This window comes from Apus apus, chromosome 4 (assembly GCF_020740795.1).
Source record: "Apus apus isolate bApuApu2 chromosome 4, bApuApu2.pri.cur, whole genome shotgun sequence".
NCBI classification, from domain to species: Eukaryota; Metazoa; Chordata; class Aves; order Apodiformes; family Apodidae; genus Apus; species Apus apus.
This window is the reverse complement of record NC_067285.1, coordinates 4,609,747-4,744,009: the sequence shown is the minus strand read 5'-3', so window position 1 is coordinate 4,744,009 and position 134,263 is coordinate 4,609,747. Positions and strand designations below refer to the sequence as shown.

General features: G+C 47.2%; 1 protein-coding gene across 1 annotated transcript; it reads left to right on the top strand.

Annotated features, from left to right (window-relative positions):
• Nucleotides 1-53,960: 53,960 nt before the first annotated feature.
• LOC127383573 (deleted in malignant brain tumors 1 protein-like) lies at nt 53,961-132,149 on the top strand. The gene is made up of 30 exons (XM_051616714.1): nt 53,961-54,027; nt 55,482-55,535; nt 55,866-55,910; nt 56,181-56,492; nt 57,508-57,519; nt 59,180-59,491; nt 61,940-62,251; nt 65,049-65,360; nt 67,460-67,771; nt 68,035-68,088; nt 69,556-69,600; nt 69,905-69,949; nt 70,220-70,531; nt 71,065-71,085; nt 72,981-73,292; nt 75,969-76,289; nt 78,377-78,691; nt 81,141-81,452; nt 83,902-84,213; nt 97,976-98,001; nt 98,047-98,344; nt 101,938-102,253; nt 103,742-104,136; nt 105,481-105,631; nt 105,940-106,151; nt 106,375-106,547; nt 107,100-107,488; nt 108,240-108,511; nt 129,723-130,043; nt 131,809-132,149. Exons 1-30 carry the CDS (start codon nt 53,961-53,963, stop codon nt 132,147-132,149), a joined length of 6,681 nt encoding a protein of 2,226 aa, XP_051472674.1.
• The last annotated feature ends 2,114 nt before the right edge of the window (nt 132,150-134,263 follow it).

Sequence of the window (134,263 nt, the reverse complement as noted above, 5' to 3'; positions counted from 1 at the left end):
GAATAAATCCAAGGGCTATAGACAAGTTTGGGTTACTGTCATTCCTAAACATGCTGCTCCTTTGGAAACTGCTTCTTAGGAAAACTTTTCAGCCGGGCAGCTGGCAGTTTATCATTTTTAAAGAAAGGACTGTAATTCATGCAATTAGAGCAAGAAATTGTCTAGACCTGGATCTGCAATGGTGCTTTTTCTCCCTCCAGCTGTACTTCAGTTCTGTTTCAGCCAACTTGCCCCAATTTGGGGGAGCTTCTCTTGCCCCAGTTTAAGGAGTTTCTGTCTCCTCAAGCATCAGTGCTGCCCTGGATCACTATAAATTTACACAGTCATGCAGCCTGTTGACACAACATCACTGATCTGCTTGTTTCATCACTGTGGTAAATCAGACATGCCCAAAAATCTGCCAAGACATTATGGTGCCAGGTGCTGAAGGTCTGCAGCACTTTCTGGCATGAAAGATGCAAAGTAGAATAATCTCGTGGAGCTGTTTTGCAGTATCTTTGAACTGCATGTTCATCTTGCTGCTGCTGATTGATGCTGCTGCTTCCTGTGGAGGTGGTGTTACCTTTTGCAGAACATCCGTGCCCTGTGTGGTGCCTGGTGTGGTGACACAGAGCTCTCCACAGAAATGAATTTAAAAATCACCTACCTTCTCTGCTGCTGCCCCTAACCCAACCAGCAGAAATAAATCAAGCTAAAGCCCCAAAGCCAGGAAATTGTGTTTTAAAGCAAAGGTTATTCTTCATCTGCCTTTTAATTTCAAAACAAGTGGTTGCATAATTTACAGAGCCGGTTGATTCTCTCTGTTCCTATTGTTTGTTGTTGTGGTCTCTTAATATGCAAACCCATTAATTTTTTTGCTTGGTTTTCAGCTAGCTGCTCTGGGTTTACCCCTGATCGCACTTCTTCATGCCTGTGCTTTACATGGAAACTGCTGGGAGGCGTAAATGCCACAGGGCAGTGGCTCAGGTTTGTGTGTGTTAGAAGAGAGGCAAATGAGCTTGACTTCTGTAAATGGTTTTCCAGATTTCTAGCTCCATCTAGTGGAATGCAAGATGATCTCTCACTGCAGCCAGTCGTTTTCCATCATAACATTCACTGAAAGTTGCTTTCTGATTTATGATTTTTAAAATTTAGATTTTTTTTTTTTTTTTGCATCCACACATGGATCTGGAAACACGTTTAGGATTTACCTTTCTTTTCAGTTTTGCAGCCACTCAGATGTTTTTTTACACTCAAAATTGCCTCTAAATATTTTTTTTAATGAGATAACTGATGAACAGAGACACAGAAGCAATATTTGTCTTTAAAATTATTATTATTTAGCATGTATTTTTGATGTATTGTTGGGTTACAGATTTGGGATGGTTTTTATTCTTTGTTACTTCAACACAGAGTTCTTTCCAAAGTGCAATTGAATATGTCTTGTATAGAACAGCTTTGGCACAGCTTGTGTAAATATCAGTTTCCTGGAAATTTTAGCAAGTGTTGGACACTAAATCAGGGAAATTGGACATTCTGGCTTGATTTTCAGTATTTTGGAATGTCTGAAATGGAAACTGGAGCTGCTGGGTAGGTGATGCTGAGTAGATGGCTACGTGTGGCCATGCTCAGGGGTAGTTCTGAGAAGCCAGTTCACTCACTCCATGTGGGAAATGTCTTAAGCTGTAAAAGAAATTATCATGAGTAACAATTGCCTGGTTCCTGTGGCTTTTGTGCCAAGCAGTGAGGTCCTGTGGTTTCAATACCAGAGGGCTTATTTTTTTCCCTTCCTTTCCTGCCATCCCTCCCAACTCTTTTGTATTTATGTTAAAGAAGCTGAGGATTTTTTAAAGCTACATCTTTCCAAATTACAGTGAGAGAGACATCTAGAAGGGCACTAGGTTATATAAATGTTCTTCTATCAGAAAAATACTGTAGAGGTAATTACAACTGCAGATGCAAATATCCAGGACAAACAGGGGTGCTCAAGAAGTGAGGAGTCACCAGCCCAGAGATTGGTGGGTGCCACTGAGCATGTCTGTGTGTGAGGGGACGTCACTGCAGGAGTCCTGTTCATCCTTAGGGTGAGAATAAAAAAAAATGTTCATTACGGGTTCTGGGGATCTTTAATTATGGTGAGATTATTCCTGCTTTTTCTAAATTCCCCTGTTATTTCCCACTGTTTCCTCTTCCAGCCAGAAAACAAGGATGTGACTTGGCATCTTTTACTCGGTTCCTCCCCTCCCTTTGCTCTCACTGCCTCCCCATGAGCAGTGCTGGTGCTTGTCAATGAAAGGAAATCAAAATTACACCCAGGGCTGATGTTAAGGCTTTGAAGTTAAATGTCAGCGAGCTGTTGGGAGGCTTTCTTCACCCCAAAGAGGCAGAAAGGTCCCAAAGAGGCATGAAGGGGCCAGACAGAGAAACAACAGCTACAAGTCTGCCTTACCTTGCTGCACCCTCCATGCTGGGGTGCAAAGCTCAGCCTGGCAACCTCCCATCCCCTCCCCAAAATTTAACCAGCATTGGATGCAGATGTCTGGAGGTGAAGGGAGCAGCAGCACCACTCACACTGGGAGTAGAAATGTGGGGCAGAAAGCTTTGCTGGTTTACATTCTCAATGTGTGTACACAGTCCGTCCTACGCTGCGTGTCCAGCTGTGCTGTGCAGCTGTCTGATACTCCAGATGTTTTGTTCCCCTCAACCCCCCAAACTCCAATCTCTTGTGCAAGATGCTGTGAAGTCAGAGCTGGACCCACTGATTCCCAGGGATTAATCCAGTTTAGCCTGCCTCTTTGTTACTCTAAATATGCAATAACTTGATTTTTAAAGTGGTATTTATTGCACAGATTTACTGCTAAGACCAGGGTGTCTTGAATTCAACTAATTGAACAGAGCAAGTGAGGAAGAAAGTTACCAGAGCAGCTCATCAATTCAGTCTTTATTTTCTGGAGAGTTTTCCTCCAATTTTCATGGCTTTGTTTAGTAGTCGTGGTACTGCAGCATCTGCCCTATAAACTCCTTGAGTAAGTGGATAGTAATTAGGAATTGATTAGAGAGAAAATGAGTCAGAGCTGAAGCATGGAGTTAAATTTACTGAATGTGGTAAAGAACTTTAGAAGCTTGGACTTCAAGTACTGCATAACGTGTTGAAGAGCAAAATTAAGGGTTTGTTCTACTCGTTCCTTCTCTGCTCAGTGTTTATGCAGAGGGATTTTCAGGCAGTATGCATTGGGGATGTCTGAGGGAAACAGACTGTGTTACAGCAGCAGAACATGCTGCCTCAGGTTTCTGGGGCTGCTTCAACTTCCTGAACCTGCTAGATAAGTGCTGCTCATGTGAATTTCCATCTTTCCATGGATAGGAATGCAAGGTCATCCAGGAAGGGACCTGTCTGCCTCAGTCTGTGGGATCAGAGCACCCTGCTTGGTGTGTCTGTACCTCTTGATGCCAGACTTGCTGCTCAGACGGGGCTCAAATGATCTGACTCTTCTAAGCAGCAACTTCCTATGAGTGTCTCTGATATACAGACATTTTTTCCAAGCAGATTGAGATCAAAATCATGCCAGTTAAGTATTTTTAACTTTCTGAGTCCAGAAAGGATTTTCTGTTCAGTGATTCATGTACAAGTACATAAAACTGCCTGCCCCGAATAATTAAAGCATTTGGTCCACCTTGCAAATAAGACCAGACCATCTTTCCTTCTCTTCCTCCATTCCCTGCCTTTCATCTCAATTCCCATTCACTGCTGTTTTTTTTAGCTTTGTACTTTTTACTGCTACTAAACCAAACGGGCTTCTCACAGTACTGAATCTGATCCTGCACTTTGCATTTTTATGTGCTCCTTTGCTTCCATCTGAGCCCCATCCGTGCAGAACTTAAGCACCATCATTAACTACTAATTCATGTCACCTTCTTTTGCACTCCAAGGTAGCCTTGCCAGCTCACACCTTTTCCAGCTGATGACTCTCTTGCAGCACTTGCCAGGGAAAGGGAATTCTGTTGAGTTTTGGGGGCAGACAACAACACAGGGTTGCTGGGGCTCTTCTGTTCATGGGCTGCAGGAAAAATAAGTATTTTATAGAAACCTCTGGTCGGGTAAGTCCACGAGGGGGCGAATTGAAGCTAAACCCACCATTCTCTGAGCTTCCTCAAAGTACAGAGCACTGTACAGCACCTGGTGCTGGGTACAGGGGTGCTGACCACTGGTGACCTCTAGCAGGAAGGGGGAAAAGCAGAGGTCCATGGAAACCTGAACTCTTGAGGGTCTGCTGAGAAGGAAGAGGTGCAAGCTGTTCTCATCACAGGGTTTGTTCCAGCTCTCTGAGGGACTGAGCAGCAAGGAAATGGTAGGTTTGTCTGTCTTGGGTAAGTTCCTGTGTCTGACAAGGAAGGAGAGTTGGCAGTCTGGACTGGAAACCTTGAAAACTTCAGGATGCTGGTACTGGTTTGGAATCCTGTACAGCTTTGCTCTTACAGGAAAAAAACCCACAAAACCACCAAAAACCAACAAAGCCCAAACCCTGAGAAAAAAAACTCAAAAAAAAACCCCAAATGAAAATGGAATTAAAAAAATCAAAACCAACCCTGGAAATCAACCAGCAACAGGCAGATATAACAGAAAGGAAGCTCTTGGTGTCATGCTCCAGTGCAAGCCAAACCGGTAATAAAACACACCTGTAATTCACTAGAGAATAAAAGTACATTTCCTCAATATGACTCAGAAAACGTGACCAGGGACAGTATCTTGGATGAAATAAAATGTGCTGCTGAGGCCTGGGGTGAATTGCTGAAGGCAACAGTGACAGCACAGTGACAGTGTTGTTCCTCGAGGGCAGCAAGGTTTATCATCAGCCCTGGCTGGGAAGGGTTTGGCTGGAACTGGAGGCTCAGGTCTTGAAAGGAAACCTTCCTGTTGGAGACGGGAACAGCCCAGCAGCAGCTGACAGAAGGATGCTGCATGTCACCAGCATCCTTAGTGGGAAAGGAATATTTTATTGCTGTGACAGAAAGGGGGCTGCAACTATGCAACTGGTACAGGTCAAACTTCTGTGAGGGGTCATCCTGTGCCAAAGCCAGGACACGCATCTTATTTCTTTCTTACAATCTGTTAATTTGGCTTTTATTTGTCCTCAGCTAAGTGGTTTTTTAGTTTGTTTATACACGTACCTCATGTACCCTCTCTGTGGCACAGTGTCCACTGATCATTAGCACCATCCAAACAGACTTACTTTCTTTATGTTAAGTGATTCATAGTAATAAGAAGATGAATGCATAATACATTTTACAAATATTATTTTTAGTGAATTATTAATCCACTTCCAAGAAGGATACGTTGCACACTTCATTTTGTGTGTGATTTTATGGGAACGGGGAGACCTTTGTGTCTCATGTCTCATTGTTCCTTGTCTTAGCAGTAAAAGGTTATTGAAGAACCTTATGTTTACTTATGTTTAGATCTACATAACTTTCATATTACATTACATACAGAATACTAAGATATACATATATAAAAAAATATATATTTAATATGTATATTAAATATACTACCCATATTCCTGCAAGTAACACATTTTCTGGTGGGATAGTTTTCTTTCTTGGTAGGCTGTCTGCTCTTAGGTACTTCCGTAGGTTCTCTGTGTTAATTGAGCTGGTCTCCTGTACCTCTGACTCACTTTTTCTTCAGCCATTTCCCTCAAAAGGGAGGGAATCACAGAAAATCTCTCACATTAGAAAATGTTTATACACAATGGGCTTTCCCCTGCAGCTCCACCACTCCTTTGGTGGCCAGCAGATAAACTGGAGATGGAACAAGGCAAAGTGCACTTTCTCACCCTTATCACAGAAGGGCTACATTTGCTTCAACAGCAATCCAGTGGTAGAAATTTTATTGCTAAAAGGGAAAGGGTTCTTTATTTTATCTGTCTTGATCTAGGTGTCCTGATATCCAGATGCTACTGTGGGGAAATCTTTACGTAGCTTTCACATAATCATCAAGTAATATAACATTATTGACCACTTCTTTTATGTAATTGTAAATCCTGTTATTTAGAACATGTATTATTATGTTCAAATATGTTAATTGCCTGTGCAATCTGCTTGGGTTAAAATTGCATCCATATGTTAAATGATGTTAACTACTATTAAAACTTGAAACTTCTACTCATTACAGGAGAACAATTCCAGCAACCTACCAAGCATTTGCACGTAACCAAGTGATCAGCCTTTTGAATAAGAATTAAGCCTTTTGGGAGATGTTGGCTTCTGGATAACAGGATGTCTACATTAACATTTTTAAATGGAGATTAATTTTCTTAAGTCTGGGTTTTTTTACCTGTGTTTGTCCCAAGCAACAAGAACTCCAAAGGGTTAATATGGTCTTTCTGAGATGAGCTGCTATCCATGTTGTAGCTTCTATGGAAGTGGACGTTGCTCAGAAGGGCAGTGAGATCCACAGCCTGACGTGGGCTTTGCAGGAGTAGGACAAGCTTCTCTTTACAAAAATGCATCACATGATGACATACTGTGCTTTCCTTTTTATGTTGTTTGAGCCATCCTGTGGGGCATCTTGAATGGGACCTTGGAGAATGTTCCCTGTTGTTGCAGGTGTCATTGAAAAGGAAGTAGATCAGCATGATACTGGGCTGATGTTGGGTGCAACAGGTGGGGTGGCACTCAGGACCTCCTCAGTCCTACCTGAAGGGCCAGGTAGGGCTGGGTGCTGGTAAGAAGCATGGTTTTCTGGGAGGATTTTGCCTGTTTTGCCTGGCACCGCGTTGCTGTCATATGTTGCCTGTTTGGTTTTGTTTCGTTTTTGTAAAGTTGTGTTTGTGATTCCATCAGCTGCCACCATGCAGGGAATGGTTGGGATCTGCTTCAGGGGCTTCATAGAATGCCAGTTTGGAAGGTACCTCAAGATTAATCTGGTCCAACCTTTCTAGGTTTCTACTCTAGTTTATATGAGGTGGCTCAGCACCCTGTCCAGCTGAGACTTCAAACTGTCCAATGTGGGGGAATCAACCACTTCCCTTTGGAGACTATTTCAATGTTGGACTGTCCTCATGGTGAAAAATTTACCTCTTGTGTCCAATCAGAATGTCCCCAAGAAAAGCTTGTTTTCGTTACCCCTTGTCTTTTCCATGTGACTCCTTGTAAAATAAGGAGCCTCCATCTTCTTTGTAGATGCCCTACAAGCAGTAGTTGGACATTGTACTAAGGTGTCCCCAAAGCCTTCTTTTCCCAAGGCTGAACAAACCCAGTTGTCTGAACTTCTGCACTTCCCTTGCAAACCCTCAGCCACAGCAGGGAGATTGTGTGGCCAGGAGAGTCTGCCTCAGCAAAGAAACAGAACAAATTTATTCAAAAGAGGAAATGCAAAAAATTATTTCCAGACACTGTGCAGTGACTCTGAAGAACAAGGAATGCGAAGTGGCCCTGAAACCCAAGGCAAAGTGCCTTAGCCTGATCCCAAACCTCCTGTGGGAGGGCAGAGCAGGGATAAGGAGAGCTGAGACTGTCTCCACCAAAAGCATTGGTGCCAGGCTGGAGCTGTGGCCAGGGGCTGGTGCTTCAGAGCAGGGACCTGTTTTTGGGTGCTGTTGATCGTCCATAGCCTTGGTACATTCTTGGACTTCTCTCAGTGGGAGACTCCCAGGATACAGCCTTAAATGTCTTATTTCTGGCATTTGGTGTTGGAAATCAATTTTATGTCTCCAACTATTGTACTCGGTGGGCTGGAGGACACTTGGCAAACACTTTGTGGTATTTTGGAAAGCACATCACAGTCATGAAGAGGGAGACAACTGCAGAATTCAGCCCTGTAGTTGTGTTGGTCAGTTGTTCCCTTTATGAAGCATGTTTTTCTGGTTTCCTTTTGCTTCTTTTAAACGTCTTTATGGAGCACAAGCTCTCTTCTTTTTAACAGACATACCCTTGGCTTTGACTTTGTATCTCGTGAGGCTGCTTATTTCATCAGAACGGCAGAAGTAGTTGATGCAATTTCAAGTCATATTGAGAAAAGGAGCCATAATTGCTGAGTTTAGAATGAGCAGTGACCAGCCTGGCCCAGCTGAACTCATGAAGCTGTTGCCCTAACTTCAAAACCAGGTGGGATGGATTGTTTAGGAAGTTGGCCAAAGTGTATACATAAAAGCATGGTTAATAATATATAGCATTGTTAATTTCTCCCCCACTGCAAAAACAATGTGGGAACACTGTCAATATTTGTGTAAAATCAGTGTTAAACTTTATTTAATGACAAAACGTGTTGCCATTTTTGAGGGTGAAGGAATTCATGGCAGGTTGTGAACTCTGGCACCAACTTCGGTTTTGAAGGTCTTGGTTGTGAGAAAAACCCATAAATTTTCAAGCTGTGGTAGCTGTCAAAAACTTCTGGTTGTCCTTAAGATTTTGGTAACATTTTTATTTTTCAGTGTAATTTTGTGGTTTAATGGATCATTCTACTAATAGTTTTCCTTTTTGTGGTCAGCAAACAATGATTGTTTCAGACCCATCCTCTTTCCACCAGCCACTGCTCCCCCTCTCCTTTATCAGCTTCTGCTGTTTTGTCAGGTATTGGATCAAGTTTGTTCAACAAGCTCAAAGCAGGATTCAAGGGAAATCTTGGACGGATGGAAGCTGAACTGCCCCTCCCCATTTTTGGTGGCATCAGTTGCCACCAGCTTTGGAGGAACTTAAGTTTGATTTTTGGGAGTCAGACACTTAGTGATTGCCTAAAAGGTCTGGAGTGGTGGGTCAGCTCAGAGCCATGTGCAGATGGGAAAGCAGAAGCCGTTTTCTTTCTGAGCCTGGGTGGTTCCCATCTTAAAATGGCTTTAGAGTTAGTCTGTTCAGCAAGGAAATGTCCAAGGTGAGGAGAGGTCTAATCCATCAATCTCATCCCAGAAAACCAAGTCTAAACTCTTGACTATCAGAGGGCCAGGAGACGTTCCTGTGCTTCTACCTGCATGGGGCCAGACACAGAGAACTGCAGGGCAAGGAGCAGCTGTTTAGCAGGGGTTAAAGACTGCTAAAAGTGTATGAACCTCAGTCCAGGCCCCTGCTCTAGATCTCCTTATTGTCCCTTTTCCAGTAACTGTTGATGTAACCCTCAGATGTTGAGACTTCTTAGTGATAAGGAGAGTCTCTGCAGTTATATTTTTCATTTATTTTCCCTTTGCCATTGAGCCTTTATCTGTCTTCACCAGCTGCAGGTCTGAGTGAGTTGTTTGAAGGAGTGAAGAGTATGTTCAGATAAGGAGAATCTTGTGCTCTGCCACTCTGTGTAGTGTATTGGGATGTTAGTTACCAGAAAGTAAACAGGAATCAAGTGGTTCCTGCTCTGCAAGGTGTTCCCTGGTTGTATGATTTCTGCTCTCTCACACAGGCCTTTGTTAAATAGTTTTTACATTCAAGAGTGTTAATGAGCTTGTGCACCTCACCTGGTGTGAAGAAGTGGTTGGTGTTCATTAGCTGGGATGTGTTGGAGTCAGTTGGAGGCTCAGGAGAGAGAGGGGAGCTGGAAGCAGGTGAGAGGCAACCACCAGGAACACAAAATAGAGACCAGACACAAATTTCATGTTTTTCATCACCATTTACCTATCACCTTTTCCAGGTAATCCCCTCTCTTCCTCACCAGCTCAACATCTCTTCCAGGCAAGGACAAGCACTTCAACAGTAGCAGAGCTGGTGAATAATACATTTTTCACAGAATTGCCAAGGCAGGAAAAGACCTTTGAGATAATCAAGTCAAGCCTATGACCTAACACCACCACATCAGCTAGATTATTTACCCTGGCTTAACCCTAGACCCCTAACCCCAGACCATTTAATCTAGACGCTTACGCCTAGACCCTTAGACCTTGACCCCTAATGCTGGAGTCCTAACCCTGGACAGAATGGTCCCAGAAGATCATCTAGTCCCACCATAACCTAAATCCCCCTACCATAACCTAATCTACCCAATCAGTGCTTAAATCATGATGCTAAGCACTATATCTATATTTCTCTTAAACACTTCCAGGGACGGTGACTCCACCACCTCCCTGGGCAGCCTGTTCCACTGTCTAATCACTCTTTCAGTAAATAAATTTTTCTAATATCCAGTCTAAACCTCCCCTGGCACAAATTTAGGCCGTTTCACTTGCAATGTTACACTGCCTCTAAGGGACAGCATAGTTTTGCTTCCAGGTTCTTCAAGATTTTAAAAACAGACTTGAGTCTATTTCCAACAACTTTATTTGAAACATTTCCTTACAACAGGTACAGAACAGAAATCTTCTACACTTTAGCATTTTGGTCAAGTGAAATTGTGTGCTGAATTTGACCTGAATTTGTAATGAGCCTTTTTCCTCTCCATTTCTCAGAAGTACTCACTTTAGCCAGGGATACGGCTACTGTTCAGGAACATGTTGCAGATCCTGAGTATCATAAGATGAATAGCTTTCCTTATGCAGCTCTTGACTCATGCAGAGCTGTTGTCACCTGCTTACCTGGACCCTCTCACCTGTAACACACCCAGCACAGGTCTTGGCCAAACAATCTCTGCTCTCCTGCATGGTGCCCTCCTATGGGGATCACACTCCTCTGAGTGTGGATCTAAATGTCATTCCTCATGGGGAAGAAGGAGCCAGCAATGGAGCAAAGAGGAAAGGGCTGGGAAAGGAACAGCAAAACAAGAGGAAGAAGGTGCAAGTGAGGACTGAACAGAGACCCCCACATAGCCACTTGGTGTGGAGACTCATCTTGGGGTGAGTGACTGGCACGTGCTTTCTGCTCCTTTCTGTGTCCCATGCTCAGGAAGCACCATCAATGCAGCAACAGAAATTGTGGGATCAGCTGAATTTTAAGGAGTTAGTGGGAACTGATGGATGATAATAGCTTTCTCCCACCCAAAAGGCAAACAGCTCATCACATGGTTGACCTTTAAAGCAAGTGTGTATCCATACTGCAGTTAAGGTTTGCACACACCCTCATCAAGTTCCAGCTCTGGCAAAGGAGCCAAGAGTCAACGAACAATCCCCCCACCCCATCATCCATCCTAGCTGGTGGGAATGAAGGTGGCTTTGTGCAAAAAAACCCCACACAGCTCAATAGCAGAGGACTAATTTGCTACCGGGTCTTCAGATTTTTTTCTGCAGTATGAGGGACCACTCGGTGGCAAGTGCAAGTGAAGCAAATGCAACCCAGTAAGGTGAAGAGAAGAGGTGGTTTCACTTTGTGCCAACTGGTGTCTTCATCTCTGGCCCATTGGTGGGTTCCAGGCAGCTCCACAGCCGCCCTGCCTCAGGGCACAGCTGAGCCATGGTGGTGGCACTTCTGGGGTTTATGGTTGAGAAAGAGCAAAGTACCACACGGAATGAGGGTTCAGGTGGGAAAAACTGTGAGGAACAGCCCTATGAACACCAAGGTTAGAGAAGATGGAGGAGGTACTTTGGGTGTTAGAGCTGAAGTTGCCCTACAGCCTGTGGAGGGCCCAGTGCTGGAGCAAGGGCACAATTCCTGGGAGGAATGGGCCATGGAGAACTCATGTTGGAGCACATTTATCCTGAAGTTCTGCAGCCCACGGGAAGGATCCACTCTGGAGCAGGGGAAAAGAATGAGGGGGACAGAGCAGCAGTGACAGACTGCTTTGGACTGACTGCAATGCCCCATTCCCCTTATCCCCCCTGCATTGCTCAAGGAGGGAGGAGGTACAGGAGTTGGGAATGAAGGAGTGAGGTTGAGCCTGGGAAAACTGGGAGTGGGGGAGTCTTAATTTGTCTGTGCTTCTTACTATCCAAATCTATTTAATTGGCAATAAACTAAATTCTTTTTCTCCAAGTTGAATCTCTTCCCTATGACAATAAGTGATTTCCCTGTCCTTATCTAGACCCATGAGCTTTTTCATCTTATTTTCTCTTCCTGCTTTGTTGAGAAGGAAGAATGAGAGAGGGGCTTGGTGGGCATCTTGCAGCTGGCCAAGGTGAATCCACCTCACTTGTTTTCTTTATATCCAGGGACAGAGGAACAGAGATGCTGGGCTCCAAGTAGTGAATGCCAGTCCTGGAGCAGGGTGGCCATGCAGAGGTGCTTGTCTTTGCAATCTCTTTAGGGCCTGTGTGGACCACCCACCCTGAGCTTGCTTCGGGCTTGGAGTTGTCTCACATATTCTCCTCTTCCATTCAAATATTAAGAGCTTTTGTTGAGCTATCATTTTTAATCTCTTGTTGCTTTGCTTTCATCACTCCGGGTATGCAGCAGCTGCTCCAGCCTGTTTACCAAACCACCTCCCTTGCTTCCTTCAGTCCCTCCAAATGACCACTTCTTCCTTCTGGTTTGCAAAGTCATGATAAGAGAAGACTACCCATGTTTACAGAGTCATGTCTAACAAAGTAATCCCCTTCCCACTGCGGTGTTTGTGCTTCCTTTCACCTTTTCATCTTCTTTTGACTCTTTTCTGCTGTATCAGGCTGAGTTTAGATGCTGGCTCCTCTGTGCCAGGACACGTGCTGCATGGTTCATGAGACACGAGGAACATGTCTCTGAGTTCCTGAGAAATAATACATTTACCAATCAGTAATGAATCCAAACCCATCTAAAAGTAGCAGCAGGAACAGCCAACATGCCATAGTTTTATCTACTAGAAGGTTTTTACACAGTTTGTCTAGAAAAATAAATAAAATGCAGAATTATGCAGTACAAGAATAACTAAGACCTTGAGCTACTGCACTGAGCTTTGAAGGAAACCTTGCTTTGGACTGGGGGTTTAATGATGTTCAGTGTATGACCACTGAATTTGGGCTTGAGTTTGTGACAGAAGTTAAAAGATTACTTTGGTGGCATCAGATTTTGTAGTAGGTGACTTCTGGAGCACAAACCTGGAGTCTTGCTGCGCTGGTGAAGATAAAGCATGTTGAAGGATGAGCAGGGAGAGAACAGGAAAAGATTCATGTTCTCACTTTCTACTGCATGCTTTTGTGACATCTATTAGGACAGAAAGACTGATAAAAGCAGTGTAGGGGAGTTCAAGGCAACTCAAGGTCCTAGTTCCAAACTCTTCTACCTCCAGAAAGTTAACTGGTGTATAACTAATATTTGAGAGATACGTGACAGTAAGTTATGTGTGGTATTTGACTCAGTCCTTCAAACTGTTCCTTCACAACAACTTTAAGGCTGGAGACATGGTGGTTGTCTCTGAGTGATGCCCTCCCAGCAGCTGGTGAGTGTATCTCCCTGAGGGAGTTCGGGCCAGTCAGAAAAGTCCCCATAAGCCCCCAAAATTGTTTCCCACCACACTTTTACACCATATCTGCAGTTACAGAAAGGAGGGCTCTCCTACACAGGCTTAAAAAGCAGCTTTGGCCCAGATACAACTCAAACCTGAGAAAGGGGCATGTTACATTAGTGACAGCAGCAGAACTCCACAGCTGAAAGAGGGATGGGATGGAAAAAGAGCAAGACCACTTTTGATCTCTTCCTTCCCCGAGGAAGATGTCCGGTGCTGTCTCCTTGTAGAACCAGGAAGCTGTAAATGTCAACAAATCAATCATCATGGAAGTTGGGGAAGTGACAGCAATGTTTGGTATTGGCTTACTTGAAGGCAGAGATTGGGCTGCTGACCTACACCCTTTTGTGTCTCTGCCTATAAATTCTGGCGCTCTGCTGCACCTAGGACATCCAAGGAGATGGCTACCACCATGATCTTGTCTTGGATGGTAATGATATGCCTTCAAATTCAGGCAGATGCAGGTAAGGAGGCTCACTGCCAATTAGCTTCATGGCTCCATTGCAGAGCAAGCTGTTGTTAGGATGAAGGGGGATTTAGCAGGATGGTTCAGCTCCTTTGACAAGCAGGAGCAGGTCAAACCTAAAAGCTGAGCGAATGAATCCTCAAACCCATTGACTGAAAAGCTTTTATTGTAACTGCTTAATGAGTTTAAATTGCTGACCTTACCAGTTTCTGTAAAGAGGCTAGTAAAGGAAATTCAAATGAATGTGCTGTAGAAGCAATGATGTAATTTGCTAAGTCTTTGTATTGGGGAAATGAATGTAAAGACTAATAAGTATTTACTGAACGAAATGCGGGTTTATTTTAAAGAGCGGGAGATGCTCTTTGAACCATGTGTTCTGAGTTTGTTTAAGTGTATTTGTTGTGACTAACACATTGGAGTTCAATAACAGGGTGCCCTAGATAAACTAAGTATGATGTCCATCTTCCTATTATTGTTATAATTATTAGAATGTAACACGAATTATGGTATTTTTATATTATTCTAATTTCCTATCGTCTAACTCCTGTTGTGAGTGTAATTTGATTTGGTTGCAGAGGCAGTGATCTGTCCCGCCACTTTTATCCCTACAAATGTTCTGACTTCTCAGGCTGTCTGTGGAGCAGGTTTTTTATCACTGACAGCAGCTGGAGCAAATCCTCTCCCATATAAATCAGAGTCATTTTGGTTGGAAAAGACCTTTAAGATCAACAGGTCCAAACCTTAACACAGCACTGCCAAGGCCACCACTAAACCAGATGTGCAGCCTCCTTTCCTCACCAACTTCGACCTCACTCTGGCCAGCTCCTCGGAAAGTTTTCTGTCATCTTTAATTCTGTTAAGAATTTTGGGGTAGCTTTGTTCTCGGTATGGAGAAAGGGAGAAGGAGATGACAGTTGTTCACAGCCTATTCCAATGCAAGTAGCAGAGCCATTAACTTGAGATCAGATCAGGTGAAACCAGCAGATAACTTGTTCAAAGCAGACAAAGACAAACTCTTCTCACTTCGAGGGCACTTGGCTCTCTCTGGACCAGGTGCAGGTTTTGGTGGTACACAAAGAGATTTGATTATTAATAGATTTTAGGTCTACTACATAGAAAGAAACCTCTTGAATCTGAAGTTTGTCAACCACAACTTGCTAGAGGTTGTAATGGTGTTTGGGGAAGTTTCAAATTATGTTTCCCCTGTTGACCTCACCATATGGTATCATGTAAGTTTTTTTCTTCTTGTTCAGTCCTGTCACACTGCAGTGCTGACTGGACTGTGGGGTTTGGGTCCCAGTGTCCCTTTTAGAGAGGGCTCCGAGGGGGAGGTTCCTCCTAGGCAAAATGCTGTTCACTCACCTGCTGCTCTCTCCCTGCAGGGTCCATCAGAAGCACTTCCAACTTGTCTCCCCAACTGTGGATAACATCAGGTAGGTCTGGAGGGGTGGAGGAATCTGGTTATATCCTGTTTATGTGATTATCTCCTCAGTTATGAATGACAAAATGGATGGCCGAGGTTGGATGGGACCTCTGGAAGTCATCTGCTCCTACCCTCTGGCTAAAGCAGGGTCACCTAGCTTAGGACCATGCCTTTCATTGACGGCTTCAGGTGATGTGATTTCCTGCCCTCTGCCTTTTCCAAAGCTCTGCTCCTCTCCACAGAGCCTGTCTCATGTGGTGGCTTCCTCTGGGCTCCATCCGGCTCATTCCATAGCCCAGGATACCCTTCCTTCTACCCTAACAACGCCCACTGCGTGTGGCGCATCCGGCTGCGGGACCCGAGGCAGAGGGTGCAGCTCCGGTTTTCAGATGTCAAGTGAGTTGGGCGGGAGCCCAGGAATGGCTCGGGAATGGTCTTGTCCCCATGGCGGGGCCTCGGAGCGCTGGGGCCAGGCCGGGAATGGGTTTGGGGCTGGAGACCAGGAATGGGTTTGGGGCTGGAGGCAGGAATGTGTTTGGGGATGGAGGCGGGAATGGGTTTGGGGCTGGAGGCAGGAATGGGTTTGGGGGCTCGAGACCAGGAATGGGTTTGGGGGCTCGAGACCAGGAATGGGTTTGGGGGTTTGAGACCGGGAATGGGTTTGGGGCTGGAGGCTGGCAGGGCCAGCAGTGCTGACAGGCCATGCGCTCCCTCGCAGGCTGGAAGGCAACAGCTGCAATTACGACGCCATCGAGGTGTTCGACGGCAGCTCCACTAACAGCCCGCTCCTGGGCAAAGTCTGCACCAACAACCAGCCCGTCTTCCTGTCATCCAAGCACGAGCTGACCGTCCTGTTCCGCAGCGACGAAAGCATCTCTGACCGGGGCTTCCAGGCCACCTACTCCTCAGTTCTCCCTTACACCACTGGTAAGGTCACAGCTGCCCTTGACTCTCTGCCGGGGCAGAAACACAATCTCTTCCTTGAGGGCCTTCGGATGGCTCCTGACCCCTGTGGCCGTCCTGACACCTCTGGCCCCACTGACAGATGCTTTGGCTGGGGACAATGTTTGGACGAGGCGGCCACCAGCTGCAACCAGACTCTGTGGGCAGGGACAGGGTTTCCTCTGTCCCCGCTAGTGCTGCTGCTGACCCCTGGCTGATTGGTCTGGCCTTCATTGCAGACAGAGGATAGGGACAGGCTGAGGGAGCTGGGGATGCTTAGGCTGGAGGAGACTCAGGAGGCTCCTGCCCTCACTGATAGGAATGACAGAATCACAGGATGGCTGAGGATGGAAGGGAACGTGGAAGGAGGTACTGACCACAGAGAAAACTCTCTGCACTCTGGGCTGGTGGGATGGATGAGGAAGGCTTGGGGGGGATGCAGCTACACAGAGAACCGCCCCCTATCCAGCTGGTGACTGTGGGTTTCATGTTTCAGTGTCCCTTTTGAGGAGGGTTGACTCCCAGTGGGATGTTTCTCTTAAACAATATGCTGCTCACTCACCTGCTGCTCTCTCCCCACAGAAACACCCACCTCCACCTCAGCGCCCACTACGGTGTCATCGACCACAGGTACGTCAGGAAGGGTAGAGGGGTCTGATTATCTCCTGGCTCTACTTATGGATGACAGAATCACTAGATGGCTTAGATTGGAAGGGGTGTCTGGAGGTCTTCTGCTCCTACCCCGTGGCTAAAGCAGGGGAACTGGCTGCTCAAAACCCTGTCCAGATGGCTCATGACTCTCTCCAGAGATGGAGAATCCACCATATCTGTGGGCATCCTGTGCCATTGACTAGTCACAGTAAAATGCATGTCCTGATCCTCAGGCAGAACATATATAGAACATGTAGAGAAGGTTGTGCGTGTGCAAGTGCAGGCAGGGGATTTGCTTGGCCATGGTTGAAGCTGCTGAAAGGAATGTTGCCGCTCAGAATTTTGGGGCATATTCCTCTGAACTTCATACCAAAAGTATAATTCCTCAAGTGATCCCAAAATAGCACTGCAGGTGATTTCACACCCAGTGTAGTTGCTTCTTTGCAGTTGAGCAGTAATTTCACAAGTCATGAGGAAACGTTGGTTTTGACTGCTCCGTAAGTTTTGTTCTTCCACTAATTCCTGCTGCAGCTCTTTGCTCAAATGCACCAGTTGAGGACAGTGCATCTATGGAAGGTTTAATTGTTCACTTAATTCAGCTCAGGTCACTTAGTGAGAGAAGGGTTTTTCATGCTTGCTAGGAGTTGAATAATTGAAAATTTCTTAAGGCCTTAGTGGGCCTTGTTTTCATTCTTTAGGTTAAAATAGATCAATGTGTATTTTTTCTAATTTGGAAGAGAATTCAAGGGCTTGTGTCCATTACACATCTTCCTGGAGTAGCTCGAGCTTGTCCTGAAAATTATCCTATAAACCCGTTACTTGATTTCCATTCTCACCTTTCCTAGGTCTTGATTCCCCTGCTGTTTGATTAGGCTGCACATGATCTAGATATCAAATTCATTGTGACCTGAGGCCTTCATGTTACTGAATTGGATACTTATCACCACTCTTCTTCAGAAACAAAATAATTTTGGTCTTATTTTTCTTTTCTTTGGGTCATTAACAACTGCGATAGAGGTGAACCAGGCTCAGCTGGATTTTTTAAGGGACAGCTGCCCTCCAGAGGCCCAACCTAAAGAATTGTGCAGCTCTGTGACAAATATTTATACCCTGCTAGGGCAGACACTAAAGATCAGCATCATGGAAGCTGTTCAGTGTGCTTAGAATCCCCCAGTCTACACGGATTGGTCTGGCCTTCATTGCAGACAGAGCATAGGGACAGGCTGAGGGAGCTGGGGATGCTTAGGCTGGAGGAGACTCAGGGGGCTCCTGCCCTCACTGATAGGAATGACAGAATCACAGGATGGCTGCGGATGGAAGGGAACGTGGAAGGAGGTACTGACCACAGAGAAAACTCTCTGCACTCTGGGCTGGTGGGATGGATGAGGAAGGCTTGGGGGGGATGCAGCTACACAGAGAACCGCCACCTATCCAGCTGGTGACTGTGGGTTTCATGTTTCAGTGTCCCTTTTGGAGAGGGTTGACTCCCAGTGGGATGTTTCTCTTAAACAATATGCTGCTCACTCACCTGCTGCTCTCTCCCCACAGAAACACCCACCTCCACCTCAGCGCCCACTACGGTGTCATCGACCACAGGTACGTCAGGAAGGGTAGAGGCATCTGATTATATCCTGTTTATGTGGTTATCTCCTCAGTTATGAATGACAGAATGGATGGCTTAGACTGGAAGGGGTGTCTGGAGGTCTTCTGCTCCTACCCCCTGGCTAAAGCAGGGTCACCTAGCCTAGGACCGTGCCTTTCTTTGACAGCTTCAGGTGATGTGATTTCCTGCCCTCTGCCTTTTCCAAAGCTCTGCTCCTCTCCACAGAGCCTGTCTCATGTGGTGGCTTCCTCTGGGCTCCATCCGGCTCATTCCATAGCCCAGGATACCCTTCCTTCTACCCCAACAATGCCCACTGCGTGTGGCGCATCCGGCTGTGGGACCCGAGGCAGAGGGTGCAGCTCTGGTTCTCAGACGTCAAGTGAGTTGGGCGGGAGCCCGGGAATGGCTCAGGAATGGTCTTGTCCCCATGGTGGGGCCTCGGAGTGCCGGGGCCAGGCCGGGAATGGGTTTGGGGCTGGAGACCAGGAATGGGTTTGGGGCTGGAGGAGGGAATGGGTTTGGGGGTTTGAGACCGGGAATGGGTTTGGGGCTGGAGGCGGGAATGGGTTTGGGGGCTGGAGGCAGGAATGGGTTTGGGGGCTGGAGATTGGGAATGGGTTTGGGGCTGGAGGCAGGAATGGGTTTGGGGGCTCGAGACCGAGAATGGGTTTGAAGCTGGAGGCAGGAATGGGTTTGGGGGCTTGAGACTGGGAATGGGTTTGAAGCTGGAGGTTGGGAATGGGTTTGGGGCTAGAGGCTGGCAGGGCCAGCAGTGCTGACAGGCCATGCGCTCCCTCGCAGGCTGGAAGGCAACAGCTGCAATTACGACGCCATCGAGGTGTTCGACGGCATCTCCACTAACAGCCCGCTCCTGGGCAAAGTCTGCACCAACAACCAGCGCGTCTTCCTGTCATCCACGCACGAGCTGACCATCCTGTTCCGCAGCGACGAAAGCATCTCCGACCGGGGCTTCCAGGCCACCTACTCCTCAGTTCTCCCTTACACCACTGGTAAGGTCACAGCTGCCCTTGAATCTCTGCCAGGGCCGAAACACAATCTCTTACTTGAGGGCCTTCGGATGGCTCCTGACCCCTGTGGCCGTCCTGACACCTCTGGCCCCACTGACAGATGCTTTGGCTGGGGACAATGTTTGGACGAGGCGGCCACCAGCTGCAACCAGACTCTGTGGGCAGGGACAGGGTTTCCTCTGTCCCCGCTAGTGCTGCTGCTGACCCCTGGCTGATTGGTCTGGCCTTGACTGCAGACAGAGCATAGGGACAGGCTGAGGGAGCTGGGGATGCTTAGGCTGGAGGAGACTCAGGGGGCTCCTGCCCTCACTGATAGGAATGACAGAATCACAGGATGGCTGCGGATGGAAGGGAACGTGGAAGGAGGTACTGACCACAGAGAAAACTATCTGCACTCTGGGCTGGTGGGATGGATGAGGAAGGCTTGGGGGGGATGCAGCTACACAGAGAACCGCCCCCTATCCAGCTGGTGACTGTGGGTTTCATGTTTCAGTGTCCCTTGTGGAGAGGGTTGGCTCCCAGTGGGAAGTTTCTCTTAAACAATATGCTGCTCACTCACCTGCTGCTCTCTCCCCACAGAAACACCCACCTCCACCTCAGCGCCCACTACGGTGTCATCGACCACAGGTACGTCAGGAAGGGTAGAGGGGTCTGATTATCTCCTGGCTCTACTTATGGATGACAGAATCACTAGATGGCTTAGATTGGAAGGGGTGTCTGGAGGTCTTCTGCTCCTACCCCCTGGCTAAAGCAGGGGAACTGGCTGCTCAAAACCCTGTCCGGATGGCTCATGACTCTCTCCAGAGATGAAAAATCCACCGTGTCTGTGCGCATCCTGTGCCATTGACTAGTCACAGTAAAATGTGTGTCCTGATCCTCAGGCAGAACATATATAGAACATGTAGAGAAGTTTGTGTGTGTGCAAGTGCAGGCAGGGGATTTGCTTGGCCATGGTTGAAGCTGCTGAAAGGAATGTTGCCGCTCAGAATTTTGGGGCATATTCCTCTGAACTTCATACCAAAAATATAATTCTTCAAGTGATCCCAAAATAGCACTGCAGGTGATTTCACACCCAGTGTAGTTGCTTCTTTGCAGTTGAGCAGTAATTTCACAAGTCATGAGGAAACGTTGGTTTTGACTGCTCCGTAAGTTTTGTTCTTCCACTAATTGCTGCTGCAGCTCTTTGCTCAAATGCACCAGTTGAGGACAGTGCATCTATGGAAGGTTTAATTGTTCGCTTAATTCAGCTCAGGTCACTTAGTGAGAGAAGGGTTTTTCATGCTTGCTAGGAGTTGAATAATTGAAAATTTCTTAAGGCCTTAGTGGGCCTTGTTTTCATTCTTTAGGTTAAAATATATTAAGGTGTATTTTTTCTAATCTGGAAGAGAATTCAAGAGCTTATGTCCATTACACATCTATCCTGGAGTAGCTCGAGCTTGTCCTGAAAATTATCCTAGAAACCCGTTACTTGATTTCCCTTCTCACCTTCCTAGGTCTTGATTCCCCTGCTGTTTGATTAGGCTTGTCATGATCTAAATATCAAATTCATTGTGACCTGAGGCCTTCATGTTTCTGAATTGGGTACTTGTCAGCATTCTTCTTCAGAAACAAAATAATTTTGGTCTTATTTTTCTTTTCTTTGGGTCATTAACAACTGCGATAGAGGTGAACCAGGCTCAGCTGGATTTTTCAAGGGACAGTTGCCCTCCAGAGGCCCAACCTAAAGAATTGTGCAGCTCTGTGACAAATATTCATACCCTGCTTGGGCAGACACTGAAGATCAGCATCATGGAAGCTGTTCAGTGTGCTTAGAATCCCCCAGTCTGCATGGATTGGTCTGGCCTTCATTGCAGACAGAGCATAGGGACAGGCTGAGGGAGCTGGGGATGCTTAGGCTGGAGGAGACTCAGGGGGCTCCTGCCCTCACTGATAGGAATGACAGAATCACAGGATGGCTGCGGATGGAAGGGAACGTGGAAGGAGGTACTGACCACAGAGAAAACTATCTGCACTCTGGGCTGGTGGGATGGATGAAGAAGGCTTGGGGGGGATGCAGCTACACAGAGAACCGCCCCCTATCCAGCTGGTGACTGTGGGTTTCATGTTTCAGTGTCCCTTGTGGAGAGGGTTGGCTCCCAGTGGGAAGTTTCTCTTAAACAATATGCTGCTCACTCACCTGCTGCTCTCTCCCCACAGAAACACCTACCTCCACCTCAGCGCCCACTACGGTGTCATCGACCACAGGTACGTCAGGAAGGGTAGAGGGGTCTGATTATCTCCTGGCTCTACTTATGGATGACAGAATCACTAGATGGCTTAGATTGGAAGGGGTGTCTGGAGGTCTTCTGCTCCTACCCCCTGGCTAAAGCAGGGGAACTGGCTGCTCAAAACCCTGTCCGGATGGCTCATGACTCTCTCCAGAGATGAAAAATCCACCGTGTCTGTGCGCATCCTGTGCCATTGACTAGTCACAGTAAAATGTGTGTCCTGATCCTCAGGCAGAACATATATAGAACATGTAGAGAAGTTTGTGTGTGTGCAAGTGCAGGCAGGGGATTTGCTTGGCCATGGTTGAAGCTGCTGAAAGGAATGTTGCCGCTCAGAATTTTGGGGCATATTCCTCTGAACTTCATACCAAAAGTATAATTCCTCAAGTGATCCCAAAATAGCACTGCAGGTGATTTCACACCCAGTGTAGTTGCTTCTTTGCAGTTGAGCAGTAATTTCACAAGTCATGAGGAAACGTTGGTTTTGACCGCTCCGTAAGTTTTGTTCTTCCACTAATTGCTGCTGCAGCTCTTTGCTCAAATGCACCAGTTGAGGACAGTGCATCTATGGAAGGTTTCATTGTTCACTTAATTCAGCTCAGGTCACTTAGTGAGAGAAGGGTTTTTCATGCTTGCTAGGAGTTGAATAATTGAAAATTTCTTAAGGCCTTAGTGGGCCTTGTTTTCATTCTTTAGGTTAAAATATATTAAGGTGTATTTTTTCTAATCTGGAAGAGAATTCAAGAGCTTATGTCCATTACACATCTTCCTGGAGTAGCTCGAGCTTGTCCTGAAAATTATCCTAGAAACCCATTACTTGATTTCCCTTCTCAACTTTCCTAGGTCTTGATTCCCCTGCTGTTTGATTAGGCTTTTCATGATCTAAATATCAAATTCATTGTGACCTGAGGCCTTCATGTTTCTGAATTGGGTACTTGTCAGCACTCTTCTTCAGAAACAAAATAATTTTGGTCTTATTTTTCTTTTCTTTGGGTCATTAACAACTGCGATAGAGGTGAACCAGGCTCAGCTGGATTTTTCAAGGGACAGTTGCCCTCCAGAGGCCCAACCTAAAGAATTGTGCAGCTCTGTGACAAATATTCATACCCTGCTTGGGCAGACACTGAAGATCAGCATCATGGAAGCTGTTCAGTGTGCTTAGAATCCCCCAGTCTGCACGAATTGGTCTGGCCTTCATTGCAGACAGAGCATAGGGACAGGCTGAGGGAGCTGGGGATGCTTAGGCTGGAGGAGACTCAGGAGGCTCCTGCCCTCACTGATAGGAATGACAGAATCACAGGATGGCTGCGGATGGAAGGGAACGTGGAAGGAGGTACTGACCACAGAGAAAACTCTCTGCACTCTAGGCTGGTGAGATGGATGAGGAAGGCTTGGGGGGGATGCAGCTACACAGAGAACCGCCCCCTATCCAGCTGGTGACTGTGGGTTTCATGTTTCAGTGTCCCTTGTGGAGAGGGTTGGCTCCCAGTGGGAAGTTTCTCTTAAACAATATGCTGCTCACTCACCTGCTGCTCTCTCCCCACAGAAACACCCACCTCCACCTCAGCGCCCACTACGGTGTCATCGACCACAGGTACGTCAGGAAGGGTAGAGGGGTCTGATTATCTCCTGGCACTGCTTATGGATGACAGAATCACTAGATGGCTTAGATTGGGAGGGGTGTCTGGAGGTCTTCTGCTCCTACCCCCTGGCTAAAGCAGGGGAACTGGCTGCTCAAAACCCTGTCCGGATGGCTCATGACTCTCTCCAGAGATGGAGAATCCACCATGTCTGTGGGCATCCTGTGCCATTGACTAGTCACAGTAAAATGTGTGTCCTGATCCTCAGGCAGAACATATATAGAACATGTAGAGAAGGTTGTGCGTGTGCAAGTGCAGGCAGGGGATTTGCTTGGCCATGGTTGAAGCTGCTGAAAGGAATGTTGCCGCTCAGAATTTTGGGGCATATTCCTCTGAACTTCATACCAAAAGTATAATTCTTCAAGTGATCCCAAAATAGCACTGCAGGTGATTTCACACCCAGTGTAGTTGCTTCTTTGCAGTTGAGCAGTAATTTCACAAGTCATGAGGAAACGTTGGTTTTGACCGCTCCGTAAGTTTTGTTCTTCCACTAATTGCTGCTGCAGCTCTTTGCTCAAATGCACCAGTTGAGGACAGTGCATCTATGGAAGGTTTAATTGTTCACTTAATTCAGCTCAGGTCACTTAGTGAGAGAAGGGTTTTTCATGCTTGCTAGGAGTTGAATAATTGAAAATTTCTTAAGGCCTTAGTGGGCCTTGTTTTCATTCTTTAGGTTAAAATATATTAAGGTGTATTTTTTCTAATCTGGAAGAGAATTCAAGAGCTTATGTCCATTACACATCTTCCTGGAGTAGCTCGAGCTTGTCCTGAAAATTATCCTAGAAACCCATTACTTGATTTCCATTCTCACCTTTCCTAGGTCTTGATTCCCCTGCTGTTTGATTAGGCTGACATGATCTAAACATCAAATTCATTGTGACCTGAGGCCTTCATGTTTCTGAATTGGATACTTGTCAGCACTCTTCTTCAGAAACAAAATAATTTTGGTCTTATTTTTCTTTTCTTTGAGTCATTAACAACTGCGATAGAGGTGAACCAGGCTCAGCTGGATTTTTCGAGGGACAGTTGCCCTCCAGAGGCCCAACCTAAAGAATTGTGCAGCTCTGTGACAAATATTCATACCCTGCTTGGGCAGACACTGAAGATCAGCATCATGGAAGCTGTTCAGTGTGCTTAGAATCCCCCAGTCTGCATGGATTGGTCTGGCCTTCATTGCAGACAGAGCATAGGGACAGGCTGAGGGAGCTGGGGATGCTTAGGCTGGAGGAGACTCAGGGGGCTCCTGCCCTCACTGATAGGAATGACAGAATCACAGGATGGCTGCGGATGGAAGGGAACGTGGAAGGAGGTACTGACCACAGAGAAAACTCTCTGCACTCTGGGCTGGTGGGATGGATGAGGAAGGCTTGGGGGGGATGCAGCTACACAGAGAACCGCCCCCTATCCAGCTGGTGACTGTGGGTTTCATGTTTCAGTGTCCCTTTTGGAGAGGGTTGGCTCCCAGTAGGATGTTTCTCTTAAACAATATGCTGCTCACTCACCTGCTGCTCTCTCCCCACAGAAACACCTACCTCCAGCCCAGCACCCACTACGGTGTCATCGACCACAGGTACGTCAGGAAGGGTAGAGGGGTCTGATTATCTCCTGGCACTGCTTATGGATGACAGAATCACTAGATGGCTTAGATTGGGAGGGGTGTCTGGAGGTCTTCTGCTCCTACCCCCTGGCTAAAGCAGGGGAACTGGCTGCTCAAAACCCTGTCTGGATGGCTCATGACTCTCTCCAGAGATGAAAAATCCACCATGTTTGTGGGCATCCTGTGCCATTGACTAGTCACAGTAAAATGCCTGTCCTGATCCTCAGGCAGAACATATATAGAACATGTAGAGAAGGTTGTGCGTGTGCAAGTGCAGGCAGGGGATTTGCTTGGCCATGGTTGAAGCTGCTGAAAGGAATGTTGCCGCTCAGAATTTTGGGGCATATTCCTCTGAACTTCATACCAAAAGTATAATTCCTCAAGTGATCCCAAAATAGCACTGCAGGTGATTTCACACCCAGTGTAGTTGCTTCTTTGCAGTTGAGCAGTAATTTCACAAGTCATGAGGAAACGTTGGTTTTGACTGCTCCGTAAGTTTTGTTCTTCCACTAATTGCTGCTGCAGCTCTTTGCTCAAATGCACCAGTTGAGGACAGTGCATCTATGGAAGGTTTAATTGTTCACTTAATTCAGCTCAGGTCACTTAGTGAGAGAAGGGTTTTTCATGCTTGCTAGGAGTTGAATAATTGAAAATTTCTTAAGGCCTTAGTGGGCCTTGTTTTCATTCTTTAGGTTAAAATAGATCAATGTGTATTTTTTCTAATCTGGAAGAGAATTCAAGAGCTTATGTCCATTACACATCTTCCTGGAGTAGCTCGAGCTTGTCCTGAAAATTATCCTAGAAACCCATTACTTGATTTCCCTTCTCACCTTTCCTAGGTCTTGATTCCCCTGCTGTTTGATTAGGCTGCACATGATCTAAATATCAAATTCATTGTGACCTGAGGCCTTCATGTTTCTGAATTGGATACTTGTCAGCACTCTTCTTCAGAAACAAAATAATTTTGGTCTTATTTTTCTTTTCTTTGGGTCATTAACAACTGCGATAGAGGTGAACCAGGCTCAGCTGGATTTTTCAAGGGACAGTTGCCCTCCAGAGGCCCAACCTAAAGAATTGTGCAGCTCTGTGACAAATATTCATACCCTGCTTGGGCAGACACTGAAGATCAGCATCATGGAAGCTGTTCAGTGTGCTTAGAATCCCCCAGTCTGCATGGATTGGTCTGGCCTTCATTGCAGACAGAGCATAGGGACAGGCTGAGGGAGCTGGGGATGCTTAGGCTGGAGGAGACTCAGGAGGCTCCTGCCCTCACTGATAGGAATGACAGAATCACAGGATGGCTGCGGATGGAAGGGAACGTGGAAGGAGGTACTGACCACAGAGAAAACTCTCTGCACTCTGGGCTGGTGAGATGGATGAGGAAGGCTTGGGGGGGATGCAGCTACACAGAGAACCGCCCCCTATCCAGCTGGTGACTGTGGGTTTCATGTTTCAGTGTCCCTTGTGGAGAGGGTTGGCTCCCAGTGGGAAGTTTCTCTTAAACAATATGCTGCTCACTCACCTGCTGCTCTCTCCCCACAGAAACACCCACCTCCACCTCAGCGCCCACTATGGTGTCATCGACCACAGGTACGTCAGGAAGGGTAGAGGGGTCTGATTATCTCCTGGCACTGCTTATGGATGACAGAATCACTAGATGGCTTAGATTGGGAGGGGTGTCTGGAGGTCTTCTGCTCCTACCCCGTGGCTAAAGCAGGGGAACTGGCTGCTCAAAACCCTGTCCGGATGGCTCATGACTCTCTCCAGAGATGGAGAATCCACCATGTCTGTGGGCATCCTGTGCCATTGACTAGTCACAGTAAAATGTGTGTCCTGATCCTCAGGCAGAACATATATAGAACATGTAGAGAAGGTTGTGCGTATGCAAGTGCAGGCAGGGGATTTGCTTGGCCATGGTTGAAGCTGCTGAAAGGAATGTTGCCGCTCAGAATTTTGGGGCATATTCCTCTGAACTTCATACCAAAAGTATAATTCCTCAAGTGATCCCAAAATAGCACTGCAGGTGATTTCACACCCAGTGTAGTTGCTTCTTTGCAGTTGAGCAGTAATTTCACAAGTCATGAGGAAACGTTGGTTTTGACTGCTCCGTAAGTTTTGTTCTTCCACTAATTGCTGCTGCAGCTCTTTGCTCAAATGCACCAGTTGAGGACAGTGCATCTATGGAAGGTTTAATTGTTCACTTAATTCAGCTCAGGTCACTTAGTGAGAGAAGGGTTTTTCATGCTTGCTAGGAGTTGAATAATTGAAAATTTCTTAAGGCCTTAGTGGGCCTTGTTTTCATTCTTTAGGTTAAAATATATTAAGGTGTATTTTTTCTAATCTGGAAGAGAATTCAAGAGCTTATGTCCATTACACATCTTCCTGGAGTAGCTCGAGCTTGTCCTGAAAATTATCCTAGAAACCCATTACTTGATTTCCATTCTCACCTTTCCTAGGTCTTGATTCCCCTGCTGTTTGATTAGGCTGACATGATCTAAACATCAAATTCATTGTGACCTGAGGCCTTCATGTTTCTGAATTGGATACTTGTCAGCACTCTTCTTCAGAAACAAAATAATTTTGGTCTTATTTTTCTTTTCTTTGGGTCATTAGCAACTGCGATAGAGGTGAACCAGGCTCAGCTGGATTTTTCAAGGGACCAATTGCCCTCCAGAGGCCCAACCTAAAGAATTGTGCAGCTCTGTGACAAATATTCATACCCTGCTTGGGCAGACACTGAAGATCAGCATCATGGAAGCTGTTCAGTGTGCTTAGAATCCCCCAGTCTGCATGGATTGGTCTGGCCTTCACTGCAGACAGAGCATAGGGACAGGCTGAGGGAGTTGGGGATGTTTAGGCTGGAGGAGACTCAGGGGGCTCCTGCCCTCACTGATAGGAATGACAGAATCACAGGATGGCTGAGGATGGAAGGGAACGTGGAAGGAGGTACTGACCACAGAGAAAACTCTCTGCACTCTGGGCTGGTGGGATGGATGAGGAAGGCTTGGGGGGGATGCAGCTACACAGAGAACTGCCCCCTATCCAGCTGGTGACTGTGGGTTTCATGTTTCAGTGTCCCTTGTGGAGAGGGTTGGCTCCCAGTGGGAAGTTTCTCTTAAACAATATGCTGCTCACTCACCTGCTGCTCTCTCCCCACAGAAACACCCACCTCCACCTCAGCGCCCACTACGGTGTCATCGACCACAGGTACGTCAGGAAGGGTAGAGGGGTCTGATTATCTCCTGGCACTGCTTATGGATGACAGAATCACTAGATGGCTTAGATTGGGAGGGGTGTCTGGAGGTCTTCTGCTCCTACCCCGTGGCTAAAGCAGGGGAACTGGCTGCTCAAAACCCTGTCCGGATGGCTCATGACTCTCTCCAGAGATGGAGAATCCACCATGTCTGTGGGCATCCTGTGCCATTGACTAGTCACAGTAAAATGTGTGTCCTGATCCTCAGGCAGAACATATATAGAACATGTAGAGAAGGTTGTGCGTATGCAAGTGCAGGCAGGGGATTTGCTTGGCCATGGTTGAAGCTGCTGAAAGGAATGTTGCCGCTCAGAATTTTGGGGCATATTCCTCTGAACTTCATACCAAAAGTATAATTCCTCAAGTGATCCCAAAATAGCACTGCAGGTGATTTCACACCCAGTGTAGTTGCTTCTTTGCAGTTGAGCAGTAATTTCACAAGTCATGAGGAAACGTTGGTTTTGACCGCTCCGTAAGTTTTGTTCTTCCACTAATTGCTGCTGCAGCTCTTTGCTCAAATGCACCAGTTGAGGACAGTGCATCTATGGAAGGTTTCATTGTTCACTTAATTCAGCTCAGGTCACTTAGTGAGAGAAGGGTTTTTCATGCTTGCTAGGAGTTGAATAATTGAAAATTTCTTAAGGCCTTAGTGGGCCTTGTTTTCATTCTTTAGGTTAAAATATATTAAGGTGTATTTTTTCTAATCTGGAAGAGAATTCAAGAGCTTATGTCCATTACACATCTTCCTGGAGTAGCTCGAGCTTGTCCTGAAAATTATCCTAGAAACCCATTACTTGATTTCCATTCTCACCTTTCCTAGGTCTTGATTCCCCTGCTGTTTGATTAGGCTGACATGATCTAAACATCAAATTCATTGTGACCTGAGGCCTTCATGTTTCTGAATTGGGTACTTGTCAGCACTCTTCTTCAGAAACAAAATAATTTTGGTCTTATTTTTCTTTTCTTTGGGTCATTAACAACTGCGATAGAGGTGAACCAGGCTCAGCTGGATTTTTCAAGGGACAGTTGCCCTCCAGAGGCCCAACCTAAAGAATTGTGCAGCTCTGTGACAAATATTCATACCCTGCTTGGGCAGACACTGAAGATCAGCATCATGGAAGCTGTTCAGTGTGCTTAGAATCCCCCAGTCTGCATGGATTGGTCTGGCCTTCACTGCAGACAGAGCATAGGGACAGGCTGAGGGAGCTGGGGATGCTTAGGCTGGAGGAGACTCAGGGGGCTTCTGTCCTCACTGTTAGGCATGACAGAATCACAGGATGGCTGCGGATGGAAGGGAACGTGGAAGGAGGTACTGACCACAGAGAAAACTCTCTGCACTCTGGGCTGGTGGGATGGATGAGGAAGGCTTGGGGGGGATGCAGCTACACAGAGAACCGCCCCCTATCCAGCTGGTGACTGTGGGTTTCATGTTTCAGTGTCCCTTTTGAAGAGGCTTGACTCCCAGTGGGAAGTTTCTCTTAAACAATATGCTGCTCACTCACCTGCTGCTCTCTCCCCACAGAAACACCCACCTCCACCTCAGCACCCACTACTGTGTCATCGACCACAGGTACGTCAGGAAGGGTAGAGGGGTCTGATTATCTCCTGGCACTGCTTATGGATGACAGAATCACTAGATGGCTTAGACTGGAAGGGGTGTCTGGAGGTCTTCTGCTCCTACCCCGTGGCTAAAGCAGGGGAACTGGCTGCTCAAAACCCTGTCCGGATGGCTCATGACTCTCTCCAGAGATGGAGAATCCACCATGTCTGTGGGCATCCTGTGCCATTGACTAGTCACAGTAAAATGCGTGTCCTGATTCTCAGGCAGAACATATATAGAACATGTAGAGGAGATTGTGCGTGTGCAAGTGCAGGCAGGGGATTTGCTTGGCCATGGTTGAAGCTGCTGAAAGGAATGTTGCCGCTCAGAATTTTGGGGCATATTCCTCTGAACTTCATACCAAAAGTATAATTCCTCAAGTGATCCCAAAATAGCACTGCAGGTGATTTCACACCCAGTGTAGTTGCTTCTTTGCAGTTGAGCAGTAATTTCACAAGTCATGAGGAAACGTTGGTTTTGACCGCTCCGTAAGTTTTGTTCTTCCACTAATTGCTGCTGCAGCTCTTTGCTCAAATGCACCAGTTGAGGACAGTGCATCTATGGAAGGTTTAATTGTTCACTTAATTCAGCTCAGGTCACTTAGTGAGAGAAGGGTTTTTCATGCTTGCTAGGAGTTGAATAATTGAAAATTTCTTAAGGCCTTAGTGGGCCTTGTTTTCATTCTTTAGGTTAAAATATATTAAGGTGTATTTTTTCTAATCTGGAAGAGAATTCAAGAGCTTATGTCCATTACACATCTTCCTGGAGTAGCTCGAGCTTGTCCTGAAAATTATCCTAGAAACCCATTACTTGATTTCCATTCTCACCTTTCCTAGGTCTTGATTCCCCTGCTGTTTGATTAGGCTGACATGATCTAAACATCAAATTCATTGTGACCTGAGGCCTTCATGTTTCTGAATTGGGTACTTGTCAGCACTCTTCTTCAGAAACAAAATAATTTTGGTCTTATTTTTCTTTTCTTTGGGTCATTAACAACTGCGATAGAGGTGAACCAGGCTCAGCTGGATTTTTCAAGGGACAGTTGCCCTCCAGAGGCCCAACCTAAAGAATTGTGCAGCTCTGTGACAAATATTCATACCCTGCTTGGGCAGACACTGAAGATCAGCATCATGGAAGCTGTTCAGTGTGCTTAGAATCCCCCAGTCTGCATGGATTGGTCTGGCCTTCATTGCAGACAGAGCATAGGGACAGGCTGAGGGAGCTGGGGATGCTTAGGCTGGAGGAGACTCAGGAGGCTCCTGCCCTCACTGATAGGAATGACAGAATCACAGGATGGCTGCGGATGGAAGGGAACGTGGAAGGAGGTACTGACCACAGAGAAAACTCTCTGCACTCTGGGCTGGTGAGATGGATGAGGAAGGCTTGGGGGGGATGCAGCTACACAGAGAACCGCCCCCTATCCAGCTGGTGACTGTGGGTTTCATGTTTCAGAGTCCCTTGTGGAGAGGGTTGGCTCCCAGTGGGAAGTTTCTCTTAAACAATATGCTGCTCACTCACCTGCTGCTCTCTCCCCACAGAAACACCCACCTCCACCTCAGCGCCCACTACGGTGTCATCGACCACAGGTACGTCAGGAAGGGTAGAGGGGTCTGATTATCTCCTGGCACTGCTTATGGATGACAGAATCACTAGATGGCTTAGATTGGGAGGGGTGTCTGGAGGTCTTCTGCTCCTACCCCGTGGCTAAAGCAGGGGAACTGGCTGCTCAAAACCCTGTCCGGATGGCTCATGACTCTCTCCAGAGATGGAGAATCCACCATGTCTGTGGGCATCCTGTGCCATTGACTAGTCACAGTAAAATGTGTGTCCTGATCCTCAGGCAGAACATATATAGAACATGTAGAGGAGATTGTGCGTGTGCAAGTGCAGGCAGGGGATTTGCTTGGCCATGGTTGAAGCTGCTGAAAGGAATGTTGCCGCTCAGAATTTTGGGGCATATTCCTCTGAACTTCATACCAAAAGTATAATTCCTCAAGTGATCCCAAAATAGCACTGCAGGTGATTTCACACCCAGTGTAGTTGCTTCTTTGCAGTTGAGCAGTAATTTCACAAGTCATGAGGAAACGTTGGTTTTGACCGCTCCGTAAGTTTTGTTCTTCCACTAATTGCTGCTGCAGCTCTTTGCTCAAATGCACCAGTTGAGGACAGTGCATCTATGGAAGGTTTCATTGTTCACTTAATTCAGCTCAGGTCACTTAGTGAGAGAAGGGTTTTTCATGCTTGCTAGGAGTTGAATAATTGAAAATTTCTTAAGGCCTTAGTGGGCCTTGTTTCCATTCTTTAGTTTAAAATATATTAGGTGTATTTTTTCTAATCTGGAAGAGAATTCAAGAGCTTATGTCCATTACACATCTATCCTGGAGTAGCTCGAGCTTGTCCTGAAAATTATTCTAGAAACCCATTACTTGATTTCCATTCTCACCTTTCCTAGGTCTTGATTCCCCTGCTGTTTGATTAGGCTGACATGATCTAAACATCAAATTCATTGTGACCTGAGGCCTTCATGTTTCTGAATTGGGTACTTGTCAGCATTCTTCTTCAGAAACAAAATAATTTTGGTTTTATTTTTCTTTTCTTTGGGTCATTAACAACTGCGATAGAGGTGAACCAGGCTCAGCTGGATTTTTCAAGGGACAGTTGCCCTCCAGAGGCCCAACCTAAAGAATTGTGCAGCTCTGTGACAAATATTCATACCCTGCTTGGGCAGACACTGAAGATCAGCATCATGGAAGCTGTTCAGTGTGCTTAGAATCCCCCAGTCTGCATGGATTGGTCTGGCCTTCATTGCAGACAGAGGATAGGGACAGGCTGAGGGAGCTGGGGATGCTTAGGCTGGAGGAGACTCAGGGGGCTCCTGCCCTCACTGATAGGAATGACAGAATCACAGGATGGCTGCGGATGGAAGGGAACGTGGAAGGAGGTACTGACCACAGTGAAAACTCTCTGCACTCTAGGCTGGTGGGATGGATGAGGAAGGCTTGGGGGGGATGCAGCTACACAGAGAACCGCCACCTATCCAGCTGGTGACTGTGGGTTTCATGTTTCAGTGTCCCTTTTGGAGAGGGTTGACTCCCAGTGGGATGTTTCTCTTAAACAATATGCTGCTCACTCACCTGCTGCTCTCTCCCCACAGAAACACCCACCTCTACCTCAGCGCCCACTACGGTGTCATCGACCACAGGTACGTCAGGAAGGGTAGAGGCATCTGATTATATCCTGTTTATGTGATTATCTCCTCAGTTATGAATGACAGAATGGATGGCTTAGACTGGAAGGGGTGTCTGGAGGTCTTCTGCTCCTACCCCCTGGCTAAAGCAGGGTCACCTAGCCTAGGACCGTGCCTTTCTTTGACAGCTTCAGGTGATGTGATTTCCTGCCCTCTGCCTTTTCCAAAGCTCTGCTCCTCTCCACAGATCCTGTCTCATGTGGTGGCTTCCTCCGGGCTTCATCCGGCTCATTCCATAGCCCAGGATACCCTTCCTTCTACCCCAACAACGCCCACTGCGTGTGGCGCATCCGGCTGCGGGACCCGAGGCAGAGGGTGCAGCTCCGGTTCTCAGACGTCAAGTGAGTTGGGCGGGAGCCCGGGAATGGCTCAGGAATAGTCTTGTCCCCATGGTGGGGCCTCGGAACGCTGGGGCCAGGCATGGAATGGGTTTGGGGCTGGAGACCAGGAATGGGTTTGGGGCTGGAGGAGGGAATGGGTTTGGGGCTGGAGGAAGGAATGGGTTTGGGGACTGGAGGTGGGAATGGGTTTGGGGCTGGAGGCAGGAATGGGTTTGGGGGCTGGAGATTGCGACTGGGTTTGGGGCGGGAGGCAGGAATGGGTTTGGGGGCTCGAGACCGAGAATGGGTTTGAAGCTGGAGGCAGGAATGGGTTTGGGGGCTTGAGACTGGGAATGGGTTTGAAGCTGGAGGTTGGGAATGGGTTTGGGGCTAGAGGCTGGCACGGCCAGCAGTGCTGACAGGCCATGCGCTCCCTCGCAGGCTGGAAGGCAACAGCTGCAATTACGACGCCATCGAGGTGTTCGACGGCATCTCCACTAACAGCCCGCTCCTGGGCAAAGTCTGCACCAACAACCAGCGCGTCTTCCTGTCATCCACGCACGAGCTGACCGTCCTGTTCCGCAGCGACGAAAGCATCTCCGACCGGGGCTTCCAGGCCACCTACTCCTCAGTTCTCCCTTACACCACTGGTAAGGTCACAGCTGCCCTTGACTCTCTGCCGGGGCAGAAACACAATCTCTTCCTTGAGGGCCTTCGGATGGCTCCTGACCCCTGTGGCCGTCCTGACACCTCTGGCCCCACTGACAGATGCTTTGGCTGGGGAGAATGTTTAGATGAGGCGGCCACCAGCTGCAACCAGACTCTGTGGGCAGGGACAGGGTTTCCTCTGTCTCCGCTAGTGCTGCTGCTGACCCCTGGCTGATTGGTCTGGCCTTCATTGCAGACAGAGCATAGGGACAGGCTGAGGGAGCTGGGGATGCTTAGGCTGGAGGAGACTCAGGGGGCTCCTGCCCTCACTGATAGGAATGACAGAATCACAGGATGGCTGAGGATGGAAGGGAACGTGGAAGGAGGTACTGACCACAGAGAAAACTCTCTGCACTCTGGGCTGGTGGGATGGATGAGGAAGGCTTGGGGGAGATGCAGCTACACAGAGAACCACCCCCTATCCAGCTGGTGACTGTGGGTTTCATGTTTCAGTGTCCCTTGTGGAGAGGGTTGGCTCCCAGTGGGATGTTTCTCTTAAACAATATGCTGCTCACTCACCTGCTGCTCTCTCCCCACAGAAACACCCACCTCCACCTCAGCGCCCACTACGGTGTCATCGACCACAGGTACGTCAGGAAGGGTAGAGGGGTCTGATTATCTCCTGGCTCTACTTATGGATGACAGAATCACTAGATGGCTTAGACTGGAAGGGGTGTCTGGAGGTCTTCTGCTCCTACCCCGTGGCTAAAGCAGGGGAACTGGCTGCTCAAAACCCTGTCCGGATGGCTCATGACTCTCTCCAGAGATGGAGAATCCACCATGTCTGTGGGCATCCTGTGCCATTGACTAGTCACAGTAAAATGTGTGTCCTGATCCTCAGGCAGAACATATATAGAACATGTAGAGAAGGTTGTGCGTATGCAAGTGCAGGCAGGGGATTTGCTTGGCCATGGTTGAAGCTGCTGAAAGGAATGTTGCCGCTCAGAATTTTGGGGCATATTCCTCTGAACTTCATACCAAAAGTATAATTCCTCAAGTGATCCCAAAATAGCACTGCAGGTGATTTCACACCCAGTGTAGTTGCTTCTTTGCAGTTGAGCAGTAATTTCACAAGTCATGAGGAAACGTTGGTTTTGACCGCTCCGTAAGTTTTGTTCTTCCACTAATTGCTGCTGCAGCTCTTTGCTCAAATGCACCAGTTGAGGACAGTGCATCTATGGAAGGTTTCATTGTTCACTTAATTCAGCTCAGGTCACTTAGTGAGAGAAGGGTTTTTCATGCTTGCTAGGAGTTGAATAATTGAAAATTTCTTAAGGCCTTAGTGGGCCTTGTTTTCATTCTTTAGGTTAAAATATATTAAGGTGTATTTTTTCTAATCTGGAAGAGAATTCAAGAGCTTATGTCCATTACACATCTTCCTGGAGTAGCTTGAACTTGTCCTGAAAATTATCCTAGAAACCCATTACTTGATTTCCATTCTCACCTTTCCTAGGTCTTGATTCCCCTGCTGTTTGATTAGGCTGACATGATCTAAACATCAAATTCATTGTGACCTGAGGCCTTCATGTTTCTGAATTGGGTACTTGTCAGCACTCTTCTTCAGAAACAAAATAATTTTGGTCTTATTTTTCTTTTCTTTGGGTCATTAACAACTGCGATAGAGGTGAACCAGGCTCAGCTGGATTTTTCAAGGGACAGTTGCCCTCCAGAGGCCCAACCTAAAGAATTGTGCAGCTCTGTGACAAATATTCATACCCTGCTTGGGCAGACACTGAAGATCAGCATCATGGAAGCTGTTCAGTGTGCTTAGAATCCCCCAGTCTGCATGGATTGGTCTGGCCTTCATTGCAGACAGAGCATAGGGACAGGCTGAGGGAGCTGGGGATGCTTAGGCTGGAGGAGACTCAGGAGGCTCCTGCCCTCACTGATAGGAATGACAGAATCACAGGATGGCTGCGGATGGAAGGGAACGTGGAAGGAGGTACTGACCACAGAGAAAACTCTCTGCACTCTGGGCTGGTGAGATGGATGAGGAAGGCTTGGGGGGGATGCAGCTACACAGAGAACCGCCCCCTATCCAGCTGGTGACTGTGGGTTTCATGTTTCAGAGTCCCTTGTGGAGAGGGTTGGCTCCCAGTGGGAAGTTTCTCTTAAACAATATGCTGCTCACTCACCTGCTGCTCTCTCCCCACAGAAACACCCACCTCCACCTCAGCGCCCACTACGGTGTCATCGACCACAGGTACGTCAGGAAGGGTAGAGGGGTCTGATTATCTCCTGGCACTGCTTATGGATGACAGAATCACTAGATGGCTTAGATTGGGAGGGGTGTCTGGAGGTCTTCTGCTCCTACCCCGTGGCTAAAGCAGGGGAACTGGCTGCTCAAAACCCTGTCCGGATGGCTCATGACTCTCTCCAGAGATGGAGAATCCACCATGTCTGTGGGCATCCTGTGCCATTGACTAGTCACAGTAAAATGTGTGTCCTGATCCTCAGGCAGAACATATATAGAACATGTAGAGAAGGTTGTGCGTGTGCAAGTGCAGGCAGGGGATTTGCTTGGCCATGGTTGGAGCTGCTGAAAGGAATGTTGCCGCTCAGAATTTTGGGGCATATTCCTCTGAACTTCATACCAAAAGTATAATTCCTCAAGTGATCCCAAAATAGCACTGCAGGTGATTTCACACCCAGTGTAGTTGCTTCTTTGCAGTTGAGCAGTAATTTCACAAGTCATGAGGAAACGTTGGTTTTGACTGCTCCGTAAGTTTTGTTCTTCCACTAATTGCTGCTGCAGCTCTTTGCTCAAATGCACCAGTTGAGGACAGTGCATCTATGGAAGGTTTAATTGTTCACTTAATTCAGCTCAGGTCACTTAGTGAGAGAAGGGTTTTTCATGCTTGCTAGGAGTTGAATAATTGAAAATTTCTTAAGGCCTTAGTGGGCCTTGTTTTCATTCTTTAGGTTAAAATAGATCAATGTGTATTTTTTCTAATCTGGAAGAGAATTCAAGAGCTTATGTCCATTACACATCTTCCTGGAGTAGCTCGAGCTTGTCCTGAAAATTATTCTAGAAACCCATTACTTGATTTCCCTTCTCAACTTTCCTAGGTCTTGATTCCCCTGCTGTTTGATTAGGCTGACATGATCTAAACATCAAATTCATTGTGACCTGAGGCCTTCATGTTTCTGAATTGGGTACTTGTCAGCACTCTTCTTCAGAAACAAAATAATTTTGGTCTTATTTTTCTTTTCTTTGGGTCATTAACAACTGCGATAGAGGTGAACCAGGCTCAGCTGGATTTTTCAAGGGACAGTTGCCCTCCAGAGGCCCAACCTAAAGAATTGTGCAGCTCTGTGACAAATATTCATACCCTGCTTGGGCAGACACTGAAGATCAGCATCATGGAAGCTGTTCAGTGTGCTTAGAATCCCCCAGTCTGCATGGATTGGTCTGGCCTTCATTGCAGACAGAGCATAGGGACAGGCTGAGGGAGCTGGGGATGCTTAGGCTGGAGGAGACTCAGGAGGCTCCTGCCCTCACTGATAGGAATGACAGAATCACAGGATGGCTGCGGATGGAAGGGAACGTGGAAGGAGGTACTGACCACAGAGAAAACTCTCTGCACTCTAGGCTGGTGAGATGGATGAGGAAGGCTTGGGGGGGATGCAGCTACACAGAGAACCGCCCCCTATCCAGCTGGTGACTGTGGGTTTCATGTTTCAGTGTCCCTTGTGGAGAGGGTTGATTCCCAGTGGGATGTTTCTCTTAAACAATATGCTGCTCACTCACCTGCTGCTCTCTCCCCACAGAAACACCCACCTCCACCTCAGCGCCCACTACGGTGTCATCGACCACAGGTACGTCAGGAAGGGTAGAGGGGTCTGATTATCTCCTGGCACTGCTTATGGATGACAGAATCACTAGATGGCTTAGACTGGAAGGGGTGTCTGGAGGTCTTCTGCTCCTACCCCGTGGCTAAAGCAGGGGAACTGGCTGCTCAAAACCCTGTCCGGATGGCTCATGACTCTCTCCAGAGATGGAGAATCCACCATGTCTGTGGGCATCCTGTGCCATTGACTAGTCACAGTAAAATGTGTGTCCTGATCCTCAGGCAGAACATATATAGAACATGTAGAGAAGGTTGTGCGTGTGCAAGTGCAGGCAGGGGATTTGCTTGGCCATGGTTGAAGCTGCTGAAAGGAATGTTGCCGCTCAGAATTTTGGGGCATATTCCTCTGAACTTCATACCAAAAGTATAATTCCTCAAGTGATCCCAAAATAGCACTGCAGGTGATTTCACACCCAGTGTAGTTGCTTCTTTGCAGTTGAGCAGTAATTTCACAAGTCATGAGGAAACGTTGGTTTTGACCGCTCCGTAAGTTTTGTTCTTCCACTAATTGCTGCTGCAGCTCTTTGCTCAAATGCACCAGTTGAGGACAGTGCATCTATGGAAGGTTTCATTGTTCACTTAATTCAGCTCAGGTCACTTAGTGAGAGAAGGGTTTTTCATGCTTGCTAGGAGTTGAATAATTGAAAATTTCTTAAGGCCTTAGTGGGCCTTGTTTTCATTCTTTAGGTTAAAATATATTAAGGTGTATTTTTTCTAATCTGGAAGAGAATTCAAGAGCTTGTGTCCATTACACATCTATCCTGGAGTAGCTCGAGCTTGTCTTGAAAATTATCCTAGAAACCCGTTACTTGATTTCCATTCTCACCTTTCCTAGGTCTTGATTCCCCTGCTGTTTGATTAGGCTGACATGATCTAAACATCAAATTCATTGTGACCTGAGGCCTTCATGTTTCTGAATTGGATACTTGTCAGCACTCTTCTTCAGAAACAAAATAATTTTGGTCTTATTTTTCTTTTCTTTGAGTCATTAACAACTGCGATAGAGGTGAACCAGGCTCAGCTGGATTTTTCAAGGGACAGTTGCCCTCCAGAGGCCCAACCTAAAGAATTGTGCAGCTCTGTGACAAATATTCATACCCTGCTTGGGCAGACACTGAAGATCAGCATCATGGAAGCTGTTCAGTGTGCTTAGAATCCCCCAGTCTGCACGGATTGGTCTGGCCTTCATTGCAGACAGAGCATAGGGACAGGCTGAGGGAGCTGGGGATGCTTAGGCTGGAGGAGACTCAGGGGGCTCCTGCCCTCACTGATAGGCATGACAGAATCACAGGATGGCTGCGGATGGAAGGGAACGTGGAAGGAGGTACTGACCACAGAGAAAACTCTCTGCACTCTGGGCTGGTGGGATGGATGAGGAAGGCTTGGTGGGGATGCAGCTACACAGAGAACCGCCCCCTATCCAGCTGGTGACTGTGGGTTTCATGTTTCAGTGTCCCTTTTGGAGAGGGTTGGCTCCCAGTGGGAAGTTTCTCTTAAACAATATGCTGCTCACTCACCTGCTGCTCTCTCCCCACAGAAACACCCACCTCCACCTCAGCGCCCACTACGGTGTCATCGACCACAGGTACGTCAGGAAGGGTAGAGGGGTCTGATTATCTCCTGGCACTGCTTATGGATGACAGAATCACTAGATGGCTTAGATTGGGAGGGGTGTCTGGAGGTCTTCTGCTCCTACCCCGTGGCTAAAGCAGGGGAACTGGCTGCTCAAAACCCTGTCCGGATGGCTCATGACTCTCTCCAGAGATGGAGAATCCACCATGTCTGTGGGCATCCTGTGCCATTGACTAGTCACAGTAAAATGTGTGTCCTGATCCTCAGGCAGAACATATGTAGAACATGTAGAGAAGGTTGTGCATGTGCAAGTGCAGGCAGGGGACTTGCTTGGACATGGTTGAAGCTGCTGAAAGGAATGTTGCCGCTCAGAATTTTGGGGCATATTCCTCTGAACTTCATACCAAAAGTATAATTCCTCAAGTGATCCCAAAATAGCACTGCAGGTGATTTCACACCCAGTGTAGTTGCTTCTTTGCAGTTGAGCAGTAATTTCACAAGTCATGAGGAAACGTTGGTTTTGACCGCTCCGTAAGTTTTGTTCTTCCACTAATTGCTGCTGCAGCTCTTTGCTCAAATGCACCAGTTGAGGACAGTGCATCTATGGAAGGTTTAATTGTTCACTTAATTCAGCTCAGGTCACTTAGTGAGAGAAGGGTTTTTCATGCTTGCTAGGAGTTGAATAATTGAAAATTTCTTAAGGCCTTAGTGGGCCTTGTTTTCATTCTTTAGGTTAAAATATATTAAGGTGTATTTTTTCTAATCTGGAAGAGAATTCAAGAGCTTATGTCCATTACACATCTTCCTGGAGTAGCTCGAGCTTGTCCTGAAAATTATCCTAGAAACCCATTACTTGATTTCCATTCTCACCTTTCCTAGGTCTTGATTCCCCTGCTGTTTGATTAGGCTGACATGATCTAAACATCAAATTCATTGTGACCTGAGGCCTTCATGTTTCTGAATTGGGTACTTGTCAGCACTCTTCTTCAGAAACAAAATAATTTTGGTCTTATTTTTCTTTTCTTTGGGTCATTAACAACTGCGATAGAGGTGAACCAGGCTCAGCTGGATTTTTCAAGGGACAGTTGCCCTCCAGAGGCCCAACCTAAAGAATTGTGCAGCTCTGTGACAAATATTCATACCCTGCTTGGGCAGACACTGAAGATCAGCATCATGGAAGCTGTTCAGTGTGCTTAGAATCCCCCAGTCTGCACGGATTGGTCTGGCCTTCATTGCAGACAGAGCATAGGGACAGGCTGAGGGAGCTGGGGATGCTTAGGCTGGAGGAGACTCAGGGGGCTCCTGCCCTCACTGATAGGAATGACAGAATCACAGGATGGCTGCGGATGGAAGGGAACGTGGAAGGAGGTACTGACCACAGAGAAAACTCTCTGCACTCTGGGCTGGTGAGATGGATGAGGAAGGCTTGGGGGGGATGCAGCTACACAGAGAACCGCCCCCTATCCAGCTGGTGACTGTGGGTTTCATGTTTCAGTGTCCCTTGTGGAGAGGGTTGGCTCCCAGTGGGAAGTTTCTCTTAAACAATATGCTGCTCACTCACCTGCTGCTCTCTCCCCACAGAAACACCCACCTCCACCTCAGCGCCCACTACGGTGTCATCGACCACAGGTACGTCAGGAAGGGTAGAGGGGTCTGATTATCTCCTGGCACTGCTTATGGATGACAGAATCACTAGATGGCTTAGATTGGGAGGGGTGTCTGGAGGTCTTCTGCTCCTACCCCGTGGCTAAAGCAGGGGAACTGGCTGCTCAAAACCCTGTCCGGATGGCTCATGACTCTCTCCAGAGATGGAGAATCCACCATGTCTGTGGGCATCCTGTGCCATTGACTAGTCACAGTAAAATGTGTGTCCTGATCCTCAGGCAGAACATATGTAGAACATGTAGAGAAGGTTGTGCATGTGCAAGTGCAGGCAGGGGACTTGCTTGGACATGGTTGAAGCTGCTGAAAGCAATGTTGCCGCTCAGAATTTTGGGGCATATTCCTCTGAACTTCATACCAAAAGTATAATTCCTCAAATGATCCCAAAATCAGCTGGATTTTTCAAGGGACAGCTGCCCTCCAGAGGCCCAACCTAAAGAATTGTGCAGCTCTATGACAAATATTCATACCCTGCTTGGGCACATACTGAAGATCAGCATCATGAAAGCTGTTCAGTGTGCTTAGAATCTCCCAGTCTGCATTGACGTGATACATGAACCTAATAGAAAGACCACTGAAGCTGGTAGAAATCATTGTTTCTTAATTCTAGACTTACTAATTCTACCTAGTCATACTCCAAAAGCAACCTTAAGTGGTGAATATGCATAATTTTCTCCTCATATTTTTCTTTGCAGAACGTTATTCTTGTGGAGGCTTGCTTTCTTCTCCATCTGGGAGCTTACAGAGCCCACGTTACCCCAGAAATTACCCAAACAATGCCAACTGTGTTTGGGAAATAGAAGTAAAGCACGGCTTTCATGTCACACTCATATTCAGTGATGTTGAGTAAGTAAAAAAGTATTACTTGGGAGGAAGATCATAGAGTAGAATAATGATAGAATGGTTTGAGTTGGAAGGGACTTTAAAGATCATCTAGTCTGCTTTGGGTTCAAAGGAACCTCAAAGATCATCCAGATCCAACCCCCCTGCATGGGCAAGGACACCTCTCACCTGACCAGGTTGCTCCGAGCCCCATCCAACCTGCCCTTCAACACTGACAGGGATGGGGCAGCCACAGCTTCCCTGGGCAACCTGGGCCAGTGTCTCACCACCCTCATAGTGGAGAATTCCACTGAATCACAGAATTAATGAATGATGTATGGGATTGACACCTCGGATTTACTAAGCTGATAGCTGATTAATTTCAAGGATGTTTTTCAAAGCTCTTAGTACTTCTGAGATGAAAAATATATTCATCTTTGTTTATTTAGTCAATAACAGGGCTGGCATCTAATAAGACAGAAATTGAAGGCTATAATTTCTGTTCCAAAAATTTACTAGTCTGTAAAATGTAATATTTTGTTATGAGCAGGTAATCAGGTTTGTTGTTTTTTTAAAAAAAGGAAAAAGAAATAATAACAATAACAATAACAATAATAATAAATTAATCTTTTAACTTAATATCTATGTTTGCTCCCCAGGCTGGAACCTGACAGTTGCCTGTCTGACTATGTGGAAGTCTATGATGGGCCACTCCACACATCTCCTCTCCTTGGGAGGTTTTGCTCTGGTTCCGATCGCACTTTCACGTCCTCCTCAAACCTGCTGACTGTCTTGTTTCACAGCAACTCTCAAAATACCTACAGAGGGTTTCGGGCTGAGTATCATTCCACTCCAGGAGATCAGAGCACCAGTAAGTTCATGTTTAAAGCAGAAACCTGCTTCTCAATTATTTTTCATTTCTCTGGTTCTTAGTCCTCTTGTACTGCCTCAATGAACAGCCCATTTCATGGTATTTTAAATTAGATCTGTAGCATTTCACGGTGTTGAAGGTCTACAGTTTGGGTTCTGAACTCCCTCTGCAGTCCTTATGCAAAAGATGTTGATTACCTCTCTCAGTCTCTTTGATGAGCTTGTAACACCTTTTCTTTGCCCTCCACCAGCACTGCAGTGCTTGCCAGACTTCATGCGTGCAGTTGTGAGCGTGAGTTTCCTTCAGTCAGAAGGTTATTCTCCTTGGAATGTCAGCTTGATCAACGCCCACTGCAAACCCAACATCACCTCAGAGTTTGTAGTGTTTGACATTCCCTACACAGGCTGCGGCACAGTGAGAGAGGTATGGCTCCCAGTGCTCCAGCAAAATGTGCAAATCCTGTGAGTGTGAACAGATCCAAGCTGAATCATTCATTTTTGGACAGCACAAATTGAAAATTATGCTGGGATCTTCAGGGAGTGGAAGTATCCTGGTCCTTCTGGGCTGCTTCTCCGGAGGGATAAGTTTAATAACATCCATATTGCCTGTGTCTGCTTCCAGAGCATTCACTTATAGTCTATTACAGAATCATTCCTGGTTGGAAAGGACCTTGAAGATTATCAAGCCCAACCATAACCTAAACCCACCAACCCTAACCTAATCTACCCGTTCAGTGCTTAAATCATGTCCCTAAGCACCACATCTATTTTTCTTTTAAAAGAAAGTCACTATCCCCACTTCCAGGGATGGTGACTCCACCACCTCCCTGGGCAGCCTGGGAGTGTCCAGTGTCCAACCACTCTTCTGGTAAAGAAATTCTAATATCTAGTCTAAACCTCCCCTGGCACAACTTCAGGCCATTGATCTCCTAATGAATAAAGTGTGAAAAGAAGCAAATACTTGTCATTGTCAAGGTCCCAAGCTGACTGAGGTGGTTAAAAAGATCTCACAGGTTTTACTAAACATGACCAATTGTGGTTTAAGCCAAATTTTGGCTTAAATACTGTACAGGACCCAAACTTTCAGGAATGTAATGTTCAAAACATTGTATAGGGTGTATTTAATTTGGTTACATCTGCATTTAGTGTAAGTAGTTTTCTAGACCCACGTCATGGGCACTGAATTTAATGTAGACTACAGGCTCTTATCTTGAGAACAGAATTCCTCAGTTCAGACTGCTCCACAGCAGGCTTTCTGGGAAATAATGCACACTGCTGTTAGGATACAGCAAGGTTTAGGATACATACTGCATACCTGACTGTATTAATTAATTTCACATTTTATTTTCTATACCAAACAGGGAAACAACAATACAATAACCTATTCCAACGTCATTAAAGTATCCTCTCGTGGCTCTGTAATCACAAGAAATAGAAATCTTCTCTTGCACATCCACTGCAAAATGCTTCAGAACACATGGGCACAAGCTATGTATGTGGTGGATAAAAATGTTGAAGCCGATGAAACTCAGTATGAGAGATATGATGTAAACCTTAGATTTTATCACTCTGCACACTTCTTATGGCCAGTGAACTCCTCACCATACCATGTTGATATCAACCAGGATTTGTTCCTTGAAGCTTACCTGCACAGCTCTGATCCAAACCTGGTGTTGTTCCTGGACACATGTGTGGCATCTCCCACTCCTCACAATTTTTCAACAGTGACCTATGATATAATCAGGAATGGGTAAGATCTTATGCATCACAATTAGAGAGAACTGCTTTTGGACTGCTGTATCTCTTAGGTTTTTCAGGTTGTTTTGTTTTGGTTTAAATAGAACAGTGTGAATGTAACAGACATTAATGTTGGCTTCTAACTAGTGAATGAACACTGGCATTTGGGGTTTGCTGGAGAAAGGGGGTGGATTGACCCTAAATACGACACACTCAGAGCTTAAAATGGCAAATAGACTAAATGGCTATGACTAATTCACTGTAGATGGTTATTATTGAAGGGGTAACAGTGACATATCTCAGGTAAGAGTAATTCATAGAAAAAAACAAACACTAGGGATCTAGACACACAGCAGGCTGAGGGGAAAGTAACATGGCTCAATACTGCCAAAGAACGGCATCTTCTTTTTGCTCCTTTGCTTTTCATCATGTTTTAAAAAATCACTTTTAATGTTACACGTTACATTGCATGTCAATGATTGCAGTGTGAGCTCAGGAGAGTTTTTTTGTTTCTTTTCAGGTGTGCTCAAGATCCCACCTACAGTACCTATGATTCCCCCTACAAACACATCGTCCGGTTTAAATTCAACGCCTTCCGGTTTGTTCGGAAGAGTTCCTCAGTTTACCTGAAGTGTGAATTCGTGGTGTGCAGGGCCTATGACTATCCTTCCAGATGCTACCAAGGCTGTATTACTACATCCAGGAGCAAGTCAAGCTCTGGCCAACAAAGTGTGACTGCTGTTGCTGGCCCAATTCAGCTTCAGGAACAGGCATGATTTTGACTAAAAGTGTCTCCTCTGACAGATAGCATCCCTAAATGCCAATTTAATGCTGGAAGATTATATGCTTTGGTGTAAGGGTGGTGAAACACTGGAACAGGCTGCCCAGAGATGTTATGGGGGCTCCAACCCTGGAGGTGTTCAAGGGGTTGAATGGGGCTCTGAGCAGCCTGTTCTAGTGGAAGGTGCCCCTGCCCATGCAGGGGAGTTGGAACTCGATCTTTAAGGTCCCTTCCAACTCCAAAAATTCTGTGATTCTGTGATTACTAAGCAGCTCTACAATAAATATTAGCAATATTCTCACTGGCTCCTGCCTATGTCCCTTCATATCAGTTGTCTTTATCTGCATGTAAGAAAAATGCTGCTTCTGGAGGGGGGGGGGGTCTGATGAGACAAGGCACAGGCAGCTCTGTGGGAACTCACCTGGACCCAAACTGCCTGCCACGTCAGAAAAGCCCCTCTGAAATGGCTTAACAGAATAATTCATGATCTCTAACCTTTGTTTGTTTTCAACCTACTATTTCTCAAACCTGTTGTTTGTTTTCTTAATAGTAAAACTGTAACATTTAAGTTGCAGTTTTAAGTTCTATTAAAAAACTCTGCTAATATAAACCTGAGCCTGGAGGTATCAGAGGGAAAGAAATTGATTAACCTTTAAATCTGGTCTAGAATACCCTTTTCCTTTTCCTTTTTCCCTTTCCCTTTCCCTTTTCCTTTTTTTTATTTTTATATATATATATTTTTTGAAGATAACAAGATGAGGGATCAAATGTAACCAGGTCATCTTGTCTTTTCCAGAGCTAAACATTCTTGTCATCCAGGAGAGCCTGGATGACAGGTCTTTCTCCCATAATATTTCTCATGCACCATTTGTTATTGCTGTTGGGCTCCTGGCAGTTGCTTCTTTTCACTCTTGCTGAGTTTTTTTATGAAACATAATGTGAAGAAACTAATCCCATACCAGATCATGTAAGCCTTGGTTAAGACCTGCAGCTGATCACATTGTTTGAGTAACTTCCTTGCATTGAGTAATTTCAGTGACATTCTAGATTAAAATCTAAAGGCTTTCTGTGGCAATGGGTCCCCTCTGCATGAGGTGGGCTTCACATGTCAACTCAGCATTGAAGGAAGCCACAAGACCCAATAATAACCCTCAAGTTAGTTGCCACCTGCAATATTAGGCTCTCAAATCTTAGCACAAAACCTCAATCATCAGCTTACTCTTCTCATGATGAGTATCCTGACTCTGCTAGTGAAAAATACAGCCTGGCTTGTAGAGAACCCAGATGACCAGTTCTTGCTCCACACCAAACCTGAGCTTGTTTCTCAACTTTTCAATTGTAAATGAAGATGAAGATTCCTACCTTTCTGCAGGGCAGTTGTGAGTGCATCACAAAACTGTGCTGTGTGGTAGCCAGTAAGGGAGCCCATCTGTGTATGTCTGAAAGGAACCTCAATAAGCCTCAGTGTGATGCAAAGTGTGTGATGTTACTTCTTCTTCAGGCAAGGTTAGCACTGTTGGAACTGCCTTGTGATGGTTTCTGTTTCTATTGCAGTCAGTGTAGCAGGCAATATATTTGTAACTTGAAAGCAAGTATGACCCTTGTTTTCTCCTACACTGTCTTTTAAGCCCTGTTTTCTATCTGGGAATCAACCTTTTGCTTTGTGAATGCCAGCAACTGAAGAGAAAATAGAAACAGGGTTTCATTAACAGTTTGAGTTAGAAATTCCCCATTACACAAATCCATTTCTATATCTCTTGAAAATTAGCAATTTTCTGAAATGGAGATAAAATTTTGCATGGAATGATGAAGTGCTTCCAACAGAGAAGGTTTTATGTAACAAAAAATACCTAGACAGCCACGCACGACTGAAAGAGAAAACTTAGTCTTCTGATGGTGAACATATCCTCACACATAATATCTGAGTAGTTTGTGACTGGTTCTTTAGGGAGATCCTTCTTGTTGAGAAAGTGAGCTTTTTGAGCAATTTTCAATTCTGGCTGATTTCTAATATAAATTTTCTAATTACAAAATCAGGAAGGCAGTGTTTCTAGTGTGATGTTTGTCTTGATTCCTGAAACTGGTTCTGCCTTTGAAATCAAAGTTTTGCTGTCTTGAAGAACATCATCTGTAGTACAGAATTTTTCTAAGCAATATGTTGTTCATATATGGGGTTCTCCTGGAAGAAAGCAGGAACAGCACATACCTGGGTTCTGAAAAAAATTCAGGAAGGTCTTATTTGTGGTCCAGATCTGCTGTGGTATCAGCCCCGCATAACAACTTTTGTCTGTGACCTACTGCCTAAGCAGTGGGAGGACACCTCATTAGAGCTGCAGACCAGCTTTGCTTTGATGTCTCTGTAAAGTAATTTTTTTTTTTTGTCTTTGGCACTGGATTGTGTGTGCTCAAGGTTGGCCCTGGACTGTGGCCAAAGCACATGGAAATGGACTTCAATGGCTGCTGTCAAGTCTCAGTCAACAGACCTTTGGTACTTTCATTGCCACATTTAAAACCTGGGATACTGGACAAAGCAAGACCAACATTCTGAGGTGTAACTGAAACTGTGAATGGGCAAACTGAGCTACTGTAACAACCTCTTGTTTTGAAACAAGTTCAAAACTTCCCATGAGAAAACACTTACTTCAGACTTCAATGCCTTTTGACTTATCACATTACCACAGAGATAATGTAATTATATAGAGCTGAAGATAATTTTTCTGTGGAAGGTTTCTGAAGAAGAGGGCTAAAAGATAACCCAGGTTGAGGACTAAATTAGAATAAAGTTTAATGATTTATAAGTACTAAATATGTAAGAGCAAAATTCGTAGAGAAGTTAAAGGCTGTAATAAATTTCTGTGATCATGAAAATACAACCTACATAAATACAGGAAACCCCCAAGGATCTCCATCATTTCCCCCTTTATTAAATACTGGTGAATGAATGGAGAGGCTACAAGCATCTCTGCAGTGATATTTACACTCATAAATTTGCACTAGTGTCTAATTTGCACTTGGTTATGTACGGTGAGTCTCGTCCACCTACATATCAAATCTCAATTTTTGGATCAAATAGTGTAGTCATTGAAGTGCTGTTAGTAAATACAAATTATGGGTGTTAATAACTAACGTCTACTCTTACTTTTTTCTATTTCTAATAATTCCTCAAGTGCTCTGCTAATTCTCATTTTAAAATGCTCATGTTAGTATTAATTTCTCTTTCAAGGCTTTTTGTCAGTTCAATAAAAGCCTGTGTTATTACTACTCCTAGCTCAGGTTCTTGGGCCAAAACTACACCAGTCTTCCTACACTACAGGGTGGCAGCTACAAAAGGGCACAAAGAAATAAGTCAAGGGCTTTTGTCTTTTTCTTTTTTAAGGGATGACTCATGCATCCCTCTAACAAGACAGAGTAGATTCATTGTATTATTGTATTCACGTGAAGCTGGGAACGCCAGAGACAAAGGCAGCTGCAGCACAGTGAAACCCTCAGGGAAAAAATATGTTATACAGGGGTTAAGCTGTATTAAATTCTTACAACACATAACTTATAAACACAAAGCAGATTGTTTAAAGATTATTTTAATAATTTATAGAGATCTGGACTCTTCTTGGTCCATGTTTCATAGAATGGTTGAATTTGTTGAGCTTAAAATCAGTCTAATAAAACTGAATGTGAAAGCCTTAATAAGATATATCACCTCGATTCAAGGGGTCACCACCACCTTCTCCCTTTTTTCCTTTCTGTTTTGTTTGGGGTTTTTTTTGTTGATTATTTGGTTGGTTGCGGGGGGGCTGGCTTTTTTGGGGTTTGGTTTTGTTGTTTTATTTTTTTTTAGAGAAATAGACCAGTACAAATTTCTTCTTATCTAACAAAGGTGTGTTTGCAAAGTCTGAACTAACACTTTGCTGTTCTTTAGGCACTGGCAAGCACAGGCTGGAGACCTCATCTCTTGCTCTGACCTCTGACTTTGCTGTGTTCTCTCTTCATGCTAAAGAACAAAATTTCCTGCTTGGCCTTGGTGTGGTCATGTCCCAGGTGTGCCAGGCTTTGTAGGAAGGTACAGCACAGCCTGGTTTGGCCCCTGGGAGGTTTCCAGGAGGGGAGGTTGAAGTATGTTGCCCTCTACATGTACCCTTTTGTGAAATTTGGAAACTTGAGGGCATCAGCTGAATAGTAAGCATTTCAGCAAATATCTGCAGAACGGATTTTGATACATGTACTGGAAGGTTGACCCTGCAGAGATGAAGGTAAGCATTTAACCACCTTGATGATTTTCAGAGATGTGGGGAAACTGTTCATAGCAGAAAAGTTATGCAGTTATTTCAACATTTGCAGTGTTTTGTTGCTAATTCTAATATTTAGTTTTGATGACTTATCTTGACTGCCAGTTAAGTGTCAATACTTTGTGCAACATGTGATACATCAATATATGTGTAACATTTGTTTCATCTAGTGTAGCAAAATTCCCTAAATATGTTTTCCTGTCTGTAATTGTTGCATAATGCCTAGTAATGGGGGATAAGGAGAGGAATAGGTCAGGTGTATTTATGTTTATTACCCATCCATTTAGTAACACTGCTCCTGTTGCCTCAAGTTATCATGTGTGGGCATGCCCCAGATGGTAAGAAGCACACTGTCAGAAATTATCTGCCCAGTTAAGTGAGGAGGGAAAGAGAAAGGAAAAAGGACATAGCACATACTGCACTTTGCCTTCTGCCTTGCTACATTTATGGTTCAGAAAAATTAACACAGACAGCTCAGAAGACTAAGCTATGTTGCCCTGCGGATTAGGCTGCAGATACAAAGCAAACGTTTATGTTTCTGGAGGAGGACTTTGCTCTTTATCCGTTTGGTACAGCTGTGAAGTGCGTAAAAGATAAGGAACAGTGTAACTAGGTGGTTGCTGAGAAGCAATGACCATGGAACGATGAGATTACCGACTTCTGTGTCTTATATTGAAATAACCTTCCACACAGAAAGAAATGCATATTACTTCCTGCTATATTTTCCTCGGGTTTGTAAATGAATAAAAATATCCTTCCTGCTGGCCTTTCTTCAGGTTTGAAGGCCAGGTCAGGGATAGAAGAGGAACAGATGGCAACACTGAAGAGAGCTGGAAGTCTTGGAGCCAAGTTGTATTTTCAGTAGCCAGTTGCCTCAGGTTTGCCCAAATCTGGTGTATTCTATTTTATCTCAGCAAAGCTTAGAAAAGAAACTGGCATGACTTGAAGGCTAAAAATCACTGAACTAAAAATGCTTCAAAGAGCTATGGATGGTTTTAATAGATGAGTATGAAAAGAGGTTGGAAGGCAAAGGCCAGGCTTGAGGACCAGATACAAAGCAATGGGATGCAACTGTAGGGTAGTGTAGAATAGGACCAGATATGGCTCAAGAGTTTTCGCCAAAGTTGTTCTCATTCTATTTTTTCCCCCCAAAAATCCTTCAAATGTAGGTTGCTCTGGCTGTTTAGGACCTTCATGTGTTATGTGAGCAAAATCCACAGGTATCATGTAATGAGAGAAGTGCAAGTCTGATAATTAACTTGCTGATTTCCTAGACTTACAGCTGAATTTTTCTCCTGTTGTAAGGACAAAGCAAAGCAGGCTAAGAGTAGAAGTCTGAGAAACATGGGATGCTCTCCTGGTGGGGTATTACCCACCTGTCTACAAGAAGAAATTAATGGGAATGTATCTAAGATCTTAAGTCCTGCAGAGCATTCCAGAGCAGATATAAATAATTAAGGTGAAGACTGATGTGTTCAAATTCCCTCCTGCAAGAAACACATGGCAGAAGACCACTCCATGGATATAGAACCCAGAGTGTTAGAGTAAGTAAAAGCTTTTAAATTTTTCTTTCTCAAACAGAAAGAAAATTATTGATCAAGGGAGATGGCAGAGCGTTCTGCAGCCTTAAGCAGTTCCAAATACCATGAAAAATTACACATGTGTTTGAAAAATTCAATCTTCAGTAGTTTGGACCTGCATTTTTAATTGAAATTGCATAGAAAAGCTAACTTTTTTTTCTCTAACCCAAGTGTAATGTTATAATTTAGTGAACACTTGTTCCAGCAAACTGTGAACAGAAGATATAATTAGTTAACTGTGGGTGATATTCTTGGACAAACTTATTTAGGTTTCATGTGCATGCAATCCCATATATTCTGTCTCAGTGATATGTGGTCAAGAGCCAAGGCAATATTTTATGTTTCTCTCTGAGGACAGTCAAACATTGGAATAGTCTCCCAAGAGAAGTGGTAACTTCCCCCACACTGGGCAGTTTTAAGTCTCAGCTTGACAGGGTGCTGAGCCACCTCATATAAAATATAGTAGTACCTGGAAAGGTTGGAGCAGATGATCCCTGAGGTCCCTGTTGTTATCAGGAGTGTGGCCTCATATATTACGTTATTAATCAGTTTTTATGGTACTTTGGCTTTGCAGCAAACTTTCTAGTTCTCTGATATCAGTATGTACAATAGAAAGGAGAGGTAATCTAAGGCATATTTTGTACAGAGGACACGGGCACTTTAACTGCTGCAAATTGAAGGTGCCTGTTACCAAACCTGAAGATATACAAGTTTTACTGGAAATGTCGGAAATGAACCAGAAAGCTGGAGTTAGTGAAGAACTCTGACAACCAAGTTTGTGCTAAAGAACTATGTCAGCAGATTTAATTGTTGTGGATAAATTTAACCACAGCAATTTTAATCCTCTTCTGTTCTTGGATCTCCTTGATGTCATCCATAAATTTTCTATTCAGTGTCACAGACCAGCTAAAGCTGGATGATGTGGAGATCCTCTAATCTATCCCCTTACTCAAAGCAGGGTCAGAGAAAGCAGCTTGCTCAAAATTGTGTCCAATTGAGTTTGCATGTCTTAAAGAATAAAGGAATCTATAACTTCTCTGGGCAACCTATTCCCCTGCTTGACCACCCTCACAGTGAAATTCCTTTTTCTTATGCCTAAGTGGAATTTACTTGATTTCATGCCTGTACCTTCTCATCCTGCCACCATGCACCACTGAGAAGACTCTGGTTCTGTCTTTACTCCATCCTGTCAGGTATTTGTACACTTTGATGAGAACCCCCAAGCCTTCTCTTCTCTGGTCGTGTCTCTCATGTACTGGGAAGCCCTGAACTGGACACCAGTTCTGCGTAGAGAGGGAGGACCACCCCCAGTGGCCTGCTGGCAGCAGCCCTCTGAACATAGCACCAGGATGCCACTGGCCATCTTTGCTGCAGCGGCACAGTGCTGGCTCACAGTCAGTTTGTTCACCAGGACCTCCAGGTCCTTTTCTGCAAAATAGCTTTCCAGATGCTTAGGCTCCTTGGTCTGTACAAAGGTCTTATTTTTCCAGAATTTAGAGGCAGGATTATGACCCCTCAGCCCCTTCCCAATGACAGTGTGTGATCACTCCACTGAGCTCATGGTATTGTTTTTGCTTTTGCCAGGAAGTTAGGAACAGCAGGGCTGTGAATAGCAATGTTCATTCTTACATTTCTTTATTAAAATATAAATACAATCAGTTGTATTTGCCATTGTCCTCCAGTCTGTTTGTTCTTCTCAGCTACTGCTTTGACAGCTTCTGATTCTGCTTCTGGAGTCTGGCCTTTTGTCTTTCCTTCCTCTGGTCTCTCACTGTGAACCTTCTCAGAAAGAGGACACTTTATTCTCAAGTGTGTTTATTCTCAAAATATTCTTTTCTGCAGGAGGCAAGTTGGAATTTACCAGCAGAAATAATGAGTTATATCAACTATTGTGGTTTGGTTGCTGCTTGTGTCACAGCCAAAGTGAACAGTCTGGGTAAAGTGCAACAAATAAAATATGAGACCAAGAATTGGCCTGTTTCTAGCTGGCCTCATCCGTAGAAACAGAAGTGCAATAAAGTGACTCCAACAAACAAATTAGCAGGACAGGATTGTGGGCTTTTGTGTCCTAAGCCATCTATTACTCCATTAAGTTTTCACATAGACCAACTGAGGGAACTGTTTTGGTTTTACTTCAACCCATATTTCTTTCCCCTTTTATAAGCTTTTTAACTCAAGGGCTTGAAGGAAGCCTTGTTGGGAGATTCAGTTAAGGAACACAGCAGTAGATGGAGGGAAGATGGTGTTAAACCAGAGCAAGCTCAACAGAGGCCCCCAGATGAATTCAGCTTAGGGTATGTTACAAATAGCTGGCTTTAATTTACTTTTTTATATCTGACTTGTTTGGGTACAAGCAGCAGGCAAACAAGCCTGTATTTCAGGTGGAAACCATGAGAAACATGAACATTTGTGAGACTGGGACTGTCTGCTGAAGGATTTATCTGAGACCCTGCTATGAATTTGCTGCCTCAGCTTGCAGTGAGATACAATCTGCTTACTTCAATCATTAGCTACAAGCAATAAATAAATAAAATTGGGGTGGTGGGGGCAAAGAAACACCTAGATTCACTAGCCTGGTTCCAAAGGTAGTGCTGGGTCTGCACACACAGTTTATGATAATGGCAGTAGCCCAAATTATCCAGGAAATGGAAACTTACAATTCATACTATTCATTTGACAAAGATCAGGTAGCCATAAAAATATGGTATAATAAATCAGATGTAACGTGGGCCAGGCTGACCTTGGGATCCTCACCCTTCAACAGGTGCAGACTATAAATTGTTATGCTCTGCCTTATTGGCACCTCTTGGCAAGATGGGTGCCACCAAGATCTTGCTGGGGTTATTCTTCTTAAATGCAGCACTCCTGGATGCCACCTCAGGTAAAACACTTAAAAGCTTTAAAGAATTTTTTTTTTTTTTTTTTTGCAGAAAAGGTAGGGAAATGGGGATGCTTACTCCTCTGCACTGGTTCCATAAATGTAACCTGCATGCTAGTATGATCAACTTTGTGCAGAGATTAGAAGTAAGATAGGCTGAAATTAGATATCATCGTGTTGTCTTATTAAAAATATGAGCCAGTCAATATCATGATTAACTGTTGTTCATGTCAAAGTAAATTTAGTACAATGAAATAAGCATTGTTCCAACTATTTCGCAGTAGTGTCTTATAGAATCAAGTAAATAAAAAATAATATACTACCATGAAAATACTACTAAAAGGCTTTTTTTCTATAAATCTGTGGTTTTCAACATGGAATTAAGAAGAAATAGAGTTTACTTGGCTGCAACGTATATTGGCCTTAAAAGACTTCAAATTCAACTTTGCAGATGCATAAGAAACCACCCAGTACTTGTTTAACTTCATATAATTTAATGAAAACAGGCTAGTACGGTACAGTTGATATCATTCCCGTCCGCAAAGTAATTTTGCTCACAGATGTGCCTCTGAGACTTTAATGCACAAGGAATAAAAACCTGGAGACTGTAACAATCAAGTCTGCACATTTAAACGTGCAAATCACGACAGTGTTGGAATTCCCAGTAGCCAACATTTAGCAAGGCTGAGGACTTCCTGAATATGATCAATATTTTAGAAGTATGACTTCTGGGATTTACTGATCCCAAGAAAACACCTCTTGAGTATATCATGCCTAACAGCCTCTTTCTTTGCCTTGGCATGGTGACTTCCTTGATCTAATTCAGGCAAAACCACTTCTAAAAGTAAAGCTAAAGAAAAAAAAGAGACTCCCAAGATCTCCATCACACACATGACAGGGTGGCAACAACCTCCCTAGCTCAAATTAGGCATGTGTTGGAAATGCACCCAAACCTTGTGGTTTTGATGGCTCCCACCACGGAAGACCGCTCTGCTGATATCCCCAAGCTCTCCATCACACACATGGCAGGGTGGCACCACCCTGCCCAGTCTGGAGAGAAAACCTGGCTATATTCCTTCATCTACAAGGTCCTCACTTGCTCCTTTCTCTTCCCCGCAACAGCTGCTCAAACCACGACCTATCGTACTACTCCACCATGGACAACTACATCTACAGGTGTGTCTGCTGCTTTCATCTTTCCAGTGTGTTCCTCTGAGGTTTCCGGGCTTGGGTGCTCAGGGGCCCTTGTTGGCCACAACGAGGCATGTATGGGAGATGCACCCAAACCTTGTGGTTTTGATTGCTCCCACCATGGAACAGCACTCTGCTGACATCCCCAAGCTCTCCATCACACACATGACAGGGTGGCACCACCCTGCCCAGTCTGGAGAGAAAACCTGGCTATTTTCCTTCATGTACAAGGCCCTCACTTACTCCTTTCTCTTTCTCCCCAACAGGTGCTCACACTACAACCTATCGTCCCAATCCACAGTGGACAACTAGTACTCCAGGTGTGTCTGCTCCTTTCATCTTGCCATTGTGTTTCTCTGAGGTTTCTGGGGTTGTGTGCTCAGGTGCCATTGCTTCTCCTTCCCAAATCCCTGGAGGCTTTCAGCAAGGAGCCCTTGTTGGCCACAATGAGGCATGTGTTGGAGATATACCCAAACCTTGTGGTTTTGATGGCTCCCATCATGGAAGACCACTCTGCTGACATCCCCAAGCTCTCCATCACACACATGACAGGGTGGCAACAACCTCCCCGGCTCAAGGAGAAAACCTGGTTGCACTCCTTCATCCATGAGCAAGTCCTCACTTGCTCCTTTCTCGTGTTCTTCCAACAGAGACCACAACCACAAACGGATATGAAACCTCAACCAGTCCAGCAGGTAAGCGTCCGACCAACGGTTCCTCCAGGTGGGTCTGAGTTTGTCATTGCTTCTCTGGCTGCTCCATGTTGGGGGTGCCGGTGGTGGCTCACTGGTGGGCTTTGTGCTTCTCCATGGGAGAGCAGAGCCAGGGAAAGACACAGCCTGATGAGCAGCTGGTGACAGCTCGGGTAGCCTGAAACTCCTCGAGCCTTGCCAATGGCCAGGCAAGAGAAGGTGCCTGCGTGGCAGAGGGTTTTCCCACGGTCTCCCTGTCTTCTCCTCTCCAAGGTGCCTCCCTGGCCCTGGTGAACGGCAGGAACCGGTGCGAGGGGCGTGTAGAGATTTACTCCTCCGGGGGCTGGGGCACCGTCTGTGATGACAGCTGGGACCTGAACGATGCCCAGGTGGTGTGCAGGCAGCTGGACTGTGGCTTTGCTGTTTCTGCACCGTCCAACGCCTACTTTGGACAAGGCAGTGGCAAGATCTACCTGGACGATGTGCACTGCACTGGGAGCGAGTCCTCCCTCTTTCAGTGCCGGCACAATGGCTGGGGCGTCCACAACTGTGGCCACGGAGAAGATGCTGGTGTTGTGTGCTCAGGTACCTCTGCTTTTCCTTCCTCAGTCCTGGGACACTTTGGAGAAGGGGCCCTAGCTGGCCACACTGGTGTGTGCCTTGGGGACGTGTCCCGAGCTTGTGGTTTTCCTTGCTCCCAAAAGGGAAGACCACCCTGCTGAGACCCCCAGGCTCTCCATTACCCAAGTGTCAGGGTGGCACCAACCTCCTCAGTACAGGGAGAAAAGCTGGCCCTGCTCCTTTCTCTGCAAAGTCTTCACTTGCTCCTTTCTCTTCCTCCCCAACAGCTGCTCAGTCCTCAACCTCTCGTCCTCCTCCACCGTGGATAACTAGTACTCCAGGTATGTCTGCTCCTTTCATCTTTCCTGTGTGTTCCTCTGGGGTGTGTCAGTGACTACTTTATAGGTTGCAGTTGTGTCATTTGCCTGTTGCAGTACTTGGGGGAAGAAGTCCAGGCTGGCACTGACTGTTGAGATCCTACCCTCTGCCCCTCTGCTGGTCTGAGCCTGCTGCTGGGGGTGCATTGCAGACTGTGAGGATTTTGTGGCCATGCTGAAGATTCTGGGCTTGTGTGCTCAGGTGTTGTTGCTTCTCCTTCCCAAGTTCCAGGAGGCTTTCAGCAGGGGGCCCTTGTTGGCCACAATCAGGCATGTGTTGTGAGCCAAGATTGGGGGGCTACTGGCTGTCAGGTGCTTGCACAACTTCCTCCCCCCCAATCTAGAGGGTTTCTTGAGTAAGACCGAGGGTCACACGTGGCGCTGCCTCTCACAGAGCAACGGCCACTGCGGGACCGTATCTTAGAGTAGTAGTTAGAAGGCATTCCCACCACGCTCACAAATTGCTTCCAAGACCAATGTTTACTACGCAAATTAATCGGTTTATTAAGGGTTAACACAAACCAATGGGTGAGGTTTAGGGAAACTGCAAATGTAAATGGCTACCAGGGATTTTATATATATATATATATATATATATATATATGTATATATATGTATATATAGACACACACAGACATAGTAAGAGAGTGTCCTTTAGGGAGGTAATGCAAAAGGTCCTGTGCTTTTAAGGCATTCTCTTTGGGAGAGGGTTAAAGAGCAAAGGGAGGAGGGAGAAAGCCCGATGTCAGTCGTACTTAAGAGGTCGCACTGTGTGCGACTATGAAGAGAGGAGGGTGTGGGTGTGGGTGTGTATGTGTGTGTGTGGTGATGTCACCCTCCGACTTGTCCCCAACGGCTCCGTTTCCAGCGGCAGCGTTGGTCGGTGGCCCCTTCTCGCCAGGCAGGACGGCAGGTCCGTGGTGTCGGAGGGGCAGCCCCTCGGCAGCGGGTGCAGCGGCCCTTGGTTTCCCCTCAACCGGCAGCAACACGGGGAGGGGGATCCGGCCCCGACCCCAGGGCTCAGCACTGAGGCTCAGGCTGGACCCGGGGCAGGCAGGCAGGTAGGGTCCCAGCACCAGTGTCTGCAGCAGGGGGGTGTCCCACACAGAAAGCATCCCAACGGGCCTCAGGGAGGAGGGAAAGGCCCACCTGCTGCACTCGCTGCCTTTGATCACCCCTGACCCACCTGTCCAGGCAGTGTCACTGTCCAAAGCCAATTAGCATCCCTGAGCCCCAAATTACGGTGGTGACTACCAGGTGCAAAGTATGACTTGTCACTCATCCTTTCTGTCCCGTCCTACACCTGTTGTTTTGGTCTCAGTTGTCCTTGAGAAGCAAGTCCGTTTTACTCCGTTAGCTGGGAATAATCAGGAGAGGCCTTCGCTGGCTTAAAAGATATTCTGGTTAGACTTATGTGGGGAACAAAAGAAGTTTCCCACAGCATGTAAGGGAGATGCGCCCAAACCTTGTGGTTTTGATGGCTCCCACCACGGAACACGACTCTGCTGACATCCCCAAGCTCTCCATCACACACATGACAGGGTGGCACCACCCTGCCCAGTCTGGAGAGAAAACCTGGCTATTTTCCTTCATGTACAAGGCCCTCACTTACTCCTTTCTCTTTCTCCCCAACAGGTGCTCACACTACAACCTATCGTCCCAATCCACAGTGGACAACTAGTACTCCAGGTGTGTCTGCTCCTTTCATCTTGCCATTGTGTTTCTCTGAGGTTTCTGGGGTTGTGTGCTCAGGTGCCATTGCTTCTCCTTCCCAAATCCCTGGAGGCTTTCAGCAAGGAGCCCTTGTTGGCCACAATGAGGCATGTGTTGGAGATACACCCAAACCTTGTGGTTTTGATGGCTCCCACCACAAAAGACCACTCTGCTGACATCCCCAAGCTCTCCATCACACACATGACAGGGTGGCAACAACCTCCCCAGCTCGAGGAGAAAACCTGGTTGCACTCCTTCATCCATGAGCAAGTCCTCACTTGCTCCTTTCTCGTCTTCCTCCAACAGAGACCACAACCACAAACGGATATGAAACCTCAACCAGTCCAGCAGGTAAGCGTCCGACCAATGGTCCCTCCAGGTGGGTCTGAGTTTGTCATTGCTTCTCTGGCTGCTCCATGTTGGGGGTGCCGGTGGTGGCTCATTGGAGGGTTTTGTGCTTCTCCATGGGAGAGCAGAGCCAGGGAAAGACACAGTCTGATGAGCAGCTGGTGACAGCTCGGGTAGCCTGAAACTCCTCGAGCCTTGCCAATGGCCAGGCAAGAGAAGGTGCCTGCGTGGCAGAGGGTTTTCCCACGGTCTCCCTGTCTTCTCCTCTCCAAGGTGCCTCCCTGGCCCTGGTGAACGGCAGGAACCGGTGCGAGGGGCGTGTAGAGATTTACTCCTCCGGGGGCTGGGGCACCGTCTGTGATGACAGCTGGGACCTGAACGATGCCCAGGTGGTGTGCAGGCAGCTGGACTGTGGCTTTGCTGTTTCTGCACCGTCCAACGCCTACTTTGGACAAGGCACTGGCAAGATCTACCTGGACGATGTGCACTGCACTGGGAGCGAGTCCTCCCTCTTTCAGTGCCGGCACAATGGCTGGGGCGTCCACAACTGTGGCCACAGAGAAGATGCTGGTGTTGTGTGCTCAGGTACCTCTGCTTTTCCTTCCTCAATCCTGGGACACTTTGGAGAAGGGGCCCTAGCTGGCCACACTGGTGTGTGCCTTGGGGACGTGTCCCGAGCTTGTGGTTTTCCTTGCTCCCAAAATGGAAGACCACCCTGCTGAGACCCCCAGGCTCTCCATTGCCCACGTGACAGGGTGGCACCAGCCTCCTTAGTATGGGGAGAAACGCTGGCCCTGCTCCTTCCTCTGCAAAGTCTTCACTTGCTCCTTTCTCTTCCTCCCCAACAGCGGCTCCGTCCTCAACCTCTCGTCCTCCTCCACCGTGGATAACTAGTACTCCAGGTATGTCTGCTCCTTTCATCTTTCCTGTGTGTTCCTCTGGGGTGTGTCAGTGACTACTTTATAGGTTGCAGTTGTGTCATTTGCCCATTGCAGTACTTGGGGGAAGAAGTCCAGGTTGGCATTGACTGTTGAGATCCTACCCTCTGCCCCTCTGCTGGTCTGAGCCTGCTGCTGGGGTGCATTGCAGACTGTGAGGATTTTGTGGCCATGCTGAAGATTCTGGGCTTGTGTGCTCAGGTGTCGTTGCTTCTTCTTCCCAAATTCCAGGAGGCTTTCAGCAAGCCTTTTTTCTAAGCCTCCCTCCATCATATTTGAGAGGTCATGGCAGTCTGGTGAGGTTCCTGCTGATTGCAAAAAAGGGATCAGAGCCCCTGTATTTAAAAAGGGGGAAAAGGAAGAACCCGTGAGACTACAGGCCTGTCAGTCTCACCTCTGTGCCTCGCAAGGTCATGGAGCAGATCCTCCTGGAAAGTCTGCTAAGGCACATGGAAATGAAAGAGGGGATTGGTGACAGCCAACATGGCTTCACTAAGGGCAAGTCATGCCTGACCAATCTGGTGGCCTTCTACAACAAGGCATCAGAGATGGTGGATGGTGGCAGAGCAACTGAGGGTATCTACTTGGATTTGTGCAAGGCGTTTCACCCTGTCCCACATGACACCCTGGTCTCCAAACTGGCAAGGCATGGATTTGACAGATGGACCACTCGGTGGATAAGAGATTGGCTGGATGGCCACACCCAGAGAGTTGTGGTGAATGGCTCCATGTCCAAGTGGAGGCAGGTGACGAGCGGTGTCCCTCAGGGGTCAGTACTGGGACCAGTGCTGTTTAACATCTTTGTTGGAGACATGGACAGTGAGATTGAGTGTGTCCTCAGCAAGTTTGCTGATGATACCAAGCTGTGTGGTGTGGTTGACACCCAAGAGGGAAGGGACACCATCCAGAGGGGCCTTGACAGGCTGGAGAGCTGGGCCAGTGCCAACCTCACAAAGTTCAACAAGTCCAAGTGTAAGGTCCTGCACCTGGGTCGGCACAACCCCAGGCACAAATCCAGGGTGGGGGAAGAATGGCTGGAGAGCAGTCCTGAGGAGAAGGACTTGGGGCTGGGAGTTGATGAGAAGCTTGACAGAAGCTGCCAGTGTGCTCTGGAGCCCGGAGAGCAACTGCATCCTGGGCTGCATCAAAAGCGGTGTGGCCAGCAGGGCCAGGGAGGAGATTCTGCCCCTCTACTCTGCTTTCAGCAAGGGGCCCCTGTTGGCCACAATTAGGCGTGTGTTGGAGATGCACCCAAACCTTGTGGTTTTGATGGCTCCCACCACGGAACACCACTCTGCTGACATCCCCAAGCTCTCCATCACACACATGACAGGGTGGCAACAACCTCCCCAGCTCGAGGAGAAAACCTGGTTGCACTCCTTCATCCATGAGCAAGTCCTCAATTGCTCCTTTCTCGTCTTCCTCCAACAGAGACCACAACCACAAACGGATATGAAACCTCAACCAGTCCAGCAGGTAAGCATCCAACCAACGGTTCCTCCAGGTGGGTCTGAGTTTGTCATTGCTTCTCTGGCTGCTCTACTCTGCTTTCAGCAAGGGGTCCTTGTTGGCCACAATTAGGCGTGTGTGGGAGATGCACCCAAACCTTGTGGTTTTGATGGCTCCCACCACGGAACACCACTCTGCTGACATCCCCAAGCTCTCCATCACACACATGACAGGGTGGCAACAACCTCCCCAGCTCGAGGAGAAAACCTGGTTGCACTCCTTCATCCATGAGCAAGTCCTCACTTGCTCCTTTCTCGTCTTCCTCCAACAGAGACCACAACCACAAACGGATATGAAACCTCAACCAGTCCAGCAGGTAAGCGTCCGACCAATGGTCCCTCCAGGTGGGTCTGAGTTTGTCATTGCTTCTCTGGCTGCTCCATGTTGGGGGTGCCGGTGGTGGCTCATTGGAGGGTTTTGTGCTTCTCCATGGGAGAGCAGAGCCAGGGAAAGACACAGCCTGATGAGCAGCTGGTGACAGCTCGGGTAGCCTGAAACTCCTTGAGCCTTGCCAATGGCCAGGCAAGAGAAGGTGCCTGCGTGGCAGAGGGTTTTCCCACGGTCTCCCTGTCTTCTCCTCTCCAAGGTGCCTCCCTGGCCCTGGTGAACGGCAGGAACCGGTGCGAGGGGCGTGTAGAGATTTACTCCTCCGGGGGCTGGGGCACCGTCTGTGATGACAGCTGGGACCTGAACGATGCCCAGGTGGTGTGCAGGCAGCTGGACTGTGGCTTTGCTGTTTCTGCACCGTCCAACGCCTACTTTGGACAAGGCAGTGGCAAGATCTACCTGGACGATGTGCACTGCACTGGGAGCGAGTCCTCCCTCTTTCAGTGCCGGCACAATGGCTGGGGCGTCCACAACTGTGGCCACGGAGAAGATGCTGGTGTTGTGTGCTCAGGTACCTCTGCTTTTCCTTCCTCAGTCCTGGGACACTTTGGAGAAGGGGCCCTAGCTGGCCACACTGGTGTGTGCCTTGGGGACGTGTCCCGAGCTTGTGGTTTTCCTTGCTCCCAAAAGGGAAGACCACCCTGCTGAGACCCCCAGGCTCTCCATTGCCCACGTGACAGGGTGGCACCAGCCTCCTTAGTATGGGGAGAAACGCTGGCCCTGCTCCTTCCTCTGCAAAGTCTTCACTTGCTCCTTTCTCTTCCTCCCCAACAGCGGCTCAGTCCTCAACCTCTCGTCCTCCTCCACCGTGGATAACTAGTACTCCAGGTATGTCTGCTCCTTTCATCTTTCCTGTGTGTTCCTCTGGGGTGTGTCAGTGACTACTTTATAGGTTGCAGTTGTGTCATTTGCCCATTGCAGTACTTGGGGGAAGAAGTCCAGGTTGGCATTGACTGTTGAGATCCTACCCTCTGCCCCTCTGCTGGTCTGAGCCTGCTGCTGGGGTGCATTGCAGACTGTGAGGATTTTGTGGCCATGCTGAAGATTCTGGGCTTGTGTGCTCAGGTGTCATTGCTTCTTCTTCCCAAATTCCAGGAGGCTTTCAGCAAGCCTTTTTTCTAAGCCTCCCTCCATCATATTTGAGAGGTCATGGCAGTCTGGTGAGGTTCCTGCTGATTGCAAAAAAGGGACCAGAGCCCTTGTATTTAAAAAGGGGGAAAAGGAAGAACCCGTGAGACTACAGGCCTGTCAGTCTCACCTCTGTGCCTCGCAAGGTCATGGAGCAGATCCTCCTGGAAAGTCTGCTAAGGCACATGGAAATGAAAGAGGGGATTGGTGACAGCCAACATGGCTTCACTAAGGGCAAGTCATGCCTGACCAATCTGGTGGCCTTCTACAACAAGGCATCAGAGATGGTGGATGGTGGCAGAGCAACTGAGGGTATCTACTTGGATTTGTGCAAGGCGTTTCACCCTGTCCCACATGACACCCTGGTCTCCAAACTGGCAAGGCATGGATTTGACAGATGGACCACTCGGTGGATAAGAGATTGGCTGGATGGCCACACCCAGAGAGTTGTGGTGAATGGCTCCATGTCCAAGTGGAGGCAGGTGACGAGCGGTGTCCCTCAGGGGTCAGTACTGGGACCAGTGCTGTTTAACATCTTTGTTGGAGACATGGACAGTGAGATTGAGTGTGTCCTCAGCAAGTTTGCTGATGATACCAAGCTGTGTGGTGTGGTTGACACCCAAGAGGGAAGGGACGCCATCCAGAGGGGCCTTGACAGGCTGGAGAGCTGGGCCAGTGCCAACCTCACAAAGTTCAACAAGTCCAAGTGTAAGGTCCTGCACCTGGGTCGGCACAACCCCAGGCACAAATCCAGGGTGGGGGAAGAATGGCTGGAGAGCAGTCCTGAGGAGAAGGACTTGGGGCTGGGAGTTGATGAGAAGCTTGGCAGAAGCTGCCAGTGTGCTCTGGAGCCCGGAGAGCAACTGCATCCTGGGCTGCATCAAAAGCGGTGTGGCCAGCAGGGCCAGGGAGGAGATTCTGCCCCTCTACTCTGCTTTCAGCAAGGGGCCCCTGTTGGCCACAATTAGGCGTGTGTTGGAGATGCACCCAAACCTTGTGGTTTTGATGGCTCCCACCACGGAACACCACTCTGCTGACATCCCCAAGCTCTCCATCACACACATGACAGGGTGGCAACAACCTCCCCAGCTCGAGGAGAAAACCTGGTTGCACTCCTTCATCCATGAGCAAGTCCTCACTTGCTCCTTTCTCGTCTTCCTCCAACAGAGACCACAACCACAAACGGATATGAAACCTCAACCAGTCCAGCAGGTAAGCATCCAACCAACGGTTCCTCCAGGTGGGTCTGAGTTTGTCATTGCTTCTCTGGCTGCTCTACTCTGCTTTCAGCAAGGGGTCCTTGTTGGCCACAATTAGGAGTGTGTGGGAGATGCACCCAAACCTTGTGGTTTTGATGGTTCCCACCACGGAACACCACTCTGCTGACATCCCCAAGCTCTCCATCACACACATGACAGGGTGGCAACAACCTCCCCAGCTCGAGGAGAAAACCTGGTTGCACTCCTTCATCCATGAGCAAGTCCTCACTTGCTCCTTTCTCTTCTTCCTCCAACAGAGACCACAACCACAAACGGATATGAAACCTCAACCAGTCCAGCAGGTAAGCATCCAACCAACGGTTCCTCCAGGTGGGTCTGAGTTTGTCATTGCTTCTCTGGCTGCTCTACTCTGCTTTCAGCAAGGGGTCCTTGTTGGCCACAATTAGGCGTGTGTGGGAGATGCACCCAAACCTTGTGGTTTTGATGGTTCCCACCACGGAACACCACTCTGCTGACATCCCCAAGCTCTCCATCACACACATGACAGGGTGGCAACAACCTCCCCAGCTCGAGGAGAAAACCTGGTTGCACTCCTTCATCCATGAGCAAGTCCTCACTTGCTCCTTTCTCGTCTTCCTCCAACAGAGACCACAACCACAAACGGATATGAAACCTCAACCAGTCCAGCAGGTAAGCGTCCGACCAATGGTCCCTCCAGGTGGGTCTGAGTTTGTCATTGCTTCTCTGGCTGCTCCATGTTGGGGGTGCCGGTGGTGGCTCATTGGAGGGTTTTGTGCTTCTCCATGGGAGAGCAGAGCCAGGGAAAGACACAGTCTGATGAGCAGCTGGTGACAGCTCGGGTAGCCTGAAACTCCTCGAGCCTTGCCAATGGCCAGGCAAGAGAAGGTGCCTGCGTGGCAGAGGGTTTTCCCACGGTCTCCCTGTCTTCTCCTCTCCAAGGTGCCTCCCTGGCCCTGGTGAACGGCAGGAACCGGTGCGAGGGGCGTGTAGAGATTTACTCCTCCGGGGGCTGGGGCACCGTCTGTGATGACAGCTGGGACCTGAACGATGCCCAGGTGGTGTGCAGGCAGCTGGACTGTGGCTTTGCTGTTTCTGCACCATCCAATGCCTACTTTGGACAAGGCACTGGCAAGATCTACCTGGACGATGTGCACTGCACTGGGAGCGAGTCCTCCCTCTTTCAGTGCCGGCACAATGGCTGGGGCGTCCACAACTGTGGCCACGGAGAAGATGCTGGTGTTGTGTGCTCAGGTACCTCTGCTTTTCCTTCCTCAATCCTGGGACACTTTGGAGAAGGGGCCCTAGCTGGCCACACTGGTGTGTGCCTTGGGGACGTGTCCCGAGCTTGTGGTTTTCCTTGCTCCCAAAAGGGAAGACCACCCTGCTGAGACCCCCAGGCTCTCCATTGCACACGTGACAGGGTGGCACCAGCCTCCTTAGTATGGGGAGAAACGCTGGCCCTGCTCCTTCCTCTGCAAGGTCTTCACTTGCTCCTTTCTCTTCCTCCCCAACAGCGGCTCAGTCCTCAACCTCTCGTCCTCCTCCACTGTGGACAACTAGTACTCCAGGTATGTCTGCTCCTTTCATCTTTCCTGTGTGTTCCTCTGGGGTGTGTCAGTGACTACTTTATAGGTTGCAGTTGTGTCATTTGCCCATTGCAGTACTTGGGGGAAGAAGTCCAGGTTGGCACTGACTGTTGAGATCCTACCCTCTGCCCCTCTGCTGGTCAGAGCCTGCTGCTGGGGTGCATTGCAGACTGTGAGGATTTTGTGGCCATGCTGAAGATTCTGGGCTTGTGTGCTCAGGTGTCATTGCTTCTTCTTCCCAAATTCCAGGAGGCTTTCAGCAAGCCTTTTTTCTAAGCCTCCCTCCATCCTATTTGAGAGGTCATGGCAGTCTGGTGAGGTTCCTGCTGATTGCAAAAAAGGGACCAGAGCCCCTGTATTTAAAAAGGGGGAAAAGGAAGAACCCGTGAGACTACAGGCCTGTCAGTCTCACCTCTGTGCCTCGCAAGGTCATGGAGCAGATCCTCCTGGAAAGTCTGCTAAGGCACATGGAAATGAAAGAGGGGATTGGTGACAGCCAACATGGCTTCACTAAGGGCAAGTCATGCCTGACCAATCTGGTGGCCTTCTACAACAAGGCATCAGAGATGGTGGATGGTGGCAGAGCAACTGAGGGTATCTACTTGGATTTGTGCAAGGCGTTTCACCCTGTCCCACATGACACCCTGGTCTCCAAACTGGCAAGGCATGGATTTGACAGATGGACCACTCGGTGGATAAGAGATTGGCTGGATGGCCACACCCAGAGAGTTGTGGTGAATGGCTCCATGTCCAAGTGGAGGCAGGTGACGAGCGGTGTCCCTCAGGGGTCAGTACTGGGACCAGTGCTGTTTAACATCTTTGTTGGAGACATGGACAGTGAGATTGAGTGTGTCCTCAGCAAGTTTGCTGATGATACCAAGCTGTGTGGTGTGGTTGACACCCAAGAGGGAAGGGACGCCATCCAGAGGGGCCTTGACAGGCTGGAGAGCTGGGCCAGTGCCAACCTCACAAAGTTCAACAAGTCCAAGTGTAAGGTCCTGCACCTGGGTCGGCACAACCCCAGGCACAAATCCAGGGTGGGGGAAGAATGGCTGGAGAGCAGTCCTGAGGAGAAGGACTTGGGGCTGGGAGTTGATGAGAAGCTTGGCAGAAGCTGCCAGTGTGCTCTGGAGCCCGGAGAGCAACTGCATCCTGGGCTGCATCAAAAGCGGTGTGGCCAGCACGGCCAGGGAGGAGATTCTGCCCCTCTACTCTGCTTTCAGCAAGGGGCCCCTGTTGGCCACAATTAGGCGTGTGTTGGAGATGCACCCAAACCTTGTGGTTTTGATGGCTCCCACCACGGAACACCACTCTGCTGACATCCCCAAGCTCTCCATCACACACATGACAGGGTGGCAACAACCTCCCCAGCTCGAGGAGAAAACCTGGTTGCACTCCTTCATCCATGAGCAAGTCCTCACTTGCTCCTTTCTCATCTTCCTCCAACAGAGACCACAACCACAAACGGATATGAAACCTCAACCAGTCCAGCAGGTAAGCGTCCGACCAACGGTTCCTCCAGGTGGGTCTGAGTTTGTCATTGCTTCTCTGGCTGCTCCTTTTTGGGGATGCCGATGGTGGCTCACTGGTGGGCTTTGTGCTTCTCCATGGGAGAGCAGAGCCAGGGAAAGACACAGCCTGATGAGCAGCTGGTGACAGCTCGGGTAGCCTGAAACTCCTCGAGCCTTGCCAATGGCCAGGCAAGAGAAGGTGCCTGCGTGGCAGAGGGTTTTCCCACGGTCTCCCTGTCTTCTCCTCTCCAAGGTGCCTCCCTGGCCCTGGTGAACGGCAGGAACCGGTGCGAGGGGCGTGTAGAGATTTACTCCTCCGGGGGCTGGGGCACCGTCTGTGATGACAGCTGGGACCTGAACGATGCCCAGGTGGTGTGCAGGCAGCTGGACTGTGGCTTTGCTGTTTCTGCACCATCCAATGCCTACTTTGGACAAGGCACTGGCAAGATCTACCTGGACGATGTGCACTGCACTGGGAGCGAGTCCTCCCTCTTTCAGTGCCGGCACAATGGCTGGGGCGTCCACAACTGTGGCCACGGAGAAGATGCTGGTGTTGTGTGCTCAGGTACCTCTGCTTTTCCTTCCTCAATCCTGGGACACTTTGGAGAAGGGGCCCTAGCTGGCCACACTGGTGTGTGCCTTGGGGACGTGTCCCGAGCTTGTGGTTTTCCTTGCTCCCAAAAGGGAAGACCACCCTGCTGAGACCCCCAGGCTCTCCATTACCCAAGTGTCAGGGTGGCACCAACCTCCTCAGTACAGGGAAAAAAGCTGGCCCTGCTCCTTTCTCTGCAAGGTCTTCACTTGCTCCTTTCTCTTCCTCCCCAACAGCTGCTCAGTCCTCAACCTCTCGTCCTCCTCCACTGTGGACAACTAGTACTCCAGGTATGTCTGCTCCTTTCATCTTTCCTGTGTGTTCCTCTGGGGTGTTTCAGTGACTACTTTATAGGTTGCAGTTGTGTCATTTGCCCATTGCAGTACTTGGGGGAAGAAGTCCAGGTTGGCACTGACTGTTGAGATCCTACCCTCTGCCCCTCTGCTGGTCAGAGCCTGCTGCTGGGGTGCATTGCAGACTGTGAGGATTTTGTGGCCATGCTGAAGATTCTGGGATTGTGTGCTCAGGTGTCATTGCTTCTTCTTCCCAAATTCCAGGAGGCTTTCAGCAAGCCTTTTTTCTAAGCCTCCCTCCATCATATTTGAGAGGTCATGGCAGTCTGGTGAGGTTCCTGCTGATTGCAAAAAAGGGACCAGAGCCCCTGTATTTAAAAAGGGGGAAAAGGAAGAACCCGTGAGACTACAGGCCTGTCAGTCTCACCTCTGTGCCTCGCAAGGTCATGGAGCAGATCCTCCTGGAAAGTCTGCTAAGGCACATGGAAATGAAAGAGGGGATTGGTGACAGCCAACATGGCTTCACTAAGGGCAAGTCATGCCTGACCAATCTGGTGGCCTTCTACAACAAGGCATCAGAGATGGTGGATGGTGGCAGAGCAACTGAGGGTATCTACTTGGATTTGTGCAAGGCGTTTCACCCTGTCCCACATGACACCCTGGTCTCCAAACTGGCAAGGCATGGATTTGACAGATGGACCACTCGGTGGATAAGAGATTGGCTGGATGGCCACACCCAGAGAGTTGTGGTGAATGGCTCCATGTCCAAGTGGAGGCAGGTGATGAGCGGTGTCCCTCAGGGGTCAGTACTGGGACCAGTGCTGTTTAACATCTTTGTTGGAGACATGGGCAGTGAGATTGAGTGTGTCCTCAGCAAGTTTGCTGATGATACCAAGCTGTGTGGTGTGGTTGACACCCAAGAGGGAAGGGACGCCATCCAGAGGGGCCTTGACAGGCTGGAGAGCTGGGCCAGTGCCAACCTCACAAAGTTCAACAAGTCCAAGTGTAAGGTCCTGCACCTGGGTCGGCACAACCCCAGGCACAAATCCAGGGTGGGGGAAGAATGGCTGGAGAGCAGTCCTGAGGAGAAGGACTTGGGGCTGGGAGTTGATGAGAAGCTTGACAGAAGCTGCCAGTGTGCTCTGGAGCCCGGAGAGCAACTGCATCCTGGGCTGCATCAAAAGCGGTGTGGCCAGCACGGCCAGGGAGGAGATTCTGCCCCTCTACTCTGCTTTCAGCAAGGGGCCCCTGTTGGCCACAATTAGGCGTGTGTTGGAGATGCACCCAAACCTTGTGGTTTTGATGGCTCCCACCACGGAACACCACTCTGCTGACATCCCCAAGCTCTCCATCACACACATGACAGGGTGGCAACAACCTCCCCAGCTCGAGGAGAAAACCTGGTTGCACTCCTTCATCCATGAGCAAGTCCTCACTTGCTCCTTTCTCGTCTTCCTCCAACAGAGACCACAACCACAAACGGATATGAAACCTCAACCAGTCCAGCAGGTAAGCATCCAACCAACGGTTCCTCCAGGTGGGTCTGAGTTTGTCATTGCTTCTCTGGCTGCTCTACTCTGCTTTCAGCAAGGGGTCCTTGTTGGCCACAATTAGGCGTGTGTTGGAGATGCACCCAAACCTTGTGGTTTTGATGGTTCCCACCACGGAACACCACTCTGCTGACATCCCCAAGCTCTCCATCACACACATGACAGGGTGGCAACAACCTCCCCAGCTCGAGGAGAAAACCTGGTTGCACTCCTTCATCCATGAGCAAGTCCTCACTTGCTCCTTTCTCGTCTTCCTCCAACAGAGACCACAACCACAAACGGATATGAAACCTCAACCAGTCCAGCAGGTAAGCGTCCGACCAATGGTCCCTCCAGGTGGGTCTGAGTTTGTCATTGCTTCTCTGGCTGCTCCTTTTTGGGGGTGCCGGTGGTGGCTCACTGGTGGGCTTTGTGCTTCTCCATGGGAGAGCAGAGCCAGGGAAAGACACATCCTGATGAGCAGCTGGTGACAGCTCGGGTAGCCTGAAACTCCTCGAGCCTTGCCAATGGCCAGGCAAGAGAAGGTGCCTGCGTGGCAGAGGGTTTTCCCACGGTCTCCCTGTCTTCTCCTCTCCAAGGTGCCTCCCTGGCCCTGGTGAACGGCAGGAACCGGTGCGAGGGGCGTGTAGAGATTTACTCCTCCGGGGGCTGGGGCACCGTCTGTGATGACAGCTGGGACCTGAACGATGCCCAGGTGGTGTGCAGGCAGCTGGACTGTGGCTTTGCTGTTTCTGCACCGTCCAACGCCTACTTTGGACAAGGCAGTGGCAAGATCTACCTGGACGATGTGCACTGCACTGGGAGCGAGTCCTCCCTCTTTCAGTGCCGGCACAATGGCTGGGGCGTCCACAACTGTGGCCACAGAGAAGATGCTGGTGTTGTGTGCTCAGGTACCTCTGCTTTTCCTTCCTCAATCCTGGGACACTTTGGAGAAGGGGCCCTAGCTGGCCACACTGGTGTGTGCCTTGGGGACGTGTCCCGAGCTTGTGGTTTTCCTTGCTCCCAAAATGGAAGACCACCCTGCTGAGACCCCCAGGCTCTCCATTGCCCACGTGACAGGGTGGCACCAGCCTCCTTAGTATGGGGAGAAACGCTGGCCCTGCTCCTTCCTCTGCAAAGTCTTCACTTGCTCCTTTCTCTTCCTCCCCAACAGCGGCTCCGTCCTCAACCTCTCGTCCTCCTCCACCGTGGATAACTAGTACTCCAGGTATGTCTGCTCCTTTCATCTTTCCTGTGTGTTCCTCTGGGGTGTGTCAGTGACTACTTTATAGGTTGCAGTTGTGTCATTTGCCCATTGCAGTACTTGGGGGAAGAAGTCCAGGTTGGCATTGACTGTTGAGATCCTACCCTCTGCCCCTCTGCTGGTCTGAGCCTGCTGCTGGGGTGCATTGCAGACTGTGAGGATTTTGTGGCCATGCTGAAGATTCTGGGCTTGTGTGCTCAGGTGTCGTTGCTTCTTCTTCCCAAATTCCAGGAGGCTTTCAGCAAGCCTTTTTTCTAAGCCTCCCTCCATCATATTTGAGAGGTCATGGCAGTCTGGTGAGGTTCCTGCTGATTGCAAAAAAGGGACCAGAGCCCCTGTATTTAAAAAGGGGGAAAAGGAAGAACCCGTGAGACTACAGGCCTGTCAGTCTCACCTCTGTGCCTCGCAAGGTCATGGAGCAGATCCTCCTGGAAAGTCTGCTAAGGCACATGGAAATGAAAGAGGGGATTGGTGACAGCCAACATGGCTTCACTAAGGGCAAGTCATGCCTGACCAATCTGGTGGCCTTCTACAACAAGGCATCAGAGATGGTGGATGGTGGCAGAGCAACTGAGGGTATCTACTTGGATTTGTGCAAGGCGTTTCACCCTGTCCCACATGACACCCTGGTCTCCAAACTGGCAAGGCATGGATTTGACAGATGGACCACTCGGTGGATAAGAGATTGGCTGGATGGCCACACCCAGAGAGTTGTGGTGAATGGCTCCATGTCCAAGTGGAGGCAGGTGACGAGCGGTGTCCCTCAGGGGTCAGTACTGGGACCAGTGCTGTTTAACATCTTTGTTGGAGACATGGACAGTGAGATTGAGTGTGTCCTCAGCAAGTTTGCTGATGATACCAAGCTGTGTGGTGTGGTTGACACCCAAGAGGGAAGGGACGCCATCCAGAGGGGCCTTGACAGGCTGGAGAGCTGGGCCAGTGCCAACCTCACAAAGTTCAACAAGTCCAAGTGTAAGGTCCTGCACCTGGGTCGGCACAACCCCAGGCACAAATCCAGGGTGGGGGAAGAATGGCTGGAGAGCAGTCCTGAGGAGAAGGACTTGGGGCTGGGAGTTGATGAGAAGCTTGACAGAAGCTGCCAGTGTGCTCTGGAGCCCGGAAAGCAACTGCATCCTGGGCTGCATCAAAAGCGGTGTGGCCAGCACGGCCAGGGAGGAGATTCTGCCCCTCTACTCTGCTTTTTAGCAAGGGGCCCCTGTTGGACACAATTAGGCGTGTGTTGGAGATGCACCCAAACCTTGTGGTTTTGATGGCTCCCACCACGGAACACCACTCTGCTGACATCCCCAAGCTCTCCATCACACACATGACAGGGTGGCAACAACCTCCCCAGCTCGAGGAGAAAACCTGGTTGCACTCCTTCATCCATGAGCAAGTCCTCACTTGCTCCTTTCTCGTCTTCCTCCAACAGAGACCACAACCACAAACGGATATGAAACCTCAACCAGTCCAGCAGGTAAGCATCCAACCAACGGTTCCTCCAGGTGGGTCTGAGTTTGTCATTGCTTCTCTGGCTGCTCTACTCTGTTTTCAGCAAGGGGTCCTTGTTGGCCACAATTAGGCGTGTGTGGGAGATGCACCCAAACCTTGTGGTTTTGATGGCTCCCACCACGGAACACCACTCTGCTGACATCCCCAAGCTCTCCATCACACACATGACAGGGTGGCAACAACCTCCCCAGCTCGAGGAGAAAACCTGGTTGCACTCCTTCATCCATGAGCAAGTCCTCACTTGCTCCTTTCTCGTCTTCCTCCAACAGAGACCACAACCACAAACGGATATGAAACCTCAACCAGTCCAGCAGGTAAGCGTCCGACCAATGGTCCCTCCAGGTGGGTCTGAGTTTGTCATTGCTTCTCTGGCTGCTCCATGTTGGGGGTGCCGGTGGTGGCTCATTGGAGGGTTTTGTGCTTCTCCATGGGAGAGCAGAGCCAGGGAAAGACACAGTCTGATGAGCAGCTGGTGACAGCTCGGGTAGCCTGAAACTCCTCGAGCCTTGCCAATGGCCAGGCAAGAGAAGGTGCCTGCGTGGCAGAGGGTTTTCCCACGGTCTCCCTGTCTTCTCCTCTCCAAGGTGCCTCCCTGGCCCTGGTGAACGGCAGGAACCGGTGCGAGGGGCGTGTAGAGATTTACTCCTCCGGGGGCTGGGGCACCGTCTGTGATGACAGCTGGGACCTGAACGATGCCCAGGTGGTGTGCAGGCAGCTGGACTGTGGCTTTGCTGTTTCTGCACCGTCCAACGCCTACTTTGGACAAGGCAGTGGCAAGATCTACCTGGACGATGTGCACTGCACTGGGAGCGAGTCCTCCCTCTTTCAGTGCCGGCACAATGGCTGGGGCGTCCACAACTGTGGCCACGGAGAAGATGCTGGTGTTGTGTGCTCAGGTACCTCTGCTTTTCCTTCCTCAGTCCTGGGACACTTTGGAGAAGGGGCCCTAGCTGGCCACACTGGTGTGTGCCTTGGGGACGTGTCCCGAGCTTGTGGTTTTCCTTGCTCCCAAAAGGGAAGACCACCCTGCTGAGACCCCCAGGCTCTCCATTACCCAAGTGTCAGGGTGGCACCAACCTCCTCAGTACAGGGAGAAAAGCTGGCCCTGCTCCTTTCTCTGCAAAGTCTTCACTTGCTCCTTTCTCTTCCTCCCCAACAGCTGCTCAGTCCTCAACCTCTCGTCCTCCTCCACCGTGGATAACTAGTACTCCAGGTATGTCTGCTCCTTTCATCTTTCCTGTGTGTTCCTCTGGGGTGTGTCAGTGACTACTTTATAGGTTGCAGTTGTGTCATTTGCCTGTTGCAGTACTTGGGGGAAGAAGTCCAGGCTGGCACTGACTGTTGAGATCCTACCCTCTGCCCCTCTGCTGGTCTGAGCCTGCTGCTGGGGGTGCATTGCAGACTGTGAGGATTTTGTGGCCATGCTGAAGATTCTGGGCTTGTGTGCTCAGGTGTTGTTGCTTCTCCTTCCCAAGTTCCAGGAGGCTTTCAGCAGGGGGCCCTTGTTGGCCTCAATCAGGCATGTGTTGTGAGCCAAGATTGGGGGGCTACTGGCTGTCAGGTGCTTGCACAACTTCCTCCCCCCCAATCTAGAGGGTTTCTTGAGTAAGACCGAGGGTCACACGTGGCGCTGCCTCTCACAGAGCAACGGCCACTGCGGGACCGTATCTTAGAGTAGTAGTTAGAAGGCATTCCCACCACGCTCACAAATTGCTTCCAAGACCAATGTTTACTACGCAAATTAATCGGTTTATTAAGGGTTAACACAAACCAATGGTGAGGTTTAGGGAAACTGCAAATGTAAATGGCTACCAGGGATTTTATATATATATATATATATATGTATATATATGTATATATAGACACACACAGACATAGTAAGAGAGTGTCCTTTAGGGAGGTAATGCAAAAGGTCCTGTGCTTTTAAGGCATTCTCTTTGGGAGAGGGTTAAAGAGCAAAGGGAGGAGGGAGAAAGCCCGATGTCAGTCGTACTTAAGAGGTCGCACTGTGTGCGACTATGAAGAGAGGAGGGTGTGGGTGTGGGTGTGTATGTGTGTGTGTGGTGATGTCACCCTCCGACTTGTCCCCAACGGCTCCGTTTCCAGCGGCAGCGTTGGTCGGTGGCCCCTTCTCGCCAGGCAGGACGGCAGGTCCGTGGTGTCGGAGGGGCAGCCCCTCGGCAGCGGGTGCAGCGGCCCTTGGTTTCCCCTCAACCGGCAGCAACACGGGGAGGGGGATCCGGCCCCGACCCCAGGGCTCAGCACTGAGGCTCAGGCTGGACCCGGGGCAGGCAGGCAGGTAGGGTCCCAGCACCAGTGTCTGCAGCAGGGGGGTGTCCCACACAGAAAGCATCCCAACGGGCCTCAGGGAGGAGGGAAAGGCCCACCTGCTGCACTCGCTGCCTTTGATCACCCCTGACCCACCTGTCCAGGCAGTGTCACTGTCCAAAGCCAATTAGCATCCCTGAGCCCCAAATTACGGTGGTGACTACCAGGTGCAAAGTATGACTTGTCACTCATCCTTTCTGTCCCGTCCTACACCTGTTGTTTTGGTCTCAGTTGTCCTTGAGAAGCAAGTCCGTTTTACTCCGTTAGCTGGGAATAATCAGGAGAGGCCTTCGCTGGCTTAAAAGATATTCTGGTTAGACTTATGTGGGGAACAAAAGAAGTTTCCCACAGCATGTAAGGGAGATGCGCCCAAACCTTGTGGTTTTGATGGCTCCCACCACGGAACACGACTCTGCTGACATCCCCAAGCTCTCCATCACACACATGACAGGGTGGCACCACCCTGCCCAGTCTGGAGAGAAAACCTGGCTATTTTCCTTCATGTACAAGGCCCTCACTTACTCCTTTCTCTTTCTCCCCAACAGGTGCTCACACTACAACCTATCGTCCCAATCCACAGTGGACAACTAGTACTCCAGGTGTGTCTGCTCCTTTCATCTTGCCATTGTGTTTCTCTGAGGTTTCTGGGGTTGTGTGCTCAGGTGCCATTGCTTCTCCTTCCCAAATCCCTGGAGGCTTTCAGCAAGGAGCCCTTGTTGGCCACAATGAGGCATGTGTTGGAGATACACCCAAACCTTGTGGTTTTGATGGCTCCCACCACAAAAGACCACTCTGCTGACATCCCCAAGCTCTCCATCACACACATGACAGGGTGGCAACAACCTCCCCAGCTCGAGGAGAAAACCTGGTTGCACTCCTTCATCCATGAGCAAGTCCTCACTTGCTCCTTTCTCGTCTTCCTCCAACAGAGACCACAACCACAAACGGATATGAAACCTCAACCAGTCCAGCAGGTAAGCGTCCGACCAATGGTCCCTCCAGGTGGGTCTGAGTTTGTCATTGCTTCTCTGGCTGCTCCATGTTGGGGGTGCCGGTGGTGGCTCATTGGAGGGTTTTGTGCTTCTCCATGGGAGAGCAGAGCCAGGGAAAGACACAGTCTGATGAGCAGCTGGTGACAGCTCGGGTAGCCTGAAACTCCTCGAGCCTTGCCAATGGCCAGGCAAGAGAAGGTGCCTGCGTGGCAGAGGGTTTTCCCACGGTCTCCCTGTCTTCTCCTCTCCAAGGTGCCTCCCTGGCCCTGGTGAACGGCAGGAACCGGTGCGAGGGGCGTGTAGAGATTTACTCCTCCGGGGGCTGGGGCACCGTCTGTGATGACAGCTGGGACCTGAACGATGCCCAGGTGGTGTGCAGGCAGCTGGACTGTGGCTTTGCTGTTTCTGCACCGTCCAACGCCTACTTTGGACAAGGCAGTGGCAAGATCTACCTGGACGATGTGCACTGCACTGGGAGCGAGTCCTCCCTCTTTCAGTGCCGGCACAATGGCTGGGGCGTCCACAACTGTGGCCACGGAGAAGATGCTGGTGTTGTGTGCTCAGGTACCTCTGCTTTTCCTTCCTCAATCCTGGGACACTTTGGAGAAGGGGCCCTAGCTGGCCACACTGGTGTGTGCCTTGGGGACGTGTCCCGAGCTTGTGGTTTTCCTTGCTCCCAAAATGGAAGACCACCCTGCTGAGACCCCCAGGCTCTCCATTGCCCACGTGACAGGGTGGCACCAGCCTCCTTAGTATGGGGAGAAACGCTGGCCCTGCTCCTTCCTCTGCAAGGTCTTCACTTGCTCCTTTCTCTTCCTCCCCAACAGCGGCTCAGTCCTCAACCTCTCGTCCTCCTCCACTGTGGACAACTAGTACTCCAGGTATGTCTGCTCCTTTCATCTTTCCTGTGTGTTCCTCTGGGGTGTTTCAGTGACTACTTTATAGGTTGCAGTTGTGTCATTTGCCCATTGCAGTACTTGGGGGAAGAAGTCCAGGTTGGCACTGACTGTTGAGATCCTACCCTCTGCCCCTCTGCTGGTCTGATCCTGCTGCTGGGGGTGCATTGCAGACTGTGAGGATTTTGTGGCCATGCTGAAGATTCTGGGATTGTGTGCTCAGGTGTCATTGCTTCTTCTTCCCAAATTCCAGGAGGCTTTCAGCAAGCCTTTTTTCTAAGCCTCCCTCCATCATATTTGAGAGGTCATGGCAGTCTGGTGAGGTTCCTGCTGATTGCAAAAAAGGGACCAGAGCCCCTGTATTTAAAAAGGGGGAAAAGGAAGAACCCGTGAGACTACAGGCCTGTCAGTCTCACCTCTGTGCCTCGCAAGGTCATGGAGCAGATCCTCCTGGAAAGTCTGCTAAGGCACATGGAAATGAAAGAGGGGATTGGTGACAGCCAACATGGCTTCACTAAGGGCAAGTCATGCCTGACCAATCTGGTGGCCTTCTACAACAAGGCATCAGAGATGGTGGATGGTGGCAGAGCAACTGAGGGTATCTACTTGGATTTGTGCAAGGCGTTTCACCCTGTCCCACATGACACCCTGGTCTCCAAACTGGCAAGGCATGGATTTGACAGATGGACCACTCGGTGGATAAGAGATTGGCTGGATGGCCACACCCAGAGAGTTGTGGTGAATGGCTCCATGTCCAAGTGGAGGCAGGTGACGAGCGGTGTCCCTCAGGGGTCAGTACTGGGACCAGTGCTGTTTAACATCTTTGTTGGAGACATGGACAGTGAGATTGAGTGTGTCCTCAGCAAGTTTGCTGATGATACCAAGCTGTGTGGTGTGGTTGACACCCAAGAGGGAAGGGACGCCATCCAGAGGGGCCTTGACAGGCTGGAGAGCGGGGCCAGTGCCAACCTCACAAAGTTCAACAAGTCCAAGTGTAAGGTCCTGCACCTGGGTCAGCACAACCCCAGGCACAAATCCAGGGTGGGGGAAGAATGGCTGGAGAGCAGTCCTGAGGAGAAGGACTTGGGGCTGGGAGTTGATGAGAAGCTTGACAGAAGCTGCCAGTGTGCTCTGGAGCCCGGAGAGCAACTGCATCCTGGGCTGCATCAAAAGCGGTGTGGCCAGCACGGCCAGGGAGGAGATTCTGCCCCTCTAATCTGCTTTCAGCAAGGGGCCCCTGTTGGCCACAATTAGGCGTGTGTGGGAGATGCACCCAAACCTTGTGGTTTTGATGGCTCCCACCACGGAACACCACTCTGCTGACATCCCCAAGCTCTCCATCACACACATGACAGGGTGGCAACAACCTCCCCAGCTCGAGGAGAAAACCTGGTTGCACTCCTTCATCCATGAGCAAGTCCTCACTTGCTCCTTTCTCGTCTTCCTCCAACAGAGACCACAACCACAAACGGATATGAAACCTCAACCAGTCCAGCAGTAAGCATCCAACCAACGGTTCCTCCAGGTGGGTCTGAGTTTGTCATTGCTTCTCTGGCTGCTCCATGTTGGGGGTGCCGGTGGTGGCTCATTGGAGGGTTTTGTGCTTCTCCATGGGAGAGCAGAGCCAGGGAAAGACACAATCTGATGAGCAGCTGGTGACAGCTCGGGTAGCCTGAAACTCCTCGAGCCTTGCCAATGGCCAGGCAAGAGAAGGTGCCTGCGTGGCAGAGGGTTTTCCCACGGTCTCCCTGTCTTCTCCTCACCAAGGTGCCTCCCTGGCCCTGGTGAACGGCAGGAACCGGTGCGAGGGGCGTGTAGAGATTTACTCCTCCGGGGGCTGGGGCACCATCTGTGATGACAGCTGGGACCTGAACGATGCCCAGGTGGTGTGCAGGCAGCTGGACTGTGGCTTTGCTGTTTCTGCACCGTCCAACGCCTACTTTGGACAAGGCAGTGGCAAGATCTACCTGGACGATGTGCACTGCACTGGGAGCGAGTCCTCCCTCTTTCAGTGCCGGCACAATGGCTGGGGCGTCCACAACTGTGGCCACAGAGAAGATGCTGGTGTTGTGTGCTCAGGTACCTCTGCTTTTCCTTCCTCAATCCTGGGACACTTTGGAGAAGGGGCCCTAGCTGGCCACACTGGTGTGTGCCTTGGGGACGTGTCCCGAGCTTGTGGTTTTCCTTGCTCCCAAAATGGAAGACCACCCTGCTGAGACCCCCAGGCTCTCCATTGCCCACGTGACAGGGTGGCACCAGCCTCCTTAGTATGGGGAGAAACGCTGGCCCTGCTCCTTCCTCTGCAAGGTCTTCACTTGCTCCTTTCTCTTCCTCCCCAACAGCTGCTCCGTCCTCAACCTCTCGTCCTCCTCCACCGTGGATAACTAGTACTCCAGGTATGTCTGCTCCTTTCATCTTTCCTGTGTGTTCCTCTGGGGTGTGTCAGTGACTACTTTATAGGTTGCAGTTGTGTCATTTGCCCATTGCAGTACTTGGGGGAAGAAGTCCAGGTTGGCATTGACTGTTGAGATCCTACCCTCTGCCCCTCTGCTGGTCTGAGCCTGCTGCTGGGGTGCATTGCAGACTGTGAGGATTTTGTGGCCATGCTGAAGATTCTGGGCTTGTGTGCTCAGGTGTCGTTGCTTCTTCTTCCCAAATTCCAGGAGGCTTTCAGCAAGCCTTTTTTCTAAGCCTCTCTCCATCCTATTTGAGAGGTCATGGCAGTCTGGTGAGGTTCCTGCTGATTGCAAAAAAGGGACCAGAGCCCCTGTATTTAAAAAGGGGGAAAAGGAAGAACCCGTGAGGCTACAGGCCTGTCAGTCTCACCTCTGTGCCTGGCAAGGTCGTGGAGCAGATCCTCCTGGAAAGTCTGCTAAGGCACATGGAAATGAAAGAGGGGATTGGTGACAGCCAACATGGCTTCACTAAGGGCAAGTCATGCCTGACCAATCTGGTGGCCTTCTACAACAAGGCATCAGAGATGGTGGATGGTGGCAGAGCAACTGAGGGTATCTACTTGGATTTGTGCAAGGCGTTTCACCCTGTCCCACATGACACCCTGGTCTCCAAACTGGCAAGGCATGGATTTGACAGATGGACCACTCGGTGGATAAGAGATTGGCTGGATGGCCACACCCAGAGAGTTGTGGTGAATGGCTCCATGTCCAAGTGGAGGCAGGTGATGAGCGGTGTCCCTCAGGGGTCAGTACTGGGACCAGTGCTGTTTAACATCTTTGTTGGAGACATGGGCAGTGAGATTGAGTGTGTCCTCAGCAAGTTTGCTGATGATACCAAGCTGTGTGGTGTGGTTGACACCCAAGAGGGAAGGGACACCATCCAGAGGGGCCTTGACAGGCTGGAGAGCTGGGCCAGTGCCAACCTCACAAAGTTCAACAAGTCCAAGTGTAAGGTCCTGCACCTGGGTCGGCACAACCCCAGGCACAAATCCAGGGTGGGGGAAGAATGGCTGGAGAGCAGTCCTGAGGAGAAGGACTTGGGGCTGGGAGTTGATGAGAAGCTTGACAGAAGCTGCCAGTGTGCTCTGGAGCCCGGAAAGCAACTGCATCCTGGGCTGCATCAAAAGCGGTGTGGCCAGCACGGCCAGGGAGGAGATTCTGCCCCTCTACTCTGCTTTTTAGCAAGGGGCCCCTGTTGGCCACAATTAGGCGTGTGTTGGAGATGCACCCAAACCTTGTGGTTTTGATGGCTCCCACCACGGAACACCACTCTGCTGACATCCCCAAGCTCTCCATCACACACATGACAGGGTGGCAACAACCTCCCCAGCTCGAGGAGAAAACCTGGTTGCACTCCTTCATCCATGAGCAAGTCCTCACTTGCTCCTTTCTCGTCTTCCTCCAACAGAGACCACAACCACAAACGGATATGAAACCTCAACCAGTCCAGCAGGTAAGCGTCCAACCAACGGTTCCTCCAGGTGGGTCTGAGTTTGTCATTGCTTCTCTGGCTGCTCTACTCTGCTTTCAGCAAGGGGTCCTTGTTGGCCACAATTAGGCGTGTGTGGGAGATGCACCCAAACCTTGTGGTTTTGATGGCTCCCATCATGGAAGACCACTCTGCTGACATCCCCAAGCTCTCCATCACACACATGACAGGGTGGCAACAACCTCCCCGGCTCAAGGAGAAAACCTGGTTGCACTCCTTCATCCATGAGCAAGTCCTCACTTGCTCCTTTCTCGTGTTCTTCCAACAGAGACCACAACCACAAACGGATATGAAACCTCAACCAGTCCAGCAGGTAAGCGTCTGACCTACCGTTCCTCCAGGTGGGTCTGAGTTTGTCATTGCTTCTCTGGCTGCTCCATGTTGGGGGTGCCGGTGGTGGCTCACTGGTGGGCTTTGTGCTTCTCCATGGGAGAGCAGAGCCAGGGAAAGACACAGCCTGATGAGCAGCTGGTGACAGCTCGGGTAGCCTGGAACTCCTTGAGCCTTGCCAATGGCCAGGCAAGAGAAGGTGCCTGCGTGGCAGAGGGTTTTCCCACGGTCTCCCTGTCTTCTCCTCTCCAAGGTGCCTCCCTGGCCCTGGTGAACGGCAGGAACCGGTGCGAGGGGCGTGTAGAGATTTACTCCTCCGGGGGCTGGGGCACCGTCTGTGATGACAGCTGGGACCTGAACGATGCCCAGGTGGTGTGCAGGCAGCTGGACTGTGGCTTTGCTGTTTCTGCACCATCCAACGCCTACTTTGGACAAGGCACTGGCAAGATCTACCTGGACGATGTGCACTGCACTGGGAGCGAGTCCTCCCTCTTTCAGTGCCGGCACAATGGCTGGGGCGTCCACAACTGTGGCCACGGAGAAGATGCTGGTGTTGTGTGCTCAGGTACCTCTGCTTTTCCTTCCTCAGTCCTGGGACACTTTGGAGAAGGGGCCCTAGCTGGCCACACTGGTGTGTGCCTTGGGGACGTGTCCCGAGCTTGTGGTTTTCCTTGCTCCCAAAATGGAAGACCACCCTGCTGAGACCCCCAGGCTCTCCATTGCCCACATGACAGGGTGGCACCAGCCTCCTTAGTATGGGGAGAAACGCTGGCCCTGCTCCTTCCTCTGCAAAGTCTTCACTTGCTCCTTTCTCTTCCTCCCCAACAGCGGCTCCGTCCTCAACCTCTCGTCCTCCTCCACCGTGGATAACTAGTACTCCAGGTATGTCTGCTCCTTTCATCTTTCCTGTGTGTTCCTCTGGGGTGTGTCAGTGACTACTTTATAGGTTGCAGTTGTGTCATTTGCCCATTGCAGTACTTGGGGGAAGAAGTCCAGGTTGGCATTGACTGTTGAGATCCTACCCTCTGCCCCTCTGCTGGTCTGAGCCTGCTGCTGGGGTGCATTGCAGACTGTGAGGATTTTGTGGCCATGCTGAAGATTCTGGGCTTGTGTGCTCAGGTGTCGTTGCTTCTTCTTCCCAAATTCCAGGAGGCTTTCAGCAAGCCTTTTTTCTAAGCCTCCCTCCATCATATTTGAGAGGTCATGGCAGTCTGGTGAGGTTCCTGCTGATTGCAAAAAAGGGACCAGAGCCCCTGTATTTAAAAAGGGGGAAAAGGAAGAACCCGTGAGACTACAGGCCTGTCAGTCTCAGCTCTGTGCCTGGCAAGGTCGTGGAGCAGATCCTCCTGGAAAGTCTGCTAAGGCACATGGAAATGAAAGAGGGGATTGGTGACAGCCAACATGGCTTCACTAAGGGCAAGTCATGCCTGACCAATCTGGTGGCCTTCTACAACAAGGCATCAGAGATGGTGGATGGTGGCAGAGCAACTGAGGGTATCTACTTGGATTTGTGCAAGGCGTTTCACCCTGTCCCACATGACACCCTGGTCTCCAAACTGGCAAGGCATGGATTTGACAGATGGACCACTCGGTGGATAAGAGATTGGCTGGATGGCCACACCCAGAGAGTTGTGGTGAATGGCTCCATGTCCAAGTGGAGGCAGGTGATGAGCGGTGTCCCTCAGGGGTCAGTACTGGGACCAGTGCTGTTTAACATCTTTGTTGGAGACATGGGCAGTGAGATTGAGTGTGTCCTCAGCAAGTTTGCTGATGATACCAAGCTGTGTGGTGTGGTTGACACCCAAGAGGGAAGGGACACCATCCAGAGGGGCCTTGACAGGCTGGAGAGCTGGGCCAGTGCCAACCTCACAAAGTTCAACAAGTCCAAGTGTAAGGTCCTGCACCTGGGTCGGCACAACCCCAGGCACAAATCCAGGGTGGGGGAAGAATGGCTGGAGAGCAGTCCTGAGGAGAAGGACTTGGGGCTGGGAGTTGATGAGAAGCTTGACAGAAGCTGCCAGTGTGCTCTGGAGCCCGGAGAGCAACTGCATCCTGGGCTGCATCAAAAGCGGTGTGGCCAGCACGGCCAGGGAGGAGATTCTGCCCCTCTACTCTGCTTTTTAGCAAGGGGCCCCTGTTGGCCACAATTAGGCGTGTGTTGGAGATGCACCCAAACCTTGTGGTTTTGATGGCTCCCACCACGGAACACCACTCTGCTGACATCCCCAAGCTCTCCATCACACACATGACAGGGTGGCAACAACCTCCCCAGCTCGAGGAGAAAACCTGGTTGCACTCCTTCATCCATGAGCAAGTCCTCACTTGCTCCTTTCTCGTCTTCCTCCAACAGAGACCACAACCACAAACGGATATGAAACCTCAACCAGTCCAGCAGGTAAGCATCCAACCAACGGTTCCTCCAGGTGGGTCTGAGTTTGTCATTGCTTCTCTGGCTGCTCTACTCTGCTTTCAGCAAGGGGTCCTTGTTGGCCACAATTAGGCGTGTGTGGGAGATGCACCCAAACCTTGTGGTTTTGATGGTTCCCACCACGGAACACCACTCTGCTGACATCCCCAAGCTCTCCATCACACACATGACAGGGTGGCAACAACCTCCCCAGCTCGAGGAGAAAACCTGGTTGCACTCCTTCATCCATGAGCAAGTCCTCACTTGCTCCTTTCTCGTCTTCCTCCAACAGAGACCACAACCACAAACGGATATGAAACCTCAACCAGTCCAGCAGGTAAGCGTCCGACCAATGGTCCCTCCAGGTGGGTCTGAGTTTGTCATTGCTTCTCTGGCTGCTCCATGTTGGGGGTGCTGGTGGTGGCTCATTGGAGGGTTTTGTGCTTCTCCATGGGAGAGCAAAGCCAGGGAAAGACACAGTCTGATGAGCAGCTGGTGACAGCTCGGGTAGCCTGAAACTCCTCGAGCCTTGCCAATGGCCAGGCAAGAGAAGGTGCCTGCGTGGCAGAGGGTTTTCCCACGGTCTCCCTGTCTTCTCCTCTCCAAGGTGCCTCCCTGGCCCTGGTGAACGGCAGGAACCGGTGCGAGGGGCGTGTAGAGATTTACTCCTCCGGGGGCTGGGGCACCGTCTGTGATGACAGCTGGGACCTGAACGATGCCCAGGTGGTGTGCAGGCAGCTGGACTGTGGCTTTGCTGTTTCTGCACCATCCAACGCCTACTTTGGACAAGGCACTGGCAAGATCTACCTGGACGATGTGCACTGCACTGGGAGCGAGTCCTCCCTCTTTCAGTGCCGGCACAATGGCTGGGGCGTCCACAACTGTGGCCACAGAGAAGATGCTGGTGTTGTGTGCTCAGGTACCTCTGCTTTTCCTTCCTCAATCCTGGGACACTTTGGAGAAGGGGCCCTAGCTGGCCACACTGGTGTGAGCCTTGGGGACGTGTCCCGAGCTTGTGGTTTTCCTTGCTCCCAAAATGGAAGACCACCCTGCTGAGACCCCCAGGCTCTCCATTGCCCACGTGACAGGGTGGCACCAGCCTCCTTAGTATGGGGAGAAACGCTGGCCCTGCTCCTTCCTCTGCAAGGTCTTCACTTGCTCCTTTCTCTTCCTCCCCAACAGCGGCTCAGTCCTCAACCTCTCGTCCTCCTCCACTGTGGACAACTAGTACTCCAGGTATGTCTGCTCCTTTCATCTTTCCTGTGTGTTCCTCTGGGGTGTTTCAGTGACTACTTTATAGGTTGCAGTTGTGTCATTTGCCCATTGCAGTACTTGGGGGAAGAAGTCCAGGTTGGCACTGACTGTTGAGATCCTACCCTCTGCCCCTCTGCTGGTCTGATCCTGCTGCTGGGGGTGCATTGCAGACTGTGAGGATTTTCTTTTTTTTCTGGATTTCGTGTTATCTGGGCCGTCCCTTCTTGCTTTTTCTCTTACATGTTTGCTCCTGAAACCTGCCTGGTGCAAAATAGAATGAGAGTGCTAGAGTTCTCTGAAGAGACCATCACATTCACAGCCTCACTGAGAAAAGCTTAACCAGTTGGTTCCTTGGAAGATTAAAACACGTGTTTCTAGGTGTTGGATATATGAAATGTTGTTTTTATCACAAATAAATCACAGAATAACCTCTCTACCTTTTTTTTTTTTTTTTTTTTTTTTTTTACAGCTGCAGGATATATTTGTGGTGGCTTGCTCTTGAATTCCTCTGGGACACTTCAGAGTCCTTATTACCCTTTGAATTATCCAGATAATGCAGATTGTTTGTGGGAAATACAAGTGATGAATAATTTCCGCATTATGCTCACATTTGCAAGTGTTCAGTAAGTAAATCAGTTCCTGCTTGGGCTTTAAATCGTTTCCAAATCTCAACTGCAGCCACAGTTCCCAAGCACATTTCCCATGCTTAGAAGTGAATTGTAAATATTACATAAGAATTTTGGGAGCTCAGTATCTTAGTTTGTTTTTTTTTCAGCACTTAAACCCAAAGTTTACCAAATGCATTTTATTATTTCTTCCTCAGGCTGCAAGGTGGATGCCAGAATGATTATATTGAGATCTTTGATGGGCCACCCAATACTTCTCCTCTTCTTGGAAGAATTTGTTCTGGTTCTCATCTCACATATACATCATCCTCAAACTTCATGACTGTCAGATTTCACAGTGACTCCAGAAACTCCAGTCAAGGGTTTTATGCTGAGTATCAGTCCTTTCCAGCAGATCAGACAATCAGTAAGTTTCCTCTATGTTTGTAACCTTTTCTTTTCTCAGAAAATGTATACTTCAAATTTATTTGTTAAATAAGTCTTTGTTAATTACTAAATAGGTTATTTAGTAATAAATATTTGTTGAAGAAACTGCACACAGATGACAGTCCCACTTGGATTTCATTACTGGATATTGACCCATCACTTACAGACAATAATTTCTCTTTTTATTTTTAAAAATATATATGTAAATAAAAATCAGGCATAAAATCCACTGCCTTTAGATATTTTCTGTGATGGCCAGTCTAAATTAATTTTTCTTATCACGTCATTATTCATATATATATTTTCTATCTTGATGGGTAGGTTTTCGTAGAATCATTTAAGTGTTGTTTAGGAAGGACCTTTGGAGGCTTTCTAGTCCAACTATTCAAAGCAGAGTTAGTGCCAACACCAGGTCAGGTCGATTATGAATTTGTCTAGTTTAATCTCTAGAAACCTTCAAAGGATTAAATCTTCAAAGCCACTTCTCTGGGTGACCTGTTCAGGACTGTCCTGTAGTCGCAGTGGGAAAGTTTATCTGATGAGCACTCACAATCTCCTCAGGCACAAACAATGGTCATGAGATCTGTCTCTCTTGTCTTTGCAGCTGCCTTTCAAGAGCCTGTGCAGTACCAGTAGGTCCTATTCATCAGATATCTCTCTCTACCAAAGACCAAACCCTCCTGAGGGTCATTGCTTTTCATGTCTCTGAATCATGGTTTTCATGACTCAGAGAACCATCCTGGGGGTGGTTTCAAGATCCCCTCCCACCCAAGTAGTGTTTCTGCAAGTCAGTGTGCACATTTAGCTCTACAGCTTCCACAAGAGTTTTTGGATTCTTATTCAGGAAAAGTCCCATTTCTTAGTATTTTTGAGTGAGTGGTGATACATGCTCAAGGTCTCAGCAAAAACCTATTCTAAGCTACATGTTTTTGAGAGGAGAGCCACTGAGGGTCAGCTGAAGTTTGTTAGAGACTATTGTTTATTCATATCTAAGTCTGAGCTGCAAAAATAAGTGGTTTGGATTAAATAAATGCTAGTGGCTATTGCATTTGTTCAAGTTGTAATGTGAAAACGTTATTAAGTACCTGAAATCACTAATAATTCATATTTTCTTCCCTAGCCCTTGTGTGTTTGCCAACCCACATGCAAGCAGTCGTAGACAGACAATATCTCCAGTTACAGGGCTACTCGGTGTGGAACATCAGCTTGTCTGACCCTTATTGTGAGCCAACAATCACATCAACTGAGGTTATATTCACCGTTCCATACAATGGCTGTGGTACACGTAGACAGGTTGGTGTCAACACATTTTGGAGAGTTTTCCAAGTCTGGGCATGGAAACTGAATAGAGATTTGGAAAATTGTTAGGAATCATATGTTGTAGCTCACAGGTATTTAAAACACAGAAAAGAAACACGGTTCTGAAAGCTAAAGTTTGTTAAAGTTTGTTAAACATTTCTACTTACTCTCCCAGGTTTTAGGTAATCCCTTTACCTATTTCAGGGTAATGTTCTTGAGGACCAAGTGTATGAGAGAGTTAAGTGAACTATCTCATCCAGGATGCCTGGGACTTTGGAGTATGGCATGTTCATTCTGACTAATACTAGGACCTGGCATATACAGAAGTTTACAGTGCAGGTTGTGAACATGGCTACATGTGATAATTTTGTACTCATGTGTTAAACAGGGCAGCAATGCAACAATCACCTACTCCAATGTGATAAAAGTGCCTGGTTCCGGTGACACCACCAAGAGACAAAAGGATCTTCACTGGTACATCAACTGCAAAATGCTCCAGAACACCTGGGTGCAAGCAATGTATATTGCTGATGACACCATTAATGTCAGTGAAACCCAGTATGGCAGATACAAAGTGAACTTGACATTCTACCATTCCTCATCTTTCCTGGTGCCAGTGCTTGACTTTCCATACTACGTTGACCTGAATCAGAATTTGTTCCTTGAAGCTTCTCTTCACAGCTCTGACCCCAACCTGGTGGTGTTTGTGGACACATGTGTGGCATCACCTGATCCTCACAATTTTGCAACACAGACCTATGACCTGATCAGAAGTGGGTAAGAAATTTCTGAAGAATTATTTAAAAACTATCTCTGTGCATGGTCTGAAAGAGCTTCACCTATGGAAGAGGTGATTTCAGGGCAACTGCAACTCTCATGTTGGTTGCAACTCTCAGTACAGACATACTTAAAAGAAAATTTTTTTTGGGAAAGCCTGAATAAAATATATTACCAAGAAATGCCATTCAGAAGTTGCAGTCAAGCACTGAGATTTCATTCAGGGAAGTAGTGTAGAAAGTGGGGTCTGAATTTGTCTCTGAAATAGATGCATGTAGGCATGTAAACAGCTCTACGTTTCTGCACATCAGATTTAGAATTTTACAAATTGTTTTGTGTAGCATCATAACTAAAATTTAAAGCAGTCTGTGCAAAATGAAGGGAAACCCCTTAGCCTTTTCTTGCTATTCTAAAAACCTAAATCAATTTGCTTAATTTGATACAAAACGTGCCTTCTGATTTGCAATGGAAAAGTTGTGGACTCTCGTAAGGAATTCAAAACCGAGAGCGATCTGGAAGCATGAGTGTGTCCCACTTTGCTCAGGGAATGAAAGGCTCATGCTAATTTATTTCCTTTCTGTGCTTGGTGGGATTTTAATTTCTTTGCCTCCTGGTGCTGAGCTGGAAGTCAGGCTTGTGTCAGGCTCTGAACTGACCTCTTGCAAACAGGCAATCCCGTTGGCAAGTGCTGAACAGGTCCTCACCTGTGCCTTAGACACAGAAACCAGAAGAACCTCTAGTTATGTTTCAGCTAGTCATATTTACACAAATTTTAGAAAGCTATAAAATGTCTGTGTTCTTTATATTTTTCTGTTGGAAATCACTGCCCCCATTACTTATCTCTGATTTTCACTCCCTGCCACAAACACTCTTTTTAAAAAATCCTTTTGACATCTCTTATACCCTTACCTCCTGCTTTTATATTTAAGCTCAAAGCACATTGCACACAGATAGTGTAATCATGTTTCTGTTCCCGATAGCTAATCTGTTCATTTTTTATATCTTTCCAGGTGTGTTAAGGATCCTACCTATTCTTCTCACTATTCCCCACACAGAACTGCTGCCCGGTTCTCATTTAATGCATTTTCATTCGTCACTCAATACCCGTCAGTTTACCTGCAGTGTGAGCTGGTGGTGTGCAGGTACAAAGACTACTCTTCCCGCTGCTACCAAGGCTGTGTTAGCAGGTTCAAGAGGAAAGCAGGTTCTTCTGAAGCAAAAATGAATGTTGTTATTGGACCTGTTCAGCTCCGGGAAGCTGACTCTGAGAACAGGAAGGCTGGTAAGTTTAATTAACTTAAATATGATAAGACTCTGTGTATTACTGTATGCTTGCATGTCAGTTGAGACATGAAATCCAGCTCTGAAATATTCCCTTGCTGCTTTATTCATAACTCTGTTATAATTCTTACAGGGATTTTTAAAATTAATTTCTACATTATTTTATAATGTTTACAAGCTATTTCCTTTCTATTATACTTTAGATCCATTATTTGCTCTGCACATGTCAAATGGCAATTGATTCAGTTCTATGAGAAGAGGGAAAAGATGTAACTCATCTCTCTGCACGATTTATATTAATTTTTCAAAGCTCTTTCTGCTTGATTGGCAGATCTCTTATTATTGTAAACCAATCTGTAGGCCCTCTTGGAAATGTTGTTTCCCAGTGCCCTGTAGCTGCTGTTTCCACTATCACAAACCAACATCTTATGATCTGAATCACTGCAAATTCTTAGTTGCTCTTTAGTTTCTTGCCATAACCTTTACTTGTTTGGCATGGCCACAGGATCATTTATGAAGCAATGTGCAATGAAGCAATCTGGTTTCTGATCAGATCCAAATTGCAAGGTTGTAATTCAAGTTTTCTTTGCCTAATCACCCTTGAGATTAACTAGCTCAGGAAAACCAACGTAAGCCTCTCTCTTTCTCTTTTGTGCACAGAGCTGGCCTCTGACACCCAGGTGAAAGGGGAGCCTCAGGGCTTAGTGCCTGCCTCCAGCTCCCACCTTGCTCTGGCTGTGACTGCAGTGGTGCTGGCAGCTGCTCTTCTCACTGTGGCAGGATTTGTTTTGAAGCGTAAATTGCAGAAACCTGTCCCCTACCTGATAATGTGAGAGGCTACCCAAGACTTGCAGGTGGAAGGATTTTGTTCACCAGCCATCTTGCTTCATGATTTGGTTTCACAATCTATGTAGAGAGTAACTCTTACTTGACTGCTCTACCACCCAGATCTTGTTTGAAGAATGTCCTGTGTGGAGATTACACCTGGTGTTACTGTGAACTCAACTTATGAAGGAGCCTGACTTTAAAATCCTCAAGTCCAAATAACACTTAGGTTAAGGAAAGGTTGATTCTTACATCCCAACATCCAAAGAGTTACCATCTTCAGAGCTGGATGTTTCAGAGCATCCCAGATGAGCTCCTGGTTGAATGTCTGTCTGAGAAAATTGATTTAAGTGACTTGAGAAAGAAGAATTGACTTATTTTGCCATTGCTGGTATGCAGATAAAACACCTGCATAGCACCAGGAGATACTCTGGAAAGTAGTCCAAGAAAATTATTTCTTTGCAGCAAAAATATCTCAGTAATGAACCATAAGTGAAGATGCACAGGGACTGCACGTAAGGAATTGCTCCTGTACAGCATTCTTTATTTTGGGGGGTATGATTCTTCACAACAATACTTTTCTTTGAGAAAATGTACTTCGTGTAGAAGATCTTGTTTGGAGAACAAATATAATTAAATCTGTTATATAAATGTGTAATTTAAAACAAACAAACCAAACCAAAAAAAACCCAAAAAAACCAGAAAATATTTTTGAGCAATCCTTCTTTTCCCTTACTTGCAAGCATTCCACCTCTGTGCCTGAACTCCAAGCTAACACGTGATTACCAGGTTGGAGAACATGAGTTCTGAAAGTAACTTTGCCAAGTAAGTGCATTGTGCTCTTGTTCTTATGTGTTTCCAAACCTGCAGCGGGGGTAGGAAGGGGGAATGCACTTAGGTTGCCACAAGGAAGTGTGACCTAACCCCTAACTCCACATGAAAACAAAACAAAAACAATAATAAAGGAAGAACCTGTTTGGAAGAAGCCACTTACTACAGGTGGAAAGGTCACTGGTATTAGATTGAGAAATGCTCCTCTTCAGACTTTCTTGTTTTCTAGCCAACTATGAAAGAGGAAAGTTCTCTGGGAAGGGTGTGATGTCCTACCTGTGAGGGGAGCCAGAGACAAAGTGGTGACGTGTGGGAAAGGTGAGCTGTACTCAGGGTGACATCCTGACCTGATGGGGAGGATGTGGACAGCTCTGACAGGAGCTGTTGTTACAGCCTCTACCATTTCTTCCTTCAAGCTTCCTTTTCCTGGTGACCCCAGGATGGTCTCTCATCACCTCTCCATGCTGTGAAGAAGGGACAGTAGAAGCAGGCACTGGCATTGCCCACAGAGAGTGGAAGCGAATTTTGTTGTCCACACAGGAGGAACAAGCACTGAGGAGAGTCTTCCCCTCTTTTCTGCCCACAACCACCTTTCATGGGCAGCACAATTCAGGAGGCTGACATGTCTTACATTTAGTGTTGTTGTGTGGACCAGAGATGGTCCAGGCTTAGAGAAATCCATTGACTTGCTCAGAACAGAAAAGACCTTTCTGGACCTGGGCTTTTTGACCTCTCCAGAAGAGGATCTTCCTTTCCCTTTGCTCTTCCCAGACCTACTGTTCTACCAGTAAACCCAGTGGATTTGACTCTTCTGATCCACTTGCATCCTCACCATTCTACAAATGCAAATCCATCTGCAATGACATCCTTCCCATGACACCTGCAACAGAGCCCAAGAGGCCATCAAGAAACCCAGTAAATTAGATTAAGCTGCCTCATGGCATCTTAATGCAATTCTGACTATTGTTTCTTTGACCAGAAGTCTGTGGATACCCCCATTCCAGTGTAGATACCTTCTTATAGTCATGGATGACTAATCCTCTTTGTCCTTTCAGTGGTTTTCATTTGGACCTCACAAAAGCCAGTATATCTGCAGAAGTCTCCTAATAATAATCAGGAGAAGAGAAAGTGTTTTAAAAGCTCGGTGGAGCTTCTCTCACTCCTAAGAATCACTTCAAGCTGCCACAAGAAGTCCTAGAGAGCAAAAATGTATATAATCGGAAGGATGAAAACATATGTTGCATAACACTTACCTATTTCTACTCTGCAGAGATCATCTAATGATCTCTAGAAATACCTAGATCTTTGAAGTTTGTAGTAAAACTTTAATTAGTGAACAACAAAATAAAAAATTAATGAATCAGTGCTGTTCATTTATCTGGAAAATTTTGACATATTGGGGTTTTTTACTTGAACCACCTGGGAATCACTTTTGTGTTCCCCTACCTCTCCACCCTTTTCAGTTCATAGAAGCATAGAATCATAGAACTATTCAGGTTGGAAAGGCCCCTTGGGATCACTGAGTCCAACCATCATCCCTACTCGACAAAGTTCTCCCCTAAACCATCTCCACTAACACCACATCCAAACGACCCTTAAACACATCCACGGATGGTGACTCAACCACCTCCCTGGGCAGCCTATTCCAGTGTCTAACCACTCTCTCTGTGAAAATGTTTTTCCTGGTGTCCAGTCTAAACCTGCCCTGGTGCAGCTTGAAGCCATTCCCTCTTGTTCTGTCGCTAATGACCTGCGAGACCAGCACCAACCTCTCTACAATGTCCTTTCAGGTAGTTGTAGAGACTGATGAGGTCTCCCCTCAGCCTCCTCTTCCTCAAACTGAACATTCCCAGCTCCTCCAAGCATTCTTCATAAGATTTATTCTCTAGGCCCTTCACCAGGTTCGTTGCCCTCCTCTGTCCTTGCTCCAGCACCTCGATGTCTCTCTTGAATTGAGGTGCCCAAAACTGGACACAACACTCCAGGTGTGGCCTCAGCAGTGCTGAGGACAGGGGGACAATCACCTCTCTACTTCTGCTGGTCACACTATTTCTAACACAAGCCAGGATGTCGTTGGCTTTCTTGGCCACCTGGGCACACTGCTAACTCATATTCAGCCCCTTGTCAATCAGAACCCCCAGGTCCTTTTCTGCCAGACACTTTCCAGCCACACTTCCCCAAGCCTGGAGCATTGCCTGGGGTTGCTGTGGCCCAAGTGCAGGACCCTTGTTTAAGCCCAGACCATTAACATTAGCCCAACAATCTAATCTACCCAAGTCTCTCTGCAGAGCCTCCCTATCCTCATGCAGATCAACACTCCTGCCCAGCTTAGTGTCGTCTGCAAACTTCCTGATGATACACTCAATGTCCTTACCGAGATCATCAATAAAGATGTTAAACAGAAATGGTCCCAACACTGAGCCCTGAGGAACACCACTTGTGACTGGCCCCAGCTGGATTTGACTCCATTGACCACCACCCTTTGGGCCCGACTGTCCAACCAGTGCTTGATCCAACAGATCATATGCTCATCCAGGCCATGAGCAGCAAGCTTTTTTATGAGAGTTCTATGGGGAACTATGCTTTTTGGAGGTCCAGATAGACAATATCCACAGCCTTTCCCTCATCCAATAGTCGAGTCATCAGGTTATAAAAGGAGATCAGGTTCATCAGGCAGCACCTGCCTTTCATAAACCCATGCTGACTGGGCCTGATCCCCCATTTATCTTCTATATGTCTTCTAATAACACTCAAGATTATCTGCTCCATGACCTTCCCTGGTACTGAGGTCAGACTGATGGGTCTATAGTTTCCTGGATCCTCCTTTCTGCCTTTCTTATAGATGGGTGTTACATTTGCTACCTTCCAGTCCATTGGGACCTCCCCATTTAGCCAGGACTTCAAGTAAATAATTGCAAGTTATTAGAAGAGTTTGGAGAAGAAGTGCTGTCTATCACTTACTCTTGCTTCATTGATTGCAGTGTGTGATTGGTCAGTCAAACATATGGGACTTTTCTGCTTCTTGCCAAGATGTCAAAACCTGAAGAAAATGAATAATGAATACCAGGTGTTGTGAACATTTCCTCATTCATGTGCGAATACGGTTGTTTGTATAAAGAAGAAACATATTTACCCTTCTCAATGTTCACTTTCAAGGCTTCCATCATCATCCTTCAGCCTCTTGTGTTTTGAACTTCCTTCTTCCATTCCAGTAATGCTGGCCTTCATGGGAAGACCTTCTAAGTCATTTTTCCCATTGGGCTGCTGGACTTTCTTAATCCTTGATGAGTGCCCTCAGGGACAATATATTTGTAGATGGCAACAACTGTGTCATGATTTTTAACGCCCATTAATGCCATCCAAGCCATGATGACTGTAGAGGTGGAAATTAGGTGAAGAACAATATTCTGGCTCTCAGGATGGTCATCAGCCTTTTCTCACTAAATGGTTAAAAACCAGAAACATAAGAAAGTGACCACCCTAGCAAGAAAGTGGTGAATGGGAATTAAGCATTATTTCATGTTGTGGAACACCTTTGGAGTCTTTCTTCAAAGAATAACACAGCTGTAATTGTCACTAGGCAAAAATTAAACAAGGAGTCTATTAAATATTCTTAACAGAAGTCTGAACCTTTTCTTATTTTCCCATCTGATGGTTCAAAGGGTCAAAGAAACTTTTAGAATAAAGTTGCAACCTATGTATTTTACTTAACTATGCATAAAATCCACTGATTTTTCTGCACAGGTTTCACAAAAAGGTATCAGCTGGCCCTGATTCTCTTGACACAGCCTCTCAGTGAACAGTTTTGATTTCAGCTTAAAAATGTCAGAAAGAGAATGGGTTCATATTGGGGCTGGAGGTGAGACTTCAACTGCAAGGTTTTTCAGGTATCTCACAGTGATTGGCTTGTGAGACTTAGCTCAGAACCACTCATTTATCTGGTGCAAATGACACGTTGAGGCAGTTATTCCTTAGACTCTATGGAATTATCTCCTCTCCACTTAGGGCTGTGCGTCTCAAGCAAGATATCTAGCCACCAATATTTCATACTTCTCTCACTTCAGCTCCTGTTGCTGTCATTCCAACTCTTTCCACAGGTCCTGGACCAGTAGCTCAGCACAGGACCATTAATTGCTTCCTATCCTTCCTCACATCTCCACCACATTGCCTCTCCAGTGGCTTCTATATCCACCAAGAGGCAGCAGCCACCCCTTACCTTAGCCTTCTTGTTGTTGGCCCTGATGTCTGTTGGCTCTGATGCTGATGACAGAGGGATAGATGGCATGGTGGAGCTAACAATTTTGATAGGAACCAACTGTCTCAGATCTCAGTTATCTTCATGATGCATTCAGCAACAGCCACAGTCCTGGTGAGTTATTTTCAGACACCCTCCTGAGCACACTTGACCAGAGCCACTAGGTCTTATTTTATTTCAGTATGACAAAGCTGTAAGAACTTCGTGGTTCCTCAGGGAGACTCACCTTACTAGTTGGAACCAAGGTATGAACCTCTTTTATCAATTTACTAGAGGAAACCCATTTAGGTTTCAATATTCCACTAGCTTTCCCAGGCCTGCCAAAGAACAGCCCCATGGAAGAAAAACACTGAGATTCACCAGCCAGAACTAAAAGGTACCTTTGGATAAGAGCTCACTTTCTTTGTACAATGAGGTGACTGTGAAACCTGTAGTAGCATGAATATTTCCTTCCATGCAGTGGAAAGTGTTATGCGAGATATTATAAAAAATGTTACTCTTGAGATATTATCCTTCTGCAAAACCCAGGAAGCTACAAAATCTTGAGTAATAAATCAAACATACTTCATTTCCGATCATAGGATTGTGGTTGTTTACTTTTTCTCCTGTAGAAAGAGAAAGGCATAGGGCCACTCCCCTTCAGACGCAGAGACTATATATTCTGATGGTCCTTTCTACCAGCAGCCCTGGATGAGATGGGTACCACGATGATTTTGACATGGCTACTCTTGTTAGGCCCAGCAGTTCTGGAGGCCAGCTCAGGTAAAGCATTTAGATGAGTTCTAGAGTGCACAAAAAAAAGATTATTTGGTTCCTCAAATGGAAATCACATTCGTGTTGGTATTGGTTTGGGCAAAAGATTAAAGGGGAAATTGGATGAAAGAGATAGCACAGTTTTATTCTACTAAAATTATGGATTCATCATATTTAACAATAAGAATGAGTTAAACCATTTAGGGGAGTCCAATTTGCTGCCACATGGTAGCATTGTCTTAGTGCCTCATGCTATTTTGATACTTGTGTGTTTGAGCACATTATGAATGAGTCATTTCTGCAGTTCCAGAAATTTGACCTAAGAATTATGGAAGAATTGATTGATTTATTTTTAAATGTATATTTATTCCAGAGTATATGCACACATACCTATATGTTTAATATTGTTTGTATTATTTGATTATTCCTGATCTAATGTGCAATTTAATGAAATTCAAGAAGCTAGTTCTCATTAGCTAGTATTGTGGACAAAATGAGAGACAAAAGTTATGAAAGACACAAAATGCTTATAGTTTGGCTTTTTTTTGTCAGTCTTTTTCTTTACATGATTAGTTTCTGTCTCCTAAGTGACTTAGGTGACTTCAGGCTAAATAGTTCTAAGTATATCCTTAAATAACTGCAGATTATTTTTCTAACTAGTTATTTAAGCATCGTTATGCTAATTAATGTTGCCATCATCCAGTTTTCTTCATCTGTCCTCTGCTTGCCTGGGAATAAGCCATTGTACTCTTGCTGCTCCAGTTCTCTCTGCTCTTGGCTTCATTCCTCAGCCCCTGCTCCTGTCCCCTGGGTCAGAAGAAGTGCTGTTTTTGTGCAATCACTTGCTTTTCTCTCTTTAACACCTTTACATTGTGAGGCAGGATGCAACGTATCTAGTTACACACCCAGCTGATGGTTATGCACTCGCAGTGATGACAGGCTCTGAATGAAAACAAAGAAAACTGGTTTAGATCAGCTTTAATTTCCTAATCCAAACTCTTGACCTTTTTTTGCCAGGTTTGTTTTTTCACTTCTCAAAAGTTTTTTGAGTGTCATTCAAATGTCCAAGTAGGTATTTGAAGAAAGAGATCAGATAGAAGTCTGGGGACACTTTTGTAACTTCTCCCTTTGAACTGCCAGTTAAATGCGTCCAAGTAGGGACATATTTATTTTGGACAGTCTTGGCTGTTCTTTTAGTCCAACAACAAAGAATTGGATGCAGTGAAGAAATCCTAGAGCTCTTAACTTCTCAGATTTGCTTTGCTTTGCATGACTGACTTGGTGTTTAATAACAAGCTAAATATGCTTTTGGCAGAAATGCAAATTATAACAAGTCCAGAGTGCACGTTTAGATTTCCAAAGTATAAATACTGCAGATCTTAAGTTCCAGCATTTACTTGCTTACTTACACTTTGTTGTAAAGTTTTTAATAAACTTCTTCACTAAAAATGGATCTCCAAAATCAGGATTTCCATATTATTCACTGCAGAATGTCTAAACAAGCTAACTCAACAGGAAAGCAGATGCACTTTACCCAAATTAATACAGTAATTAGATGTATACATGGTAGGTTATTAAGCAATTATTTATTTCAAACTCTAATAATATTTTACTGGCACATAAGTGTTACAGTAATAGAAATAAAGTAACTGAATTCCTATAGAATTTTTTATAATCCTGTTGAGCCCATTGTCCATTCTGTTGAACATTTAGTGGAATTCTTCCACTAAAATTATTCTTATAAACTATGGGATTTGGTTGTGATGTGTGGAGTCCATGTTCTTAGAATTCTCCTAAAAATTTTAGAGGAAGAAGAGAAATTCTAGTTAAATTGCATAAAGCAGGGAGAAAAATGAAGGATGGCTACTGCTTTCTCTAAAATTCTGTAGTTTTTCTGAAGGATTCATTTGGCCTAATTCTGATAACATTTTAAGCACAGTGGTGCACTGCTTTTTGTCCTTCATGAATTGTAATTTATCTGCTTGTTCATTTTTATATAAGCCCCATAAGCAAGAATTTAGGAAAAAGCCATGGTCTTGGCTGTCCAAGCTGCTTCTCACTGTGTCCCTGAAGTCCCAGACACCTGCTTGAGCCACAGCTCCACTTTCTGCCTGAAAATTAATTTTCTCTCCTTTGCTTTCCTATTCTGCTTTTCTCATAATTAAGACTTCCCTTTCTTGCTGAAATAGTTTCTGCTCATGCTGCTGTCTAAATTTTCTGTAGAAATCTTGTATCAAATATATGCAGCCAACTTTGAGATTCTGGAAGAGAGGTAGAAAAAAGGTGTAATATTGGATTAGGCAATCACCTACAGGAACGATGGGGCAAGAGGACAGGATAAACAACTCCTTAAGGTCACTCCCAGCTTCTTTGTCTGACTGTGTTTGTGCTCAACTCCCTCTGTCCCAAAGCGATCCGTCTCCAGCTGGTGAATGGAAACAACCCATGTGAAGGTCGTGTGGAGATCTATTACCGAGGACGGATGGGGACAGTCTGTGATGATTACTGGGACATTGATGATGCCAAGGTTGTGTGCAGGCAGCTGGGATGTGGCCAGGCCATTGCAGCTCTAAGAAGTGCTTACTTCGGGGCAGGCTCAGGTGACATCTTGCTGGACAACGTGATGTGCAGCGGAACTGAGGTCTCCTTGTTTCACTGCAATCACACTGGGTGGAGGATCCACAACTGTGGCCACCATGAAGACGCTGGTGTTGTCTGTTCAGGTGCTGTCACATTTTTCTTTTCTAAATACTTTTGGTATAAATTGTACTCAACATGCATGCATCAGCATAGGGGTATGCAGATCTCCTCCTCCTGAGGCAACATATCATCCGTTCTAGACATATGGTGGAAAGTTGTATCAGATATGTCTAGTCTTTCCTACTGCTTCACTACGAGGAATTTTTTTTCTCTGTGAAAGAGCACACTCTCTCTGAAAATGTGTATTCTCAAGAAGCAGAGTCTGATCTTCCTGCAGCCCTGATTATTTCTCTCCACTCACCCTGCAGAGCCAACATGGACTCATGTTTTTCTCACTAGGGTAGAGAGTGCTTGCTCACTCCATGCAAAGCAATTAAACGACCCAAGGATCAGATATGCATCACAATATGCAGAACTTTAATTCCATCCAGCTGCCCAGCAGTAACAAGAAGAACAAGGAAACAAGTCAAAATTAGAGGCAAAGCTATGTCTGACAGGCAATGTCCATCAGGGAGGAATGGGGTTCGGTGAAAATAATCTCAAACCTTAATGCATTCATGAGGGGCAATAATAATTTCACAGTCACAACCCAAAGTGCCATATCTGACAACTCACTTTGTGTTGTTTCTGTATTTTTCAAGTTTTCATTCAAGTTTAGGTCCATTCATATTCTTTTCCTTTACAAATATCCAACCATTTTGAGTACTCTGTCACCTTGACGTTTTCTGATTTTACTTTCTTCCTATTTTTTTAAGAAACACTAGCTCGTTTGTATTTTATTTTCTCCCATATTAAGAGCAGATGCTTATTAACAGAGACATGGCTGATTAAAACAACCATGTTTAGTTGTTTTATATGTATTTCAATTTTCCACATTTCCTTACAGGAAAGGTCAGTGGATGCTAGAAAAAAACATGAGAAAATCAGTGTTTTGCACTTAGAAGAAAACAACAAAACTTGCACCAACACCTCTGTTACCACATCTGTACTATGTTCTGTCTCTTTTTAAATGCCATTTATTTCTTGCTTGCATTTGTAGCTCCAGTGCCTACAACAGACAGGCCGTATACAACAAAGTATGACCTCTCTACAGAAGACAACTACTACATCACCAATGAGCTGGACACTACAATACCATTATCACCTACGACGGAGATGATCTCCCCAACAGAGGAGATCACAACAGCATTCACGAGACCCATAACAGAGAAGATGTCCCCAGAGGACACAACCACAGCAGCAGCATCAGCCTCCCTGGTGACGGTGATCTCCCCAACAGAGGACACCAGCATGGCACCATCAACCTCCACGGCAGAGATGATCTACCCAGCAGAGACAAGCGCTCCAACATCAGTGCCTACCACAACAAAAGGCAGCACACCAGGTAACCCTGTCCACCGTTACTCACTTATCTCCTCAGTGCCCCTCATCTCCCTTCCTAGACCTGATTGCACTGGGGGGAGTCTCCCATCCCTGGGACACTTCAGTTAGGCCATCTTGGCACCCGAGTCCACAGTGGGGATGCAAGAAGAGCGTGGAGAAGAGCTGTTAAAGAGGGCAGGTGAGGCTTGGGTAGAGGACATCTGTAGCTATTACTGGTGAAGGAAACTGTCTGGTTAGGGATTTCATCTCACTGTTACTGGGAATATTACAACAAGGGATCATTCTGCTTTCACCCCTCCAGTTTTGGAACAGGTAGGAACATTGTTATTTCCTGACCATGCTCCAGGATTTCAAATGTGACAGGAAAAAAAAGAGCTGCTGCATCAAATGTTTTATAATGCAACATAGACCTCCATGGGCATGTGGTTCCTGCCCAGGGAGCAGATGGTTATATGAAGCAAAGAAGTCATGATGATCATTGCAATTGACTGAAAGACCTCCACATGATATGAAGTGCTGTGGGACAGGCTCCCTGAAGATGTGCTAATTCCGGGTGCGTGACATGTGCTGACTGTGTTCAGAGCCTTCTTTGTTGACATCAAATTCTTACTTGTGTCCACAGGTTCAGTGCATCCCGTAGACTGGTTTGAATTTACAGGTAATTCGCTCCCACCAGACCCATCTTTGGCCTTTCAGCAACCATGAGGGCACCCTGCTGTAGGGGACCACCTGGGGACTGCAGGGTGCTGGGCTAGAGAGACTCTTACCCTTCTCTCCCTCAGATCCCTTTAGGCAGGTTTCAGTGCCCTCTCTTGGGAACAGCCATGATTAGGTAGAGCCAGGGCAGAACAGTGAGGGTGGTGGGATCATGGCTTGGGGATGATGGGGCAGGACTGGGGAACACATCAGGCTGGTGCTTGTAGGAGGAATGGCAGGACAAAGCCCAGTGGACTCTTTCCCCATTACTGCTCCAGTGTTGCATTTACATGTCCAAGACTATGCCCATTATTATTTCCATTGACTTTGCCAATTCCAAGGCCATGGCTATCCATTCCCACAAACCTGCTGCTGTTGCTGCCCTATAACTCACACTCTCTTCCTCCTTGCAGAAGCATATCCTGCTGGATGGACAGAAGGAGAAGGTAATTTGTCCCCAACTGATCCCACAAGCCTGCTACATTCACTGCCTTTTCATTCACTCTCTCTTCTTCCCTGCAGCTGCAGATCTGACCCCTCCTGCTGAGTGGCCGTACTCACAAGGTAATTCCTGTCCTTCCAGCTTCTTCCCAGCCTTGCAGCCAGCCCCAGCCCAGCAGAAGAAGACTAGGGATGTGCTGCCCCTACTTACCATGCCACAAGGCTGCTGCTCCCCTCTACTTATGTTGGGAGATTTTGGGGTGCTGCCAGGGACGAGCTGAGCCACCGCACAAGGGCAGCTACAGTGCTGATGGGTCCAAGCTCAGCTCTGCAGCCAGTCAGCAGACCCTGCAATAAGTGGAGGGAACAATCCCTTCCCTCCAACCCGTACAGCTGCCTGGACAGACCAGGACACCGATTGCTGTCCTGATGCCAGGCAGGACAGAGCCCCACACTCTCTGTACCCACTGCTGCTCCAGAATTGGTTTCCTATGGCCATTACCATCTTCATTGTCACTGCCACTCTCATATCCATTGCCAGTGTCATATCCATTGCCATGTCCATTATCAGGCCCATTGCCACAACCCTGATCCCTTTTCTTCCCTTTCACTCCCTCTCTGTTCTTCCTTGCAGCTCTGGATACAACCTCTCCTGCTGAATGGCTGTACACAGAAGGTAAATGCTGCCCTCCCAGCTTATTCCCAGCCTTGCAGTGAGCTCCTGCCTGGCACAAGGGGACAGGAGGGGGAAGGTAGTGACCCGAGCCCTGGGGCAGGGCTGCTGCTCCCCTCTGCCTCTGGCACCTGCAGAGTGCAGGGGTGGTCCCCATCAGGGAACAGCCACAGTCCTTCTGTGCAGGGGTTTTATCTGCAGATCCTGACCAGCCCTGAGCTGCTCCCAGGACCCCCGGCAGCTCCCTGGTCAGGGTGAAGCTGCCTGCTCTGAGGCTCTTTGCTGTGTCACTGCCCTCCCTGGTCCCTCCGAGTCTGCACCATCCTCGGTCACTGGGGCCAGACCCCCAGAGCAGCCGGGAGCTGGGGCAGGGATGGGGTCCTCCTGGTGGGAGCCTGACCCGGAGCCGTGTCCCTGTCGCAGGCGCCCGCCTGCGGCTCTGGGGCGGCAGGAACGGCTGCGAGGGCCGCGTGGAGCTGTACGACGGCCGGAGCTGGGGGACGGTGTGCGACGACCAGTGGGAGCTGCAGGATGCCCAGGTGGTGTGCCGGCAGCTGGGCTGCGGCCGGGCCCTGGCCGCCCCGGGCAACGCGCGCTTCGGCCTCGGCTCCGGCCGCATCTTCCTGGACGACGTGCAGTGCCGCGGGGACGAGCCCTCCCTCCAGATGTGCCGGCACCGGGGCTGGGGCGTGCACAACTGTGCCCATCTGGAGGACGCTGGTGTCATCTGTGCAGGTGGGTGGCCAGCAGAGACCTCTGGCTCTCCTGCAGATCCCACCCAGCAGGTTTCTGTGCCCTCCCTCAGAAACAACCATGACCACCTCCCTCAAGAGAGCAGAGGCAGGTTGGTGGGTCTGGGGGCTTTTGGTGCCTGGGGCTGGAAGCACGAGTCACCCAACAGCCCCCGTTTTGCACAGAGGGCCCAGCAGGATTTCCATGCTTGCAGGCGTAGGTGTTCTGTGTGGTGCCAAAGAGCAGGAAGGAGGGATTGTGGGGTGGGGTGGCTGGTGCCGTGCTGGGGACACGTCAGGCTGGTGTCTGGAGGGGGAATGGCAGGAAAAAGCCCCGTGAACTCTTTCCCCATCAGTGCTCCAGCCTCGCAATTCCATGCCCATGTCTACTGCCATGTGCACTGACGTGGCCATGGCCATGTCTGTGTCTGTGATGTCTATGACCACACATTGCCACAAGCTTGCTGCATTCACTGCCCTTTCATTCACTCTCTCTTCTTCCCTGCAGCTGCAGATCTGACCCCATCTGCTGAGTGGCCGTACTCACAAGGTAATTCCTGTCCTTCCAGCTTCTTCCCAGCCTTGCAGCCAGCCCCAGTCCAGCAGAAGAAGACTTGGGATGTGCTGCCCCTACTTACCATGCCACAAAGCTGCTGCTCCCCTCTACCTATGTTGGGAGATTTTGGGGTGCTGCCAGGGAGGAGCTGAGCCACCGCACAAGGGCAGCTACAGTGCTGATGGGTCCAAGCTCAGCTCTGCAGCCAGTCAGCAGACCCTGCAATAAGTGGAGGGAACAATCCCTTCCCTCCAACCCATACAGCTGCCTGGACAGACCAGGACACAGGTTGCTGTCCTAATGCCAGGCAGGACAGAGCCCCACACTCTCTGTACCCACTGCTGCTCCAGAATTGGTTTCCTATGACCATTACCATCTTCATTGTCACTGCCACTCTCATATCCATTGCCAGTGTCATATCCATTGCCATGTCCATTATCAGGCCCACTGCCACAACTCTGATCCCTTTTCTTCCCTTTCACTCCCTCTCTGTTCTTCCTTGCAGCTCTGGATACAACCTCTCCTGCTGAATGGCTGTACACAGAAGGTAATTGCTGCCCTCCCAGCTTATTCCCAGCCTTGCAGTGAGCTCCTGCCTGGCACAAGGGGACAGGAGGGGGAAGGTAGTGACCCGAGCCCTGGGGCAGGGCTGCTGCTCCCCTCTGCCTCTGGCACCTGCAGAGTGCAGGGGTGGTCCCCATCAGGGAACAGCCACAGTCCAGCTGTGCAGGGGTTTTATCTGCAGATCCTGAGCAGCTCCCAGGACCCCCGGCAGCTCCCTGGTCAGGGTGAAGCCGCCTGCTCTGAGGCTCTTTGCTGTGTCACTGCCCTCCCTGGTCCCTCCAAGTCTGCACCACCCCCGGTCACTGGGGCCAGACCCCCAGAGCAGCCGGGAGCTGGGGCAGGGATGGGGTCCTCCTGGTGGGAGCCTGACCCGGAGCCGTGTCCCTGTCGCAGGCGCCCGCCTGCGGCTCTGGGGCGGCAGGAACGGCTGCGAGGGCCGCGTGGAGCTGTACGACGGCCGGAGCTGGGGGACGGTGTGCGACGACCAGTGGGAGCTGCAGGATGCCCAGGTGGTGTGCCGGCAGCTGGGCTGCGGCCGGGCCCTGGCCGCCCCGGGCAACGCGCGCTTCGGCCTCGGCTCCGGCCGCATCTTCCTGGACGACGTGCAGTGCCGCGGGGACGAGCCCTCCCTCCAGATGTGCCGGCACCAGGGCTGGGGCGTGCACAACTGTGCCCATCTGGAGGACGCTGGTGTCATCTGTGCAGGTGGGTGGCCAGCAGAGACCTCTGGCTCTCCCGTGGGGCTCTTGGCTCTCTCTGCCCAGCCCCCATGTCTCCATCCCTTCCTCTCCACCAGCACCATTGTTGTACCCTATGATCTAAGGTGGGGGCTTGTCCATGCCCCAGCACCTTTCTCATGAACGCTTCTCACTTCTGACTCATCTTCTTCTGCACCCACAGCTGCTCTGACCACCCCAACACCTCCACCAGGTACTGCTCTTTTGTGGTTCTTTCCATGGTTTTATTCGTGGTATGTCTTCCTGTTGGTTGTTTTTTGGGTTTTCATTTTGTTTTGTTTTGTTTTATTTTATTTTTGTTTCAAAGGCAGTATCACTCTAAATGTGCATGATAATTCTTAGACAGGCTATGATGTCCCTTTCCATTTCTGTGGTGCTTGTTTTGCAGTTATTTTGGTTGGCTGTTGGAAAAAAAAAATTTCCTTTCTGTGCTCTTCAGCTGGGTCAAGCCTTAGAAAGTGTTGTCTAAATCTCTTTTAACCAGATGCATCAGTATTGGCAGTGTCATGTTAAGTGTTGTAATGTGTAATTTTTGGCTCTTCTGAAAATGGTACAAAAGTGAAGGTGTCCGAGAGCCTGTCCAGTCTGGTCCGAGGAAGGGGCAGTGTGTGAGTACAGCTGATGCTTCCATGTTTGGAATGGCCCAAGAATCCCAACATCCTGAGGCAGGGAGGAGTGTGCTGCACTGGGGCTGTCCCTATGCAAGAATGCAAAATGGGGGTCATTGCTTTTGCCTGTCACATCTTGTAGGAATTAAGTTCAGAGCTTGTGCTCACCTGCCTATAAGAAAACTTGTAGGAGTTTCTGTGTGTTTAATGTAATAATTTTATGTCAGTCATGCTGGCAGGAACATGAAAGCTTTTTGCAGCTATAGTTACAGGAGAAATGAGATATATTTAAGACTTGGCCCAGCAGCCTGGAGTGTTTATTTCAGTCTGAGATCATAAAATCACAGAGTTTCCCAGAAAACTTGCAACTCATTTATCCTCCAAAATCCTTAGGGGAATAAAGAGAAGCAGCAGAGTAACTGAGGGGATGCAGTCTGTTCAGGAAAGTACTTCCATTTTTACTGTCATGATACCTCCCAGAATCAGTCTTCAACAGCAGAAAGTAGAGAGCAGAGCAAAAAGCATCCAGGTGTTACCAGCCCAGCCTGAAGAGGGTGATGTGATACCATGGATGTGACAGGATCCCAAGTGCAACATGAAATTAAACCTAAAGCAAAACCAAATATTTGCTTTTATTTGAGTCATGCAGAGTACCACTTGCAGTCAGAAGGAGACCTGCTTTCCAGCAGCAGTGGATGAGACATGTACAGCTCAAGTGCAATGTTGTAGATGTTACTGTTAAGTAAATTCTCTTCCATTTCTTTCTGCAGCACCTTATGTTTGTGGTGGATCAATCTCAAATTCCTCTGGGATGCTGCAGAGTCCCTTCTACCCTGGAAGTTATCCAAATGACGCTGACTGTGTGTGGGAAATACAAGTAGAGAGCAATTTCCGTGTTATGCTCACGTTTAGAGACATTGTGTAAGTCAAACATTGATTCCTGGGCAAATAACAAAGTCAAAACTTACTGGAGAAGCTTAAAAACTTTTTTGAAACAGGCAACTCCCCCAGTTTTAAGCATATTTTCAATAACATCCAGCAGGAAAACTAGAACAAAACCTAGATTAGTGTAGAATTTTCTGTTCACCACAGTATATTTGCTACAGCTACACACAAAACCAACAAAATCTCTGCCATGGAAGCTTTAAATGCTGAAATATTTTTGTCACGTGTTAGGCAACTAAATCAGAGTTTCTGAGTTTTACAGGATGTTGATGTTTCTTCACCAGGATGCAAAGTGACAGATGCCAGCATGACTACATTGAAGTCTATGATGGGCCTCCACACTCTTCCCCACTTATTGGGAGGCTTTGTTCTGGTTCCTTCCCCACATACACATCCTCTTCAAACATGATGACCGTTCGCTTCCACAGTGACTCTAGATACACCTTCAGAGGGTTTCAGGCTCACTACTCCTCCATCCCAGCAGATCAAAACACTAGTAAGTTTCTGGCTGGTGTTTCTCAAGGTACAAGCTCGTTTACTGCTGTTGTTTGTAAAAGAAATACTAGTGTATATTTTAAGATGTTAGAGAAATGGAATTATGCGTGTGAAATAACATGGGTAGGGTGTGTGAACTGTACATTTTCTAAATGAAGAAAAAACAACCCTCAGTCACTAATAAGTTCCTGAAGTGGCTGATATGCTGTGTCTTCTTCCACCAGCCCTTCTGTGCTTGCCAGACTACATGCACGCAGTGGTCAGCAGGGACTATCTCCAGTCTCAAGGCTACTCGGCGCAGATGGTGACGCTGAGCGACAGTCGCTGCCAACCAACGGTCACGTCAAGCGAGGTTATATTCAACATTCCCTACAATGGCTGTGGGACCATACGAGAGGTATGTTCATCACTCTGGGCACTGAATTGCAGGATCTGCCTTGGAAAGAGTCGTGGAAGGGCCGTTGTGGTCCACAGTGCTAAGAAGGGAACCAACAAGACCTGGAGGTTTGTAGGATTTCGTGCCTTCAGGAATCCCCAGGCTTAATAAAAAGGGGCTGCTAGGGAGGAAAGCATGGGAGAAGGGTACATGGACTTTCCCTTATTTAAAGTAAACATAGTGTTTTAAGAAGGTTTGGGGTGGATGACTATGGTTATCCCAACTATGACACATTGGTGTCAATAACCAACACAACCGGTGTTTTGTACAGATGTTCAATGAGTTGGCTCTGCCTTGGATTTAACAGAGAGCTTTTCTCACCTGATTTCTGTTTAACTAGGTACTTAACAAGTTTATTTACAATGTGTAGGCAGAAAAGACAAACATCAAGCTTCTTGTTTTAAAGAGCTCAGGATTAACCTACATTTTTAAATTGCACATTACTCCATCAAAGCTTAGAACACAGAAAGTGACAAAAATGCAATTCCTCATTTTAAATTACATGTTGAACAGGAGAACGATGATACAATCAACTACTCCAACATGATCAAAATCACATCTTCTGGGCACATAATCAAGAGGAAAAAAGACATTCACTTACATATCAGTTGCAAGATGCTGCAGAACACATGGATGCAGCTCATGTATGTTGCTGAGGATACCATAGATGTGAATGAAAATCAGTTTGGAAGATATGACATGAATATCACTTTTTATGACTCCTCATCATTCTCGCGGCAAGTGCACGACTCTCCATACTACATTGACTTGAACCAAAATTTGTACCTTCAAGCTGGTCTTCAAAGCTCTGACCCAAACCTGGTCGTGTTTGTGGACACATGTGTGGCATCACCTGATCCTCAAGATTTTAACACTCTGGCCTATGATATAATCAAGAATGGGTAAGAGGGTTTTTTTAAGTCGTTACAAGCAAAACTGTAATACCTTTTCTGCATTTATTTAAAAGAGCAGAGCCAACCTGGATTGGTTTAGATCTCTTTATCAACAACACTGTTAAAAAGGGGTTTTGATTTTTAAAATTTTTACAGTATGAGCCTGGAAATAAAAAAAGACATTTAGACTTTACTGTTATTTTGTTTCACTTACTTCATCCTTGTCCTGTATGCAAAATTTGAAGTAGTGGGAATGCGGCAGATGAGATAGTGAAAGCTGGCAGCAGGAATCTGTTGTCCTAAGTGTTAAATGTTTTCGTAAAACCAAATGCATTTTTCATGCCTAGTATAGCACAGATATTTTAAGTGCCATGAAGGTTCGGGATAGCTGTGGTCATCCCAGTGATGGCACTTTGGTGTCAATGACCAACATAATTCGTGTTTTGTACAGATGTTCAATGAGTTGAGGTCTGTTCTCCCTTTTTCACCACCTATAGTCTCCTTCTCTTGGAAAAAAGAAAAAAAAGAAAGAAAAAAAAAAAAGGTTGCCAATAATCTCTAGCTGCTTTACAGGACTTTAATGAGCCTATATTTAAAAAGTTAATACCATTAAAAGTTAATGCCATTGAAGCTGCGTTTTTATCCCATAGTGTTCTCAGTACCTCGCAGTGATACAGTTCTGTTTTCATCTATTGCATTTTTGCAGAAAAGTGCATGTTTGTATCCATGAAGTCTAATTCTCTCTTCCCTCTCTTCCCAGATGTGTTCGAGACCCTTCCTACACCACTTACTCCTCCCCCAGCAGCCACTTTGCTCGGTTCAAGTTCAACGCCTTTGAGTTCATGCGCCACCACCCACTGGTCTACCTGCGTTGCGAGCTGGCAGTGTGCAGGCTCCAGGACTTCTCCTCCCGATGCTACAGGGGCTGTCTCACCAGGTCCAAGAGAGATACAAGTTCTGCTGAGGAAAAAGTGAAGGTGGTAGTTGGACCACTTCAGCTTCGAGAAGGGGGTGCTCAGAGTAGCACTGCTGGTAACGTCAAATAAATGTCTCTCATCTTCCCTCTAGGATCACTTAGGTCTTTATCTTCAATGCATCCTAGCCCACTAAAATGCTTCAGGATCCCTTTGTAATCCCAACACTCCCTAAATGATTAAGAAATAATTTCCACATTCATGTCACCAGTTGTTTGGTACAACCACTGTACCATTTTTCTCCTCATTGTTTCCCTTCTCACATCCTTCTAAGAATATTTATCTCGTGTTTCACCATTTTATGAGCTGGAGAAAAAATATGAGCGGGACACCAATAAGTATTTCAATGTTTATTAAGTAGGAAGGAGATTTAATAGGGGGAAAAGTAGTAGGTCATCTCTGGAAAGGAAATGTAAAGATTGATTTTATCATCTTGTCTTTCAAATTAATGCCTCTGTGATTAAAATACAAACAAATGTTTCACTGTGCTGAAAAGTGTGGTCTGTTGGACCGAAAATCCTCAAGGTATGGACTGCTTCTGAAATACTACATTGGGAATTTCTAAATATTTTGATGTGGGCTAATTCTTTTTCTTGCTGCACCTGCCAATTTGCAGAAAACACTTGCCTCTAGGCAAGTAGACTATCACAGAATCATGATTGCTGGCTCTTGATCCAGAAATGCCTTTTCTTTTGGTTCCCATGGTTTTCTCCTGCATGCCACTCAAAGGCAAAATGGCCCACATTGTTCAAGGTACTTCTAAGGACCTGTCCTTCTGCATTTCCCCCACCCCATGTTACCTCCAAAGCAGATGCTGATCGAGTCCTTGAGCACCCTCTCCCACCCAAGCAAGCCTCGCATCCGCTGCTGTTTCCACAGCATCTCAGGAAGGGTGACAGGATCTTCTCTTAGACACCAGTGAGGAATAAAGGTCCTCTGCAGCCAGGCTATTTCTCTGTTACCGGAGAGGAAGCTTCCCCTCCAGTATTTGACTTTCTGCCCTTCACTTGTGCTTTGAAACACTCCTGCATATTGCTGTGAAGAGGTGTGGGGTACCTCTGTGTTGAGTGAGGGTTGGGCACACCCCTGTGTGTATGGCTACAACATGGCACTTTAACAGAATTAAACAGTAAAAGGTGGGTAAAAAAATAAAATATAATCTGGCAGCAAAGTCGAAACACATGTCCAGACTTTACAGGGAAAGACTCCTTGGTCCCTCATTGTTCGCAGGCATATTTGTAAAGCTGAAAAGCAACAGAGAACAGAAATCTTAATGCCCTGAGAACCCTAGAAAAAAAAATCCCCAGCTATTTCAGTGCAGCTATGGTTGCTCTTTTCTCTCCTGCCATTTCTGTTACCTTCTCACAACACCCAGCTCCTACTCCCAAGATCCCTGGGATAGACCTGGGCTCCCTCTCACTCCACATTGTGGCACTTGCTCCCAAAAACACCACATCCTGTTTCCCACACAGTCACTAGGTCCCTGCTACTGCCTCAATCCTCCCTGCCAGCCACTCCCATGCCACCTCCACCTTGAACACAGACACTGCTGCTCCCCCAGAGCATCAAAAGCACATCAGCTGGAGCTTCCCTCTGCACCCACAGCACCAACACATCAGCTGGAGCTTCCCTCTGCATCCTCAGCACTGCCACCCCAGCCCAACATCTTCCCAACAGAAGTTTCCCTAACTTGTCTAGGCAATCTCTTCTCATGCTTAATGAGTCTCACTACTGAAATTACCATCACCATTGAAAAGGATTTTCATGTCTACCCTCAATTTTCACTGTTGCCATTCAAGTTCATTAGCTCTTGCCCTGTCCCTCCTGGCCATAAAGAGTCATTTTCTCACCTTTCTCTTTAGGTGCATTTTACTTATTTGAAGATTCATGGTTTTTCCATTATTTTTTCACTTCTCTAGCTTAAATAAATCCAAATTCAAAAGCTACTGAGCTGTTAAAAAGGTTTTGTTTGCAATATTTAGGGCTGAACCATGCAATCTGGTATAAAGGCTTGTCAAATCAATTGGAAGCATCACCAGTGACACACATCCTAAACCTGGCAAACCTGTAAGTCTCATCCAGGAGATCAAATCTCAGTCAGAAGACTTTTCAAAAGGCAGAGCTTTGTTCAATTTTTAATTCTTTTGATTGCTGATCATGATGAAATAATTTAATTCCTTTTCTTCTTTTTTCCCCCTGTGGTTCTGTGCTTTGTGGTTGTGAGGAGTTTCCTTCTCAGGACTTACCCAGCCTTTCAGAGTGTGTTGTTCACGTTCATAAATCAGGCTGAAATATGCTGGAAATGCAAACAGCCAAGTCCCATATAAACATTTATCATTCGTGCATGAAAACATGAAAAGCAAGATCTGGGATTTTTGCCTTTCATGTCTGAGTCAAAACTAAAGCCAAAATGTAAATTAAATTGTTTATTTGGCCTTTTGTTTTGCTCTCTTGCTTATTTGTTTTGTGGGGGATCAGTGTTGCTCCAACCACAGAGTGCAGCCAGGTGCCTGCAAACACAAGGGTGTCAAGCACCAGGAGTGTGTTGAGGCCACTGCCTTCACTCTTTAAATGAGCTTTCTGGAGGCTGCAGTTGGGCTTCTTGTCATCTCCTCCACCCTTAGAGAATCGTAGAATGACTCATAGAATGATTTGGACTGGAAGGAAACTTAAATATGATGTAGTTCCAACCCCCCTGCATGGGCAGGGACACCTCCCAGCAGCCCAGGCTGCTCCAAGCCCCATCCAACCTGCCCTTCAACACTTCCAGGGATGGGGCAGCCACAGCTTTTCTGGGCAACCAACCATCACTTAGCAGGTTTTAGCTTTGAATAGCTGTCTGACTTTGGCATTAGATTATTTCATTTTTATCTGATGTGTCTCTCACTACTCATCATCATTATCATCATAGAGTGGTTTGGGTTTAACCTTGAAGTTCATCTATTCCAGCCCCAATTAAACATTATTTTGCCACATTGTGCTAAAATCCCTTGCCAGTGTCATCCCTGGACAGCTCTTCTGAAGGGGCACTTGAGAAGGTGTTTTTTTCATGGAAAGAGGATGGATCCATAGCTATTTGGTTTCAAATCCATGCTTTTTGGAAAAGAAAAATTGCACAGACTCTATATATGTTAATGCCACTGTGCTGTTCCCAGTGGTATCAGACAAACTCTTTGGCCAGCAGTGGGGTTAAAGCAAAGCTCAGAAAAAAGTTCTTGTTTGCTTGTTTGTGTCCTGAATTTCCTGTGCTTTGGTGTCCTGTTTATCTTTCTATTCTAATTTTGGAATATGAAGCAGATAATTCAGCTCTGTAGTCCTTCCCAGGAACACATGATGAAAATATTTATGTAATATTTATGTAATTGGGTATAAATAAATACTGTTTTGTTTCTGGATCCCATAGCCAACGACTAGATATATTTTCCAGCTGTTAAGAACAAATCCCCATGTTCTGAAGATTGATATTAAAAAAATAGCTAGTTTGGGTTTGCAGGGTATGAGTAGGAGATGTATTTTTTCTTGTTTGCCTCACTTTCTCCCCATGCCTTGTCATAGTTGCCCACAGATATTCCTTGATATTAAGCTGAATTAAGCACCTCGTGCTCACAGTTCTGACTCAGGAGCCCTTTGCACCAAATTCTAATTAAACTACTAAATGAATATAACTCTGGAGATCATTTTCACTTGACTGATATATTTTTTTTAGTAACTCCACCAGCCTCACCAACCACAGGCAAGACTTTTAACAGCATCTTACTTTGAAAGGGAAATCAGAGTTGCTGAATTGTCCACCATGCTTAATTAACTCAGAGGAAACAGCCAAGATATTTCTTGAGGCTGATCCCCCACTGCCCTTGGTTTGTGACAAGTTCAAGACAAAACAATCACACTCCTTTGAGGTCCAGCATCCCTGAACCCAAGCCCAACTTTTTGCACTATTTCTGTTAAATGCTTTATGTTACAAGGAGATTTTTTTCTTTCTTTTTTTTTTTTTCGTACTTCTCTTTTCCTGTTTTTTTTTTTTTCTTAATTTATCTTTTTTTTATTTGTTTTGGCAGCTTCTATCTAGCTGGGAAAAAACTAAGGAGATACTAAAATTCTCACAGCAGCTTGTGTATTTTAGGAGATTTTCTATCTCAGGCTCAAGAAGGATGACATAAAAAGCATGTTTTAATAAGCCATGTCTCACTGAGGATACTCAGCAGTGACCCATCTGGGTCACTGGGAGTGAGATTTGTTTTTATTTCCTATAATAACACTCACATCACCTCTTTTGCCCTCAATCACCTGGTACCCATCCAAGCAGATTTTTCCTTGGTCTTCCTGAAATAAGTTAATTAGTCACAGGCTATAAAGTAGAAATTAATTGGGCTGATGCTGTTCTAAAGACCCAATGGCTGTCTTCCTTTTTCAGTCCTTTGGTTTTTCAGTTTTCAGAAACAACAGTTTTGGAGAGATAGTTTCTCTCTTTCCTCCCTTTTCTGTAGGAAGGACTGTGAGGGCTGCATTTTGTCTTTAGACACGGTTGTGCAAACCTGTTGTGTCTAAGCATTCTGATGACAAAACTGGCTGCTCATGGCTTGGATGCTCATGCTCTCTGTTGGACAAACTGGCTGGACAGACAGGCCCAGAGAGTGGTGGTGAATGGAGTTACATCCAGCTGGTGGCTGGTCACAAGTGGGGCTCCTCAGGGCTCAGTGGTGGGACCACTTCTGTTTAACATCTTTCTCAACCATCCTGGTGAGGAGATAGAGTGCACCCTCAGTAAGTTTTTCTTTCAGAAAGTGTTCAACAACTGGCTAATTAAACTCTTCGTAATCCATGTGCTCTGAAGGTGAAAAACATGTTGAGCTATGAGATAATGAGCTGACTTTCCCTGTTAACAACTTGAAAAATCAATGGAGAGCAGGATTAGACCTTGCAACCTTTTTTACCATCTGATGTTAAAGTTGCCAGGGTTAAATTTGGGTAAGGATGTGGAACTGCCAGAAATCTGAGCATGGCTCTTTCTTCTTCAGAGGGGTCTGACACAGCCCTGGGTCCTTCTCGTTGCTCCCTGCCTCTGGGTTGTCAAAGAGTCATGACTCTAAACCTTTGGATTTGGTTTATCCTGATTAAATCAAATAAATCATCTGTGGGCACTCAATAGAACCTTTGTCAAGGTGAGGCGTGTGGGATTAGGACTTGAAGTTCATGACAAGTCTCCTGTGGGAGAGCTTGTTGGTTCTGTAAGGGCAGGATTGTCTTTTGGTGCTCCTCCCTCGTCTTGGCAATTAGTAAACAGAATTGCCTAATACAGATTCAGGTCATTAGAATAATGTGAAGGTATTATTAAAGTATGAGATCAGATTTTGATAGATTCAGCATTTGGTTAGACCATGCACTTCAATCCGTGTTTCTTATTGCCTTGATTTGACTGTTGAGCCACAAAGATGATGAAGGGAGTGGAACATCTCCCTGATGAGGAAAGGCTGAGAGAGCTGGGTCTCTTGAGCTTGGAGGAGACTGAGGGGTGACCTCATCCATGGTTACAAACACGTTAAGGGTGAGTGTCAGGAGGACGGAGCCAGGCTTTGTTCAGGATGTCCAGTGATAGGACAAGGGGCAGTGGGTGCAAACTGGAACATAGGAGGTTCCACATGAGGAAAAACTTCTTTCCTGTGAGAGTGACAGAGCCCTGGGACAGGCTGCCCAAAGGGGTTGTGGAGTCTCCTTCTCTGGAGACATTCAAAACCCGCCTGGACACGTTCCTGTGTGATGTGCTCTGGGTGACCCTGCTTGGCAGGGGAGTTGGGCTGGATGATCTTTCGAGGTCCCTTCCAACCCCTGAGATTCTGTGATTCTGTGACTACGAACATCTACTTAAAAGAAATGGAAAAGCAGTATTAGCCACACCTCATTCCCTGCCACCACCAATACACTCAAAGGCCAATTCCATTTTTTGTAATAAGAAATGCTTAGAGGGTGCTGGAGACAGTCAGGGGCACTGGTGGCACTCCGTGTGACCTCTGCCCAGGAAACCTGCTAAGATTGAAGGGATTAGCTAGAAGCTGAGAACACCTCTTTATGAAGACTGTACCATTGTCCACCTGAACGTGAAGAGCAGGAAAAGCTGCAGGAATGCAGCACATGCCAAGATAAGCAACCTGTGTTGACAGAAAGCCTTAGCTGGGTAACAGGATGAAGTGACCTGTCCCACCATGTGCAGAGCCAAGAGCACTGATACCCATTTACATTGACATCACCTCCACCTCTGGCAAAGGGTTTCCCTCCACAGGGCTGGACTGGGGCTTGCTGGGCCTGGCTGGTGACACCCTCCTCTCCTCTGGGACTGGGAAGCCAAACCCAGCCCCCAGTACTGGTTTTGTTCCCAGAAGATGGCTTCACATGTGAAGTTTCCACTTTCCTCCACCAATAAATTCACCATAAATATGGGAAAGCTGGTAGAGGGTTATGTTGAAGGGGATGTGAGTTACTTCACCTGGGCTTTGGCCTTGTCTCCATACATTGTGCATGAATACCTTTCACTTCAGAACTTAGTGGGGCTGAATTTAGTGGAAAGGCTGACAGAGAGAAAATCTGGAAAAAGAATACATTGAAAGAATAGGGATTTTAATTGTAATTGAGACCATCTGGACAGCTAAGCAACAAATAGAAGGCCCTACACAGCTGGTGTGGGTAATACAGTGAATATACAACATCAAGGGCTTTAACAGGACAAGGGCTGCTGTTATCAGGTAATTCTGCTGCCCCTGAGGCAGCAGGGATCAGGGCTGGGAAAAGCAGAAAAAAAGACAGTCTCTGGCTCTACTGCTTGCTCACTTTCCTTGTTGCATCTTCTCCATTTTGCTGCTCTTTGACAAAGTGTTATTTTATTCCGAGGTGTTTTGTTTTTTTTTTTACAAGTAGAAAAAAATGAGGAATCTTCATTTACATGCATATCCTGAAGGCCTCAGAAGTTCATTTGAAGCTGGCCCTTCTACCCTGCTTTCGTGTAAAACTGAGGAAACAAAGCAGGACATTTCTTCCAAAATCCATGTTATGGCTTGTCCGTATTATATTTAACTAAATAATTTCCATCATGCTTCACAATACACTATTTTTTAAGCAGGTACTTCCCAAAGGTGTCTCATGACTTGAGAGGAAATATTTCCCGTGTCTCCCCAGGTGGGTCAGATAAGTTCATTCATGTGGGGATCCAGTATATTTAAAGAAAAAACAAATACATCAGTATAGCACAGAGAGAAATGCACCATGCTGGGATGTCACACACATTAGTAATTTCTTCTTTTTTCAGGGAAGAAGTACAGATAGGTATTTGTACAGGAAATACACATACAGGAGCAAGGCAGGCAGCCCTAGTTTGTTCCTGCAAAGATACTTCAGTGAAATTCTTTGCAAATATTAGCTGTGAGCTCTCAGGTGTCATGGTTTATATCCTCTTTAAGTGGTAACGAGAGAAGAGCTGCATGGGAGGATGAAACAGATGGATACCTGCAGTGGGCCAGAGCTTCTCCTCATCTCCATTTGGACAGAGACCTTGGCAGAAGACAGGTGAGGAATGGACACAACTCTCCTGCTGCCTGTAGCTGTCTCTTTTGCATGTTTATTTTCACCTCTGCTTACTTGCTGTTTGCTAGAGCGGAGGGTCTTTATGGACCCTACAAATCCACCTTACTCAGAGCAGTTCTCTCCCCAAGGACAGTGCCTGGCTGCCCTCCAGTGGTGGGAGCCTCCAGAACAGCTTTGCTTTTCCCTATTGCTTTTAATCCCTTAAACCGTGTTAGAGCCAGATCCTTGTGAAAATTGTAACGCTAACTTTCCATGAAATTCAGATGTTTACGTTCCTTTGATTAAGCTACTTTTGTCCACAAGTGCTGGAGAAGTTGCCTGGTCAGAGCTGGGGAGCAGCGTGACTTCATGGAGAGCTTTTCCTTTGTCAGAAGGTGTCCTGTGGAGAGTATGTCACCTATATAAACATATGCAGCTCTGTCTGTGTAGGCACAGGCGTAGCTCTTTGTGTATGCTATTTCCCCAAGATTCAGCTGCCAAAAAATACAAAATAGACACTGAAATTCTTACATAGTTAGAAAAAGCTGGAAAAAATCTATTTCCACAGAGGGCTGGTTTTGCCAGTGCAACAAAACCCCACTTCGTGAAGAAAGTTGAACACCCAACCTCCAGCACAAAACTGTTTCCCTAGAGATAAATGCTGTTTTGTTTCCTGGGAGCAAATCTGGAGAGATTTCTTCAGGAAGATGTTCTGGGAAACAGCTTTGCTGTCCCCAGACCGCAAAGACCAGCCCTCCCGTCAGCACTGCTGGCTCCAGCCACGTGGGATTAGTCTGCTTGCTTAGCTTTGGCCTGAAGCCTGACACATGAGCTGTGTCCACAGGACTCTAGACTTCCCAGAGAGAATGTTATTGAAAGTCCAGCAGCAGCCAAAGAAGTACTTTCATTTGAAGGTGGTTCTGAAGTGCACTGCAGCAGCCCGTGCCTACCAGACTTCTTCTGTGCCTTCTGCATGACATTGTTCAGATCCCAGAGCACATAGATTTGGGTCAAATCAAATTTGTTTGTCATTGTCTTGAGAATAAGGTCTGAGTGGGATTTCACTTGGAGTTTTGGGCTGTTTCTAAAATTTATTTTTCATTATCAAAAGCAGTGTGACCAGCAGGTCAAGGAGGGGTGATTGTCCTTCCTCTACTCTGCTCTTGTGAGACCCCATCTCCAGTGCAGGGTCCAGTTCTGGAGGCTTCAACACAAGAAGGACATGGAGCTGTTGGAGCGAGTCCAGAGGAGACCATGTAAGATACTCAGAGGTTTAGAGCAGCTCTGCTCTGGAGACAAGCTGAGAGAGTTGGGGTGTTCAGCCTGGAGAAGAGAAGGCTCCAGGGAGACCTTAGAGCACCTTCCAGTGCCTGGAGGGGCTGCAGAAAAGCTGGGGAGGGGCTTTTGACAAGGGCATGGGGTGATAGGACAAGAGGGAAGAGTTTTAAACTGAAAAAAGGGAGAATTAGGTTAGACATCAGGCAGAAATTCTTTCCTGTGAGGGTGGTGAGACCCTGGCCCAGGCTGCCCAGAGAAGCTGTGGCTGCCCCATCCCTGGCAGTGTTGAAGGGCAGGTTGGATGGGGCTTGGAGCAACCTGGGCTGGTGGGAGGTGTCCCTGCCCACACAGGGGGGTTGGAACTGGATGAACTTAAAAGTCCCAACCCACTCAAACCATTCCATGATTCTATGAATTCACAGGTGAAAAGTGTTTGTATAAAATAGCTTGATTGCTGTCAGGAAATGTAACTGGCACATACTGTTCTGTTCAGGCCCAGGTTAGAGTTACATGGATAGAAATACACTGATACAGATTTTCCATAAACCTCCTTAGTCACTTCAGGAAATGACACTGAATTCAAGTCATTCACACAGAGTCACGGAACTAGGAGTTTAGGTACTTGACATCACCATGTTTGCACAAGAAGTTACTGTGAAGGTAAGAACGTAGACATCTAGATTTTGGGTATCTGCTAAGAAAGTAAGAAAAGCATTCACAGAAAGAGAGAATTGATGTTCCTTTTTAAATCAGCTCAGAAATTTCACCTTTTTTTTCTCTCTCTAGCTAAGAACCTTTTTCTCCCTGACAGCACAGAGTGAGGTAGAGCTGGAGGCATTCCTTGGGGTATCAGAGACCACAGTGGTGTTGTCACCAGCACCTCAATCCAAGGAGAAGACTGTGTAGCTTGAGGGATCGTGCTGGCTCCATGGCTTTGCTGGAGACAAATCTTTTCCAGTTGTGTAGGGCACCTGTTCTAGTTGGTTTTCATGCAAGTCACATAATCTGGAAAGATACCATGAAAACAGATGGCAGAGGTTCACCTCCAGCATGACCTGTTGTCTATTCCCTCTCTCCAGTGACTTTTTTCATGCTTTCTCCTGGTCCTTTATTAATTTGTGTTTATATGGGCACTACAGTATGTCCTGCCTCTCATCCTGTGATCACATACCTCTTGCCAGTAGAATAAAAACCTGGTTCTAGTTCACCTGATAAATAAGTGCCTTGATTCTTTTGTGTAATATTTCACAGATCCAAAAGCTCACAGGTCCTAACAGACAAAGGCTCCCCTTCCTCAGGCTCTGTGCAGCCTGTGTTTATGGGGTGACACACAAGAGTGTCAGACACCATGTGTGCTTGTCCTTTGAAGGCAAGAGGAAGATCTCAGTCTAGTTTGATGAGAAACAAACCAGCTGTGACACGGACAGATGGAGTGCAGGGCACAAATCGACAGTGGAGTCTTCATCTTATCCAGCATTTACAGTTACTGTACAGTCAGGAAGGTGACTAATTCCCTTTGGCAACCTCACAGCTAATAAGGATCATTTGGATTTCCCCCCACTGAGCTCCAGTTTCTTGGGAATCACAGCAAACTCGTGTAGCTCACTGCACAGGGCCCCAGGACTTCAGTCTGTACTAGTCTTCCTCAGAGCAGGGCTTGTCCCTCTGGTTTTACATACAGATTCCTTGACTTGCACAATTTTAGCTAAATGTAGCACCCTCTGGCCCTATCTTCCTCCATTTCCTTGGCTTTAGACCTACTGATACACCCCCAGAAGTTCTTCTTGCCCAACCATGCCTTGGCCAATATCTTACAGCAGTTTTATTGCTCTGCAGGCTTCAAGGGAGAGGGAACTGCAGATCTGAAATGTGCTGGAGGGATCTACTGCCAGGCTAAAGAGGAGCCACAGAAATAAGAAAAGGCATAGAAGCTACTTCTTACAGGAGCAATCTGTAGCAGAGGGAGTTTGTCTGAGAGCATTCTGACATTTATAGGATGTCAATCTTGGTTTTGGCACAATTCTCACTCCGGTTTAATCCGGTTTAATATGGTTGTAAGCTGGAAACTGACTTGCCTGGTGGTATGAGAATCCCTACCAAACAGCCTAACCTCCAAAAGTAAACCATTGCTTCCTGGAACAACCACATCATTAACACACGGGCACAAAGGTGCCCAGGGAGTGTTTGGGAAGATCTTGGCAGCCAATCCGGAACAGCGCTGGGACCTGGATCTACTTATCCGGATGTCTGGATGTGTCCTGTGAAATGAAAATATTCAGTAAATCACTGCCTTGGCGTTGATGTGGAAGAAGTTCAGGAAGAAAGATCAGATTGCACAGCACACACCTCTGGTGTAGACCAGAATGCATTGGGTATAAATTCTGAAACTGCCTTGGGTCGGAGCAGACACCTCAAGGAACATGGACCGTCAGGCCAGGCTCACCTGGCTGCTGCTGCTAAGTGCTGCTCTTCTATCTGAACCAGGTACCATGTCTGATTTTTTTTCATGCTTGCAGTGAAGTGTTATACATGGAATTAGCTGTTAAGACAGACCAGCTTTCTGGGAAGTGGTGTCAAAGGGTCTCTCAGAATGTTGCTGACAAGCTTTGTCCTGTAAAATGTGGATCATTAGCTAGCACTGGAAAGTTTAATTTCTCTTCTAGTTCAAAGATTTAGATCAAATTCATAGGTTATATTTCCAAATATAAGAAGGACCTATTTCCAAAAGGAAGAGGAGACTTTGTCTGTTAGGACCTGTGAGATCTTGGATCTGTGAAATACTACACAGAATTGAGAACATATTTATCAGGTAAAGGAGAGAAATTAGAAACAGGATTTTTATATTTCCAAATACAACCTCAGAAGGCTGGAAGCTGAAGAAAGCTGAAGAATATTTTATCTTCTGTGAGGGGAGTAGTTTGAGGAAGTTGTTCTCTAAATGGTCTTCTTCTTGTGTTTGGAATTTAAATTCTTCTGTAGTGTTCCTTTAAAAATGTTGAGAAGGAGAGAAAAAGAAACACAGAGCAGCCTTTCAGACCCAGGTGGAAATAGACTTTACTGTTGTGCCATGTTCCTTCCAGCTGCAAACAATAACCCCAAACCTTCCTTATAATCTTGCTAGTTTGAATGAGATGCTTGATCTTTAATTACCAGGATGGACACCATGGCTAAAGTCTTGTCAGTCCCTTACAGAAAGAGGAAATTTCATGGAGTGTAGATTGAGGGATTGGCTATATTGAATTATTTCTAAAACAAGAGCAAAGGCAATCCAGAGGCAAGTTCAGCACCAAACAGGACTAAGCTGATCTTCAAGAAAGTGGTTAAATCCCAGCCCTTCAGCAACCCTATGGTCTTGGTCCTTATTCCATAGGTTCACTTTTGTCTTTGATTTGACCTAATGCAGGCTGGGTCAACTTTGTCTGGAAAAATCTCTTAGGATCCTGTCTTGCAAACCCAAGACTTTAGTGTCACTAAAGTAAAAGTCTGTGAAAGTGAGTGTCTGAAGATCAAATGCCAATTTGAGAAAATAAATAAATGGATGAAAAATCCCAAAATGAAATTGCTTCTGATTTTAGTGATTGAGTCAGGCACAGCTCTTCAGAACACATGAAATCTGAAAGCATGGATATCAGGGTGCTGAGCCATGTCAAGTTAGCCATTGTATTACCTACAAAGATCGGACCAGATGATCCTTGAGGTCCTTCCAACTTGGCATCTTATGATTCCATCATCTATGATATTATTTTTAAAAGCTGCCATTTGAAAAACATTCCTTTGACCCCTGGCAGCCTAAATCCTTTTTCTTTTCAGTGAGTATATGCAGATTTTTAAAGGTATTTATGAGACTAAACCTACAGATCACCAAACCACACCACCAGACCACAGTTTTATACCTCATTTTGGCAGATCAAATAATCTCCTGGTATCTGAACCGTGATGCCATGGTCTGGTTTAATCAAACATACATTTCTAAATACCTTAAGCAGTAAATAGTGTGCTCTTCACTTCAGAGCTGGAGAAAGTTGGGCTTTCCTTGCAGACCTGCTCATGCATTTGCAGAGATTTAAGCTGACATGCTGAACTCTCAGCCAAAACTGTCATGGCCTGCATGGGCCAAGGATCCTCAGCCTGCCTGGTATTGTGGTCATCACACATGGCAAAGTAACTGACTCTTTCTGCAGCCCCAGGGAAACATGGCAGAGCTCAGCTCCCAGAAGCCTTAAGTCTTCACCGAAGGCGAAGGATGTACAAGAGGACTTCTGGTATCAGATTTGTTTGCTCTTTGTGCTGCTATGAGATAAGGTCCTCTGCAGTCATCTTCCACTGAACTATAAGAATCACAGAATGTTAGGGGTAGGAAGGGACCTTGAAAGATCATCTAGTCCAACTCCTGAAACTAAGCATGTCTTTCCAGACACCGGGAGGAACCACAGGATTGCTTTGAAAACACACCACACACCAATACTTACTGTATCTAACCCTGTAGCAGCACCAGCAGGCACCATCTCACAGCAAAACAGAAATTACACCTACAGTTTTGGTATTTTGCATCAATACTAACGTGTTTTCTTATCTGCCACAGCAACTGGGACATGGTGGAACCCACCAGGAAGCTCAGGAACTGGAAATCAAAACTTACTATGGAACAAATTTGTAAATTGGATAAAAAACAGATTTGCACCCAACCGGGACACAGGTAAGAGGGTGAGACAAGGTACTGGGGACACAGAAACACTGAGCAGCCCATCCCTGCATGGATGGAGATGCAAGTTTAGACATGAGAAGTTTAGATATCCTGGGTGTAAGCAAACGGAGATGTTTACCTGTCCATTTTTGCTTTGGTTTCAGAAGAACTACAGCTGCAACTGGTTTCTGGAGCGGACCGGTGCTCTGGCAGGGTTGAAGTTTATCGTAATGGGAAATGGGGGACAGTCTGTGATGATGGCTTTAGTATGAGCAGTGGCAGTGTTGTGTGCAGGCAACTTGAGTGTGGTGAAGTTGTTTCTGTCCTGGGAAACTCTTACTTTGGCCCTGGCAAGGATGACATCTACCTGGATGAGGTGCAGTGCAGAGGAACTGAATCTCACCTTTGGGACTGTCAGCACGCTGACTGGAACACACATGACTGTGAACACAGTGAGGATGTCAGTGTCATCTGTTCAGGTAACAAACAAACCAGCAAACAATATTCTGTGCTCTTAAATATGTCTGGATTTTTTCCTTTTGACCATAAACACCAGAGCTGAGCTTGTAAATATGTGCTTGCAGCCCAGAAAGCCAACTGTATTCTGGGCTGTATCAAAAGCAGCGTGAGCAGAAGGTCAAGGGAGGTGATTCTCCCCCTCTCCTCTGCTCTCATGAGGCCACACCTAAAGTGCTGGGTCCAGCTCTCGAGCCCCCAGCTCAAGAAGGACATGGATCTGTTGGAGCAAGTCCAGAGGATGATCAGAGGGCTGGAGCAGCTCTGCTCTGGAGACAGGCTGAGAGAGAGTTGGGGTTATTCAGCCTGGAGAAGAGAAGGCTCCATGGAGAATTTTCAGTGCCTGAAGGGGCTACAGGAATGATGGGGGGGACTTTTTATATGGACGTGGAGTGTACATTGGAAGAGAAGAGATTTGGGTTAGACATTATGAAGAAATTCTTTCCTGTGACGGCAGTGAGACCCTGGCCCAGGTTGCCCAGGGAAGCTGTGGCTGCCCCATCCCTGGCAGTGTTGAAGGGCAGGTTGGATGGGGCTTGGAGCAACCTGGTTCTGGTGGGAGGTGTCCCTGCCCATGCAGGGGGGTTGGAAATAGATGATCTTTAAAGTCCATTCCAACCCAAACCAGTCTGATATTCAAGGAAATCAGACTAGACCTGAACTCTGTGCATGTGGAGGCTCCTTCTATTTAGGCTGGTCTGTGTGACTGGTGAAGAAAAGTAGTTCTGGACAACATATAAATACTGGTAGCAGCAAGCACTGAGTATGAAAATGGCCAAAAGAAGGTGCACTAACCCAGTGCTGCACAAAACCTGATGTTTATGTGATTTCACCAGAGTCTCAGTTCTCATGACCATTCTTACAGTTCTCTAGTAATTTATTTCCTTTCACTTCCAGCATCCACGATGACGCTCCAAAATTCCACTTCTGCATCGACATTTCCCAGTGACAACACTGCTGAGACAACTGCCACTGAACCCCTGACTTCTGCTGCCAAAGGCAAGGGGAAAAAAAAACAAACAACAACAAACTGCAAACGTCCTGTGTGGAAATTTTCAGCAACATTTGCAATTTCTTTAGAGCAGAGAGGAAGGACTCTGGGAATACAGTAGAAATACTTAATACCTCTGCATGCAATTAGCCTTTTAAGAGCTAATGGCCAAGACCATCTTCATTTTCACAGGAAAATGTGGTGGGAAGGGAAATGGGCTTGTGATTAAGTCTACCTGCACATAAAGTTCTCAAGACTGCATGTATATATGGTGAGATCTTTACAAGTGGCTCATCTGATGCACTCTTACTTAGATCTTTTCTTCGCCTTCAGTTCTTTTCATCATCTTGATTAATTTGTCCTGGTTGCTACGTTAGTGCAAAGGTAGAATGGAAATAAGGAGTGTTTATAACCTGCTGGGAGGTGCACCTGTTGCATCAGTCTCCCAAGTTCATTTACAATCACTGATGAGAAGATGTTCTTCAGAGCCACATTACCAAAGTTAAGCTCCAAGGAATTTACTTTCCTGTCCATGAAGCCTGAAATATTCATGATTTCACAGTTCCTTGAAATGTCTTTTCTTTTACATCCTGCTGTTTCTGATTATTAAACAGAAACTCCTGACACTCTGGCCACCTCCATGGATTCCTCCTCTGCACCCAGCTCAAGCCCAGCAGAGACTGACACACCAACTGCTCCGACAACCTGGACAACCCTCGAGGAAGGTGAGGAAGCCTTGTGCGATGAAAGTCACTTCCAAAGCACAAGACAAATCTCATTATTTTCCCCAACAATGACCCCTTTTCATCCTTCCAAATTACTATTGCATCTCTAGTAGTAAAAGCCTGCCGTCAAAAATACCCAGCTTCATTATTAAATACAAATTCAAGGAGAAAGTCTCTTTTTTTCAGCAAAAAGAAAGGGCTGTGCATTGACTCGCTGTCCTGCAAAGCCCATCAAGATTTCAGTTCATGTGCTCACTCCTCTTTGCTGACAATCTCTCATTTTTTGTTCTTCAACTTTCTCTTACCCTCAGACACCCCTTCTGCACCCACTGTTGTCACAGAGGAAAACAACAAAATACCAGGCTATCAGGACACATCAACAAGATATTGCATTTAATGATTCATACCTCTGAGCTTGTAGCTATAAATTTAGCAATTTTGTGAAGCAAAAGTGTCCAGATCATTGTGATTTTGAGATTCATAAAAACTCCAGAACAATTCAGGAGCACAGCCAGGCATTTGTGCTCATCTCCCTTCGTTGATTCTCAGCCTCTCCAGTTATTTAGTAGACTGAAAACACAGTCTCTTTTTGAGCCTGAGACCTAGAACGAGTCACAAGCTCCTCAGATCCCACTTGTGCTTTTAATTTCAACTTGCCATCATTTAATTTCTCATCCTTGCAGTCACCTCTGGTAGCACAGACTCCTTCTTCCCTTCCACCACCATCACAGAGGAACAGGGGACATCAGAAACCCTGACTACTCTGCAAACAGGTAAAAGCTTTTGCACAAAGTTCAGCATGTTAGTGAAAGGTGGCTAGAACTGTTGGGCAGGAAGGGACATCAGTGGAGATGCCAAGAAACGTTGCAAAATCACCACCTCTCAGCACAGCTAATGCTTGTCTATGAATTTAAGGTCTAAGTTAGCTAAAGGAAAGCCCATTCCATATGGAAAAATGTGTGCTATGAAGTTTTATTAGAGAGTGATAAGAACACATTGCTAAGAAGCTTAAAAATCCAAATTTAAAATATTTATTTATCGTGGTATTATGTGATAGTAGAAGCTTGGGTAGAAGTACAAGGGTTAAGTCCGTGTCTCTTCTCTGAAACAAACCTTCCCCCATTTTCATGTTTGCTAGCAAAATGAAAAATCCAGATTGTTTTAACCAAGTGTTTAATTATGGTTGATATTCATGTTTGGTCCTTATTGTTCATTGTTCTTCTTGGTTTTCTCCTCCGAGCTTCACGAAATTATTGTGTCACAAAAACTGATGGCTTGGTCACATCTGCCCCAGGCACGGACAGTACAGAGCCCTTAACAACTCCAGCATCATTGTCTACCCTGAGCCAAGGTAAGGAACAGCCAGACACAACCTGTGCCTTGTGCTGCTTGACACCAAAAATGTCCCTGTCCCACATCACCACACAAGGCACCACCTAGGGCTCAGAAAGTCCCTGAGATGCAAAGAGGTGGTGGTTAGGAGATGAACCTGGGCACCCCTTCCATGCTTGAGGAGAAATCAACTTTTACAGAGGTTGGGTCCAGCCCTTCTTCAGTGCTGGTGGTGCTGAGATACATGTGCATGTGTCCCACCTTCTCCCCATTCTATTTGTTGGGGTAACTCTGATTCTGGCACCTATTTTGTGAGGCACTTTGCAGATTTTCAACGAATAAGCTCGCTTAACGAATCTATGAAATAATTTCTTAGAATCATAGAATGATCCTGGTTGGAAGGGACCTTGAAGACCATCATGTCCAACCATAACCTAAATCCACCAACCATAACCCAATCTGTCCATTCAGTGCTTAAATCATGTCTCTAAGCACTATATTTCTTTTAAACACTTCCAGGGATGGTGACTCCACCACCTCCCTGGGCAGCCTGTTCCAGTGTCCAACCACTCTCTTGGTAAAGAAATTCCTTCTAATATCCAGCCTAAACCTCCCCTGGGCAACTTCAGGCCATTTACTCTAGTCCAGTCATTATTCACTTGGGAGAAGAGGCCAACTCCCACCTCCCTACAACCTCCTTTCAGGTAGTGCCTTCCTTTGGTAATAAGAAATCTTAAAACCAGAATTTCACCAGGCAGGACCATTTTGCATCAGCCACCAGTTGAGCTGGGACCTTTCCATCCACCACTTGTTGTCCTGCCTCCTCTTCTAGTGCAGCAGAAATGGATAGAACCAGCAGACTTTAAACTCCTATGCAAATCTCCACCAGAGGAGATGACCAGGTGCACTTTGCCTCTGAACTTGACAGATATTTTCAGGCCACACAAAAAACTGCATTGGGCACTATTTTCAAAGTTCTTTGATTGATGGAGATTTTCTGCAGTGCCATCAGGTGCTGGCTTAGCTCTTTCTGGACTCCAGAGAACAGAGGAACTGGTGGCCATCCTCTTTAGAGACCTCTTCACAACAGTGAAAGATGCTTCAACACACAAACAAAATTCTGTTCCTTCCTCAGAGCTCGTGATTTTCAAATCTATTATATTCTTGATTCCTTTACCCAAGCTCTCCCCATTATCTCTATCTTTCCTAATCAAGCAATCACCAACAGAGCAGCTGAGGTCTCTTTAGTGCCCAGGAGAACAAGCAGCTCCCATCTATCCCTCTGCCAGCAAGACTCAGACTGGCCTGGCTCACCGTAGTGCCAACATCACCAGCTTCCAACTTTTCCATGGTCCTTCTGTGCCAGTTGAAAGGATGATTTTGCTTTTGTGCAGTCATTTTGACAGCCATTCAGCTTCTGAAGGTCACTCTGGATTCCCACGGTGTCCTCCAGACAGTGCACAGCTCTCACCTTTCCTTCTGCCACCGCCTGCCCTGCTCTGGTGCCAAGGCCAGGGCTGAAGACCTCACCAGGGTGAGGTAGCTGTGGCTGCTGGGTCACCACCTGTTAGCTCAAGATGCTACACACAATTAGCAAGGCAACTGGTAACTTCTGTCTTTACCACCTTTTTTCAAGCCAGCTTGTCTTCTCCAGCCTCATCTGTGCTGTCAGAAGTGATTCAGTGCTGGTGGGAGCAGCACTAGGAAGTGTCAAGCAGATTTTCTTACTGCTCCACCCACAGACCTCATTTCAAACAACATTTTCATGTTCAAGATCTAGGATCCATCCATCCTAATTTCTAGATTGGCCTAGATCATTGATTAATAATTGCCTCTTCTGTGTAAAATCAGATGTAATGGAGTTAGCACTGCTGGTTATGAATTGAAGATTATGCATATACCTGTATGAGTTTCTCTGTCATTCTGCTATTCACCCAAAATTATCTTGGAAAGGAACAGACACAGCAGAGAAGACACTTCACTCCGTGTTTTCCTGCCTTTCTCCTGCCAGTCATACCACTTCAGAAGGAGAGAAATGAAAATTTCCCTGCCTTGAAGAGTATTTCACGGAGCTTTGCTCAGGGCTTGCTGCTTGCCTCACCTGCTCAGACTGGGCTCTGCTCCAGCTGAGTGGGAGAAGTTTGCACTTCTGTGCACACACCAGTGAACCTGAGGAACCCACGTGCTGCCTCCAGGTTTACTTTTCTTTCCTTGGCTTTCAGAAGTTAAATGTGAGTTTCTGAAATGAGTGACTACTATGCAGGCTGAGGGAACCTGATACATGGTGTGTATCTGATTTCCTAAAAATACTCTCATTACTATAGAACTATGTGCTTGTAACTTCTAAGTTCTTTGCCTGTGTCTTCTCAACCAAGTGTCTGAGTGTGGGAAACTGAGCAACCAATTTCATCTTGATTATCCATACTGTGTGTAACAGGGATGCTGTTGAATGACTAAGAGGAAAAAAAAGGCTCCTCTATAGCTGTAAATAATAATCTCATTACTTTTATTTGTGCCATCTGTAGGTAAACTGCTCCTTGGCTTAAAAGTTCAGACAAACTAAATGTTCCCTAGTTCTTTTGATTATATTCTGCACTTACTTAAGCACAAAACATTCGCTTTGAAGAGATGCAAATATCCATTCTTTTATTAATTTGCTGACAGTAAAATGTTGCCTTTCAGCTGCCTCTAGACACCCCCACAGGAACATATTCAAGATTCTTGGGATTTTTACTTAATCACTTTATTAATTGCTTTATATGCTGAAAAAGGCCCCCCAAAATTGCAGATTGATGTTTGTATTTCAGAGTAATATTCCATTTACTTAGAAACTTCAATAGGAAAGTTGCCTCCCTCCTTATAAAGCCATTTTTAATATAAGCTGAGACACCAAAAAAAAAAAAAAAAAAGCTTTTCTGCCTGTAATTTAAGCCAAGATCTGGATAAAGACTTTTTAATCTGCCTTTTTCTCACTGTTCCCACCTGGATTTAGACAGAAGATGTAGTCCAGTCCTTAAACCTCTTATTTAACTGCTTTCACCATCACTGATGATGCCTGGATCTACAGGATAATTATCTTTTGTCTCAATTATCTTTCATTTTTTTCTCCCTGAACTCCTATCTGGCAGTCCTGTAGAAGTTTAGACCTAGCTCTTGGGAAGAAAGCCAAGCACATACCTGCTGGCACTTCTTTACAGCCAGCTTTTGCAGAAGCAAATGATAAGCATGATACTGGGATGGAAGGAGCTTTGATCATGGTCAGCAAAAAGGAATTAAGGAGAGAGTCCTAGGAAACATGGCCCTCATTGGGAATGGATGTGCATTAGTTGGTTACAAATAGCTGCCAGGTGACACAGCAAATGTCCCAAAATGAAAACCTTGTAATCACTGGCCCACCAAGGAGTAAGACAGGTGTGTACACTTGGTGCAGTTTATGATGGCCACAAACTAGGAGGAACTCGATCATGTTGTCGGCGGTGTCTCTCATTTCTTCCTCTGAAAGAAAAATACACTCTGGGCCCATAAAACTCATTTGGAACTTCAGATCTCTAAAAGCCTTTCCCTCTGAAAGTGAGATAAATGTGTGGAGCATTCTCTAAGTACCCAGCTCTCCAAAATGAGCCTGGTCTGTAGAAATAGCTCTGCTGCTGTTCTGGGGAAACGATGCTGTGCCAACCATCTGTTATGCCAGAGGGTTAGCAAGGATGGGGAAAGAAGCTGAAGCAGGCAGGAGTTAAAGGAAGGAAAAAACCCTCAAAACTCCAAACCATCTCCCTCAGATCGCCAGGTAGCACAGGAAAAGTTTGGTGCTGGTTATTTGTTGGTCCTTTAGGCAGCACCACGGAATGATGGTAAAGAAGAGGTGGAGAACCTTCCCTCTGCTGCACAAGGTAGGGAGAGGCAGCAGTGAGCTGCATAGTGGGGGATCATTTTCCCCAGAGAACAACACACTGTGGAAGAGGACCGTGTCCATGCCCGTTGTGTATTGCATGTAAAAAGATGGATTTGAGCACTTATAATGCCCCACAACAGCACTGAAATTCACAGGAGGATCCTCTGTCAGAGCAGACCACGCTGAGGGCTACCTGCTCCTGCCTTCAGCGGAGTGGTACCTGCCTGAGGACTGGCTGGGACACCACCTCAGGCAAACCCCACTGCCATCTGGTGTGGTCTGTTCCTCTCTCCATGGCAGAACCCCCAGCTCTGACCGTGAGGCTGGCAGAAGGTGACAGCAGGTGCTCGGGCCGTGTCGAGCTCTTCTACAACGGGAGCTGGGGAACGGTCTGCGACGACGGCTGGCAGCTGGCGGGGGCCCAGGTGGTGTGCAGGAGGCTGGGCTGTGGAGAAGCTCTGGTGGCTGCGTCGGAAGCTTACTTTGGCCCTGGCTCTGGGAACATCCTCCTGGATGACGTGGAGTGCAGAGGGGATGAAGACAGCCTGTGGGAGTGCTCCCACGGGGGAATCGCTGTCCACAACTGCCAACACAAGGAGGACGCCAGTGTCATTTGTGCAGGTATGTCCACCACAGGCTGTTGCTGCAGGAGCAACACAACCTTGCCTGCAGCCACGTTTTTGATGCACAACTTGTTTCCATCAGTGGAATTGTCTCGGGCATGAAACCAAGCCCTGTGAGAACTGCTGTGTCTTAGCACATTTATTTTTGTAAAGCCGTGATGTTTGTTCACACAGGTTTGTGTTTATTTTTTTAATTCTTAAACCCTTTGGCTAGCTGGAATATCATTGTCAAACTTATGCCATTTCCTACTCTATTACTGGGCTGCTTTATGCATTAATATTTGAATCATGATTTAACATCATCACTGTTATATTTCAGTCCTCCCAGTCCTAATCTCACATGAATTAGAAAGGATGACTAGTAAACCAAGTTTCTTTCTCTTATATTTAGTAGGAAAATAGTCTTAGTAGCTTCCTTTAGGATTTTTCCAAACCAATTCCCAGCTTTCCAGCAATTCTGTACTCTGCCTGGAGACACGTGTGCAGCTGGAGTGTCACTGCAGCCTCTGTGCAGCTGGTCCCACAGCAAGTGGTGGTCCAGGGGCATGGAGTGGGCACCCTATGAGCCTGAAGTGACCAAGGTGAAAAGCAACTGGCTGAACAAGCTTTTAGATGAGACCTGGTACAAAAAGTACTGGTTTACAGCTTATCCTGGGAATAGCTTTCCCTGGGGAAAAGTCCAAGCAAATTTTTATCAGAGTCAGGGTTTTCAGTAAGGACCTCAAGTGGAGTTAAACACATGGCACAAGCAGACTTGTGTGTCACCTGCAAGGTGACTGCAACCATTAGCACCTGACATTTGAAAAAGGGCTTTGCAGAGTTCTCCCTCTTGGTGATACTTCCAGAGATAAGCAGGTTGCTCTCTATCACTACTGTTTCCTTCTTTTTTTTTCTTTACATACTAACTGAAGAATATTTTATTAAGCATCTTCTGTAGTAAAACTAGAAATTCATTTTCTGTTTCCTTTCCTAGAGCCAGTTACACCCTCTGTCACAGCAGAGCCTGTTCCAGAAGGTGAGTTCTCCCTAGATGGGTCTTGTAAAGATTTCATGGCTGATATGTTTCATATAGTACTTTGAGGGCTGGGAGGAAGCTAAAAATCTTAGAGGGTAAACACTTCAAAGCAAGTAAATATGTACAAGATGAGTTTCTGAGATACTTCAGGCTTATCTGAGATTTTTGCTCTCCAAGAATACTGGTATCAACAGGAGTGGTTATGTAGTAAAACTAGAAATTAACTTTTCTGTTTCCTTTCCTAGAGTCAGTTACTGCCCCTCTCACAGCAGAGCCTGTTCCAGAAGGTGAGTTCTCCCTAGATGGGCCTTGCAAAGCTTTCACAGCTGGTACATTTCATACAGTACCTTAAGCACTCGTAGGAAGTAAAAAATTTTGTAGGTAAACACTTCAAAGGAAGTAAATGTGTGTAAGGGGAGTTTCTGAGATACTTGAGGCTTATCTGAGAGTTTTGCTGCTAAAGAACACTGGTATTGACAGGAATGGTTATGGTAGCTGTGGATACATACATCACAGCCTGAAAGAGAAAAAAATCTTCACCTTTACTCCCAGGCGCACGTGGCACACTAAGAGAGCAAGGACTGATGATGGATGGTCAACTGACACGATGTGCCTTGTTACAATAAAGTTCATTTCAAGTTTTTGCCACTTTCTGTGCCAAACTGGCTTTTGCTGTTTGCTAAATGCACCTGGAGAGCCCATTTCTGAGGCTGCTGAGTGCCTGTGACTTCCCCTCTGCTTTTCCGAGACATGTCCCTGAGGCTGGTGGACGGAGAAGCCGCGTGCTCAGGGCGCCTCGAGGTCTTCCACAACGGGAGCTGGGCAACTGTCTGTGATGATGGCTGGGACCTGAGGGCTGCCACGGTTGTGTGCAGGCAGCTGGGCTGTGGAGACGCCGTCTCAGCCAAAATTGATGCCTATTTTGGAGAAGGCACAGGAGATATTCTCCTGGATGACGTGATGTGCAGCGGGGACGAGTCCTCGCTGGAGCAGTGCTCTCACAGGGAGCTGGGCGTGCACGACTGCTACCACAAGGAAGATGCTGGTGTTATCTGTGCAGGTACCCACCTTTTCCATATTGTTATCTAATGGGAATTAAGGTTCCTAAGCTGTGCGTGCAAGCCGGAATGGACTGGACTAGACAAGAGTAGCATAGCTTTGGTTGGAAAAGACCTGTAAGATCATCAGGTGTGCTGCCATTTTGTATGATGAAGCTATAATTGGTAACAATAGCTAAGAGATTTACATGTTCCTGAAGAAGTGGGTAAGGCTTCTACTGTCCTTCTGAGGAGACCCACATTTTCACTTTGATTTTTTTTTTTTTTTGTTTGTTTATTCTCCATCCCCCTGTTTCTGGTACCATGTACTGTTCTTAGTTAATGGTTCCTGACAAATAATTACAATGAATATTTGAGAATCTACTGCAATGAACCTTCGATGTGCTGTACATGTGCAAGCCCCAGAAGAAGCATTCAAGGAGAAACCAGGTTCAGCCTATCAGCCTAATTCACTCAATCCTGCTGTGCTGCTGCTGGTCTCACCTTGTAACTGAAAGTGTTGATCTGGCTTTCCTTCTCTTGATGGTTTTTATTTTCTCCCCTGACAGCCCCTCCGGAGCTTACCACAGCTGAAACAACAGGTAGGGAGTACTTCAGCCTTCCTTTATTTGTCTCAGTTTTAGTCAAATACAATTCACCTCACAGCAGAGCACTGATTCTCCTGTGTTTGAGCAGGGCTGAGCTGAAATTTGTGCTCCCTCAGAGGTGAGAAAGCCCTGACCTCCTCATTAGCCCTAAAGAATTCAAGGTGCCCAGGAGAACACGAACTCCTGGTGGGATCTGTGGACAGAGGTGTCCTGCCATGCTGAGCTCTTCTGCCTCTGTGAAGATACACACAACCATATGTGTGGTTTCCACCCACCCTCAAGGGCAGTGGAAATACCAGAAGCTGGTTTGCACAGATGCCAATGAGGGGGCAAAGTGCTGTGAGGTAGTTGGTTTGGGGATCTCATTATACCAGCCCTAGTCACACCTAAAGGATAATGTTGCTTTGTCAGTCCATGCTTTTCTCCCTCAGTATTGGAAAAACTACTAAAACGTGGGTTTTATTTTTTCTCTTTGACTGTCCCAACAGAGCCCACAGTGGCTGAAACACCAGGTATTTATTTCTAGTTGCTTACCAACCCGTGGTGAGGTGAGGTGCTGTCAGACTATGAAGGGCAGCAGGACCTCCAGCTCACACAGCGAACCCAGGCTGAGTCGAGGAATTAACTTTCAGGCACTGACATTTCAGTCTCAGTTGAAGATCTAGAGAACCACCTGCCCTCCTGGCAAAGCAGGGCTGGCTGCCAGAGCCCTGCCCAACTGCATTATCTGTTTCCCTGCCCAAGCCTGGGGTTCCAGGGTAGGGTTCTCCAGAGGTGATGCCTGTGTCACCACAGTCTGTTCACAGCCTGCTCTGGCTGTGGTCAGCTTCCCAGGTGAGACACTGGAACAGGTTGCCCAGAGAAGCTGTGGATGCCCCATCCCTGGAAGTGTTGAAGGGCAGGTTGGATGAGGCTCTGAGCAACCTGGTCTGGTGGGAGGTGTCCCTGCCCATGCAGGGGGGTTGGAACTAGATAATTTTTAAGGCCCCTTCCACCCTAAACCATCCTGGGATTTGATGATACCCACAGGCCTTCCTGTGATATTACAAGTGGCCAAGGCTGCTGCTATGGGTCTTGGGGCAAAAAAATCTGTTTAAAATGTAGACAATGTTTAATTTCATCTTTTCTTTCTCACAGCAACAGACTCTTCTGCTCCTGAACCAGACAATACCACTTGTAAGTACTACAGCATTACTGTGGCTTACATGCTTAGTTATCTGCTCAAGCTCTGACCATGTATGGACTGGCTCCCTGTCTCCACTGTGTGTATAATCTCAAGGATTTGACTATTAATTTCAGGGATAATCCAAATCACCTCTCCCTTGGCTTCCATGCACAATAAAAGAGGGAGAAGGGCTTGGTATCCATATGGGAGAAATACCTGCACTGATGAAAGCACTAGGGAAGGGGAAACCACTGGGGCAGACACACTACACCTGTACAAATTCAGGTCCTTGCTTTGCTCACACCCTGATGTAACAGCCACTGAAGCACAGCTTTTACTTTCTCTTTGACAGCTCCAGCTGAGACCACGATAGCTGAAAACCAAGGTATTTAT

Excerpts from the sequence above, each read along its gene's own strand:
- LOC127383573 (XM_051616714.1), top strand. The coding sequence starts at position 53,961 with ATGGGTGCCACCAAGATCTTGCTGGGGTTATTCTTCTTAAATGCAGCA. Across the intron at positions 73,293-75,968 it reads TGCTGGTGTTGTGTGCTCAG|GTGCCTCCCTGGCCCTGGTG; the intron begins GTACCTCTGCTT and ends CTCCTCTCCAAG. Across the intron at positions 106,152-106,374 it reads CCCAGCAGATCAAAACACTA|CCCTTCTGTGCTTGCCAGAC; the intron begins GTAAGTTTCTGG and ends TTCTTCCACCAG.